General features: G+C 37.1%; 6 protein-coding genes and 1 non-coding gene across 7 annotated transcripts; 4 read left to right on the forward strand and 3 right to left on the reverse strand.

Moving 5' to 3' along the window:
- Positions 1-1,646: 1,646 nt before the first annotated feature.
- LOC146136349 (protein lin-54 homolog) lies at positions 1,647-4,294 on the reverse strand. The gene has a single exon (XM_083395352.1). It carries the CDS (start codon positions 4,235-4,237, stop codon positions 2,408-2,410), a length of 1,830 nt encoding a protein of 609 aa, XP_083251478.1. The 5' UTR covers positions 4,238-4,294; the 3' UTR covers positions 1,647-2,407.
- Positions 4,295-9,349: 5,055 nt separating this feature from the next.
- On the reverse strand, positions 9,350-66,044 carry LOC146136350 (cytoplasmic dynein 2 heavy chain 1-like). The gene is made up of 82 exons (XM_083395532.1): positions 65,808-66,044; positions 65,238-65,381; positions 64,903-65,068; positions 63,986-64,135; positions 63,785-63,898; positions 63,303-63,541; positions 62,819-63,061; positions 62,248-62,367; positions 60,986-61,108; positions 60,385-60,560; positions 59,413-59,608; positions 59,028-59,132; positions 58,152-58,295; positions 57,703-57,947; positions 56,782-56,997; positions 55,827-55,960; positions 55,188-55,425; positions 54,619-54,802; positions 54,089-54,294; positions 53,558-53,713; positions 53,090-53,201; positions 52,675-52,845; positions 52,131-52,289; positions 51,336-51,559; positions 50,543-50,744; positions 49,774-49,947; positions 49,463-49,567; positions 48,979-49,129; positions 48,330-48,529; positions 47,723-47,905; positions 46,730-46,912; positions 46,457-46,603; positions 45,812-46,015; positions 45,099-45,231; positions 43,718-43,870; positions 42,658-42,845; positions 41,391-41,578; positions 40,843-40,968; positions 40,487-40,617; positions 40,086-40,208; positions 39,877-39,959; positions 38,892-39,041; positions 38,501-38,592; positions 37,284-37,398; positions 36,542-36,660; positions 35,319-35,490; positions 34,308-34,492; positions 33,691-33,833; positions 33,295-33,428; positions 32,615-32,839; positions 31,874-32,063; positions 31,203-31,345; positions 30,575-30,787; positions 29,851-29,988; positions 29,572-29,679; positions 29,102-29,268; positions 28,336-28,581; positions 27,445-27,658; positions 26,871-27,012; positions 26,321-26,430; positions 24,766-24,864; positions 24,513-24,636; positions 24,118-24,281; positions 23,623-23,742; positions 22,902-23,036; positions 22,344-22,487; positions 21,265-21,420; positions 20,965-21,071; positions 17,783-17,939; positions 17,218-17,389; positions 16,835-16,902; positions 16,140-16,265; positions 15,557-15,667; positions 15,384-15,476; positions 14,787-14,925; positions 13,766-13,965; positions 13,372-13,535; positions 12,096-12,307; positions 11,249-11,397; positions 10,716-10,910; positions 10,355-10,471; positions 9,350-9,956 (listed from the first exon to the last, which is right to left on the reverse strand). The coding sequence occupies exons 1-82, from the start codon at positions 65,979-65,981 to the stop codon at positions 9,798-9,800; spliced, it is 12,930 nt and encodes a 4,309-aa protein (XP_083251658.1). The 5' UTR covers positions 65,982-66,044; the 3' UTR covers positions 9,350-9,797.
- Trnat-ggu (transfer RNA threonine (anticodon GGU)) lies at positions 58,779-58,853 on the forward strand. The gene has a single exon. It is a non-coding gene; the product is annotated as a tRNA-Thr (tRNA).
- A 5,063-nt stretch (positions 66,045-71,107) lies between the features above and the next one.
- Positions 71,108-76,959, forward strand: LOC146136352 (uncharacterized). Its single transcript, XM_083395773.1, has 6 exons — positions 71,108-71,770; positions 73,075-73,250; positions 73,369-73,523; positions 73,772-73,875; positions 75,241-75,396; positions 75,787-76,959. The coding sequence occupies exons 1-6, from the start codon at positions 71,462-71,464 to the stop codon at positions 76,048-76,050; spliced, it is 1,164 nt and encodes a 387-aa protein (XP_083251899.1). The 5' UTR covers positions 71,108-71,461; the 3' UTR covers positions 76,051-76,959.
- A 5,508-nt stretch (positions 76,960-82,467) lies between these two features.
- On the forward strand, positions 82,468-101,672 carry LOC146136353 (protein WWC2-like). The gene is made up of 11 exons (XM_083395313.1): positions 82,468-82,769; positions 86,643-86,711; positions 87,113-87,207; positions 93,224-93,280; positions 93,420-93,477; positions 95,056-95,236; positions 95,694-95,852; positions 96,168-96,365; positions 97,924-98,052; positions 98,835-99,112; positions 99,734-101,672. The coding sequence occupies exons 1-11, from the start codon at positions 82,604-82,606 to the stop codon at positions 100,291-100,293; spliced, it is 1,950 nt and encodes a 649-aa protein (XP_083251439.1). The 5' UTR covers positions 82,468-82,603; the 3' UTR covers positions 100,294-101,672.
- A 1,846-nt stretch (positions 101,673-103,518) lies between these two features.
- LOC146136354 (leucine-rich repeat-containing protein 34-like) lies at positions 103,519-105,153 on the forward strand. The gene has a single exon (XM_083395296.1). The coding sequence runs from the start codon at positions 103,564-103,566 to the stop codon at positions 104,794-104,796; it is 1,233 nt and encodes a 410-aa protein (XP_083251422.1). The 5' UTR covers positions 103,519-103,563; the 3' UTR covers positions 104,797-105,153.
- Positions 105,154-105,250: 97 nt separating this feature from the next.
- Positions 105,251-112,418, reverse strand: LOC146136355 (contactin-associated protein-like 4). Its single transcript, XM_083395297.1, has 6 exons — positions 112,161-112,418; positions 111,337-111,433; positions 110,520-110,648; positions 110,107-110,258; positions 106,796-106,928; positions 105,251-105,727 (listed from the first exon to the last, which is right to left on the reverse strand). The coding sequence occupies exons 1-6, from the start codon at positions 112,386-112,388 to the stop codon at positions 105,546-105,548; spliced, it is 921 nt and encodes a 306-aa protein (XP_083251423.1). The 5' UTR covers positions 112,389-112,418; the 3' UTR covers positions 105,251-105,545.
- Positions 112,419-114,524: the final 2,106 nt, after the last annotated feature.

The following is a 114,524-nucleotide window of genomic DNA, read 5'->3' on the forward strand; positions in this document are numbered from 1 at the left end:
TTTTTTGCACAGATATGTTCACTTTGACGTTTTATCTTGATTTTTGCCCGAACCCAACTTGATTTTGATGTACTTCTCCCGGTATGACCCCATTAACCCCTACATTTTAGCTTCAGCAAAATTAGCTGCGAATAGTCTCAAACAAACGAGAATAAAAATTATTTCTAAAAATATAATTTTTTTAATTTTATGTCGTATAATTTTAAAGTTATGGCTATTTTACTATTTGATGACGTCATCGATAGATTGGGAATTTCGTCTTATTAATCAAGATATCCCTCATTCTTATCACTTTTATAGATTTGATTTCGCGTTTTTGTTTTCTGGAATTCTTTTTACATCTCCAGAGTTATGACGTCATAGTGACGTCATCGGTTGTCGAAATTGCGCATCTTTTCAAAATTGCTTCACAGCAGACGTTAATTTTTTCGTCTTATGGTTTAAACATCTAGACAAAAATATATGTTCATTAAATGCAGACTAAAATATTTAAAATTCACCCAAGTTAGTCGCATGTAGGCTGTAACTAAAGCAACTCTCTATGTGCGCGGCAAAAGTCGTAGCAGACAAGTGTAATTGTTGCAAAACAATTCTTAATCATACCAACGTGACGCAAGTAAAACTTTATGAATAAAGATTGTTTTGTAATAGATGCTTCCCATTCGAGTTCAACAACTGCATTAGTGTAGCGGTGTAGCCTATGGGTTACATTGCACTTTTAAACAAGAAACTGAAAGAGCAAAAGTTCCAACATTGGTGCACGCTCATAGCCTTATTTAGGGAAAAAAAGCTGGAAGTAGGTGAAGGGCCGCACAAAAAATGGCAAAGGGCCGCATGCGGCCCGCCCCTGCTCTAATCCTTTTCAAGATATAACTTTTATCAAATTAATAATTTGAATTTTTTTTTTCCGTAAAACGATAACTGTTTTGTAATTGGCACTACGTAACACCTATATAAACTCAACAAACTATTTTATTTGCACATTTGTTCACAATTTCGGCGATAGAAGCAGGTTTCTGAAGCCAATAAGTTTTTCGACTTTACTTTTTAACGAAGCTTTGTTAGGTCATCTTTAAACATTTTAATGCGCGACCAAACGAAAATCTCGGCCCGCCCATAACACGTATGTAGCCTACTGTATGTGGCCCACAAAGAACATGCAAAACATATTGTCGCCCGCCATGCTGACAACCTTGGACCACCCTGTTCCAGTTGTTCAAATGTACAGTCTATCGAACTGACCTATACAATTTGAAATGCTGAGCAGTTTGTTCAGTTTCGATTTAATGAAGTCAGAAAGAACGGTAGTTGTCTTCCTGTTGAAATATACACCTGTGCTGGTCTTGATAAAAAGGCGGGTTTTCAAGCTTAAGTTCGAGTGTTAGCATGCAATTCTAATCATATGAAATGCAGGATGGATTTGTAATTATGTTTTTTGGCTTTAAAAAGATCGTATAAAACTCATGTGGGTGAGATAATTTTTCAGCCTAATTTTAACTTCCCAAGTACGCTATTTGTAATATTATAAGCTTTTGGCCAATAATTACGGGATTTAGTTGAGGCACAGCACCCAGGAATGTTTATTTTTCTTGTGAAGTGGGTATAACGCATTTTGTGGTATTTAAAAAATACGCATGTGCGGCATTTTACAAATTTGTTTATTTTCATGCTGTTATATAGAAAAATACAACTGTTGAAAAATAACAAACACCACTCAAACGTCATAATATTTTTAGGCATGGTAAAGCATTTATCTTTTTCACTATTATTTACGAATAAATGCGTTCAACTTTCAGTTGATGGCTACCATGATGCACTTTATATTAGTCACACAACAGAGTAAAGTAAACTGATAGAAGCATCAAAGTGGATAAGTGTAAAACATTGATATATAAAACACTATAAAAATTTACCAAGGTGAAATTTTTCTAAAATATAGCTTTGATTTAAATTAAAAGGACTAAAACAGTTAATGCTGCTCTCAGAGCAATTAATGTTAACATTGTAAATAACTATATCTAAAAACCACTGACAAATAAACAAAAATAGTTGGAGCATAATCATAGATTGTGTATGTTCATACACTATTAACGCCAAATATATATATTTTTTAAAAGTTAACGTATATGCATATAATTGAGCTCTAAAAAAACCCAGCCATGTTCTTGACACATTTAACAGAGTGGTGTTACGATGCAATGACCAACTTTTTCAAAGTAAGCCCTGGTTAATTTACCTGGAGAAAATTGTTTACAAATGCTCACATTCTGCTGACCTTGATACAATAATTGTTTCAATCAAATAAAATTATTCTTTTTTGAGTTGTATCACAAAATGAAAAAACATATATGATTTTGTGCATTTACACAATATACTAAAATGGATCCACAATTGGTATTATTAAGTTTTAGGAGTTAGATTTTGCTTTGCCAGCAGCCTGTATTATTTGCATCATACATCTACCAAACTCTTCAAGAATCATCATTTCTGCCACTGGAAGCGACCGGTTTGTTTTTTCTGCTTCCTCCGCTTGAGCCAACAAACACGTACAAGTTGCCTCTATAACTTCTTGTGTAAAAAAAGTACTTGGAAGTCGTTCACCAGAGGGTGCTGTGTGAGGTCGGTGGTGACTTGAGCGGATTTCTCCGATATGTGAGGAAATCTTTACTCTTGCTGCTGCTTGTTGCTGGCAACGAACTGCAGCTGCATCAGCTAGATGCATTAACGAAAGTGGCTCCCCTTGGGATGACCCATCCTCTTCTAAATTCTTACACCCAATGCACTTGCACTTTGAAGTACAAGGAATTCTAGCCTCATAACATTCACAATAGTTTTTAAGGCACCCGGATCGTTTGCAATTGCAGCCTTTCTGGTGAGTTCGACTGCTGTCACCACCTCTTCCAATCTTTGGTTTAAATGCCAATGGATTTCTATCTAGACACTGTTTAATGGCTTTAGATCGTTCAGCATCAAACTCCAAGTTATTGTGGCAGTTGATGCAGTTGCATCCATCACAAAAATGACCGTTGGTAAAACACTCACAATATAACTTGAGGCACATAGACTTAGTGCAGTTACATGGCTTTCTTACTTTCCCATTGACCTGCACCGATGATTTAGGAAAAGATTGGGTGGGTTGTTCCGAAGTTGCAACCTTGTTACTGTCATTATTGTAAATCTGATTACTAAATTGCTTTTTAAGTTGTTCAACATACTTAGCAGACACCATAGCATATCCAACATTTCCAGCCTGCAATATTGTACCTGGCGATAAGTTGACTATTGAGGTCTGAGGTTGGGGCATAACATTAGTTGCTGGCATTATAAGTCGCTGCGTTTTAGCCTGTGGTTGTTGAACTATTCTTTGCACAGGTTGCACATTAACAAACTGTTGCAGTTTGGGCTGGTTGTTGACAGCAGCAATGGCAAACTGGGAGCCACTCTGTGCAGGAAGAATGTTGGTGAGACCCTGATGAGTCCTTTCATTTCCAGCTGGAACAATTTTAAAGACCTGCTGTTGAGGGTTGACAGTGGTTTGTATTCTTTGTTGGCTATTTGTTCCAACATTAGCAGGATGATTTGGCATTAGAGTTTGAAATTGGAACTTAGATTGGAGTTGGGGGCTTGCAGTTGCACCCAATGAAGAGTTAAGGTTTATCGTTTTAACAGAATTTGAAACAATGCCAGAGCTTGGTGACACCATTGAAACTTTGATGGAGTTTTTTGCTGGGGAAATTGGAATTTTAAAATTTCCTTTGCCAGGTGAAGCAAATGTAAAGTTATTACCTTGCACAGTAAGGGTCTGAACACCAGAAACATTTGAATTAACAACAAAATTGCCAAATGATTGTGGCTGCTGTGGCTGTGGTTGTTGTTGTGAAACAATGGTTGCTGGTGAATTGCCTGCTGGGTTCTTTTTCATCACAAACCTTGTCACAACAGGATTGCCAACTGGTTGTTGGGTAAAAACTTGAAGGGGCTGCGTGGCCAGTACAACTTTACTGTCTGGGACTTTATAGACAGACTGCTGTTGAGTTGCACTTTGACACACAGCTGTCTGAATTTGAGGATTCCCGGTGGCATTTTGTGATTGATCTTCCATCAGCATAGTTTCCAAGGCATCATCTGTAATGTCTTGGATATTTTCTGTTTCTTCTTCCACCTTAATTTCTTTTTCTTGTCCACTGTCAAGGCTATACATCTCCTCAAGGCTTGTGACATTGTCAAATGATTCCATGGTGCCAGGGTTTATTAGTTGTTAAATAAAAAACAAAACAAAACTGAGACTAACCAAAACCGCCATTACCTGAAAGAAATTAGGACCATAAAATAGAAAAATAGTGAAAACAAAAATAGTGATATTTTCAAACTTGAAATTAGGTTTTCAATGGAAAAAATATTCTAAATGACGGATATCAAATTTTTAAATGACGGATATCAATTGATCAGTTTGTTAACATTAGTTTATATGTATTTTATATAAAGGTCCATTACACTACTTCAAAAATAACTGGATTCTTTTAAAGTATGTATAGTTAAAAATGTCATATGTGGTTAAGCAATTTTACCACAAAATCTTTCAAAAAAATTTCTTCGGTAGTATTTGTACCAACTGCAATTATGACAAAATACTGATATATGTAGTTTGGTAAACATTGAGTAGTTCAGTAAAACAGAAGGTAATCCATAACAAATAATCTCAAAACGTTCTCATTTGACAGCTATGTTATTCTGTATATATTTTGCATAACACATACATAGTGACTGCTACTGTTTCTTTCATGAATGTTGTTATTTTCGTACAGGACAGGTATAGGCTATGATAAATTAAAGATAAAACTAGCAAAATTAAGCATGATATAATCATATATGTTTATATATACTTCCCAACTCATGTTACTAAGCAGGGTTTCTTAGATCATTAGGGGCCACAAGAATGTCAAATTTTAATTATTTGTAAGGTAAAACTTATAATATGTGTTTTTATGTTGACTTAAAAAGATCCCTTGTTACAAATTTGGCTCACATAAAGGGTTCACAAATTACTGAGAGCACATGGAGAAGGCCACCACTCAGTTAATGCTAAGAACCAATAAATTAAACAATCAACATTTTTAGAAAAAAACAAGCTTATTTTACTTATTTTTTTAAATGTGTATGTGTATGCAACACCTTGAGCCAGTGTTGTACATAGAATATGTGTTGTATTTTTGATTGTGAATCATCGCTCTTAATTAAACTGAAAGGTTTCCTTTTATTTAATTTTGGCCTTGTAAATAGAACATATATACAATATGATAAAGATACACCATAGTAAACCGAAAATCAGTTTGTTTGTATGTTATAAAGATAAATATATTGCGCTATAAAGCATCATCAGTATCTCAATTCGAATGAAGATTTTTTTGTTTTCACCATTCGGATTCAGGCAGATTTTGTTATTTGAAAGAATACTTTGATTATATACAATATGTTAAGAAATATTATAAATTATTATATGTTCACAAATTTGTGGACTCAGATTAAATGATGTTAGTTTAAGTTTTAAAGTGCTTGACCTTTGATTTTGCAAGATTAATTTTTTATGAGTTTTAATTTAATGAATATTCAAGCTGACCCTTGAACATTTATTAAATATGACATAATAAAAGGCAATCAAGAAATTAAGAACAAAGTGGATTGTTTACATGTAACAAAGACAAAAAAACTACAGACACATTTTGAAACAACAAACATATTATTATAGAAGGCCATTGTAAACAGCTAAAAAAACATTTCTCAAAAAAGTTTTTCTAAACCTTAACTACCTAAATTTCTAAGTCAAACTTCTGCACCTAATTTATCTTTGACCACATAACAATAGATTTTACCACAGGAATCAAATAAATTACCCACAGGAATCAAATAAAAATGCATAAAAACTGATTAAAATAACGAAAATTTAAAGGTTTTCAAAAGTTAAATCGGGTTTGGGTGGTATAAGGAAATATATTTTGATAAATAACATAATTCTTATAGTAACCCCTCAGCTTAACCATTTTAAGAATCACTCAGCACATATATGCTTGATCAAAAATCTGGCGTATCATTGGGTTACGTATTTGACAAAATTGGGCGCAGGTCTGGAATCATATCACTTCTATAAGAACGAGGGGGCCGGGGTTTATATTGCTAAGATTGTTTGAGTTAGGGTGCATTTGCGATTGGACGAGTCAAGTATTATTCTTCCATATTTATTTCTTCCTTACAATTTTAATTTTAACAACTTGTTTCGTTACTGACTGTAAAAAAGTGGTAGAATTTGTGACCAGCGCCCCAGTTTGTGTATAATTGCACCAAACGAGGTAAAGACATAAATAGATACAAGACATATACCAGGTTGAAAAGTAAGGCCTGTGCGGGGGATAAATGATAAATCGCCCGCGCAGTTTTTCGCCCAGCCGCGCATTTTGTGTAAAATCGCTTAAACGCACAAAACTTTCGTCGCGCTAACGGTTTTCAGTATAGTACTCCATTTTCAGTCGTGCAAATTTTACAAATAACATTATTACAGCTGCGCAATTTCAAGATGTAAAATCGTCTCCCCCGCGCAAAATCCAAAGTTTCCAATCTCTCAAATATAAGCAAAATTACAATAAAAAAGTCTATAAACAACGAGGTGTTAGCGTAAACTAAACTGTCACAATAGCCTTTGCAAAATGCTCTAACATTGAATACATAAATATGTGTTCAAGTAAGCCTAAAATGGGCAGTATACAATGACTTAATAACGTACTAATAATGCAGTTCAAGTGCATCCAACTTAACCCAATCTGATATTCCCGCCCTTGCGAAACCAACAAATACAGATTGTTTAACATTTCTATGAGGGTCGCAACGGATAGTAAATTAGCTACAGCGGATATTTGTCAAGTGATGGTTACGTCATTCATGAGATGACGGGTAAAATATTTAAGAAAGAATTCATAAAACTAAAAAATATTATTTTTATTCAAACACCAAACATGTTTTTCGATAATGTATAAGCCTAATGGAAATCCATAAAAGAAGTTCAATAACTAGAGAGAGAGAGAAGCATTTTTATTGTTGCAATTAGGGAGTCGAGCCGAACACGAACGGAAGTTTTATGAAATGACTTTAAGCTAATTTAACCTTACCTTAATCGAACCTAAACCGTTCGGCATGGAAAGTTTTTGTGTAGATGACGTCACAAAGTTTATCTATACGTGACGTCATAATAAAGAAGTTACAAAGTAATCTTTAGAAAATTACATAGATCGTTCATTTGTTGTTTTAGGTTGGATAGGTGTTGCTTTAATTACAAAAGCTAAATTACAAAGAAGTTACTGATTCGCGCAATGCAAAACAACGCATTTATTTTGTTTAAGTTGCCACAGATTTGTTTTACCGGAACTCCTGAAAATTTTTAGACATGACGTCACAAAGTTACCTGATAACGTGACTGTATAAAGTTTTTTTGTAGTACCATGTGTAGAGGAACGACTCATGTCTGTTTGTGCTTGTAATTACGCTATATAGTGTCACGCTACTGCTGGATAAAACACGACAGCCAACAATGCGCACGCCTTACTGGCAACACGTGTTTTTACTGCGCTGTAAGCTCTTTTATTGAAAGCGAGCTATACTAAAGTATGTGAATGTACAATAAATCTATAGGCGACCTGACAGTATGCACTTTGAAATGCTACGACAGTTTGTTTAGTTTCGATTTAGTGGAGTTCAGATAGCACGGTGGTCATGTCTCACTGTTGAAATATACACATGCTTAAACTAGACAAACGTATACATTTGAGACATGGCCTCGTGAAAAGTAAATATTTTTAACGGTACGCTGTTCCGGTAGCAATTTATTTTTGTTGCAGGCCGTTCCGGATCGTTCCGGCTTACGTTCACAACTGGTTTGGGACATTTTAGGTTTTGTCCCGACTATGTAGCAATTATTCCAGCGCTATGGAATCTCTTGTTGTAGGTCACTTTCATATCATGGCACTCCGTAATCTAAGTTTTGAAAACTTAACCATGTAGTTTTTCGCGCTTAATATGCCCCGTCATTTAAATAAAAACAAAATAAACAACCCTATATAAATCATTATTTTTTCAACTTAAACTATAGATGCTAAAAAAAGTTATGCGACTGCTATTCCTTCAAATGATAAGAATACATCGATGAAACAAACCGCCGTGCATGATTTCTGGAATTGTTTAGGCTATCGGATATCTTAATTCGAACAATGGCCTTGAGAAACACATAAAAGCCAGAAAAAAGAAGTTGGCAGATCACAACAATTCGGAAGAGAATAATAAATCGATTGATCTTGCGCTAGAATTTCGTTTCGAGTGAAAAACATTGAGTATCGGACGGCCGACAAGTATATTAAAGCAGGCGTTGATTAAAGTAAAGGGACGATCAAAAGTGTTCGTCTGGTCTAGTCCTTGCATGTAATTTATTGTAGAGCTGTTTTAACAAAGCGGATTTATGAGCTCATCGCTTTGGTGTAAAGGTCAGAAATTTTTGTCAACCCTAATATGTATCATAAATTTCTTCTCGATTTGGTTAAAACTTTGTCAGTAGAAATATCAATCCAAACAAGTTTAAATAATATTTTTTTTCAATTCGTTAATTTTGTGTTTTAAATGAACGCTAAAACCCAAAAAGTGTTTGCCTTTCTTGCGTGATATAGTATTTGCTGTGAATAGTAAAATGCAAACATGATTTGGCTTTATAGTACAATCAACTTTTGCAGATATAAATGGGGAATTTCACTTAAGTTGTTAAGAATATACATTTACGCTGTGTTATGCGCGATTCATTCGAGCCAACAGTCTTAAAAAGCACGGCCTTTTGTAATTTACAGATTATAGGCTAAGTGCCGCCGGTTACAACCACGGGCTTCTCATATGCATACGGGTTCTTTTACAGAGGCATAAAGCAAGTAAAAGCTAATACTATTACTATTACATGGTTTTAAGGGGCAGGGCGCCAAACCCCCCTAAGAAAACAGTTGTAAACAAAAGTTTAAAAGCGTAACAACGGCACAATACTTTCAGTCGAAAATTTATGTAACTATTTTCATATAAAATCGAATAAAAAACTTTTTATTCTGACATGGTATCTTCTTCTTTTTTAATACTTATGGCACGGAGCTGCGGCAATCTTACTGATTACTCTGATCACATGACGATCACTAAGGAAATTTCAAACACAAGTGTGTGTAAACCATTTGCCAACCATCGATAATTACACAATTACATTTAAAAGATAAGGTCATGCTATTCTTACACAGACTGAATTTGACTAGGGTTACTTTGCGCAACAAATAATAAAAAACAGATCGCGAATTAAATTTATTAACAGTTTCTACAGCAAGCCTAACAAAATGTACAGATTAAATTGCCCTTTTTGCCGAAAATAGACCGCTCTTTCACCAACTAAAATATAACCTCCTATAATACAAAAATCATACTATACGAAACATAGAACTTAAATGTAACAGAAAATATTCTAAAATAACAAACTATTTTTAAAACAGTGTTTATCTGCGAAACAATACGGTAAATGTCAACCCCTAAACGTAAATGTAATATAGGCAAAATCAATTACAAATATGTGCACATCTTATAGTAAATCAGTTGCACAGTGGTATGGTTTACAGTAAAGATATAGCTTAGTGCGAAGTACCTCAAAATGTAAATACGACGAAAGCTCAAAATTGGAGTACCGTTTGCGCCTTTAACTTTCATTTGGTGATTTTTTAAAGTTTATTTACAGTTTTGGTTTATTGCTGATGTAGCAGAAGTGCTGCTCCGGACTGAACCCAAGTGGTAAGCTGACCACCACAGGGAACGTCGAGACACGTAACAATGCTCTCCCGCGTTGAACTGGTGTAAATCGGAAGAGAGATCGTCTCTCCAGACGAGTAAGGGGTTGGAGAATCCTGTAGTATAATAGGGAGAGGGATAAGAAACAAAAAAGAAGGTAGAGATTCATGGAAAAGAACATAACAACCGGCACTTGTTCAACAGTAGAACGCTCAGTATTTTGTGTCACCCTAAAGCTCAATTAACATGTGAACAGTCTTATTTTATTGATCTATGACTATGATAACGCACAAAAATACAGTGAAAATCCTAACGTTTATGTTTGAACCTTGTGCGCTATTTCGTAGCTCTTGAAACCCTGCTTTTAATCGCTTAATAAACAAGTGTTTTTACTAATTTAGAGAGGCCTGAACACTATGGGCGCGTACCCATCCTTGCATACAAAGTTTTTTTAAAGCACGTTATACAATGTTGATTTTGACAATGCATTTGTTAAACATTGGTACAAGCGGACCTTCGGAATCCAGGCCACATAGCAAGGAGGAACAGCTGAAACTGTAGGAGAGTCACGTTGATTCTCAGAGAGGCGGCTTCCGTCGAAAGTACAACCCTCAAGCTGAAGGCTGCCAATCTAAAAAAAAGTCTTGTAACTTGAATATCTATTTAAGGGTGATAAAATGCAATACTGGTAATACTGGTATATTTCAAACCTTACCATAAATAAAGCCATATATAAAACAAAATAACTAAAAAAGACTAATAGTATGCAAACAACCCCTTCTTTTTGCAAGAAAATGTAAAAAAAATATCGTTTTCGAGACAGAGCAATGGTAATCGGTGTTTGGTTTAACTTTAACCTTACATTAAATAACTACCTTCACATTGCACTTTGCGCTGGCAACCGGCCCTTTCCACGACGTGACGAACTTGAGCTCATCCATAGAAACGTTAGTCTGCCGCGCTGTGTTTTGGCGCACGGCGTTAAGAAAGGTATTCGGATGGAACAAGTCTGCGAGGTTCAGAAGTTCGTTGCCAAGCAGATTTCCGCGTTCCGCCTTCTCCACCCAACCCTGAACGAAGTAAAGTGAAATGATCGTAAAAGTATAATATTTACGTACAATGCGCCCTGTTGTTAGATATGTGGGCTCCGTATAATATTGATTTTAGGGTGATGAAATTATTTAACAAAGGAACCAAACGTATGAAAATGTTCAGGACATTGGACATGTATGTCGTACGTAACGTTCTTAAAAATATTCAAAACTTATTTATTAGTTGGACTTACGTTCGAAAAATGTCTTGTCTAGGGTCAGTTTTATCTTTATAAAGTAGTTTCAAATAAATTTTTAACAGTGAAGGCAATATCCAAACAATGCAGCGAACACAAAGGTAGCTTCGCAACACGTACTTGTAACGCCATTGTCTTTGCAACAAGCGCGTGTAAATATTGCATCGGATCGTCAGGACCTTCCCAGAGGCTGTACCATTCCGACGGGGTTTCTTGCTGAAGGATCGAAGTCGCAAGTTTGTGGACTTCGCTGGTCAACAGTTGAGTGCCTATCAGACATTAAATTCGCCATTTTTAGCAATAGCTGGTCATTTGGCGGAATAGGGTTTCAGCCTTTACGCAAAATCATATACTTTGAATCAGCAATAGGGTGTATCTTTATAGAATCGAAAACCAACGGCGGCAGGTTTTAGCCAGTCGATAACTGCTCCGCTGACGCGTACATTAACAAGTAAAACTCATAGTTAAAAACATTTAAGCAAAACGTCTGATCCTGTTTTTACTCATGTTTTTAACTATGAGTTTTACTTGTACTTTGAATCAGAGTTGGCTCAATTCTAATTGATGTAATTAATTACAGTTTTTAATGTAATTCTAATGTAATTGAGGAATTTTCTTTCAGTGTAATTCCAATTGTAATTGCAATTTGCTAAAATTTTGGCTCAATACAATGATATTGAGAAAATTAAAGTTTCAATGCCGAAAATTGTAATTGATGTAATTAATTACAGTTTTTAATGTAATTATAACATTTAAGGGAGTAATTGCAATTGTAATTGTAATTGAACTGAATTAATGTAATTGATTCAACTCTGCTTTGAATATCGTTATTATATTAATTCAAAAAATTGTCAAAAAATACGTTTATACAACAACACGGCTTACTCAAAACACGGCCAAGGTCAGTGTTTACAGAAAGTTGCCGTATCAATACCACAGCAAACAATCTAGTAATTCGTTTACCAACCTCTAACAACTTTGCTGAGCGAGGATAAGGTTCGGTGAACACGCTGGACGAGCCTCACTGCGTTGTAGCGCTCCAGCTGGACGAACTGCAGTACAGGCGATTCGTCGGAAACGGAAGGGACCTCGACCTTGGAGTGGATCACGTTTCCGCTTCCGTTATTCAGTCGCTTCCACAACTGGAGAATCGGCGCCAGTTCGGATTGCCACGCTTCGCTAAACAATGACATTTTGCAAGAATAGACGACGTTTAACATCTGATTTGCACAGGATTATCGATTTTTTTTTTGAGTAAAAGTGTTCTCAACTAAATTGAAATAGTCCGAAAAAAAAACTCATGTTATCCGAAAAAAAGGGTGCGGTAGAAAACCTACCACATTTAAAACTAGGAAAAAATAACGAAATTTGCAATCAAAACATTTATTTCCTCCCCTCAAAGTCAAAAGGTTACCATTTGATGCATTTATGTTTTAAAGATTACATCCTGTAGATGGCGCCCTCAAGTCACAGATTCCCCATTTCTAATAAAAGCTTCCACAATAAAAGCACGGTGTTCGCCAGTCCAGGCCATTCTACATGCAGATACGAAATTTAAAAAATTGCACTAAACATTATTTACTTATAAAAACTAAAACCTGAAACCAGGGCTGCGGAGTCGGAGTCGGACTCGGGACTTAAGTAAGACCACGTAAAAAACTACGAGTCCCGAGTCCGACACGCGCATGCGCAGTACCCCATTTTTAAACTAATATGGCCGCCAACTGAAAATTGTAAAGGTGTAATAGCATATGGTGAAATATTTTCCAACTAAGTATTGTGAGTGAATGAAATATACGACGACCCCATAAAATGGATTGCTGGATATCCGCGTTATTTTAGTTATGTAATTTGGCGGAACACAGGCTGTAGTAGAGTCAGGGCCGAACTTGGGACTCGACAAAATCGCACGTTTGACCGGAGTGGGACTCGGGTTTATTTTTTGGCCGGAGTCGGACTCGTGAGTCGGATCCGGGTTATTTTTACCCGACTCCGCAGAACACAAATGGTAAGTCCTTTGCTGCAAAATTTCAATTTAACCTCCTGTCAGTCTTCCACAGCTCTGATACATATGGTAGGTTTTTCTGCTGCACCCTGTACAAAGGTTTCGCACTACACTTCATTTGTAATGTTTCATTTCGCATCGATAGTACCCCAACAATGTACTTATGGGCGAATGGCTTTGCAAAGACCGGTCGAACACTAAAAGTGCGCTTTGCTACTAAATCAGAATCATCATTTACCGATCGAACTTGGCTCCTGCCTCTACGCTTCTCATGAGGGTCTTCAGTTGGGTGATTACGCGTTGCGAGTTGACCCTCTGTGCAGAACGCTCGATGTTGGCCGGGAGGTTGAAGTAGGATGGATGATCATCTTCCGGCAGTTGGTTGATTACGTCCTGGTAATCCTGCAATATTAGGAAATACAATTTAATACCGGACATAAACCTTGAGAAAGGGCTAATTTTAGTAAAGCCGTTTTCAAATAGATATGGTTTTAAGCTTAACAGACGATGTTTCACTTTGGAGAGATTATCACAGGACCAGTTGAAACTAGACTTGACGTTGTAGAAATAACTTTGATGCAAACTTATGATAAGGTTGTTTGGGTAACAATTATCCCAAAACAATCAACCACCTTGATGTTGGTCGACTGGGGCAAGGTAACGTTCTGCACAAGCCGCTTTCCACGATTGCGACTGCCAGAAAGAAGCGATGAGTCGAAGTATTGACGGAGGTAAGCCGCCAAGACGCGAGAATCAAACGTGTTGTCCACCCTGCCGCCGTATATCGCGTTCTCCATAAGTCCATGCATGAAATCCCATTGCACGTCCTGGCCTGTTACGAATAGGCAAATAAATTGGCCATGACATTTACTTTTGCCTTTTAAACAAACTTAGAAAACATTTAGTTTACATTTGAACTCAGAACTAGGACTTGATATTTCAGAACAACAATATTTTTACATGCCTTTCCTCAAACTTTGATCAGGGAAGAAGGTAGTACGCCAATGTCGGGAAAAACATCAAACAATTACAATAATCCAATTACAATACATTTATAGTCGAAATTAGCAGATTGTAAAACATGATTTAGAGGATTTTATTACATCTACATCGTTCCAAGTTCTAATAAAAATTTTATTAAAGTACCAACGTTTCGATCACCTATTCGGGCAATCTTCTTCAGGGCGATATAACTACAACTATAGGCGAAAAAATATATATACCAAAAAATATGTATACCTTTTACTGTTTGTCTGGTATATATATATATTTTTTCGTCTATATCAGTGGTTCTCAACCGGGGTGCCGCGGCGCCCTTGTGGCTATTTCTAATGCCCAAGGGTGCCGACAGGTATTTAAGATTTTTGAATTGATACAACTATTTGTGTACGATTAGAGACAATTATATCAAATGACATTTTCCTACAAGTCGATTGTGTTGTTCCAGTTCCATTTATAATTTACAGTGATATTTCAGTAAACTACTCAACGAAAATTCCAGCCGGGGTGCCGAAAATCTATTTATTATTTTTCGGGAGTGCCGTAAGCCATAAAAGGTTGAGAATCACTGGCCTATTCTATATTATAGGTTAATAAGATCATCTACAGTTCCCTACACAATTTTAAAAGTATTATTGAAGTTTGTTTTCCCACCTGCGCAAAGACGGTCGAGTATGTCTGCAGCGGCTCGGAGATCGCCGAGTGAAAACTCGTAGAACTTGGTCCATCCCTGGGGGATAAAATTTCGCCTCTCCTGCACCACGGCGTGAAACCATGCGAGCGTGAACAGCGACTGGCAAAAATGCAAGTTCAAACAATTAAAGAAAAATAACAAATTAAAAAAGAAACGATTAAAAGAAAAGCGTACAGCATAACTTGTTGTATATAACTACTTTTTCATATATATAACTACTTTTTCATATATATTTGTACAAGATCGTTGTATTAAAAAAAAACAAGTCACCCTAAAGCTGTCGAAAGGAAAACGCAAAATTTTTCTACCTGGAAACTGTCAAATCATAACTCTTTCCACATCCACTAAAGTATTCAATGATGAAAATATCAAAGCCAAAATATTCGATAAAACGCCTTTTCGCTGTTCGTAAACGTTTCGACAATACCTTGACGTTTTTTCATCCCAAAACCATTGGTTAAAGTAAGCCGGAACTTTTTGCTTTTTTAGTTTATTTTAGTTCACACCAAGGCTGTCGGACGAAAAACGCAAAATGTTTCTACCTGAGATCTGGTGACCGACGACTTGGAATTCTTCGAACCCTGCGACACAAACTCGGGAGTCCAGTTGTCGTAAGTTCGAAAGAGGTTCTTTTTGATTCCGGGAGGCGCCTGCACAAACACAACGCAGTACATGTACCAAGTTTTACATCAGGGAAAAATCTGCAGCCAATAATGTACACAAGCAATACCTCGTAGGTGATTTTGAGACTGGACTGTAGCAAGATGGTGGGAAACTTGACGTGCACCTCCGATGTAAGCCAGAGACGAAACTTCTCGTGCGGATTAATAGAGTTTAATTCCTGAAATATTGATACAGAATCGTAATTCATTTGTTTGATAAACCGCTAACCGAAAAGTCAATGTGCGTGAGCCGCTACCTTATAAATTTTAGGTTGACAAACAATACCTTTCTCAACCGCTGCGTTTAGTAATTTGTGTAATGTGGTATTGGGTATAAGCAAAATGCATGAAAAATATCTTTTAAGCAGATAAATTTTACATTACTTTTTTAGGAAACGTTTATGTTATCTCACCATATATAAATACAACACAATTAAAAACTAAACGTCATAACATCAATGATGTATTTGCTCTTTAGGCATTTTAAACCATGCATTTTGGATAACGATTAAACATAAATAGTTTTCTAGGGTTTTATCGAACGCATTTAACATTAATTCAACCAAGTAACACCTTTTCAAAATGTTCGATAAAAAATTAAATTATGTTTCACGCTGCCCAAATAAAATAATGACAATTTTCAGTGATTACCTTTTCTAGAACCGGTAGCCATGCTGTGACCAGGTGAAGATTTTTAAGGCACAGCCACTGACCGTTTCTCGAACATTCTCTGACTAGTTGCATAGCAACGTCCGCTTGACCTTGTCCCATAGCAACCTGACAAAGACCAGGTATTCAAACATTTTGTTAAAGTGCTTTTAAACATCATTTAAATTGGTTTTGGTTTCTGTACAAAACTGTGCAGAATATATGTATTATGTATAACACTTGGTAATAGAAAGATGAATTACCTTTTGAAGAACCAAAGACAACATCACTACAATATAACATTTAAAAAAAATAAAGTATTTAGAAAACGAGAAAACTGACGGAAAGTTTTTTTTGCAAAATCAATATCGAAAATAATGCCATTTTCGTTAAATATTTCAGACCAGCACAATGTTTTTGTTAACTGTAATGCATAATAAGTATTATACTGATACTTTGCTTTCCAGTTATCAACGTTAATTATAAGTGCTAGTTGGTGATAATAAAATACAAAAATAAGCAACTGTTAAGATTATGTTGAAAATCATTCAAAATGTTACCTACTTCTATATGGGCGATTTTATGATGTTTTAATAATACATAGAAAATAAGCCAAAAGTTACAATAACAAAGGTGTGCGAAAAATACGAGTTACGAGTTAGTAACTTGGCAGCACAGCCACTACGGTAGAAAAGCACCTGGTAGAAATTATCGTCCCCGACAGCTCCGCTTGCAAGTTCCTGTAGCTCTTGTGAAGGGTCGGCTCCTGTGTAAACCAATATCACTGTTATCTTCGGTAACATTATAACGCAAAAAATTAGTACGTGCCTTTTGTTATGAAATTACAAGGAAATGAAAGAAGAAATGATTCCGTCAGAGATATAGTACCAAAGGTAACTGTGAGTTATAGGTTCACCTTTTTCAGGCGTTAAATAAAACCTTAAACAATTAATGAACGATTTGTTCTTTAGTCGGAAACAACGCAGGATAAATATGCCGTTGCTACCAGATGGTATTTAACAAACACAGGATGATAAACATTTAAAGCACGAAACGTCAAATAGAACAAAAAATGTTGGACCTGCAGAGAGCACAATAAGTATGGGTTCGCTGGCGAGGGTAATTCCCGACTCGTAAAGACGTTTAAGGCTCGCGGCAGGAGGAGAGATTTCCTTGAGACCGAGGGTCCGGGAAGCAAACAAGGACATTGCGCTCTGGAGGCGATCAGGACGCAGAGCTTGAACCACCAAAACCTGAAAATCACGAGCTAAGTTTAGTTTAGATTAAAAGGAAAATACGTTAGAAACATTATATTTTCTATGGTCAACGATTTGGAATTTTAAACTCGCAGAGCGCGGCGGTGTAATCTAAATCGACCTAACTTGGTAGTGATTTGATTAAATTTATAAAATTATTTATGATAGATTCAAAATTATCATATTGTCGTTTAACTATTAAATTAAAAGATATAATCAAGGCTCAACACAACAACTATGTTTAACTGTAGTCAGGACAAACATCAGCGGTTTCCTGATTCACAGTTTCACAAACATGGAAACCCCAACGAATAATATTAACTATAATTGTATAATTAATAATTATGGACTGTATCAAATGGCGATATTAAAGCAACGTGTCGGCGTTACCTGCTGGAACTGGGAAATCTTAGCCGCCACGGCTTGTGGTATGTCCTGCTCGCACTGAGAGCTGCGGGAGAAAGTTACCCACGCCCCACTGTCTTCCAACTTCATGGTCTGGAACAACGACGGGAAAGCACCACGGAGTGACGTCACGGCGCGGTGCCTGAAAGGTAAAAATAAACATTACAACAGGTCTGCTATTTTGGAACACATACACGTCTTTTCAGTACTTTAAATAAAAATACTTATGCCATTACATTCGATAAAATCGACATTTCGCTGTTTACAGACGTTTCGGCAATACCTCATGCCATCACCAATGTAAAAATACAAGGTCTGCTGTATTAGTGATAAAGAGATAATTTTCAGATTACCACCTACTTAAAACTTACTTTTTCATCCACTATTTATATTTTTGTATTGGATAATAAAATGAGTTTTGTTTGAAATGCAATGAATTGTTTTTCGGGGAGAAACGTGCTAAACAATGCCTACTCTCATTCAAGTTAAAATGACGTAAGTACACGACAAGCCATTTTGTATCAAAGATGTACGACAGGTGAAAATTTGACTATTACTTTGATCAAGTGTATAGGTTTTGAAAACTAATGGATCCTATCCGATACTGAAGTCTTTATCAGTGTACACGTACAGGAATTTATTAAAACACGCAAAGGCTTAAACAAGTGGATTCCTTATTCAAATAGAATGATACAAAACAATGTTAATAAAACAGAAACAGAATCAGTAAGTTAAACATCATTGGCAAACACTTACAAGTAACTAACAAAATGAGCTCCTACCGCGACAAGGTAGTAACACCAACTGCCGTAAGGACAACTACAATGTCAAGGCACCATGTGCTCAGTGACCTTTGACCGCAAGTCATAGAATGATCACATAATTAAATAGGTCATAAAGTACTTAAATAAACACGCGGTTTAGCAAGCTCACTGTTAACCTTAACAAACTCACTGTTATTTTTTTTTCTTAAAAAAGTGAATCGCAACGAATAGAAAGATTAACGAACACTCGGCAATGTATAGCAAACGCAAGAATAGAAACATAACAGTCCGTCCCAACACTCAACTAATTTACTGCGTTGATGTGACACGCACAATAGGGCCGTCAGTACAGCAATGCACCTTGGCTCCCTCGTATACTATCACAGCAACCGATCAACCTCAAGTTGACAGGACGAAAAGTAAGAACCCGATGATATGTTGACGAACTCATCTGTCGCTCGACGACCACCGTACTTATCATCTGGGCGAAGGATCCAACCATTGGATAGATTTCCTTTTACCTTCTTGCATTGTTTACACGCGTTGAAGTAATATCCATTCCGCTCATCATTGGCGAGATGTGGACATTCACCACAGTCTTCGTACTGCGCTGCATCTGTGATTTTACTGATTACACGCACAACTCGTTTAGTGAGCTCTTTACTAGGTTCGCTGACCTTAGGAGCCACTCTTACTGGGCACGACGATCTGGCCAAATTGCCAGAGCTTTTCCATTTCTTCCGATCATGGAAGTGATTGTCACCAGGGTTGTGTCTCCTCGGGATAACACCAACACAGTAGTGACCACTCGACGACAAAAACAGTTCAACGTCTGTGTTGAACATTGTTGCTCGACCACGAGCAAGATCAAGTACAGCACCTGCTTTCTGGAGTGACGACCTGCTAAGTAACAGAGGCAAGTCGTTCTTGACGACAGAAACGTCAATGCTGCACAATTTTCCACCAACACAAGCAGGAATTAGGGCTTGGGATTTGGAAATTACTTTCTTTGCGTCACCAAACTTAAAAACTGTACGCGAAGGAGTGATTTTAACGTCACGTTTAAACTTGAAATGTAAATTACGTAAATAATTTCGCAGCCACCGTTCACCACAGACAGTTTTCGAACAAGCAGTGTCTATAACTGCCGACTTGTAGGTTTCAGCTACGCAACTGTTGGTTACACTTGAAAATAGCACAATGTTGACTTCACCGTCTGAAACATCATTAGTAGACGTATTAGAACTTTTGTGAGGACATTTTGCCGCCCAATGCATTTTAGAATCGCATATGACGCATCTAGATATTTTCCTAAACTTATCAATAGGATTGAACTTTCTTTTATCAAAACCTTTTCGATGACTTGGATTACTGGCTACGTAAGATTCTTCTTTGACGTCACTATATTGTGACAGTTTATTAGAAATTGGGCTTTCAGTAAATATGCGTTTTAGAGCAGACTTCATGGATTCAAACCTAAGATCACTTGCAAATGTCAAAGCCAATTGTCGTTCTTTAGAAGTTAAATTTGCGCCATCCAACAGTTTAAAAGAAAGAACTGTATCTGGCAATTCTATCTCGTGAAACGTCATCTTATGCGATAAATGTTCAAACTCTAGAATGTAGTCAATCATCGTTATATCAGTACTTTTATCAAACCTTGTAAACTTCGTGTATGTAGAGTACGCATCATCTACAGATTCCGTCTTGAACGCTGCATCGAGTTTTCCAATCAACGTGGACATTCCACTCTCTGCGTGTAGTTCCTCGCGCGTTAATTGCGAAACAGCCTTTTCCGCTTTCGAGTTGCCCTCTAGGCCCTCCAGAAGAACAATAATTGCTTGTTCTTTCTTGACGACGCCCGTGACAAGCTGCCACATTTGTACCTTTTTCTTCCATGCAGAATAAGGCAAGTCGTCTTTAAACTTTGGTGGAGATCTCTTTGCACTTGTTGCCATCTTGTGTGTTTACAACTGGTTTCCTGTAACCATCCTCTGCTACCATGAAAACTAATGGATCCTATCCGATACTGAAGTCTTTATCAGTGTACACGTACAGGAATTTATTAAAACACGCAAAGGCTTAAACAAGTGGATTCCTTATTCAAATAGAATGATACAAAACAATGTTAATAAAACAGAAACAGAATCAGTAAGTTAAACATCATTGGCAAACACTTACAAGTAACTAACAAAATGAGCTCCTACCGCGACAAGGTAGTAACACCAACTGCCGTAAGGACAACTACAATGTCAAGGCACCATGTGCTCAGTGACCTTTGACCGCAAGTCATAGAATGATCACATAATTAAAAAGGTCATAAAGTACTTAAATAAACACGCGGTTTAGCAAGCTCACTGTTAACCTTAACAGGTTTGAAATTAGGTCCTAACAACACAGCACCTTTCTGCTTCTATCCAGACCGGCAGATTCTCTCTGGTGTGCCTTTTTCCTTCGCCCTTGTCAGGTACGGAATCGCTCACCAGCATGCCAAGAAAGTACTCCCATTCCTGGAAGACAATCAATTTAAGTTTCACAATACTACTAATAGTTGCAAATTAAGCAAGGAATTCAGTAAAAAAACTTTTGGATCTTATATTGAATCCTGAAACAAGTGATTCATAGTACAAACACAGATCCAATCATTTAAATAAATCCACTATTTCTATCAGCAGCACAGCAGTTAACGTAAAGTGTCCGTACCTTGTCTTTGAAGATGTCCGGTCTTGTACCGCGAGCTAGGTGCAGGGCGAACATGAGCCGATCGGCCTTGAACAGGGATCGGGCCACTTGCGCGTACACAAGCCACAACATGTGACTGCTCAACGACTTGATGCGGGCGTCCGTGTTGCCGAATTCCTGTCATACAGAAGGAGCAGAAAAAATAATTCGTAGCGAATTCATTGGTTAATCAGTAAGGCAAAGACTTAATTTTTTGAAAAACATTGTTTGTTTTTTTAAATACCTTTTAATGCAGATTTCTATATTTTCGTTTTATTTGATTCGGTATAATTATCAACAGGGGCGGGATACAGTGGCACGAGGTAAACTATGTTTTAACTTAACTTAAACTATCTAAATGCAAAAAATAAAAAATAAAAACGATTTTAGTATGCATTGCCCTTTGCCCACTGTGCATTTAGATTTAGACACTCGGAAAAATTAAATTAGCTGTTTAAGGAAAACTTTTATCCAAGTGCTGTTTTATATGTGCCTTTTTGCTTTTTAACCTATAGCTTTAGACTTGAATTGTGGCGTCGTAACTATTTTATGTCCCAACCCCTCAAACAAAAAATTCGGATCCGTCCTAGTTACCATTTATTAAATTATCATAGTAACAAAATTGGTTTGGTCAGCGGTTGTTCATCGTTTGTTAAGAACTCATTAAACAAGAACACCACTGATAGGAACCTGAAGGATTTCAATTGCCCCGTTTTTAATTTTTTAAATATAGGTATGCAATAAAAGCAATAAATAAAGAAAACGAGAATGGCCTTATGAATCGATTTCAAACAAATCATCAAAATTATTTTGTTTTTGTTTTTTAGGGTCAAAGTAACATCTAATATCATTACCAAAGACAGCCCAAAAAAGTATTGTCAATTGAACTAATTTCCATTAAGAGCCAATGTATGGAATTTGTATTAAAACAATAGCACCAACCATTCCAGGTTCTGTGTTGGCTTTACAAATTAATAGATTGTCAATCTAGTTAAAACTGTTTCAAAAAAAAAGCTTTGTATTTTTGTTTTACTAGTTACCCTTTTATGTAATATTCTTACCGTTTTGACTTCAAGCGATTTTTGAAAAAGGCGCAAGAAAGATGACAGGCTGAAACGATACATGTTGTTTATCTTTGAAAGGTCGCTTATGACAAAATAAATGGTGCTGCCGCTCTCAGCCAATGGTAGATAGGCGTCGCGTTCCTGAAATAAGGTCAGTAAGAGTTATTTACAAATTACAATCAAACTTAGGATTCCTTTGTTGATAAAATACTTTAAAAATGTCCCCAGAATGTAAACCGACTCAAATGTTAAAACGAAAGATGCATTTGGCGTATTATTATTGTAATATTGTAAACAATGGAGCCATTGTTTTGTTTACTGAATTAAAAGGAAAACCAACCAACTTAAATTAAGCTGATTTGTAGTTTACTGCCACAGTTTAAATTCGTCATTTTAGATAAAAGTAAAATAAATGTCTAACGATTTATTGTTAAAGTGCAATTAACTTCGAATTTGTTTTGAGTACTAAAACTAATTTCTACATTTATCATATTCAGTTTTCCTTTAAAGGAGCGTGCTGGTATAGTACATTTAGTTTGATATGCAACAGCCGACCTGATCTAGTGAAGCCTCCATCTTGTGCGATTCGGCAAGCGACTGAGTGATAGTAAGGCTGCTTGCCTTCGTCTGGTTCAAACCCTCGATAAGCTGCTTGTTTTCGAGAATGTTGCCCTCGGCTTTGGCCAGTTGCTGGAAAAACAAATTGAAATCTAGATGTGGGGTCGTCGTAGAAGTGAACTGATGCTTTTAAGTAATCGATTAATATGTTTAATCAAAGCCAAGATAGTGCACGATAATATATTTTATCGTTTCATAACGGTTTATAAAAGAACAGAGTTAGAACGAGAAGCGTATTTAGTATCATCACACATATGATTTCAAGAGAGTGTATTGAAATAGTTTTATTTCATTAAACAAATCTTTGTTTGGGTACACTATGCACGGATCTTTAATGTAGCTTGATAATGAATTGCAAAGCCAAAAAAGTCGAGTGGATCGACACCATCTTGATTAAGACGTTTCGATGCTTTACAGTCACATCAACTGAAGATCATACAAGCTCGTATCGAAACGCCTTAATCGAGATGATGTCGATATATATACTTGACCTTTTTGGCTTTGCAATTCAATATCAAAATCCTAGTTTGTTTTAGCAAACTAACTTACCGGTGTAGTGCATTATTAGGTGACATATAAGATATTGTACTACACAGAAAGAATGAGGTCGCAGATAAATGCTCTTCTAAGACGAAATTATAGCGAAACTGGGTATTACCTCGAGCAAACTTTGCTCCAACTTCGCGAGTTCGATCTTGAGTTCCTCTTCTTCCCGGAGAAGCTGGGTCTTTCGCTGTTCCAGCTCTGGCTTTTCGTTCTGGATGGTCAGGGCCAGCAGCTTAAAAGAAAAACAGTAAAATTTATATTGGAAATTTTGATCACACGTGACCTACTGGCAATTTTGTATATGGACTCTCTATTAGTAAAGGCGCAAAAACAGTTAGAAGAAAGGACGGCAAAGAACGGTTGCACTAACGATTTGTAAGTTCTTGCATAGAAGGTTTTAGTCGCCAGGAATTATTTAAACATGGCACTATTTTTATATAATTTTTTGTTTATGTTTTCTTCATACTCTCTACATTTGCGTATACACAAGTTGTAATTTTTGCGTTTCGCGAACAAATGCTGAATGACGTGATACTTGGTTGGTAAGTATTTCGTTTGTTTAGGCTTATAGTCGGCATCAGTAAGACTCCATTAGTGTTTGCGTTACCTGCCCTTGTAATCCCGCCCTGGTGGTGGTGAAGTCGACTTCGGAAATGATGCTTGCTGCGTCAGGCGGAATGCTTGGGTGAGGGTTGCGCGTGGTCATGAACAAGCGGAAATCTTCGTTGTAGTCGACTGTTTTCTCGCCAAGCTGAACAACATAGCGCGGACCTACGAGAAACAAACAAACAATGCTACGTTCATTAACGAAGAAACAACGATAAAGGGAAGTTATGGCATTAAATCGGCTGCACTTTAATTATTATTCGACCAAAAATGTACGACAAACAAATTGTAAACATTTTTTCAGTAATTTATTTCTAAAAAGCCAAATTTATTTAACGTATAATGCCAGTCGTAACAACTACAGGTAAAGTACTCGGATGGTCACAACAACTTTACCCAGACTGACGAGGTCTCCCCTCAGCAAGGGGTACAACACAGGTTCGATGTGGTCCATCTCTTGCACGATAAGTGTCTTGCCGAACCTGACAGCCAACTCCAGCGCTGTACCAAAGTTTGCGTCCTGGGAAATCAAAAAAGTTTTTCAAGTGAACTGAATAGGCCGAATAACATTTTCCGGGGCTTTAAATATTGGTTTTAAAAGGACCTTTATAAATGTATCGATATTCGTTTTGCAAGATATTCAACGCACCTGTTGATTGACAACTTCCAACCTCGATTCCTTCAGGTGCACTTTCAACCACTCGGTGGCACGAGAGGACGGGTCTACCAGGAATGGTTTTAATGAACTCTGTGACGAAAAAGATTTTGTTTTTATAATTTACGTGTAGGAATGTTGCAAAATGGACAACAAACCATATAACGTGAGTTGACGCATAACGAGTTATCTGCTTTAAAGGTTACAAGTAATAATAAAGTTATGAAAGAAAGTTACTAAAAAAAAGTATTCTTTGCAAATTGGCGATCTACAAAAATTTGGGCAAAAAATATACTTTTTCAGAATATTTTGCGTTTGTTTTAAAAATAAGTTTAGCATCCACATTAACAAGATAATACAAAACGTTCACGAACAACATACATTCCTTTATAAAGATACAGCATTGTTTAATAAAGCTTCATCTTCATTTAGTGTGTTCTACAATTCTAACCTAATTATTTGTTATATGTATTATGCATTTTTTTTTAAATAAAATAATTCAAAAAATTGAAAAAAAAATTAGTTATTAAAGAAAGCATATTATATAACATATATATAAAACAAACAACATACAAAACAATTAGGAGCAACATGTATGTCAAATATGCAAATTATGAATGAACAACATTGAACATAAACAACGATTTTACCACACAAAAAAAAAAACGGTACAAGAAAATTGATAAAATTTAGCCCTTCTGAATAGAGTTGGTACCTGGGGCGAATATTTGTGGGGAGAAACTTGTAATTTGAATAGGGCCGTTATAGTCTCAATAATAGCATGGTTTAGGTAAAAAAAAACTTTGAAAAGGCAGTTGTACTAAATATTATTTTCGCCCGAAAAATCAAAACAATATTACAGAGTAATATAACATTTGAACGGATCACATTTTTTCGTTTATAGACAAAATAGGCAAAAAATATAGTTTAGGGGGTCAATGGCCTCGTGGCCTCCAAATGGATCCGCCCATGTAGCCATCAGTAATTAACAACAAAATTATGGATAGAAGGTTTTCAGGGCTTACAATTTTTTATTACCATGCTGACAACAAAAATACCAAATTTTGAATTCAAAATATGAGTAATTTTTGTTCTATTCTGTTATGCCCGGTAATCAACTTGAAAACGGCAAAGGTGTTTTTTTAATAAAAATGTTTCATTCTGTTGGCAGATAACGCAAAAATGTGCGATAATAGGGCATTTGAATACATTTTATTTTTTGCCAAAAGGCGACAGAACTGCAGAATTAGGAAAGCAACGATAAGAAAAGGTAAGCGACTAGATGCTGCAGTAACAAACAAGTTAAGCAATGACTTGAATGTTTGCGTTTGTAGCTGTTTAAAAGCGCAATTATTAAATCTATCTTACCTTTATTTCAGCAACCTTTGGCCACGATAAAATGAAAAGATAAAGTTAGATTTATTACTTATAGAATTGAAATATTACAGTCGTCGTAAATGTACTATCATGGGTGTAATGCATATTACTTTAATAAGACAGTAAAAAACGTAGTGTATTTTTTTAATTTTTTGCGAAGTTTTCTACAAACCTGCAATATGATGAGAGCGTTTTCCATAGAAAGGTCATCGGAGGGCAAACCTTCGCCTTTCCAACGAAGTTGTTCGCTCTCTGTGCTCAAGAAACGCCGCAAATCGAAACCTTAAAAGCAAGTGTAGCAGTGTTTTCCATTTACAATGTTACCAACAAGAAAGGTGAAATATCCTAATGAAGCTATATTACAGTGGCCCCACTTAAGAACAACCGACAAAACCAAAAGACGTTCCGATACAAAGTATCATTAAAATTATTTTGAACGTTGCTTGGCGGATTTTATCTCCTTTTTTCCTTTTTGTTTCATTTTACTTCGCGTCTTGTTGGCCATGTGTGACATTCCCTGATAAAGGCTTTCTGAATATAGTTAGCCAAAACGTTGGACAAACAAATAAATACAAAAATAACTTTTCAGTACGTACTATGCCTGGTAGCAACAGCATAATATGTATCATTAAATGTTCGGTGTGGCCACAGGGCATGCACAGTCCGATACGGCCGCCACGGATTTCACCACATTTATTCGGCCGCCGGAAAGTTCAACTCACTCTTGAGGTTGCTCATCTCCATCCAAGCATGAAGCATCTCCTTTCTGACGTCCTCTGGTGCGGACGGCAGGTATGTAATGAAGGCGGCGGCGAGTTGCGAGCAAGCGGGGAGACTCTGAAGCTCCACGGCCAGACTTTTCACCTGATTAGGTAAAGTACGAGCTGTAAGGCTGTCGTTGTAGATTTGCCGCCCGGGTAGTTTTTATTTTGTAATCTAGAGCTGTTTCGTGGTGGTTCTAAAAAGCGCTATTATAGTCGTTGAATTCGCGTTTTTTAAATATTAATCCAGTGTTACTTGGAATCTAGTTAGTTTGCAGCGCATCATTTATAGCAGTATTAATTCGATTCCAAGTTTGGAAGTGTAGCAAAAGCATAACGTACGGTTTTTTGAGGGTAACCTCCTTATGCGAAGTAGGCGTAAACAAAACTGCTAGAGAATAGAATCGGCGGTCGTTCAGTTCAAAATTTCACAAAAAATCGTTCACAAAAGATGCCTTTAACTTCTGTTATCTAGCATGTGTCCTAAACAGTGAGTTCGTTATTCTGTTATACCAAAGGCTGAACAAGAAGAAACCTGTTCGTTCCAGCGCAGATGTTCATCACCAAGCTTTCCGACCAGGCTCTCTGCTGCCGTTATCGTCTCGTTTGCCTTGTCCACCTCGATCCGCAATTGAGCGGCCTCGGTGGTCCGTCGCTCGAACTTGTTCCGCAACTCGGCGACCCTCCCGTCCACCTCTTCCAGCGCCTTGCTCAGTTTCTCAACGCGCGATTCGGCCTTTTCTAGGTTCCTGCATTAGTTTATATGGGCTCTGGTTAGATTCGAACTCTAACCCATCGTAACTACTTAATTCACATTTTCAAAACGGCTGGCGCTACATTGGGCTTTAAAACAAATGTATATAACAAAAAATAACAAATAGACAAAAAACGTAACCAAAGTGACCGATCCAAAATAACTAACAATGTACCAAAACTACTAAAAAAATGAAACCTAGGACAATGTTTAACGGAGTGTTTCGTAACCTTTTTTGGCTTACGGCACCCTACAGAAATTTTAAAATAGTTCGCGGAACCCTTGCTCGTATTTTTGTCGAGTGGTTAAGTGTAACGTGACAATAAACGGGATTAGAACAACACTTTAACTGTGCAACAAGGTTGATATACTTGATATAATCTTTTTTAGTTATTGGCACTTTTATCGTACACAAAAAAATGTAATAAGAAGCTTAACATTAGAGCAAAAATTGCAATCCTAAAGAATTTGAAATATCTCACGGCACCCTTGTGCGTAAATATGGCACCCTAGAGTGCCGCAGCTGAGAATTACTGGTTTAAAGAATGGTCACAGCTTCAGGCAAGGATAAAAGACAAACAGCAAAAATCGAACACAAACCAACTCACAGCAATAATTACGAAACAAGCATTAAGGGTACAAAAAATTACTAACGCAACAAACAAAGCGCACCTTCTCAGTTTGCTCTGTTCCTTCTCGAGCGGTTCGATTTTCTCGAGCACTTGCGAGTACTTGACGTTGGCCTTGACCCACTCAGCGAGTGGAAGAGCAGCAACGCTCGCCCTTTGCGCGTTCTTCGTCTGGAACGACCTCCCATTGTTGTCCAGGAGCTCCTCCACCGAAGTCCGGATCTCCGGGCTGATGCGGCGCGCGTCGAAGTTGATGATGTCGTCCTTAACGCCGCGTTTGGCCAGGAAGCTGTGGAACATAAATGGAAATTATAGAAGTCGAGAAACGACAGAAACGTGGGTAAATCCACGTCAGATCAGTGTTGCAAACAAGTCAACATCAAATGACTTAAGTCAAAGTCAAGCCGTTTTCAAGCAATATGTTAACAATTCAAGTCCAAGCCAAGGTCAGTGCGATTACAATTAAATTTAAAGGTGAGTCATTTTCTAAAGAAATCGCTTTAAATTGACGAAATTTATAATAAATTACATTCACAGCAGTATTTCAAAGCAAATATCAAAACGCAGGGCATTTTTTACGCTTAAAAAGTTAAGAAAAATGAGACACTATATCAAGATTTTTTTTGACGAAAAGCAGTCAAATAAATAATTTGCCTAAATGATTTGAGTTAATTCAAGTCAAGTCAAATTTGAAAATAACTATTTAAGGAATTCATTGACTTTAATGCGAAACTGAGTAAAACTTTTGCAAGCCTACATGAGCGTTTAAAATTTAAACTCTTGTCGTAAATTATAACTTTTGTTGGCACCTCTTCATGCTGACCCAAGTGGTGTCGAATATCCCCATGAGACGCAAAACTCCCTCCAGGATGTCCCGAATCACTTCCGGTGGCATCCGGAGCGCTCTTATCTCGCTCAGAGTCGTTGGATTGATGTTGCCCACCGCCTTTTTGGCGGCCGTTATTAAAGGTTGGACCTGGGATTGTATTGAGACAATTTTGCTTTGCCAATCACGTATAAGTTACGACGGTTATAAAGGAAATTAATAAATTTAGTATCGGTTATGGTAAAAGCGTTGAAATAAAAAAGCAAAAAATATGGATTTCTTTTTTATTTTCAATAATACTTGCGAGCTCCAAAACAACTGTTTTAAAACTAGGTTTTTATCACAACACTTCAAGATTTTTGCAATATTCAGAAATAAACCAAACCAAGAACTTTAGGAAATATACCAAACAACGATATTTTTGTTGCGTTAAAAACATATCATTTTGTTTACCTCTGATAGCTCGATATCAATTGCCTTTTTCCTCTTGTCAATATTTACTCGTTCTTCGGCAGCTTTTTGTTTCAGAGTTTCCATTTCGTTCTTTTGAGTGCTGGCATCCTGTGGAAAGACAAAGTAGCCTACAATTGTTGCTAGCAAATAAACGGTAGCCTTTGTAGACGACACACAACGAGAAAACATCAAGTATATTGTAGTTGAAATACAAAGTAGCCTTGGCACAAAATTCCAACGTGATTGTGTCTTAGAAAACACTAACCGTATCTCTCTTACCTGCATGGCTCTGGTAATTTCTTTAAGCGCGTTATCTGCTTCCGATTGCTTCTGTACAAGCAAGGTTCCCTGCTCGGCTGCTTTCTGCTTCAGAGTATCAACCAAAGACGTCGCCTCGTTTAACTTGGAAAGTCCCGCCTATTAGGATAACAGAAAACGACAGAGAATAATATCATGTGAAATGAGAATCAAAAATCACTGCCAATGACATTTCGTTGTTCTTTTCTATCCTATTTCAGTAACAATCAATTCCTAAAAGGCTTAACTCATAGATATTGTTTAACAATGGTTTAAAACGATTATTAAAAGTCCACTCAAAGTTTGTACCAAAAAGTGCGTTCGATTTATTCGCGACCTAACGTAGAAGTTCTGACGATTTAAACTCATCAAAGGGTTAAAGAACCGAAATAACGTTTAAGCATATAATCGACAGTTATTGTTTTTCTAAGGCATTTAAACTGGTATTTGAACTAAATCGAAGGGTTAAAATTAAGTGAAAGTGTTTTTTAGTTAAACCTTTCAAACCATCAGCGTCTCATATAAGGTGAAATATGATTTATAGGGGACAACTAACTATTAATATAAAATGAGGATTTTTGAGTCCAGCAATACTTACGGGAAACAAAACCGACACAGTTTTGCTCAAACAAAAAACAGTAAAACAAACCCCAACTCCTCACTAAATCAAGATATAAAAAATTAGGGCTAAAATTAACAAAAATACCTGCAAATGACCCTGTTTTTGCATTAGGGCGTCCCTCTTGGACTGGAAGACGTTGCGGTAGGTGTGCAGGAAGGTCATGTAGCGGCGCGGTGTCGCGTCTTGCTGTCGACGCTCGCCGCACGCTGTGTGGATCCGCACGAAGTTATGACACAGCTGTTTCGCGCCGCTCGCGTTCTCGGCCGGCAACTGCTGACTCAGCAGCATTTCGGGCACCTGCCGGAGTTTTTTTGGAAATGTTTTCCTGTTTGCGCCTTGTGCAAAACTGCCCCAACAACTGTATGCCAGTTTTATTTTCAAACCCCACCAAACCCCGACAATGTTAAGGCGATAATCTTTCATTCTAAAGATACTCAAAATACCATCAGGAAACACTGGTGATACAGTAAGTTAAAGCTAACGCGGAAATTTTGTTGTTTTCTGTTTGAAGACCCAAATACGGATGTCATGCTTTATAGCAAGAAACAAATTATTTATCTATGTATGCTACGTTCTAACTAGTTATTGATCAATTTTCTGTTTTATGTACATTTTCTAAATATATGGTCAGATCACTCGTCTCTTGGCCACACACTGCTTACGCGGCAATTTTGTTGGTTTTTGTTTGAAGAACCAAACTGCTATTTCACACCTGTCGCATGATTTGCTTGTTCCAGTGATCCATCCACTCGACCTGGCACAGCTTAAACAAGGCGGGGTTGCTTTCACAATTGATCGTGAAGTTCTCGTGAGTGCAATCCATGATCAGCGCCACGTGAAGGTTGGTCATCACCTCTGCGAAATAAAAGTGTGCAACACATTCGAGTACTCTAAGAAATACCTTCTGTACTGTCAACTTTCAGGTGACAGGTAAAGATTTTTTTGCGATTCATAGCTGTAATATTTAATAACACTTACAACAGAAACGGATCGAGAATGTAACGTTTACTCTGCAAATCTTGCCGAACAAGCAAAGCGTTACGATGGTTAGTGTTTTGGAAGTCTCTAGAAAAGACCCCAAAAATAATAACCTATACACCCAAAAATGGAAATATTTGTGTGATTTAAATTGGAAAGATTTTTTTACCTGGGAAGAAAGTACTTTTAATTATATATAATCACTAATGTGTGTATGTATACCCTGATGAAACAGGCAAATAGTCACTAGGCACAGTAATTTGTTTAGAAAATATTTTGTGGAAATAAATGAAAATGCCCAACAACGTATAATCAATAATCGCTGTATTTGTACTGAGAGAGTCTAGCTAGAAAATAGCCTCTTCTTTAAATTATTTATTTTTTTCTAGCTTATGGCCGACTTACTCTTGGCAAAGTAGCTGTATAGCGGCCCCCTGTGGCCGGCTTCCGAAGCCTGGTCGCGCAAGGGCGCCAGTAGCGGTTCGAGCTCCTCGCTGGTGTAAAGACCCGGTACTTCCCCGGAAGAGAGAACACTGTTGATGAGTTCGAGAAAGGACGGGTGGGTTAGTTGAAAGTCCTCGAGAAGCAAAACCACCTAAAAAGAGGGATAAAAGAAACTTGTTAAAGATTCAAATTTTTTTCAGAGGTAAATATTTAAACAATCTAAATATTTATATGATTTAAAACAATATTTTTTCTTTAAATATTTTTCTGCGGAAGAATACTTTTACACCGTCATTTTATTACATGTCATTTAACTTATTTCAGGGTTTTGACCATTTTTTAAATGTTATAGAAAATCTCTTGGTTTTTTGTTAAAAATCAAAATGATGTCTTTCCTGTTTTTTCAAACTGCTTTCCTGAATTTCCTGTTTTGCTAACTATATTGCACGCACTTTTTTAAAAATGGGTTCGTTTTTAATGCATGAAAGCAATAGCACCAAAGCACATCAACATTTAAAAGTTCAAACCGGCTAGAATTGTAGGCATATAACAAACTATACACCAATAGTCAAAACACGGTGTCGCTAAACCTTTAAATCTACTGGGTTAGGTCATCCACTTGGGTCTAGTCTATATTAACCACTTCTGAACTAAAGGAAATATTATCATAAAACTGACAATTAAAATACAATCGGTAAAAACCTGTTCGCCTTCAAGCCCGGCCTGCTGCATGACTGTCTTCAGGTCGAGTCGGAACTGTTTGAGGCCGTAGTTCCGGGACACCTTGGGGGTGAAGAGGTTCATACGGTGCATGTGGGCGCACACCGCCACCGCTGTGCGGCGCCCCACGCCGGTGCGTCCCGCCATAAGAAGACTTCCGCCCGGCGCCGAAATGACGCGGTCGACGCGCGCCATGTATTCCAGGACCTGGGTCATAATCGGAATAGACAAATTTTCACAATGCCAAACAAAGGAATTTAAATTTTGTTGAAATTATAGGCAATCGTAATCAAACCGTCTCCGGCTTTATTTGCTATGGTAATCAATTTCGATAAGTATATGATTATCAACATAAAGAATACGGGCTTTGATATTCTTGTTACGTCTTACTACAACCACCAACCATTATGCTCCAAAGGATATGATTATCGTAATTTGATATATTCGCATTATCAGCTGTATTTCTGGTTATTTAACCGTTTCGGAAAATAAAAATAAATTTAGGAAGTGGTGCGCTATTTAGGTATAGAATTTTTAAATAAACTGGGATAAGTAGAAAGTATTCAGAGTTTCCTCGAGTCTTCCATGGAACGTCCGCCACGAACACAAAAATGTACTGAATAGCAAGCAGATGCACAACATTTTAGTTGGTCAGCGGTCACCTCTTGAAAGACGAGAACGTCGAGTTCGCGGACTTCCCGGCTGTAAGAAGCAACCGCTTTGGTGACAACCTCCTTGAGATCTTCTGCTGACAAGTGACCGAGAGACTTGCCGTGGATCGGAAGGGCGCCGTCAGCTAACATATTAAGTAAAAGGTTGACATGAAAACTTTCTCCCAAAGGTTGGTTTACGCAAGAGGGAAAAAATACACATTGATACACACAATGCAGCTTTTGTAATAGAGACAAAATGGCGATGTATTCTATTTAATTTTAGTTACAGAAAAGCTGCTATCCATTCACGTCGCAGCAAAAAAAAAACACTTTCCATTAGTAACAAAGAAAAACTGCTGACTGAAAGGCTTAACCGTATATTTAACACGTTGGCAAAATGGTAACCTGTCGCCTCCTGCCTCGTTCCCCAGGTGACGTAATAGCCGTCGTGCATTCTTTCGGACGCGTTGGTCGACCAATCGTGAGCCAGAACGGACGACAACATCGCATCGAAGCGGTCTTTGTCCTTGCCCCCAACAATACGGTCCCTTTATTAGAACAAGGTAAAACACAATTGAACCGGTTGATGCCACATTTCAATGCCGAAAAAAAAAATTATAGTAGAAATCGGACGATATAAAATGAGCACAATATGAAAGACGTGCTGTAACACCAAGAACAAATTTTTTTGTCCAAAAAAATACCGATTAAAAACTTTGATAATACAATTTTCGAAACATTTCCCTATCCTAAAAGCAAAAAGATCTGAGATTTTTTTTACATTTACTATCAAATCCTCAAACGCCAACCACCGTACTGCTGCTGCTGCTGCTAGTGATTATGCCCACGAATCATCGATTTTTTAAATAATCACATTTTCTTTGGGTACACTGTGCACGTGAAACAACTCTTATCGAAACACCTTAATCAAGATGATGTCGATCTACTCGCCCTTTTTGGCTTTGCAATTCATTATCAATTTTTTTAACCATTTAAAATTAAAGCAAATCATTGCAACCAACCGAAACATCCTGCAAGCCTCGTAGGTCCACACGCCCAACAGCGCGTCGGCTGAACGCCCGTCACCGGTCACGCTCGAGTGATCGTATCGAATCATGGCCATGCACCAGTTGGTGAGGTCACGTGGTGTAAAAAGGTAGTGGCCGTGATCGTCGCTCAGAAACGTCTTGCGCACTTGCTCGTAGATCTTCAAAAATAACCGGATTGTTTTAGTTTTCAAAACCTTTTCGAACATGTGACAATACCCCATAGAGATTATGGCAGTGGTTCTCAACCGGGGTACCGCTGCCATTTCTAATCATCAGGGGTGCCGCGACATATTTTTGAATCGTTAAGAATCTGATTATTGCTTAACTTTTACAACTTTTTGTGTGAGTTTCAAGCGAAATAAATCCAATTATAATCCCTACGTTGTGTAGAATTGATGTGTGTTGCTCCAGTTCCGTTTATTGTGACCTAGTGAATTGCCTACGAAACCATCTTATAGGGGTGCCGCAATCTATCTATTATTTCTGAGGGGTGCTGCTAGCCATGAAAGGCTGAGAAACACTGGATTATGACTAGTCGGATAGGTAGCAACAGTTCCTTTCTTACACAGAATACTTTCTCTGTAAAACAATTCGCTTTTTTAAGAGCTCTGCAAAACAATTCGCTTTTCTACAGGCATCCGTGAAAACATTTGGCAAGACCGATGTCCGTGCAGCGAACATTACTATGTAAGCCTTCAATATTGTGAAAATATAATTGGAATATATTGAATGTAATAAGTAATTATAGTGTATTGTGTTACAGAGAGACTGACGTCATGCAAAAGGGTAAACATCTGAGCAGTGTGAAGTAACAGTTTATCCAGTGTAATTACAACGTTGTATGAAAATAAAAGAGTAACCGCGCATTTTTTTCTTCTTCTTTTTGGCATAGCTGTTAGAATAATCGCGCAAATGCCTGGCGCCGCGATGGGTATTTCCAGCAAAATCGATTCGGTTTCTAAAAAAATTAAAAACACGACAAACCTGGACCATGGACGAGGCTAGCTGCTGGATTCTGGCCGGCGATCCCCACACTGGGTGTCGCTGCAAGGCTACTTGGTGGTGTAGCACAGGAGTGAGGTAGGCTGTGTAGATCGCACATAACTCGTCGCTGTCAGCATATTCCATGCTCAGAATTCGAACACGCGACGTAAAACTGAGCGGGAGAGTATACGTGTGTTTTTTATAAAAAAAATCTTATTTTAGGTATACTATGCACGGATCTTTAATGCAGCTTGATAATAAATTGCAAATCAAAACATTTGATTTAATCGACATTATCTTGATTAAGACGTTTTGATACGAGCACGAGCTCATTACCTGGAGACGATACGAGATCGTATCGAAACGGCTTAATCAAGATGATGTCGATCTACTCGACTATTTTGGCTTTTCAAATCATTATCATTCTTATTTTAATTTTGAAAAATTATGGGCCGAAATATATATGCTGGTTCAAATCTAAACAATACAAGTTTCCCTTAAAAATAATTACACTGGAAGCCCATAGTTTTTTTGGCGGCAAAAATGCATAACGTTAAAGTTTTTTATCAGTTATAATAAGTATTAGTGTTAACCTTAGTGTTTTATTTTATTTAAACACTGCTCCTAGTGGCGCGCTTTGCCTAGAGCATGTACGTGTCTCGTCTTGTTTGCCCTTCATGAGACGCGCCTGTGTTAGTGGTAACATCTACTCTGTTACGGTGTAAATTAAGTTTTATATTTGTTCTGTGTTTATTGCTATTAGTGTTGATAACTTTGTGTGATTCATTCGAATTAAGGTTTTGTAACCATCGTTGTGTTTATTGTTTGTAAACTGATAAAGACTTCAGTGGACATCAACTTTCAATGGTAGCAGAGGATGGTTGATATCTTTTAAATGATGGCAACAAATCGTTCAATAAAGTCTCGCCCTAAGTTTAGGGAAGATACGCCATATTCATCTTGGAAAAACAAAGTTAAAATGTGGCAACTTGTAACGCCTGTTGTAAAAAAAGAACAGGCAATTGAAATAAGCATTATGCGTCACATGAGGTCAAATTGACTAACAAAAATTAAAAGAGTGAGACCTTCTATGCTAAAAATTGGAGAAAATGTTTGAATTAGGGACGTCAATTAAGTCATAAGTTCACCAAAGTCAAAGAATTTAGCGAAACCGATTCCAACGCTATAATTCAAGTCTTTTATCGTAAAAGAATAAGGCGAACCGAGTGGTGAGCTTGTGTCGGCCAAGCGTAGTAGCAGCGTTCATTGAAGCAACGATCTGGATTCCGTCCAAGCCCACCCACTCATTCTCCTCATCGTAGAATCCTTGGTAAGTGAGAAGCTATAAAACATTCAGGATTAAACCTTAGTATCAAAGTTTTCGCATAGCAACAGTCAATACTCTTAGTTCAGTCGTTCCTGGCGGAGTCTTTTTGGCTTCTTTAAAATAATCCTATCATTTTTTAAATTAGGAATATTTTAGCAACTCTGCAACAATTACACTGACATTCAAATCATTACTCTCATAAAATACCTCATGGGCAAAACCTGTTAACTGCTTTAACATCATATCATTAAAATTCAATTATAATGAAGTGTTTGGTGTGCATAATTATAAAAAAATCATTTAAAAGATGTTTGCCCACGCACCCCCAGGTTCCGCGAATCCTAGTTTAAAAACTACTACCTTACTTTTTTGAGCAAACCCGAAGGTACCCATTATGGTTTAAAGTTTGGGTTTGGACGGAACAACCGGTAAAGGGACGAAAACACAACTAAAATAGGTAAAAAATAGGGCTATTAAACTACCGTTATATTCTAAATCCTTTCAGTAAATTATAACGTATGTCACCAAGGGAGGTATTTTTCGATAATTTTTCACATGAAGCATAAGTTGGTATAATTGCGATCAGAATTAAAACTAAATAACAAAAACGACTTTATCCACGATTCGATATAACCTACCTGTTGTAGGAAGGCGATGGTCTGGCTGGTTCCCCACTTGTCTGGCTTGGGAAGGTTGATGTCCTTCAGGTAGAGAACGAGATGTTCGCAGTCACGTGGTCGTAACGCGCGCCCACTTCCGCCCGAGCTGTGCATTTCGAGCGTACACGTTTATAGTAGGTTATGTTTAACAGCTTTACTGCCAACGTTTAACACTGCTTTGATACTATACACCAGGTGTAGTCAATTTATATTTGATTTCTATTAACTGAAATATTTTTTTAAGACTATCGATCGACTAGTTCGGTAAAAAAATAACGCTTTTACATTTTAAGAGTTAAACCAGAGGCGTGCAACATACGGCCCGCAGGCCACAGCTCGGCCAGCTGTACCTATTTACGTGGCCCGCACAGACTCCGTCAAGTAGCCCATTCGTTGTAATACTTTTCAGTTTTCACTGTTTAAGAAGTTATTTGTAACGGAATAATTGGCATTTTTCAATTAATATTGTGTCACACTGACCGAATCTCTATTATTGCGACATAGTGTGCATTGTAGTAAAACTGCCTTGTTCTGCTGGTAATGATTCAGCAGGGTTGCCAGTTAAAAAAATCCGAATGAAATTTGGCTATTTTAGGCTTTTTTGTTTTATTCAAAATTTCATGAGTGTTATGTTAAGAGATCAAACTAACACAAAAAGAGAAAAATTGCCAAGAAAATTTTACAAAAAGCGACAAAAAATGGATTGCCACAGAAAAGAGATTTGCCCCAAAAAGAGAAATTCAATGTACAAGCATGGCCATTTATTGCATTTTTTATTAATTTAACGAAAAACATAGGCTTGTTAGAGTTTGTAGTAGATTTGGCTTTTTGGCTTTTTTTATTTTTGTCATCTGACAACCCTGTGATTCAGTTCAGTAACGTGATCTTACTTTATGGGTGCAGTGTTTTGAATATAAATATTAATATTTCACGGTTTTTCAATAATAAAAATTGTTCAAAAAATGTATGTGTTGTCTGGCCCGCAGCACCATCATAACTATACATTATAGCCCGTTGCGATAAACAGTTGCACGCCCCTAAGTTAAACAAATACATTCCAAGCAAGCGATGGAGGTTTAATTGTTACGTCAAAGAACGCTTTATTAGGCTTGTCCAGACAACAAGTGTAAAGCAGACTTTAAATGTGACCAACATTACAACGCGCTTAGTAGGTAATTATAAATAAAGTGTATTACCTTCCACCGCCACTGATCGCCATGCAAGCTTGCTGCAGCTTTTGAGTCAGATGTGTGGGCGAAGTCTGAGCGCTGCAGTGGATAGTTGCCACCTAGAAGTGGAAATGAAGTTGTTTAACAACCTTATTGTCACCATCTATGCACATTGTACAACTTGGATCGCTTCAGGATAACGGTTAGCAGTTTTGTACTTAGACTTATGCGTTTAAGTATATTTGTTTTAAAATATTTAAATAACGTAAATTTATAAAATATTCTCTTTTTGATTTCATTCTGATTTCTTGCATCCCTTTTTCCTTTGTAGTTTGCTTGCAACCTAACTTACAACACTGTAAAATGTTGACAGTCGGGTTTTTTGTTAACAGTTTTTTAAAGGATTTGAATCGCTAACCTGAGTGGAACGAAGTTTGTCGAAGCAGCTATTCAGCAGAATTCCTTTCCCGCTTCCGTCGGGTCCCACCACCACAAAAGGATGTCGGTTGCCGGGTTTCAGCCAGTTCATAATGTGGTCTATGTAGCGTTGCATCTCGGCAGTTTCAATCTAAAAAAAGTTGCATCCTTGTTTCTGTTAACGAAAAGGGTGGAGAGTCTGGCAATTCAAAATCTTAAGCATTGTCTTTCGACGGACCCATTGGCAAAACAAATCGATTAAAATATTGCAGATTTAAAATACGGCATGTTTGTATATCGTACGCACAACTCGGAAATAAACGGGACAATACTCAACATGGGCTTCGATATAAGCCAAAAACACAGGACTATATTATACACAACCAATCGCCAGACAAATATCTGCACCATTCTTGGTACAGTGTAGAAACGAACATTTAAAAAATTCTTTATTTCCAGTATTTTAGGTATATAAGCCGGATAGAAAATTCATTCTGTGGATAGAATTTCATTTCTTCGCTGGATCATTAGAAGTTTGTAATAAATTTTCTAAACAGACGTATATTTCGCTGCCTAAACATTTAAATCAATTTTCAAGGTTAACTTTACAGTGTAAAACGAAAGTTCTCTGTGCGTACAAGGGATAAGAAGGTCATCAGGAAAACCTTACTTTCGAAAAAAATTTGCCACACAAGTGACCTGACGTATTTGGCAAATTAGTATCAAATAAATCATCATTAGTTATACTAGTGGCATATTTTTTAATTCATCGTAATACAGAATAATAATAAAAAAGTTTTAGTTCATTAGTTTTAAACGAGAATTGAATACAAACGAATTTTTCCAGAACTTTACAATTGTAAAACAATTCAAGTCCACTAAGCAACTAAATCAATAGGAATACATTAATTTGCGAAATAATAGCTGAGTATCGAACGATTAAATACACGACAAGAATACATTTCTTATTAATTGGTGCAAATTACCATAGGAAAGCTCTCCATGGATGAAACATTATCGGGGGGAATAACTGTAGCGCTGACGTCGAGTCTGTAGGATTCCAATCGACCTGGCAAAACAAGTTACGCAATTTAGATCTCTCGTAACTACAAACAACCTTGTTGTGGAAGACCCCTGTATTTTGAGAAAATATATCGGAAAATCGAAGGACAAGAACCAATTTAAAGTAATGCACCTGTTTGTTGGTTGCAGAAAACGTTTGTTGATGTCCGCGGGTCAGGTGGTGTTTCGTGGGCCCACTGCAAAATTTCCTTCGCCAAATCATTACTACTGGAAGCCGATAAATTTCCACCCAGGCCTAGAACAATTATTAGTATGGTTAAAAGCAAAATTTAAATGAAAATGGTTTTCAGCTTTTTGAATTAAACAAAAAAGGGCTTGATTAAGCAAACATCTCTCGTGTAAGTTTTTGCAGTAAAGGTAGCTAAAAGTGTAAATTTTAAGAGCAACTGGCCTAACTTATTTCAACCATAATTATTATTAGGTTGTTTAAGCTTGATGTACAAGCTGATACAAAGAATACAACCTTACGGAAATCGCATAATAGACATTGTAGGCTTCAAGAACAAATTTCACCTCTAATAAGGCCAACCACGAAAGACAGTTTGTCCGAACAACCGTTCAAATGAGAAAGTCCGTTGAGAACAAGGCCGACCATACTGCAGTCCACAACCAACCCGGAACTTCGTTGAACCCATTGTAGGGCCCTGGATAATCACACAAAAATAAGGACCATATAAAAATAAGCACATGACTTTATAACAGATCAACCTAGTTACTTAGTATAAGCTCAACCTTGTGATATACCAACGTATTGCATTTACGAATGCGATAAAACGTTTTTCACATTTGCAACAGATCGGGTTCATTATTAAAAATACCTTTGAGTTATAATAATCTATAGTTAGGTAAACTTTCAACCGCGCTGTTACCGGTAGAAGAAGTCTTCCATCCATCCCTGGAGCTTGATTTGCAATTCCTCCGGCTGCTTTTTCATCCAGGAGTGAACGAGCGCCTTCACGTCCGTGTCCTCATCACTCAGGAAGATCATGCCCATCCTACAACACGTTGTTAAACAAACGAACAGCTGTTAAACAGTAGTAAAAAGTGTTTATGCTAACGTCAAGTATTGCGATCGGACAAAATGTGATAACAACAATTGTGGCATCAGCGCCGATGAGAAACGAAATTGAAGTGAAAAGGCAAATTAAATCTCAAGACTTTTTGTAGGGTAAATTATTTTTTGTACTGCAACACGACCGTTTAATTATTTAAACTCGATTTCCTTTGTAATAGTAGTAACCTAGCAGTGAGCTATTTTCTTAGGTGCTTCCAGAACAGCGATATTTTATACCAAATAGCAGGTATCAAAAAGGTAACTAACAGTATCGGACAACGCGATAATCAAACGAAGCGCGATTTAGAAGCAAACCCAATAAAAGTCGCTACAGTCCGCTAATTTTACGAGCGAGCGACTGACCTCGAAATGGTGGCGGGCGAGGCGCAGCTGAGGTCGTGCGTCTCGAAGAGGAAGTTGACGTTTGGTCCAAACTGGATCCGCTCTCCCGATGGCATTGTGAGGAGGCGGTTGTCGTCCAGCACAGAGTTGAGCGACTCGATCCACTCCGGGTCGATGTCGCCGTCGCACACGATCCACGACTGGACCTCCTGAAGATAAAACGGTAAAAATTCGATTTTTCTGCGCCACGCACGAAGTTTGTTAATTTTTTGGTTAGAGTTTGTTTGTGGATATGAAAAAGGTAGAGTTTCGGAACCAATATGCGGAATGATCGAACTTAGGTAACGATCAATTACTTGGTAAGGCGGCGATGGAACAGACCATCAGTTAAGGTCTAAATGCTTCTTACTGTTATGACACGAATAAAAAAGCAAGTTAATAAACAAAAATAAGTTATTCTAATTTAGAACTATCTAAGTAAAACGTCACTAATTGCTGCGATTAATGGTTAACTATTTAAAACATTAGGCTACTTACGTACATCGGCGTTTTCAATAATTTAAAAAAATACCCGGTCAAGCACCGCTTTACTCATGCCTTACTATCGAAACATACTTGAAGTTGTTTTGCAACACATAGTTACATGTACTATACAGCTGGATAAATTGTCACCTGTTTTTGATTTTAATATAACGCCACGCCGGTTATCAAAGTTCGAAAACTTCATGCACAACTAACTTTACTAAGTTTAGTAACACAAAGGCGTTATGCAAACTGAGCTGTCGTATTAGGTTTAAAGCGCATTTGTAAAACAGCTTACTATATATCGGTCATGTTCAAATGGCGGATCGCGATCCGGTTCCGGATCTTTTCAGCGTTTTGTGCGGATCTTCTAATGTAGTCTTAAAAAACAACTTATTCAAAAATATTGGACATATATTTTTTAACATTTTGTATTTTCGGCAATGTAATAAAAACTTGCAAGAAATTTAAAAGAAATGCTAGTATACCTAAAAAAATTGCGCTCGCTTCGCTCGCCACGTGCGCCCTCACTTAAAAAAAGGGTTAACACACACCGAAAGGTTAACACACACTAAACAAGATTAACTATTAAAGTTATCGCGTTTACATAAATAAAGCACCATAAAAATTAAAGCATGTCCAATATGTTTACTATTCGTATTTGGTGGATCATCATGTTGTCAAGTTTGGCTGTGATGGATCATGGCAGAAATCATTTGAACACCCCTGCTATATATCATCATTAAAATCAAACACGGTAACGTACCAGTGGTTCCCGGACCACCTCTCTAGCGCTGTTGGTGAGCACCCCGTCCGACCACTCGCGGGTGTCCAGGTCAATCTTGCCCAATAATTGGGTGCGCGGCATCGCCTTGGGGTTCATCGTGTGTAGCTTGACAGTCTTGCCCAGCTTGGCCAAAGCGCCACGTAGCACTTGCCATAGAGTGGTTTTGCCTGAATGTAGGGACGGTTGAGCTTCTTACGAGCCATTTTGTTCGAAATTATATAATAGTTCGAGGACATTAGATCGGGCATTTAGTTGCGCCTGGGGCGGGTAAATGAAATTCTTTTCGTATTAGCGGCCAATTTCTCAGTTTTATTAAACAATCGTCGCTTTAAGGAGGTATCTGTGTTTAAAAATATAGTAACGGCTCGGAATTAAGTAAGTAAAAGTTAATATGCAGTGAGTTACCTAAAATTTAGTTTAACAGCTCTACCATTAAGGCGGTAAAATCTTTATTGACTACTAAGGGAAGCATCATGTGAACCAAAGTAACGCACAAACTTGTATTAAACCACAGTATAGGAACTCAAGGGCGTCGGGGGAGATAATGATTGTAGTTTCATTAATTTTCTCTTCAACCTATGGCTATCTGACCGTCAACAAAGTCTATTTTTGTAAAACTTTTCATTGGTTAGACCCAATAAGGAAAAGAACGTGACTGCCAGAAGAAATATCAAACAATTAATACGAAGAAAAAAAGATAACGGCGTTTTACCGATGACAATTTGTAAAGTATATATAGACTCGTATACAGCGAATATGTTTTAGGAAAATGATATTATTATTTGTTTAACTTGTTGTTAATGATAAGCTGTAAGACTTAAAAAAATTGGTTTGTTGAAGAAAGGTAAATGTTTCCGAACTTTTTATCGATTTTTTTACCAAAGGTCTTTTTTTACCCAAGTCTTGCTTTTCTCGACAAATGTCTAAGCGTCCAGCACATGGGAAAGCAAACCAACCGTTGAAACGTTTTGACCTCTCGCAAAAATTCACAAACTTTATACAACTTAATGTATAAACACTCCGTTAATAAACAACGCACCCGATCCTGAAGGGCCGACAACGACGACCCCCATCCGCTGCTGGAGTTGCTCGTGGAGTTCCAGAATCTTCTTCACTTGCCGATCTTGTTCGGCGAGATGAAGTTCGACGCACATCGCCTTGACGGCCTCCGTCAACTTCAGCTGTTCGAGATCTGATAAAAGAGGTCAAAGTTCGAAGACGTCAAAGCTTTACCGTATTTCGAACTACACTGTTTAACAGGGCTGAAGAGTCGAATTTGGGACTCGACGGAGTCGGTTTGTTTTGTTGGAGTCGAACTCGGGACTCGAGTAAGACCACATAAAACTACCCGAGTCCGACTTGCGCAGTACCAAATTTTAAAATTGAGATTGCCGCAAACTGTAAATTGAAGGATGGAATAGCAAATGGTAGAACATTTTCCCAACATGTATTGTGGGGGATGAATTATATGACATTCCTACGGGCGGATTGCTGAATATCCACATTATTTTAGTTGCGTAAATTGATGAAATACAGGCTGTAGAGTCGGAGCAGGACTCGGGACTTGACGAAATAGCACATTTAGTCGGAGTCGGACTCGGGTTTATTTTATTTGCCGGAGTCGGACTCGGGAGTTCGACTCGGGTTATTTCTAACCGTCTCCATGCAGCCCTGGTTGAAACTGCTTTTTGTAGATGTAAAATATCTATTTTTGCTATTTTTTGCGAAGGGTATTAACAAAATCAACGATTCGAACGCATTACATGACTTATAGAATATTAAAAGTTGAAACAGATTACTTAATCTTCCAAAGCCTTAGTTTCTAATAAATCGCAATCTGCTAAAAAAAAAACGTACAAATAGCCAAAAGTTAATTTTTAGCACATTGTGCTTGTCAGCATAGAAACAAACAGGAGCAACACTATCATGTGGGTATTAATATCAGCCATCTCAAACAAATTGGTAATTAGTACACCGAAAAGCCATGCAGACTCGCCGAATCTGTCGATCTATGATGCAAGCAGAGCAAGCCAGAAAAACAACTGGCCTGCAGTTCAAACTCACGACCTCCGGTCAAGCCGGGACCGTCGCTCTACCAACTGAGCTATGCAGGCTCATAGCGGAGCGAGTCGAGAAACAACCATACGCCAATACTTGCACATTCTGTTAGTACAATCAACCATAGATCGACATATTCGGCGAGTCTGCATGACTTTTCTGTGTACTATTGATACGGAAGCCGTAATCGTTGGTCATAAAGCAGCTTCCGAGGGGCTAGATCACAGTTGTTATTAAACACATATGTGTGTGTGTGTCTTTCATTCATAAATTGGTAATTAGTTAGACCTGACTAAAGCAAAGTGAACATATCACTCTACATTATTATGTTTAAACGCCAAAAGGTATAGAATTGACCCAACCTTGAAACGGAACGTTGGGAAAGACGTCTTTGACGAGTGCATCGAAGCGTTGACTGTCGGCAAACGTCAACTTCGACAACGTGTTTAACCTTAGTGCTTGGACCACGAGCTTGTATTCGTCGGCACTGCTGACCTGTGAACAGAACGAAGTTAAAACATTTACTTACAATACATCTTTCTAAAAAATACCGTACACGATAAACAACATACCGAAAAGGCTTTATACATACTTTTTATTTAACCACCAAATACGATTAGTTATGAACCATTTTTTTTTCTTAAACAGCTTTTTAGAGCACATCAGGTTTTTAAAATATTTGCATTTGAATGTTTTGCTATTATTATATGCATATTGAGCACTGTGATATAATCCAATAGTGTTTTAATTCACGAAGCATTCCATCCTTGCCTGAATGACATCTTTGCTAGAAACGGTTTAGGTAAATGGTTTGTCAATATATTTTGCGAGTGGTATATTTAGTAGTTTATTTAGATAGTACTTTACAGTATATAAAATTAAACCCACAACACCTCGTTTAAAAAGTAAAAACAAAAATGTTTTGACCAGCGTTAATAAATATTAAAGTATTATGCGGTCTGGTAAGGTTTCGCTGAGGCAAAAAGTTAAGCTAACATTAATATTTTAAAAAATTAAAGTGTGCACTCTACAGTGTTTCGACGCAAATATATATGATATTTCCGCCCCTCAGTACCTCCCCATTCGTTTTTTCCTCTTGGATCTTCCTCTTCAGGGAGTGGAGGGCTTGTCCGCTTCCCCTCAGCACGGTCTTGAGTGCCCTGAGGCCCCAGTCGTAGTGCTGTTGTGGCGTCAACAGCTCCCTTGAAAGGTTGAACACAGCTACGAGCTTGCGTCCGAGGGATTTTGCCTCGCGGAAGCCTTCCGAGAAGAGGATCACCTGTTGGTGGATGTTTGTTTTAAAATCAGTGATATGGGATAATAGAGCGGGGACAAAAAAGAGGATTTTTGCGTACATTTGTTATTAATGCCAAATAATATGTTTGAGAATTGTTTTCCATTTAAAGTTTCCAGGATTACAAGTTGCTAAAGTTTATAAAATTGTTTCATGCAAAAAGATCACATACTTCGATTTTTTAAATAACGGCTTTCCCCTCAAAATGCTGTCATGAAAAGCTTTTCCAAAAATGTTTTACCAACTAAACTGGAACATTTATAGGAGATGTGCGCACTTTGTACGGTTTAAAAATAAAATAAATCGGCGATCTTTGACAGGAAACTTTTCTTCTAAATAACCAATCTTTAAAATTATTTTTGAGCATAGTAGTTGGAGTGTGTGAGAAGGCAACAATCCTAGCTATCATTTGACACGGGTCCTCACCTCAGCAATTTGCTCATTATCTGGCTTTGACATAGCAACAGGTCTAAACAGCTGCTTCAAGTTGTCTGGCAATTTCTGGCGACCACCGTATCCTTTGCCAGCAGGGTTCATGGTGATGAATATACCAGAGTTGGGGTCAATATCAACCTTTAGAAATAAAAAGATGTTCGCTATTTTGTTCAGCGAAACGGGTTCATTTTAATAAAAGTTATGTCTTTCGACAAGTATCTCCTATATGCTGTTTTTTTCATAATTTTACATATTAAGCTTAACCTGTCGTCCAAGCAAATCGATGTTGGAGGCCTTGCTTTTCAAAGCCGCCTGGATAACCTGGATGTCCATGGACACAGTAGAGAGCACAGCTTCTTCCAGTCGGTTGAACTCATCGAAGCATCCCCAGGCTCCACACTTTACAAGGCCCACGAAAATACGGCCCATTGATTTTACATCAATGCCCTGAGAAATAACAGAGAAATTAAACTTCAGAAAAAAAAGTTTGAAACATCTATAACGTTCGGTTTAAAAAGTTTACTTTCTTGTTTGTTTATAGCCAATATATATTTTCATAAATTCGCTTTAATGACTTCTAATTTGGGCTACATCGCCTACGAACAATAAAACACTTTTATTAATCTAGCAACCTTTAAACCAAAATATCTTGATATTAAGATATTGACATTCCATAGATCTGCATGGCTTTGTTTAAAGCAATTTACCCTTTTTAATGGATTTTTTTTTATGTGGGACGAAGCAGTTTGGTACCGGGCCTGGATAACACACACGTCAACAATTGCTGCTACCACACAGGCTGTTCTTAAGGTTTTAAGTTAGTTAGCGATTCCCGATCGATATAAATGTCACGAGTTTTCGTTACGTAAATATGCGTGACCTCTGCTTAACCAAGTGTTGCGTGCTAAAGCTCGAGTCAATTCATTTCTTACACCACACCAAATAAATACTTTTTAGTTATATATATTGTTTTTTATTAGACACTGTTTTAAAAAAAAAAGTTTGTCTACATGCTTTATTTCCTTGATATTTTAACTTTGCGGTTATTGACCCATGTAGTATAGCTCATGTTCATCATAAGAAATTGTAAAAAAAAATGCGTTTAGCTTTTCTTAACTTTATGTAACGCTTGGGTTTAGCGTGCGATTTAAAAACACCAGATAGATAAAAGAAAAAATATGTAGTTTGTTAAATAATTTCGTAAATTATTTCCAATATAAAGGCTCCAAGCTGGAAGCCAAACTGCATAATACAAACCTCGTCGCAATTAAAGACGAGGACTTGTCGGCCAAATAAACCGCCCAGAGCCTTCACAGATTCTGTTTTGCCAGTTCCAGCCGGTCCGTAGGGGTTTCCCCCAAGCCCCATGTGCATCCCTTGGGTCAGAGTTAGGTAGCACTTGTCCGTAAGTGGCGTGTGCACAAGCTTAGGAGCGTTACCCTTAAAATAAAAAGGATACAGTGTTATTATTTGACAATATGGGTTTGTGAGTAACATGTTCCATTACAGCAGTAATCCAGTTAAGCAAAAATGAATTTCAAACAATATGAAGAATGTATTTTTTGAAACAATTTTGGGTTTGTCTTAATAAACCAAATAACAACGAATTGTCTATCCCAGTAGTCGTTCGGTTGACTTAGTGTAACAGTATGACAACAAAATAGTAAATGATAAATAAACAAAAAAAACACTATTATTAGACGAAAAAAGATGCAGGTAAGGTGGATCCTTCACATAAAAGCAATTTTTTTTTTTTAAATCACATCAGAAAAACGGCTAAATGCAAATTGATTGTTGTAAACAAAAACTTTATCGTATTTTACTACTAAATCTAATCTCATATAAATAGATTTTCAGGTCGTACCTGGTATTCAAACGTGTAGGAAAACTGGGCATCCACCATCTTCATGACAGTTCCGCTCTCTGCATAATACCTTAGCTGCTTTTGCCACGACCAGTCGGACAGGGATCGAACCCCATCCTTGGTGAGCTGACCCACGACGTCAATGTTGTGGACGATGTCTAAGATGAGCGACTTCAATTTCAGATCGAGAACGTGTGCTTCTGTGAGCAAAACCAAGTGGTTAAAGGTGGTACTGCTACTTTTTACTACGATTTGCTGTTACAACTTAAGTCAAACTTAACACAATTAGTTCGTTTTAATGGCAACTTTAGAAACGTTTAAAGTTTAAACGATAACCGTCCTACTATTCGTAAATTTTTAAGGGAAACACTTTGGATTAAAATATAATGACGATATGGAAATCTTCGTGAGAAAGATTGTACCCAGGTATTGAAAGCTTGTTTCAATTTGTATTCTTCGAAAACTATTCAAATATATAAAAACTATTTTTTGGTACAGGCGAAATAAAATTAAATATTTGCTCGTTAATTTATAAAAGGCATAATATTAATCACTAATAACCTCAAGTAATTATAATAAGTAGTTTTCTGACATTTCAAAAACTGCCTATTCATATTCCTGATAAATAAACTATTGCTGGCAAACCAACCGGTTTGTCCGATTTCATTTGCGTTAATGTAGACGGAAGTGTAGGATTGTAGTTTGCGATCAAGTTCGTTTCGCAGTTGACTGAGACGACTTTCCGGGATTGATGACTCACATGTTCGATTAAAGGCAATTTGCTCTCCCAGGCACAGAATCTACAAAAGGCGTGTAAGCTGCAGAGCGACTTTGGATAATCAAGGTACAATAGCCTAACAAACTCCTGTTTTTGAAATAGTTACTTATATTGTGCTGTAAAATATTGTGTTATGTGCATCAATGTTTCGACGCAAAACTAATCATCAAAAACCTTAAGATTTCATTTTTTTGCCTTTCTATAATATGAAAAAATTCATCAATTCTGTGAATATTAAATAGAGTAACGTATAGGCTTTAACATTTTTATGATTTGGCATAAAAAAGCCAATATCCAATACCCTGATTTTTTACTTTTTTCTTAATGCGGAGACTCCATGTAAAACAATTGGTACCTGGGATGGGAATTGGGACGGGTCTTGGTTGGAAGTGCTAACGTTTTTAGCCAGCAATGATTTCAGTGTGTTCTTCATTTGCTCAGAAAGATCCATCAGCCATTCCTGGTTAGAACAGTTAAAGAGTAATAATAATAATCGACATTAAAGCTATAATAATTTATCAATTAAAAAAAATCTAAACCAAAAAAAATAAACAGAGAAAGCAAACAAAAAAATCAGAGCTAAAAACATGGATTTATTATATTCGTCAATTTTACGGTAGATTTTATTTATTATTTGACGCCGGAAAATGTTATTGAATCGCATACTTCTACGTCAGCAGTGACGTGTACTGCTCGTTCGAGCGTGACGTGTTCTCCCTCGAGGCTGTTCATGGCGACAATCCTCTTCTGACCCGAGTCGTCTTCGTCTTCGAATTGAACGGAATGTATTCCTGCGAAAAGCTTCTTCAAGTGGGACTGGATCACCGTCGGATTGGTCGACTGTATAATAAACAGGGAAGTTAGTTTGTGCCGACAAAAACGAGGAATAATTGTCCAAACACCAGTACGTCTGTTAAACACCAATGTATAAGCTATGCCGCACTGTTTCGCAACCTTTTTGGGGCTTGCAGCAATTTACAGAAATTATAAATGGTTCGCGACAGTCTTGCTCGTATTTTTGCTGAGTGGTTAATTGTAACGTACAATAAACGACATTGAAACAGCGCATTAACTGTGCAACAAAATTGAAAAAAAACTTTTTTGGCACTTTTATCGTTCACAAAAAAATGTATCAATAAGATGATCAATAGAGAAAAAAATGGAATCCTAAAAAATTTAAAATATCTCTAGGTACCATTGCGTTAAAAATGGCACCCCGGTTGAGAACCACTGAGCTATGAGCTTGGTAAGGTCAAACATAACAGTGAGTACTACTGTATCACATAATGAGTTTACCGATTCGTTTTTTTAACATGTTCAATTGCGTTCACTAACACTCATGGAAGCACGATCGGCAAGGCACTCATTTCCGACCGGTCAAAAACGAATTCGACGGCGGAGAGTCGACCTCGCAAAATGTTCCAAGCGTCCCTACCTGTCCCAGTATCTCGAGCAGGTCGTCGTCACCAATAAAGTAGAACCTGGGAAAGGCATCGCGCTTCTCCTCAAGGTACTCGTTCAGCGAGCGCTGGCACCTCTGCAGCTGATCAAGCATCGAGCTGAGCTGGTTGCGCAGGCCAGCCCGTCCCACGATGGACAAGAGACGCCCGTCGCGGCACACGTCCGACATGATTGATCTGCGTGTGAAGGATTTCGCCGGTGACTTTAAGGACTATATAGACGTTTTTGCTAGGAACGAGAAGTTTTAACGAAATAATTTTGGGATCTTGTTAGTCGCATAAAACGTAGAATTGCAGCCAAGTGTATACACTGTAAATACAGGTGACTAAACGTTTCGAATATAGCATGTTAAACGACCGGATTATATTGAAGTAAGAAGCTCAAGCTCAAAATATCAAGAAAAAATCACCAGTAATTTGTTATTCTCTTCAAACATAAATTCAAGGTAATAATATATAAAAGTTTACATTATTCAAGTCATTACAAATTATATGGGCCGAAAATTTATTTTTAGGACATATCTTGTATTAGAGACATACGTTATCTGTCGCAAACGCAAATTAAAAGAGTCGAGCAAATTCAGCCAGTCAACAAAGTAATTGTTACCATTTTACATGGATTTGAAGTTCTTTTTCAGGTAAGATGTGATCTTAAATTGGCATAACTTAAAAAACAAACAATAACGATAAAAAGAGGTGCTTTCGCACAGCGAACGCGTAGAAATGGGGTTTTGATTCCCAGCAGAGGCAAAAAACTGAAGCTAATACCTGAACTCGGAATCAACACGGGAGAAGCGAGCTTGTTCACGAGGCAAGGCCCCATGCCCAAATATGGGTTCCAGGTAAACCCATTTTCGCTGAATTTGGTTGATTTGGCGCAGGTGCTCGTCCAACTCGACCAACTTTCGGTCCCACACTCCCGCCTTGTCCTCGAAGCCGGCATAATAAGGCGAGTCCTTGAGCGACTGGAGCAGACACTGGTGGTCCCCGACCTGTAAAAATGGTGTTAAAAAACTTTTGCTAACGTTAACGCGTGTTTTTCGGGATAGCTGTAAGACAAACTCAAGGTGCTGCAAAGTGTCAAAAACGTTGGGAAAGCAACTAGGCAAGCACCGGTATCGTCTGCACGAGTGTTGTTGTATATACTCGAAAAAGTCAAGTATGTATTTTGTCAAAGCCATAAACTGTAAAACACGAATGGGAACAGGGTAAAACTCGGCTAAACGAATTACTATAATTAGTCTTGATTAATGACTTCATATAAAACTATTTTCGTATATTTGCATTCAACTATATCTGTAGATATTTTAGGCCAGAATAAACACTTTCTGGAATAGTTACGTTTTGAAGAGCCTTATGGTAGAAATCGGATAACGTTTTTACAGCAAAAAAAATGAATTACAAATTTTTATTGATACCAAAATTATACATTCTGTTCTGTCATTTAACGGATTTTTATTTTTTTGTTTTGTTCGCGGATGTCAGCAGTAGACCAGCCTGTCTACTGCCATTTATTGTGTGCTGGATTCGAATAACAATGCTTCACCAGTACAATACACTTACCTCGTTCAAAAGGTCCTTCCATTCCTTTATAAGGCGGATTGTCTTGTTGGAGCTGTCCTGGTAATCGGTGAAGGTGAAAGTTGTGGCCACTCCCCACAACTCGAGTTCCCTTAGTGCCTCGCGTATCGACACTTCGCCCTGGGCGCGGCTGTTTAACTCCTATCCACGTAAAACGCGTTGAATTTTTAATACCAACATAGTCAATTTTTTTTCTCAAACTACGCATATTTCGTCAACCACAAGCAACAATCTATTTTTTGTTGTTCCACAAGCAACAAAAAACTATGAAAACCTATTTCCCTTTGATAAAACAAAAATATATTTTAAGCTACGAGCAATATTGTAACATATTTCATATTTTTTACCGCAAAAAATAATTACTTTGCAAAATATGAGAAACAACTACCTAAACAATTTTCTTCATCAAGACCGAAAAAATATCTCTGTTAAAACTATGACATACAATCGGTTGGAAATGACAAAATTCTCCTTTTGGGAAATATTGGTTGCCCAAACCGAAACAGGAAAACTAATTTGATCGAACCTTGAGTTCTGCGACGTTGGCAACAATGGCAGGTGCCACTGAGATAATGTCCCTGAACGTGAGGCGCTCAAGGGTGGTTCCACGTGGCATGCCAATCAGGCGGAACAAATCCAGCCAATGGTCGTGCGACAAGTGCTCACCGCGCACATACTTTAAGGCCGGAATCAAAACCTGTAAGTTAAAAAGATAAACTTTATGTTGACAGAAAATAATCTTTTTGACTTGCATTTTAAACGACTGATTTCTTTTGCTGACAAAAACAGTTATAAAAACTCTGCCGTTAGTTAGTGTGTTTTTCAAAAGTCACATCCATCTTTTCATTTATAAATTCTGTCGGATAAATTTTATGAACAATGCAAAATACATAAAAAAAACATTTTTATTCTACTGACGTCACAGTAAACATCGGAGATACCTTGTAGATTTCGATATCCTTGAGGAGTTTCACCGTCATCATGGTCGCATCTTCCCGGCGAAGACGGTCGTCCCAGGAAAGAAGAAACTCCTCAAAGTTGTGCGTTTTTCCTCTAAAATTGTTGAAATGCATTAAATACGTAAAACCACTACATTTCGGAAAGGTTATTAAAATCATACGCAGCAAAGCTGTGTTAAGTGTGTCAGCCTGAACCCCTTTGTGGCAAAAAGGTTTGGAGGATTCCTAATCCACTTACAACTTCTCGTGTTTAATTAAATAGTTAGATTTTACCGCAATATATTACCTAAAATATTTTCAAGCTATACTTGATAAAGCGTTGGCCATAAAAAAAACGTTGTTGCATAATAATTTGCACTATTTGATACATATTGTATAAGTTTGGTTTCGGCTACGAAACGGAAGAGTTCAACTTGCTTAAAAGGTTTCTTCAATTTTTTAAAGCCGCACCTAAATGTGATCCAGTCCTGAGTCGCCATTTCATCCAGGCCTGAATGAAAGTCTTCGTAGAGAAGCCAGGTGACCTCCAAACCCTCCAAGTCAATCCTCAGCTCTTCGGCCAAGGTGAAGTCGGGATCAGGAAGCTCGAAATGCTTGCACTCCATACTACACAGCGTGAAATAGCATCGTTTAGGTTTAAAGCTATAGAATAGATAACAACACGCAGGACAGGTAGACACTTTTTTAATATTACGATTGTTTTTAATGTACGAAACAATATTACAAAATTTTTGGTGTGGATATGTGAATTCTCTGTTCAACTACAAGCGTAAATGTTTTCATGTCACCGTTTTGAGGTAATTGTAGGGTATAAAAATTTTTATCGAAGTCTTGTTAGGCTAAAATGCAAGGCGTCTAAACGACAATTCTTATAATTGAAATTCGTATCATCAAACAAACATATTTATTAAGGCATTTGCTAAATCCTTTGAATTATGTTTGTAAGTTAACAAAACCGAATCTGATTGATAAACCACTCACACTAAGTTATCCTTGGATTGGATGAGTTCTGCGAATTCAGCTTTGCGTTCCTTGATGGCCTGTACGGCCTCGGCCAACCGTGCCTTGTCGCCGGATTCGATGACGTCATTTCCGGGTTTCAGTTGATGCCACCTGGCGGCAAACTTGTCGATCTCGGCGCGGAATGACTCGACACGCGCCTCGACTCCGCTCTTCATTACTGACATCTATCAAACAAACATAACAAACATAGCAATTTTGCAGTGCTTCTATACTGGTTGGTTAGAATGCGTAAAACTTAGAATTAAGGCATAGTTGGCGTGTAAAGGCAATGTATTTATCAAGAGAGTTTTCTTCAGCATAAACCAATAAGTTTTATTGGTTTACATTGAAAAAATTTGAAATAAACCTTTTTTTTCATTTGTTGTTTTGTCATTTATGTTTAATTGTTTATTTTGATATTACAGTCATTTAAAATTTTAAGTTAAATCGTGTATTACGTCACGTTGCGAAACTCTAACAACACAAGACAACACTTTCCTATTACTAACCTGTCCGCGGATCACCTCCTGATGACTCTCCATCATAATGTCGAGCGAATCCCACCTGGACCTGACCGCGGCCAGTGAGTTGCCCACCCCCTCGCCGCACATCTTCCGCAGCAGTCCGTCCATCCGTTCTGCTCCGCTGAATCGGGCCTGGTGTCCGGGCATCGCCTCCTTCAGTTCCGAGTGTCTGGGTTAAAAAAGCACGGATTTAGGAGAATTTAATCGCCCGGCGGATAATCCTCTTTAAAGAAGTTGTATATTTAGGAAAAGGATGCAGCAAATAACCCTTATATTATCTTTGAAGCATAATGGTTGGAGGTTGTAGTAAGACGTAATACTGTAAGAACATGAAAGCCCATACAAAAGTACGAATCATTTTCGAATTTTCAACATCGATGAACGTTTCGAGTTATTATCGTTTTTCGGTTAGCCCAAAGTATTTTGTGGAAAAAAATGCCGTTTCAGGTTTGTTTGGAAAAAATGAAGGTTAACGGTTCTAAAGGTAAGGTATTGGTTGTCACATAGGATTTTGTGGAACATTACATTTACTAAACGAAGCGAAAAACCCTTACTTAGCGTTGGCCAACCCGATCTCGTGAATGGTTTGCGGCATTGTCTGCAGTGCGTCGCTGGCCGCGTTGACAAATGACGTCAGTTCTTGCACGTCATTGTTCAGCCGGGTACGCAGGCCTTCGACCAAGGCATCGAATAAGCGCTGCAGTTGGTCGTCGATCGAGTTCTTAACAGGAGCCGTGGAAACAGTGAGACAGTCCACCTTTTCGGTCACCGGCAGCTTCTCGATTTCTTTTCCTGCGTCAAGTGTTTCGAGTTAGATAGAGAAGAGACGAGAGGCAGACACCAAAAGGAAAGCGAGTGTTTCGTCGCTAAATAATTGATCCAACGTGTGTATACTTTGTACATTTCAAAATTTATTTCAAGAACACTTGATGTTTAGGATTTAGTGATGAATTTATTCGTATTTTATTTCGTTTTTATGCCCTTTAACACACAAAAATGCTTTCCGCGTTAAATCAAACAAAAAATGTAAATCCTGTAACAAAATGAACAAATAAAAACACATTGGCTACGTCTTAATAAAGGATTAAAGCAGAAAGAGATATCAGTTAAAATAACAATTGGCATCCACCTGTTATGAACGGCCAGGCAAACACGTAACATTTTTGTGATATTTTTTGTGCTCACTCTCACACCTTTAAGTTTGACCATCCTAAAGTTTCTCTCGTAGTCGTCGTAGGTTTGGCAGTGGGTCGCAACCAGCTCATCGATGTCGACTTTGCCAAGCACTACCCACTCCTCGAAGCGGGACTTCACCGCAGCCAAGCGCCTTGACAAAAAATCAACTTTAATTATGAGGAACGGACAACAGGCGGTGATGCTAAGCAAGTAATAACTAACGAAGCGACAACAAAACTTTTCCTGACACTAGAGTAATCATGTTTCTTAGCACTACAATAAGCTCGATAAATTAAATTAAGCTTGCTGCTTGTTTGTATCCGGGTAAATTGAGTCAAAGATGGAAAAAATGCTAACATTTTAATGGTTAAAAGTTTAAGTTTTAAAAATTTTAAGTCCAATAAAACTACGTATTAGGCCTCATATAACGAACACACTGCGATTGACATTGACTAAAATCCAAATATATTTAGCTGCACTGAAGTCCGCCACTCCCACTGGGGCAGCGTAAAAAGTGAATAATTAGATTTATATTTGCATGCATCAAGCATTTGTTACTTTTCAAATCCCTGCTATATACAGTGGGAACACACCAAAACAAACAACTAATCCAGCTTTACTCAACCTTAGTGTGAACATGACTTGGGTTTGTCACACTATATTCTACAGCAGCGGACGGGAACCTATGGTTCGCGAGCCATATATGGCTCTTTTAATGAGGTAACATTTTTAAACTTAGCCAATGCACTTTATCGCGCTTAATATGCCCTGCCTTTTAAATAAGTACTAGAGTAAACAGCCTTCTTAAAATCAACCTTTTTTCAAGTAACCTAGATGTTGAAACATGTTATATAACTTTTATCGAAATACAGCCAACAATATTCCGCTTACATGGATCCCTTTGGTAAAAAGGTTCCCGACCCCTGTTCTACAGTATTCTACGTAGTCGGAACATCAAAATGTACCGCATACCTGAACAGGTCCTCGGACTTGGTGTAGATGGTGTAGAAACTTTCGGCGTTGCGATCGATCATGAGCGGGAAGACGGTCTGGCCTGTGGCGGCTGGATCGTCACCAGTCTCAGTCACGCCGCGGAAAAGTCCCGGGATGCCGATAAAGCGCTTCATCTCACGATAGAACTTGGCGCGGATCTCCTCGAAGGCCGGACGGAACTGCAGCCGACCTTGTCTGTTATATGAGGAGAGTTTAACAACGTGGGCTTTGTAACTTAATATTTCGCTTGAAAAAAATCAAATGTTTGATGTTCAGAGGAATTATTTGTTTGTTCTGGCCTTCACCTAAGAACGGTAAACATTTTACTTGTGGGTTATGCCTTGTCGGTCATTTGGGAATAATATTTTTTTATTTTATAGCTATATACTGCACTTATTTAACGATGAGAAGAACCGAAAAGAACCCAGATGTTAAACATGCTGAAAACCAGTTATATTGGTGCCAGGTTAACGGCATAGAAACAAATATTTCGTTAAACTAAATAAAGGACTAGCGTTAGAACGAAGCACATCATTAAACAATTTTTTAGGGTAAATTATCCAAACAAAATCCAACATACTAAAAATAAGTTTTTCTGGTATATATTTGTTTGTCCAATGTTTCGGCTAACTATTCAGAAAGCCTTCATCAGGGAATGAAATGAGACACATGGCCAATGGTTTACTTTGCGTCTTGTTGGGAATGTGTATCATTTCCTGATGAACACTTTCTGAATATAGTTAGCTGAAACGTTGGACAAACAAATATATACCAGAAGATTTCATTTTTAGTATAGTATGCCAGGTAGCAACAGCATATTTATTAAAATACCAACATTATGGATTATTATTTGTTTGAATAGCTTCCAACACATTTTTAAGCAAACGAGCAAAACTAAACCTGAAAGTTAAATCGACTCTGATCTCGGGCAGGTTCTGGTTCAAAGCCTCCAGGCCAAGCTGGTACTGGTGCTCCAGGGCTTTGTAGATTTGTCGGTTCCAGTGCGCCCTCCAGCCCCGGACCGCCGTGACGTCACCGCCTGCCTCGCGGCGTTCGACCTCGGCGATTACCTTGCGGATTTCTGACAGCGAGTCCTTCCAACGCTGTTGGTTGCGCAGCAAATCGACACTCATCAACGAGACTACCTGGTGTGTGAAAGGAGGTGAGTTTTTTAGCAATAGAATTGCTAAAAATATCGAGTGGTATAATAACTTTAGTAGTGTAGTTGGTTGGTTGTACTATAGTTTAGGAGTTGTAGTGTAACAAAGGCACTGAGTATGATTTTTGACAAAATATTCTCAAAAATATATAAAAACAAGGTTTCCATCTTAAAATAAAAAAACACTTACTTTTTCGCATATGACGGTGTGCTGCTTCCTAAGCCTCCTGTTCTCAGTGGTGAGCTTGTCAGCAGCTGACTGCAACTTGCCAATATATTCCTCCAGCTCATCCGCTTTGTCCCAAGTTATGTGGATGCGACCTTCGCCAGAAACCTGGGCAGCAAACGTTAAAAATTAAAACTAACTTGGTATTAATAAAGTTGATACATCTTTCTTTATTTCAATAACTAAAGAAATTTTCCGATACAAAACTTCGCTAAGGTAATGCAGAACTATTACTTTGTTTTTTGACTTTCCACAATTTTTTTTTTTTAAACTTACGTTTTAAGAAGAATATTTTATTACAAATCGTTCTCCATAAAATGCTAATATAATATTTACTATTCAAAGAATCATACACACATATGTGTGTTAATAACTGAGATCTAGCCCTTCGAAGCTGCTTTTTGACCAACGACTACGGCTTACGTATAATTAGTACACCGAAAGCCATCGCAGATTCACCGAATCTGTTGATCTATGATGCAAGCAGAGCAGACTAGAAAAATAACTAGCCTGCAGTGAGGTTCGAACTCGGGTACTAACTGATTGAGCAAGCATGGGCGCATGGTTGTTTCTCGACTCGTTCCCTTCTGAGCCTGCATAGCTCAGTTGTTAGAGCGACGGTCCCGGTTTGACCGGAGGTCGTGAGTTCGAACCTCACTGCAGGCTAGTTGTTTTTCTAGTCTGCTCTGCTTGCATCATAGATCAACAGGTTCGGTGAGTCTGCGATGGCTTTCGGTGTACATAATATTTACTACTTCCAGTTTGATCTAATTGTTTTTGGCCCTATTGACCACGTGTAAAATCAAAATGTCCAGTTCGCACACAGACCTTGGAGGTTGCTTTTGGTTTCTTGATAATCCTCTCAAAGTTGAGAGCAGACTCGAGCATTAGCGGTCGTTGGCTGGGAATCATCTGCTGGTCAATCGTGTTATAAAAGTGAGCGACCTGAAAAAAGGTTTACTAAGCAATCAATAAGTGAAATATGTTTTAAAAAAGGTATAGTGTTGCCTAAATGTATAGCCTTATATTATGACACAAGAAGTTGACCAGTGACGGTTTTATTAGATTATTACAGTCAACAATGCGTTTACGGGCGCCAGTAAGAACGTGTATAGCGAAGGTATCATTCTAACGTTTGTAACATGCGCTCTCTCCGTCGTAAAGCCACAATATGTTAAATTAAGCAAACAAGAACATTTCAATAAAAACAAAAGCAGTATCATACCTGCTTCAATATGACGGCGTGTTTGTAGAACTTCTGCGCGTGCGCGGCCGCTGTCTGTAGTTTGGAGGGCACGCGATGTCCAAGCCCGGCCAGCTGACGAACTTCGCGCAACAGCGACACCGTGCGGTCCGAGTAATGCACTGTAAGTCGGCCGTCGCGGTGATCCAGTTCCATCACTTTGCTGCTGTTCTGAAGGCTGTGTGAAAAAAAATGTCAGATTGCACGCAGCAAAGCAGAAGCAGAATTTCACAATAATCAGAGGAAACAATGTTAAGTTTTAATAAGCTATAAGACTTCCTGTATATAGGTTATCAAAACGTCAGTACATTTAGAGAAAAATATTGCTGGAAGAACAATTTTACAACTGACGCAATGCCTGTTAGAAACAGTATATTCAACGTTAAGTTGTTATTAAATTCACCTATTATTATTTCATTAATTTAACATTACCAGTGATGTTTTTCAATATTAATTGAAATTGAATATTAAAAGTTGCCGTTAGTTTAAAAAACTAAATTATTATTAATAAAAAACGCTATAAAAGAATATCTTTAAACGTTAATATAAATAGCTCAGAAAACAAATCTGCCAGTCCCAAGTCAAAGCTTGGTAAGTTCAAAGTTAAAAATACCCAAAAATGCCGGTTTGGGCTTAGTTAACTTAAAACATCTCCCCAAACGATTTAAACCAGGGATGTCCAAACCGCGGCCAGCATGTAAACTCAATTTTTCGCATTTCGCACGTTAGGCCGATATTTACTTTCATATTTGCGCGCACGAGTTCACTCTCGAAAAGCGAATGTTTATAAGTTAAGTTGTTTTTTGACGTCACGCTATAACGTAACTTATGGCGTCGCGTCACCCATTTAATCTAATAGGTTTTGCGGCCAAACGAAAATTTTAAAGTGGCAATGCGGCCCATTCTGCTAAAAGGTTGGTCATCCCTGATTTAAACGAATGCATGTTTTCCAACCTGACAGGGTCGGAAGGGTCATTGAGCGCAGACAACATGTACTCCGACCAGGACTGGAACTGTTCGAGTCGGTAAGCTTCCACCTCGTCTCGCGTCTTCACACACGCCTCCTTGAAGCGGGAAAATCCTTGCAGCGACGAAAGGAGATCCGACGACGACTTGACGATCTCGTTCAGCTGTCAATCAAATTTTCGACACGATATAATTAGGGTCAGCAGGTGTGAAGAACGGTTTGCAATGGCGGGACGAATTTATTAACGTTTAAAAAAGGAGCTATATTAACATAAGAAAGAGCTGTATTACCTTTTTTAAAAAATAGCTGTATTACCGTTTTAAAAAAAGAGCTGTATTAACGTTTTTTTAAAGAGCTGCATTATTTTATAATGCTTTCCATGGTGGTGCCTTTTTTTTGATAAGTCGCGAAATTAGTAAAAAAGAACGGTTTGATAAAATACACTCGAACCTAACATTTCGTAGAATAATGTTCTACCTGGTATTAATTTCATGGTGCGTATAAAGATCGGCAATTTAACCAAGAACATAACAAAAGTTAGGAAAACGTACTCTGCGTTTTTTTTTCAATTAAATTTGGCCTATTAACCTTGGCCTCGAGTTGCTTGGCCCAGATTACGTTGCCAACAACATCGGAAAGATTCTTGCCGTTCATATGCGATCCGCTAGGAGGGCCATCACGTGACCGCTGACGAAACTCGCTCTTCAGCGCCTGTACACGAAAGCAGGCAATCGGTTACTGTGCAAGTGACGTCGCCAACATATTGCTTTAATTCCAACATCGTCATAAAAGCAAAGAATGCGAGCAGAAATTCAGAAGCGAAATTGCGGACCAATTTGACGTCCTATACTCAAACAAGTTTATTGGACGCCCCTGTAGGTTTTGTTAGTTCTCACTAGGGGTGTTCAAAGTAAAATCCCAGGGAATTCTAGAATATTAGGTTTCGAATCTAGAACAACGAATCAGCAGTATAGAATCCTAGTATTTTTTTATTAAATTTTACCTTCTATTTTTAGGGGAGGGAATTAATTATAACTTACCCTATAAATACAGCAATTATTCGCAATACACTTTACTAACATATGTATATTGTTATAAAAAAATGTTTAACAATATAAACAACTTTCATTTGAAGCAGTTGTGTAAACTGTAATACATAACTACATAAAAACATAATACAACTACCAAATTGTTTCCAAAACATAATATTTTGCACATATAGTGAGTACAGTGCAACGCAATAAACTCTTCAGCAATTCAGTCCGTTTAATCAGACATTGTTGTGTGTCACTACTACTTTACTATAAAAGTGACCCATTATTATAAAGCAGTCCAATATTGTGCTGCAAAGAATATAAAGTTACTACTGCCAGTGATGCGTAAGCAATACTTGCCAATTACATTGTGTTTAACCTCGCTAAATATTGGCCTTAAGTTGACCTTGAGTAACCCCGGAGCGCATTTTGTTCAAAGCCAGCACGTTTCACGTAGAATGTTACTGTTGCAACTTAGCATTTAAGGAAATTGCGAACTCTGAACCTTGAATTACACGTTAGCCCAAATAACGTTTGATTGAAACTTAATGTTTAGGCGGTTATGCAAAGTAATTGGTCGCCCGAAAAACAACTGACGCCGCACTGCATGGCTACATTGTAGCAAGTATTGTAAATGTGTCGCCACATCGACAGGCGAAACTTGCCACTCGCGTATGTAAAATTCGCGGTCATCCATCTGCGGTAACCGAAAAATATATCGGTTTCAATTACAAAAACGGCAGAATTGGATACGAATCCAATTTGGATTCACTTCTAAGGATTTTATGTTCTACTTTAAACATTCCTGGTTCTCACCTTTGCGTAGTTGCTAAGCAGACCGAGCAAAGTCTCTCGTTCAGCCGTAAGAGCCTGGCTAATGCGCGGTCTTCGTATAAGCTCCTTGTAACGTTGAAACTCATGCAGAAGTTGGTGGACCTGACGACAAAAATGCGCAGAGGGTACGATAAAGTGTAAAGTAAATTAACCACGAAGGAATAGTACCACAAGGAGACTCTTAAATTCATGTAAACAAAACTTTTTAATAAACTTTCGAAATAGTAATGTCATTATACGTTCTATGTATGTAATTTTATGACAGTGCCAAAGAAATAGTGTGTCGATTAGGGCACTCTATTTCTCGTCTTTTCTATTTTTTTCATCTAAAAACAGTTTTTGTTTGCATACGATACAGCAGACAAGACAGCAATATTTTCAAACCATAAGTACAAATTTTTTCGTGATGCGTTTTCAACCAAAACTAAAAAATCGCAGAGTCATTTTGTAAAATACCTTACAAACATTTGATCAAAAGTATTACTTTGGGTTTTGTATTGGATTTTCTTCTTAATTTAGATAACGCCCTAAATTAAATCAACGACCAACAAACCTTGCCAGTGGAATCTCCGAGCCTACGTCTAAGCTTCTCCGCCACCGCGTCTTCGGCTGGATTCATGACTCGCTCATAAGCGGCCACCGCCGATCGCCAGGCCGGTTCAGTATAGGGATTGTAGTGCAGGGCGCCCACCTTGTCGAAGGTCCTTTTTAAGCTGTCAGAGGTAGCGAGCCGATCGCGTTCGCTTGTGGAAAGCAATCGCATCAGATGCTCGTGGACAATGCGCAGTTCACTGATCTGAGTTTGCGTTATTAAATGTTTTAAAGTCACTTATATCGTTGCGATATGATATAACTAGCTCTGTAGGGATTTTAAGTGTACTCTCCAAGATACAGCCTGCTTCTAAATACTATTAATAGAACAATGTAAAATCTAGAAGAGAAAGGCTATTTAAGATGCATGCAGGCACTTCCCACAATTGTACTTTACTACATTAAACTATAACTAAGCATGTTTGTTATATGTTTATTATGTATACCTCTTGAAATCTGGCCTGCACTTTTTCAACATCCCTAGGCTTGTATTTTCCGCTTCTCCAAGGATGAGCTGGATATTGTTTCCAGAGACGAGAGCTAAGTGTTTCGCAAGTTGACGTCCAACGCTCACACATCCCAATGGCCTCCCGGAGAGCTTCTCGTACTGTTGCAAATGGTCCCTCCCACACTGATACAAAACCGGTGTCAAGTCTTCGTTGAGCAAATCGACAAAGCTCGTCGCCTGGGAAGAAAGTACTAAAATTGTTTATTGACAAACGCTAGTTTGTTAACAATATCCAAAGAGGAATATAGGTAGCATGGGTATTTGTCACCCATGAGGTATGATATGATCCATCTAACAAAAAAGCATAAATTCTCAATGTAAAACAAAAATCAATATAATAGGAATATATACATTTTTATAAGAAATATATTACTGGAAAAATTTGGTTTTTTTATTGGTCATTTAGAATGCAAATCATACCTATAATGTCAAACATGTTAACCATTCTCTCTTCAGGGTACTCCTCGTACTCAGTTTGTTTCCATAGATCATCAAGACAATCATGAATAATTTCCAAAACTTCTTGAACATCAGCTAAATACACAAGATAATCATTCACATTTTTCAGTAAATTAAGAATACAGCTTTTTTAGGTTCAAAGAAAAAGAAAAAAAAAACAACCCAGTGCAATTCCATCCATATTAGTCATTTGCTGTTCTATTGGTTTTAAAGTTTCATAGAAGTGTCGGGCTCTTTCTTGAACCTCTAATCTGGATCCGGAAACCATTAAATCTGACCAGTATCTGCATTCATCCAAAGGTGTAACAATTCCTAGATAAATAAAGTAGAAATTGATTGATTTTTCTGGAACAGGTTCTTTGCCTATAATGACTTGGTAAGCATTTATTAAAACAATGCTAAATTAATTGTAATGATATTTAGAATATAAATATAAGAATTCAAATACTCTTCTGTTAAAAAAAAAGGTATGTTAGGATGGCACAGGGTGCGCCAAAAAAACCTACCACATTTCAAATTGTTACTGTACCAAAACTACAGCAGTCTGACAGGAGGTTGAATTGAAATATGGCAGCAAAGGACTTACCATTGAGGTTTCAGGTTTTAGTTTTTATAAGTAAATCATATTTTGTGCAAATTTTTTAAATTTTGTATCTGTATGTAAAATGGCCTAGACTGGCGAAGGGTGCGGCAGAAAAACCAACAACATTTCGAACTAGGAAACAGAGACAAAATCTATAAGCAATCAAAACAGTTATTGTCTCATCTCAAAGTCAAAAGGTTACCCTATGATCTGTTTATGTTTTAAAGATTACATCCGGTAGATGGCGACCTCAAGTAACAGAAATGCACGGTGTTTGCCAGTCCAGGCCATTTTACATACAGATACAAAATTAAAAAAAATTGCACAAAACATTGTTTACTTATAAAAAACTGAAACCTGAAACACAAGTGGTAGGTCCTCTGCTGCAAAGTTTTAATTCAACCTCCTGTCAGACTGCTACAGCTTTGGTACAGTAACAATTTGAAATGTGGTAGGTTTTTCTGGTGCACCCTGTATATACATTTTTTATTATTACCAGAAAAATTATTGTCATCAGCTCTTTGCTTGCTGGACAAGCTAGATGATTGCTGTGACTTCCTCAAAACACTTCCCAGGCTGTTTTCCAAATCACTGAGTAGTTTATGAACATTGTTGCCAACTCCATGGTTAGAGTTGTCTTTCAATAAGATAGGGGCAAATACCTATAAAAAGTGTAAAACATTGTCCTCCTGTTAAAGCTTTATATATAGGTAAAAGGTATTTTAACATTATTATCAATTATAGTCATTTAAAATTTTTAGACTTTAACTCACATATGACTTTGTAAAGGTTAACTGTTGTTATGATTTTACTTTAGCTAAAACAATCCACCTTTTGCACAATGTGATATAGACCGTTTACAGGGTCTGGCATAGATGAAATAAGAACATTGGTGTGAAGATTTTGCATGGTAATTGGTTCTGGGCGTAACTTGAAGAAAATTAGGGCACCATCAAACTTTGCATCCCCCAACAACTGTAGAAAGATAAACAAAGGGTTAAAATAATACACTTATAACAAAGAAAAATGTAAACGTTTTCAGGTGTACGCCAGATTGCAATTTTTCGCAGCTGACCGCACTTTATGTTGATTTTACACGAAATCCGCGGCTATGATCACGTCTGAGCGAATATTTATCCATGCTCAGCGCAGGCCTTACTTCCGACTTAAGGGGTGTACGACGTACATACCCAACAAATAAACCTAATGAATATTGCTGATGTTATCAACAATTTATATTTCTTTATTTTTTAAATGTAAATCTTTGTTATCACCATGGTAGACTAAATACTTCGCAAGCATCTATCCAAAATGCTGTAGATTTCATACTGTTAACTTGGATATTAAAACAGTCAATTAATCTTAACAATGTCTTACTTAACATAAAAATTAACTTTTTACCGTTTTAGAAATATGGATTTCCTTTGCCAAATCATTGAACACAAAGAGTGTCATGGAGTTGCCATCATTGAGGAAAGAGTCAACTTCTTTATTGTCATTAAGCTTGGAAGCTTGCTTTCCATAACTTTGCTTTACAACTTCAAAAATAAATTCCTTTCTCTCATCACTGGCCATTGTACAACTTTGACCAAAAAATTAGAGTCAGAAATCACTTTTAAAGTTCACAACAACATTAATATTTTCTCGCTGGAAATTGCAGTATTATTTAGATCGACGTAAATGTAGTTAATGTCATTAGGCCTGCTGGAAATCTAGTATTACTAGCTTTGAAGTACTTAGATTTTCAGAAATCTACACGAATTTCCATTTTTTTTATGTTGTACTCCATCACGGCTCAATTCATATAATACACATAACGAGATCAAATTAAAAAACACGTTCAGTAAATCAATGTTGCAATAAAGGCCAGTTGCTATTTGTGAATAGCCAAAAATCAACAAAATATAAGTTCGCATTCTTATTACAACAGCTTGAAATACCCAAACATCGTCACCCTGTTGAGAAGGTGGCAAAATATGTATAAAATGTTCTGACGGGTTTCATTGATTTTAAAGTACAACTATAGAGCCGAATGCAATATCTACACAATAAAATTGGTTCAAGAAACGCTTATATAATTTTTTTAAATGACTTGATATTCTACGACTACATACCAGAATATTTCGTAATAACCAAAGACGCCATAATAATGATACCGTAGAAGGCTATGTTATTATATGGACCGAACATTTATGTTCAAAATATATCTTGTTTTTGACGTGTTGATCCTTTTTTATTGGTCATGGTTTGCTATGGTATGTTTTAGACCGATTTTTGTCCGAAGCTTTATAGAAATAGTATACATAGTAAAACTTCAAATTTTTAGACGTGACATAGAGTGGTGGGATGTAGGTTCGTATAACTTATATAAGGCAGTGTTTCTCAACCTATGGGTAGCGACCAAAAATTGGGTCGCCATTTGATTTGGTTGGGTCGCGGACTGAAGTAGTTTTATGATGGTTAGATTTAATCAGAATGGTTAAGATTCTTCAAAGTTGGAAAAACAATGCGTAGGCCGGTCATGTTCAAATGGCGGATCGCGATCCGGTTCCGGCGTTTTGTGCGGATCTTCTAATGTAGTCTTAAAAAAAGTATACCTAAAAAAATTGCGCTCGCTTCGCTCGCCACGTGCGCCCTCACTTAGAAAGGTTAACAAACACTAAACAAGATTAACTATTAAAGTTATCGCGTTTACATAAATAAAGCACCATAAAAATTAAAGCATGTCCAATATGTTTACTATTCGTATTTGGTGGATCATCATGTTGTCAAGTTTGGCTGTGATGGATCATGGCAGAAATCATTTAAACACACCTGGCGTAGGCAATACGAAGGCATATTAATAATCAAAAACGAACCTATTAATACAAAAAGCTCAATAAGAAAAAAAATTGCAAAAATGTTATTAAGAAAATTGAGCCGCCAAATGTTTAATGTTATACTTATGCTTAATGTTTGGGTCACCGCGAAAAAAGGTTAAGAAACACTGGTATAAGGGGTTTATGCGTCTGTACCCCTAGGGACTTTGATTTGGGGACAAAAATCCAAAAGAATCTGACGTTATCATTTTAGCTTTCTGTAGCTATCTTCTCCGTCCTTGCGTCCTAGCACAATGCAACTGTAAATAAATTGGCCCGTATATGCGACATTTGCGAACGCTCGTAAGCCTATATGCGACATAGCCAACATGGGTATTTTACTACACCACTTGATACGTGTGACGTTACGATGAAGACATGGTATGACGTCAGAACTGTCAGGCAACAAACACTTTATAATGGCCAACTAAAATATGTTCGAACTCTATCCTACGTCTCACACCACACAGTAAGTTCGGCATTATGCGAACTCCCGTATGTGATAGCGCCGCCCCTATATGCGACCAACAGCCGTCCGTATATGCGATATCAGCCACCAACCATGATGAACAGCTGTGGCGTGCTTTCATGTGCGTTCTTATTGCTGTAGGCCTATATTAGGTGGATCATAGCACATAGCATACGTGATGTCAAAACCACTTCCAAAGAAAGTTCACATTATAATGTTTTTTTTTAAATTAGACGTTTCACAGGGGAACACACAAATATCTTTAATCAGAATAATCGATAATACCAAACCAAAAGACGACAAAAAACGCCTAAAACTTTAAGGAAAGGCCATCGGCCATTTTGCTGTCGATGTTTTGGTGCCGTAGTTAGAATGGTGCCGCTGTTTTGGCATAGGATTGCTGCTCTTGTTTGGTGTTAGCGCCGAATAATGGGCGGGGTTATAAATTATTAGGAAGGTTAGTGATAAAGTTAAGGGTGATGTGTTTGGGGTTAGGTCAAAGGTCGTATGGGCCTGTTTCTGGCCATTTAGGTCTTATTTTGATTTAGACGTTATTACGACTATTCCGAACCGTATTTTATTCTGGCGTTTATTGTGTTCTAATTTCGGTCTTAAGGCTGGATTCCATTTTACAATAAATAGAAACAAAAACATTTCCAAGACGAAAAAGATAAAATAGAACAATGGCTTCTGTTTTTTGTAGTGATTAGTTGTCTTTTAACTATTATTTAGTTAAACTAGTTAATCTTTTGCCCCTCACTTCGCACTTCGGATCATTGTTATTTCGGTTAAATAGTTTTTGTAATATTTCAAAGTTTTTTAAAATTCGTTTACCATAAGCATGTGTGTTCGCTAATTTAAGACTCTAAAAAGATATTTAATAAAAAATTGATTTCCACAAAAATAAATTTAATATATTTTTTAAATAACCATGATTGAAAACTATTTCTCGAAAGTCCAAATAGTTAAAAGAGTTCAGTTTTATCCAAGAAAAACAGAAGACAGCGATATTTGGCACAGTGTAATGGTAAGGGGGCTCAACCAGACTCAAAACCAAAATGTGCACATTGTGGTGCAGTACGTCAAAAATATGCCACTTGAAGACTATTTTCCCGGCAACCGGTTACCGAACTTCGAAGTACGGTAACCGACCCATTTGTCATATATGTAACAATGAGCCGGTCCGGCGCTCTTTCACAACATATGTCCTCTTTTAGGAGGAATTGTCCTCTTTTCTTGAGAAAACTGAATGGTCCTCACAGGACGCTTAAAAATGTCCAAATGTCCTCTTTTTTCGCATTTCGAGTTAGTTGCTTATACTTTTAACAATACTTTTAGGCAAGACGTTGCATTTATTACCAAAAAATACTGTAGCCATGAATCATGCTGAATTGGTTTAAAACAGGTTTTTAAACAAATTGCCTTACCAGCCAGGCTACCTTCTTGATTGTTATTGCAAACATTGCGCCAATTCTTAGTGGATCGCGAGCTCTAAGTTAATATTTAAATTTTTGCAATGATTCTAATGGTTTCGTTTGTGTTTTACACCACTCCTACAGCGCTGTACAAACTCTGTTTTGGGCGCTGGTCTAGAATCCTGCCACAATTATTAAATCAATGCACAATATTTGGGTTAGGGTGCGAGTTAGCGTTTAGGTGTGGGTGGGTGAAGTATTATTATATTCATTATTTAATAATAATACTTGGCCCACCATAACCAGAAACGCCAACCCGTATCCTAACCCAAATAATGTGCGCTGTGGTAGGATTCTAGATCAGCGCCCTGTTTTGGCCACCTTTAACATTGAAACTAAAAAAAAGTTTCGCGCTTCGCGCCAATCTTGTGTTTTTTACTTTGGTAATTTTTTTAGCACAAAGGTCTTTTTGAGTGCGATTGCATGTTTTCATATCATTGAAGGTATAACGGCCCTTTTTAATTAAAATTTTGCTTACTTATAGATAAACGATAAAATTCATCAACCGTTCAAACTATTTTTTATCCATATTTTATATATGATAACAGGCTAGCAACAGGGGACTCAAACTTTTTTCGCGAATCTACAATGTTTTTGCAATATTGCCGTTGTATTGTGTGTCGTCTCACCTTTTGAAACACGATTTTCAAGTTGTTTCATTGATATTTGATTGAAAATGCCAAAGGCATAGGAAAATTACCAAAAGGGGTCGCGACTGAAAAAAGTTTAAGAACCACTGGTCTATAGCATACAGGTGGTTCTCAGCTGCTGTTTTTCATTTTTCTTCATTATTAATTTAGACAACCATAAAGCAAAATAAGCTATAAATTATAATACCGAAGCGGAAAACTCTGTTTACTGATGAGCTATGCCAGAAGTATTCTTGTTTCAGAAAGGGATGTATATTAATTTGGAAGGTTAATGCATTACTTGTGGTTGTGGATATGGTATGTTTTTTCTCAAACGTAACAATTCTACTTTTGTTTGACTTGCCGGTTAAAAATGTTCTCTTTTGGGTTCTGAAAATATGGTAGCCCTACCTATACCCAAACGCTAATCCGCATTCCGCACCCTAACCCAAATAATGTCCGTTGTGGTAGGATTCTAGACCACCTGCAAGTTCAAATGCACATACCGTGCACATAAATTGCACATTCGCGCGATGTGCACATTTCGCCAATGCACATTTGGTGAACATAAAGCGCACATTCGGTGCACAATCAGTTCACATTTGCGCAATGTGCACATTTGGTGCTCAATATGTACGTTCTTTTTTTAGCCCGCCTCTGGGGGCTCTTATGGAAGTATGGGTGATGTGCTTACTGCATTAGGTTTAGCTTGCTACAGCTGACCAGTCGATATATTTCCTCATCAGCAAGAAAAATAACAACAAATACAAATATCAAAATGGTTCGAGATGTGTTTTTTTTTTGGCGACTAACGGTTTTCTTTTTGCTTTAATGCTTTTATTTAAAGAGACCACCTATAAGGCAACTTTTATCACAGTTAAAAGGAGAATAAGAAATACTGAACGAGATAATTCTAAAAGCTGATTCTGACTTGAAAAATTTTGACCTAACGTGTAAATTTTGACAAAATTAAAAAAAATTTGACTAGTCAAAAAATAATCGCCCTACTGATTATACATTGATTAGAGTTAGGGAATAGGGTGTGGCGGTATTATTAAATTTCATTTCCTACAAAATCTTTATAACCTTTATATGTCTTTCATTGCTTGTCTTTGAATTAATATGCATTTTGCAAATTATTTGTTCTTTCTCAAAGCTTAAGCATAGTCTGTAAATTTGTATTATGTGAAACATAACCTTATGTTTGGAAAGTGCCATAGTAAAACAAGCTTCTAAACTATTTGCTTATTTTGTTGACCATGGCATTCACACAGCTTTAGTTTAGAATTATATCCAAAAACACATTAAGTGATCAAATTTTATGTTTTGTAAACCAATAAATTTTCTTTGAAAAGTCTTTAAATTTATTTCATAAATTTTGTGGCAACCCTGTAATATAAAAATATATATACATATACAATATTTTGTAGTTTCTGAATTTGCATGTTATTCTAGTTAATTTTTTTTATTACATTGCATATTTATATGTATAGGAGATATAGAACATGTTCCTTGCCTGAATTATATGTTTTAGTCTTTATTTTCTAAAATGTTTTATTAACCACTTTAAAAATAATGCTTTAAGGTGGTACACTTCTTCTAGAAGTGAAACGCTTTTATTAATATGACACACATTAGAACTTTTAAATTAAACCAGTGTCAGTGCTGTGCTGTTTTCCAATATAGAAGTGTAACAAATGGACCATTAAAGTCAAGGGAATATTTCTCAACATTATTAACAGGAAGAAATTTTTTAAATATTGCAAGACACCAATGGATTATTAAAAGAAGGTTTTCATTTTACAAACCCACATTGGATAAACTGAAGTATCTAAACGTTTCTATAAAAGAAAATTTTGAAAAACTTTATAAAAATTATGAACGATATGTTGGTTTAAAAGATGTCCAAGAAGCACAACTTGAGGTTAAAAATGTAAGACATTCTTTCATTGTTTCATATAAATATATATGTATGTGCCATGCATGTATGTTGCACTGAATATGTGAATAATAGAAATCACCTTGACCCTTGCAAGATAAATGTCGACCTTAATTCCTGATCAGTAACAGCAAAATAATCTAGCAAAGCTAGCAATTCAGGTCAGACACATTAACCAGATCTTAAAAAGATATATATATATTTCGCCAACTAAGGCATCGTCAGTATATCTGAATAAAAACAAACGCAACAGTATAAGAATGAGTCAGAAAACATTTAAAGTTTAAATAAAACAAAGTAAAATAACTAAAATATAAAAGCTGTTAAATAGTAATGGCATCCAAGTTGTACAACCCCTGTACAGAAGCAATAAGAACGGGTCGAGAGAAACGCGGCAACGCAAAATAACGGCACAAAAACGGCAAGGCAAAAAGAAAAAATGGAGTAGAGGCGTAAGAAAACGATAAGAACTAGACAACTACTTAATTTGGGGCAGTACCATTTTTTCAATATTGATTCTGGCTTTAATTTTGTTAAGCCATCTATCCTCACAAATGTCTAACATGTGGAACGGTGGCTGGGCAACAAACAAATTTCGACAAAACCGCACTGCAACATCACTACGCCATATCCCACCCCGATATACTTGATTGTAGACCGTTAATTTCTAGCTGTTATATTGTTCAGTTTGTTGCCCAGCCACCGTTTCACATGTTAGACATTTGTGAGGATAGATGGCTTAACAAAATTAAAGCCAGAATCAATATTGAAAAAATGGTACTGCCCCAAATTAAGTAGTTGTCTAGTTCTTATCTTTTTGTTACGCCTCTACTCCATTTTTTCTTTTTGCCTTGCTGTTTTTGTGCCGTTATTTTGCGTTGCCGCGTTTCTCTCGACCCGTTCTTATTGCTTCTGTACAGGGGTTGTACAACTTGGATGCCATTACTATTTAACAGCTTTTATATTTTAGTTATTTTACTTTGTTTTATTTAAACTTTAAATGTTTTCTGACTCATTCTTATACTGTTGCGTTTGTTTTTATTCAGATATACTGACGATGCCTTAGTTGGCGAAATATATATATATCTTTTTAAGATCTGGTTAATGTGTCTGACCTGAATTGCTAGCTTTGCTAGATTATTTTGCTGCCATGCATGTATATATACTTTTTTGAAAAATGCATATTTGGCAATGACAATTATAGAAGTATGGTAGTGCAAGTAGCCAAGTTTAAACAAATATATAAAGGTAAAAGAGCTGTTTTGTTTAGTATCCACATATATGTATCTTTAATTTAGGCGGAGCAAAATTTCTTAGCTTCCCGGAGTGCAGAAAGATTGGCAATGCATGAAGTTGTTTTAATTAGAGAAGAACTCAAGCACATTCGAGAGCGTTTAACTCATGTCAGTTACTCCAGTCCTCTGTATCCACAACTTGCAAACGAACAGCATAACCTGGTTACCAAAGAAGAAGAGTAATAATTTAAAATTTTTGGTGTATATATTATTTTTGTTCATCCATAAACAGTTTTATTCTTACACAAGATGTTTACCTTTATGCCATGTATAAATATAAAAATGTCTGTTCATCAGGGCAAAATTAAAGCTTGATGGAGCTGAGGAGCAAGAACGTGAGGCTTTTCACCTGCTTTCCGGAGCAATGAGAGATAGTTACGAAAAAGAACGGTCAAGAGTTGAAAGAACGAAAAACTGGTCATTAATCGGATCTGTTATTGGGACAATCCTAGGTACCACTACAACAAATTGTAATGTAAGCCTTTTCCAATCCTTACCCGTACTGCAGTTGTGTTACATTTACATATCAATAAAATCCAGGAATTGTTTGGGCTAGCAAGTTTTTATCCTCCTGAACCTGTTTAAATTTGCCTTTCAAAAAGAGTCATTTTCCAAAAATGCAATGTCTCCATCATCTATTTTAAATTGTTTCATATTCCTTATGTTTAACTAATATTTTTGTTTGTTTATGTATGTCAAGGCTTTTTGGGATCTTCCTATATCAATAGGGTGAGAATGAGTGAACTCAACCAAATGGTGAAAGAAGGAAAAACAAGTGATAATATTAAAGAAAATATTGAAGCTGTAAGTTTATTTTAAACATAATATAATGTATGGTGGAAAATATGCAATTAATCTATTTCCTATTTCCTATTTCAATAGTATGCTAGGTTTTTGTTATTAGTTATTTTTACCATGTATTTCAACTATTTACACACCATGTTTTTTACTAAGCGAGCGTCTTTTTTGTAGTTGTTTGTCTTTTTGATGAAATGACATAAATATTAACTTTGAATCGTTTTCCCAAGTTTACATAAACCCGAAATATAACTTATTTGTGTTCAACCGTCAGCAAAGCGTCAAAAACGTGTGTTTAACCACGCCAATACACTAATACAGTACTTCAAACAAAAATATGTTGTTTACATCAATGTACATCTAATAGCCTTAGGTCAAAATACAATTTTTTTTTCAGGTCAACATTTGTCAATTTTTAATTTTTCAGGTCAAACTTTCTCATTTTTAGTTCAAAAATATTCGCTCTACTTAATATAGTATTAAGTTTTGAAAACATGAATACCTTTTTAAAAAATTATTTTTACTGTGACAGACACATCATTTTATTCCAATCCATCAATCTATTCCCTCAGTTGTATGAATCTTTTCCCCTGTGTCTTATATTCAGTTACAATGGACCTTTAATGTGAAACAACACTTACTAAAGGCTACATAGTAAACAGTGTTTTTTGATCCAGGGCAATCATATAATGATTTGTGCCACATTTTACTTGTAAAAAAAATAAATACGTTTTACTTCTTGCCATCACATATTTAAAAGCCAATTTTTTTCAAGCTTAATGCAAATTTTTTTATCCTTTTTTATTTTTGTCCTGGTTTTAAGAAATTTTTTCAGCCCTGACGTTTCTTGTATGATTTTTGTATGGTGTGTTGCGCCATAAAAACTTGTAAACAAAGAATGGCAATTTTGTTGCATATTTGGACACTAGGTTGTCCACAAAATGAAAATTTTTGAAGATTAGTTATTTTATGGCTTTACATTATCTAATGTAACTTTGTTGTTGTGGAGATAACATAGAAAGTTGTGATTAAATCAAAACTAAAAATTCGCACAATTATTCGTCTGCAACTTGTCACATTATTGGTCATAATTGTGTCATAGCAAACAACTTTAATGTGCTTTAAATGCATTACATTGCCAAACTTATGTTTGGCTAAACAAAGCCACATCTGTCGAACATATTCTGCCTAATTTCACAGTTAGCAATTTATGCACAATAAGGGAAGCTGTGTCAAGGAGGGCGCAGCCTAAAAAGTGTAAGAACCCCTGATATACAACAACCAGAACAAACTCTGGTTTAAACTGTTTAGGATTTCAATTTATTGCTAAAAATATATTTTCTTTAAAAAGCATTCAACTTTCTTACTCAGCTTCTACCATTTATCCACGAGCGTTACATAAACACAAAAGAAGAAATTTCACAGTTGGAAGCAGCGATGGTCGGAAAACTTCTACAGTCGCCAGAAAAGAATAATGAAGAGTTGGATGTCAACAAGCTGGAATACGTTGTTACTCGGCTTTACGAGGTATTAACCAAAAGGATATACGTACAGAAAAAGGTTTTTAAAAATAAAAAATTACATTTATTGTCTTTTATGGCGTCTTCAAGGCTTCGCAAACAGTCAACGCGTATATAGTTTTAGAGGTGTGACATATATAACTGATCCACCTAGAATACTTCTAACGAAAACGATCCTTCATTGCTATCCGCCTTTACAATTTGCGGCGGCTTTCGGTTTCGAATTTGATACTCGGTAGACTTACGCAGTCTTGCCCGATTCCGACTCCAGTAAAATAAACCTACTCAGTCTGACCTCCTACTCCGTATCCCTTCCAACACAACATCAGTCCTATTTCGCATGTGGTTCTTCGTAATAAAAAATGCTTCCCTGATGATATTTATCTATTTGTTTCAGGATGTTCAGCAAATAAAAGATTTCCTTCATAATAACCTTTCATCCACTACGCATAAAGGCGACCCACAGGCTCTTTGTACGACAGAACCAGCCATTGCAACAAGTTCCAATGCGGAAACAACCCAAAAACTCGATGAAAAGGAAGTTTCAGTTGACCAAAATTTGTCAACAGACAGTTCGATTTTTTCCGGATCAAAAAGTCTAAACGGTTTAGTTGTTTGGGGACTTGTAATGTCAGCGCTATACTTTATCATCACTACTTGAAACAATCTTAGCAGTACATACGAAGTTCGATACTGTTTCGTGTTTTTTTTTTAAACTAATCTGTGCGCATTGCTTGCTTCAAAATACGAGATCCTAATTGTCTCGGGCATTCGCCATCAGTCATGCAAGTATCAGGTCAATAAAGTTTCACCTTGATAAAGCGTTGTAATGACTTATTTAAGTCATTGACTTGACCCAAGTCAATGTTTCCAAAGTACTCGACTTAGGTCGTTTTAGTAAAATGACTTGATTTAAGTCTTTAATTCACATTTAGACAACTGACTTGATTGGGCCTTGAGTCATTGAGTCAAATGTCTTGGGTTGAAATTATTATAAATTTTAGCAATTAATCTATTTTTTGCGCGAAAAACAATTCTATTGCTACATGTTGTTTTTTGATAGTTTTTAGTTGAACTCATAGTTGGGAAGTTTACCAATTTAATATTACATTAGTGGTTTGACTTGGAGATGACCTGCTCTAATAATAACTTTGCTGAGACTTGGACTTGAGTTATTTCAAAATGACTTGTTTACAACACTGCCTTGATAACTGCATTCCGTTGAAAAAGCGACGTAATATATGTTATATTTTGTTTTGTTACAATATAATCAAACTTTTCAACAGTCTACATCCCATGTACAGTATCCTAAAAAAAGCATATGTGGCCAATTCAAACTACGTAAACAGTTTCTTGCCCTTCGTGCAAATCTTGTTTTGATTGTTTGGTATATTTCAGTCCGCTTTAAATTATGAAAGGCGTTTCATTGTGTTAAATGTCATGGCAAGGTTACCTTTGCTTCAGAGGTGAATTAAATCTAAAAGTGCATTGTTTTATGTTTTTAGTATGCTAAGCTGATTTTGTAAATTGATTTTTTAAAGGCGTCCTGCGTCACATCTACCAAAATGATAGTTTGGGCAACTTAAACAATATAAATTCTTTTTTAGCGTCGATAAAATTTTTATTATGTAGCTTTTGCAATGAAAGTAATACCTCTGCAACTTTAAGGTAGTCAACGAACTGTGTATCTTTAGTCCAAAATATAGCAGGAAGTCAAACCGTTGGACTTTTCAGGTTCGGTTCGAGTTCAAGAATTTTTTTGGAATACGGTTCAGTTTTGGTTCGGAGCAAATCAAAAGTTCCGGTTCGTATACGATATGACTTGCGCTAAATCTAATAATCTGGGTAAATAAATGTAGAGAGTAATGTTTAAATCTTATCTTGCATTAATTTTAAGTTTCGTGACGTACCGGTATTAGAGAGCGAGCAGCTCATTATTAAAATATATGAAAAATTAAAAAGCAACGTTTTATTTAGTAAATTTTCATTTTGTTTTTTATAAAATTTCGTACATGGCATAACTTGACTCTGCAAATATACAACTTATGACGTCATGCTCGAGTGAAACTCTTTTTTAACATGTTCGGTTTAGGTTCTTTCAAAATATTCGGTTTAGTTCCGGTTCGGCTCCTTAAAATCTTACAGAAAATGGTTACCATTCGGGAAGCAAATCGCCCCAAACCGGTTCATAAAGTTCGGGTTCGGTTCGACTGCCAGAAAAATAGTCGCCCTACTTATAACATAGATTTGGTCAAAAAACATGAATCTATTTCTGAAATATTTTATTATGTTTCGGAATTTTTCGCGACCTGCGGGTTAGTGGTTGTTATTCGTGGCCGAGCTATAAGAAAGGTAGGCTATCATAATAGCAGTGGTCTCCAACCTGTGGGTCGCCTGAATTTTTTGTGGGGTCGCCATAACTCACCATATTCCTGCTGTTTTAGTACGAATTATTTATTTCGTTCTTTATGACGTCGCAGTATGAAACGTAACTGAGTGCATCTTCTACATCAGGGGTCGGCAACCCATGGCACGCGTGCCAATTCTGGCACGCGAGATGATTTTTCAGGGCACGCCAAATGATTCGGCAATGTTCGTGTCACAAATTAGTATCTTTACTGTTGTGTTTCACATTATGTGCGCTAAACTTGTTGTTTACCACTAACCGTTCGTATTACGTCATAATCTCCTAAATTTGGCGTAACGTTTACTTCGTTAAAGCAGGGCGTTCTACATTAAAAGTAAGAACGTGTGTTTTTGTGCGACTGAGAAACCAAGCTAAAAGCGAAATTGATAGCTAACACTTCTAGGTATCTCATGAAAAGTGTGGAAGTATATTCCAAAACAGCGGGTACAGTATTGTGTTCGTGATAGTTCGTTTTTTTTTCCACCAAGGTTAAGGTATCTTTACAGAATTTAACTTATGAAATTAAGTTTAATGGCGTCTCCCAAGATACGTAAATTAGATGTCATATTATTCGTAAAATAGATGTCAGATCACAGCATGCCTGCGGAGTCGGACTCGAGTAACCCAAGTCCGACATGTGCGCATGTACAGTACCAAATTTCGAAACTGATAAGGCAGCAAACTGTAATTTGTTAAGGTGGAATAGAAGAATATAGTGGCACATTTTTCATAACCCCTATGAGCAGGGTCGCCCGCAGAAAATTTTCCAGGAGGGGGGCATATCCAAAAAATCAAAAAGAGGGGTCCTGAATTTTTAACTTAGGGAATTTCCCTAATTTCCGTCTGACGTTAATGAATAATGACGTCATAAAACAGCGACGGTATGACGTCATAGAATGGTGATTGCAAGACGTCATAAAAAATTAATCACAAACAGCAAAATAACGTCCAGCAAAAGCAAATGTTTAGACGCAAAACGAACACGAACGATTTCGCCACCTGCAATACTAAACAAAGAACGGTTTTCCCGGGTGTTATTATGCCACGATTAGCGCAACATCTGCGCCGAGCTGTGTGCCAAGTCAGCTAAATTACAAGCTGTGGTTGAGGAAAAATAAGTTGTGTCAGTTGCACACTTAACACGTGGTCTTAGAATGAATATGCTTAAAAAGCACAGTTTTGAGTTAACTATCATTACATAAAAATAAAGACTTTGAAACGCGCACGACAGTCACCATTATACCTCCTTTTAAGAATCTGCTTCGGTTAAACAAATGTCGATGTTACACCAACATCGGATATTAGCGAGGAACATTAATTGCGCCTAGTTCGATCTGCAGTGTGAGGGTCACAAATTAGTTTCTTAACTGTTGTATTTAACATAATTCTTTGTGGGCGTTAAACCTGTTGTTCACGACTAACCGTGCCCCAAAAGTGAAGTTATATGATTACTGCGTTAAATCAGGGCAATCAACGTTAAAAGTAAGCACGTGTGTTTTTGTGCGACTAAGAAACCAAGCTAGAAGCGAAACTGATAGTTAACACTTCTAGGTATCGAAGTATAATCGAAAATAGCGTTCACAGTATTCGTGACAGTTCGTTGTGTTCGTGACAGTTCGTTGTATTTCTAATGACCCCTATAAGTGGATTGCCGAATATTCATGTTATTTTAGTTACGTAAATGGGTGAAATACAGGCTGTAGAGTCGGACCCAGATTAGGGACTCGACAAAATCGCACATTTGTCCGAACTCGGGTTGGTTTTCACCGACTCCGCAGTCCTGGTTGCCAGTGCAAAACCAAATATAGAAAAAAAATTAATATTTTGCATGCGAGTTGTTAATATTTGACATTATTCATAAAATGCCACACTGCATGCGAAAGGTTGCCGAAGCGAAATACGAAAACTATCCGGCGTTTACGGTAGAGGATAGACCAAACAAAATACGAAAAACGGCGATTGTGCTCGATTTTGGTTTCGCATTAGCTTAAGACGCGTAACCCAATTAGTTGTAATGCGCGCCGCTTCTAGCAGTTTGTTAAATCGTGACATAAACGAACAAAAAAACGATATTATCACTTACGAAAAAAGGGGTAAGAACCCCCGCCCCCCTGGATACGCCACTGGGGATAATGGATAATGTCTAATATTTTTAACCTTTATAAGTAATACATATTACACTTATAAATAATACTTACATTCGCATTTTGAAATTCCAGGGGGGCAAGTGTCCCCCCTTGGCCCTCCGTGTGGCGCCCATGCCTATGAGTGGATTGCTGAATATTCAACTTAATTTAGTTACATAAATAGATAAAATACAGGCTGGAGAGTCTGAGCCGGACTCGGGACTCGACTAAATTGCTTATTCGACCGGAGTCAGTCTCGGGTTGTTTTTAACCGACTCCGCAGTCCTGGTTGCCAGTGCAAAACCAAACATAGCAAAATGTTTGGCACGCGAGTTGTTGATATTTTAGAAATTATTCATAAACTGGCACACTATGTATACGAAAGGTTGCCGACCCCTATTCTACATAAAGTTGCATTTTAATCTCGTAAAAGCCGCTAAATCAGCTAAGGTTGAAGCAATCGGGTAATTACAAGTCTCATTAGTGTCTTTGCCTCATGAATTAACTCACTCCTTCAATCAGTATTGCTGTAGTCTGATTACAAATCCGCACAGTTTTTGTTGGCTGGTGTTAAGCTGGCCAGCCAGAAGCCGGCAAGCAACACAACCGTCCCGTGTATTAACTAGACAAGACTGGTTATATTGATATAAGCTTTCGCATATATAAGTTTAAGGTTTGCATGAAAGAGAAAAGGCGACACCAAAAAGCGGAAATGATTTATAACCCGGAGCCTTTTTGGCAGCCGGGAACTGCAACAATAACGCGTTCACACAGGTGAAAAACTTGGCGCAATGAGCGTAATATTAGAAAGGAAACATCGTACGATCGCTTGAAAGTAGAGCATTACACGCGGTTTTGCCGTTATGCTATGCTGCCATCATACTGAATGTAATTTATTGTTGAAACAAAATCAATTTTTTGTGTTCGATCGTGTGTTAAATTCAAATTCATATGTTAGCCTAACTAAAACTTCCTAAAGGCAATCGTTTTGGTGCCCATGCGTAGCCACTGCTCTGGAATTATGCATAATTTACGCTGAATCGCTCGTGTTACTTTGTTCCATTACTATTTGCGTATTTTGATTTATATCTAAAAACAAAATGGGGTAGCAATATAAATTCTCATTTCATTTTTTTTAAATTGTGGTCGTTTATCAAAAAGGTTGGAGACCACTGCATTATAGTTTGTTAAAAACAAGTTATAGTATAGAAAAACTGTTCTAACATCATTTTTTTACATATTACCATAATTTTCTAACAAAAATGTAAATGGCAAAAATAGTGCACAAGGTTGACTTCTATGCCTAATTGGATAACAAGCAATTGTAGCGAATCAGTTAAGAAATAAAATTATATTTCGAATTAGTAGCAAGTCTGTCTAAGTCGGCCGACAAGACAGTTAGAATTATCTAGTTGTCCAAGTCTTCTATTTGGGTATATTTTATTATTTTCTAAAAACCCGTAATGTTTAAAGGTGATTGTGTGGTAACCGGCGTGTAAACAATATTGTAAAAATAACAAAAAAATTCCAAAGAGAAATTCCAAATTCTAAGTTGTGATTCGTTACATACGCCCGATAGATGTATTTCTGTGTATTCTGTTAACGACTTTTTTGATGTTGGAATGTAAGTTCTGGTTAATACAATAAACTTACTTTAGTCTACTCCTCATGGTGTACATCTTTTGTAACACAATTATTGGTTAGAAAGTTGTAAACTAACCGCGAAGAGTCCTTGATAGCGTATAAGCAGCAGTAGCACAATAGGAAAATATAGGGGACGCTGGAAGTGGTCGAGAAATCCTACCACAACCAACATTATTTGAGTTAGTGTGTAGGTTAGTGTTTCGGTTTGGGTAGGTTAAACAGTCAATTATTAAATAATAATACTTTACCACCTTCACCAAAACACTAAGCCAAAAAATGTTCAGAAGAAGGTGCGGCGCTGGTCTAGAATCCTACCACAACGAAACACCATTTGAGTTAGGGTGCGGTTTAGCGTTTGGGTTAAGGTGGGTCAAGTATTATTATTAAACAAAGAATATAATAATACTTGACCCACCCACACCCAAAGGCTAACCCGCACCCTAACTCAAATTTTGTGCGTTGATTTTAGAACTGTGGTAGGATTCTAGACCAGCGCCGAAGGTACTTTTTAGTTGCAAACTAATTCTATATCCGTTTACCGAACTTTAAATTTCGCTACGGTGACCGACTCCTAGTGTAGAAAGTAGGGCAGATCTCGCGGGCGCAGAGCTGAAAAATTCCAGGTGATGTGGTGCAACAAAGGTTAAAAAGTTCACCTCGGGTGCACTTGCCTAACTTTCCACAGTGGAACGGCTCATTCTCCCATTTTTAGAAATGGATCGGTTACTGTAGTAACCGTCAAAAATCCTCTTCCTAATTAATATTACACAATAAATATAATAATACTTGGCCCACCCTCACTCAAACACTAACCAAAACCCTAACCCAAATATTGTGCATTGCTTTAATAATTGTGGTAAATAGTAAAAACCTCACATTATTGTTTTTCAGTAAACCTATACAAATCATAGGTACATTTACAGCAGGCTTGTGACTGAGTTAATCGCGACGAAACTTCAACTTTCGATAAACGGAGAATGAAGTGTAATTACATGGGATCATATTAAAAGTGATAGTGAATTATTTGTCACCTGAAAATGGGCGAAACTTGCCGGGAATTACCATTGCCCTCCGGTTGGGAAGAAGCTGTCGATTTTGATGGCAGAGTATTTTACATTGACCACAATACTCACAGAACTTCATGGATAGATCCAAGGGACCGTTTTACCAAGCCACACACTTTCGCAGATTGCATCAGCAAAGGTAAGATTTTTTTCTAGCATTATAATGATTTGTTTTATTCTGTTTTTGTATCATTAAATTATAGAAAAACGTTGAGGTTTTGTGCTGGATTCCAGAATCTCAGGTGCTTATGAAACCATAATGGCACACCTGCACACCTCAAATATAGGCACTGTATAGTATAACTAAGATCTTAATGTTAAGTGCACCATTAAATGCAGACTGGGCCTTGATTCAACTAATACCAAGTAAATGTCTGTTCCAGTGGCGTATCCAGGGGTTTGGGCTTCAGACCCCCTTTGCTTTTTGTAAGTGAGAATATCGTTTTGTTGTTTGTTTAGTCATGGCTAGACTCTCTCTCTGAAGCAGCAATATTTTTTATGTAATTGGGTCATGTGTCTTAAGCTAATGTGAAACATAAATTAAACGCAAAACGCCACTTTTCATGTCTTGTTTGCACAAGGGTCGACTGTAAATGCAGAATTCTCTTTGGCATTCTTAATTCGTTTAGGTTGGCTGATTAGCAAGTATGTATTCAACAATTGACAATCCTAAGTCAAGCCTTCTTAATTTTTTTAGCTAAAAACATCGGCTTAGGCAATTTTAATGTTTCTTGCTGTTTGCTGATTCTCTCAAAAGGTGGTCTAAATGTAACTGTCAGGTGCATTTTTAAATGGCCATTTCAATAATGATAGGTAAAACACAATTATTCTCCATGAGCGTATAAAAGACCATGTGTTTAGTGTGCCATTGACACAACTTATTTTTCCTCACTTAAACTTGAATTTTAGCTGACTTGACACACAGCTCAGTGTAGATATTGTGGCATAATAAACCCCAGGAAAAACGATGTTTGTTTAGTATTGAAGGTGGTGAAAGACATGCTTGTAATTTAGGATTTTTTCTGTGTGACGAAACTTAGGAAAACTGCGCTGCTGATAGTTAAAGCATGAATGTGCGAAAGTTAAAAAATGCAGTTGTAACACCAACATCTGATATTAGCGCAGAGAGCAAACAGCCTAGAATATTAACTGCACCTAACTCGACGTTTTTGCAGCGTAAAAAAGGGGATGGGACTTAGCGTGTTAAACAAAAACGACAATATCACTTACGAAAGGGGGGATCCGAACCTCCAAAACCGCCCTTCCTGAATATGCCCTTTATATATAGACTTTGCAAGTTTATTGGTCACATTGCGCAACATGTGGATGGCGCTTTTGGACTGATTCAATTTCCTTAAAATCAACAACAACATAAGAAAAATAAAAAAGTAAAAAAAAAAAACTGTTGACTAGGAAAGTCGACTTGTGAGCAAAAATTTGCCAACCTCTGGATTAGTACAGGGGCGTATCCAAAAAGGGGGGGGGTTATGAATTTTCACCTTAGGGAATTCCCCGTTTTTCAGTCTGACGTTAATGACGTCATAAAATAGTGACGGGTATGACGTCATAAAATAGTGATTATAACAACGTCATAAATAAATAAAAAACTAATCAAAACCGTCCATCAACGTCCAGCAAAAGCAAACTTTAGATGCAAAGCAAACATGTGCGTTGTCAACATTCCTGCCAGCTGCAAAACCGCTATGTATGCAATCGTTAACCTTAGGCGGGAAATTAAACGAAGACCATGAAATATGTGTGATTGATTTCAGTAAATCCATGTACGGGGCCACGCTACATTGCAAGCACGTCTCTCGCTACCTGCAATACTAAATGAAGATCGTTCTCCTGGGTGTTATTCGATTAGCGCAACATCTATGCCGGGATGTGTGCGAAGTCAGCTAAAATATAAGCACATCTTGCAGACTTACACCAACATCGGATATTAGCGCAGACAGCGAGGGACATCAGCTGCACCAAACTTAACGTTTTTAGCAAGAAAAAACGAAAACCGCTTAATTTATTGTTTTTGATTGTCAAACACACTTGCTGATCAGCCAACCCGAACGAATGACGATAGAAAAAAAATTCTGCGTTTACGGTCGGCCAGACAAGAAACGGACAACGGAGTTTTGCGCATGACCTAATTACATTAAAAAATTTGTCGCTTAGGATGGTAAGTAAAACCTTGACAAAAACGAACAAAAAACGATAATATCACTAATGAAAAGGGGGGTCCGCCCCCCCTGAATATTCCACTTGGTATTTAACTAAACTATATTTTTCCGCCTTAAGTTAATTCAACTATATATTTACGCAAAACTAAACTATGTGCATTGCTGTTATGCCAAGCATTATGATCACTGATCACAAGAGCGATTATGTTTTGACATATAAAATGAGAAATTTTGAAATTCTTGAGAAACTAGTTTAACTGAAATACAACATAAAGAATTGCAAAAAGTTAACAAAGACTTGACATATTATCATTAGGAAATGATACTTGCAAATCACCACCTAAAAAGATAACAACAAATACTGTTTAATACTTACTTGTTCAAATCAGAGATTACTAGACAACTATGTGTTCAAAGCAAAAACGAATTCAAACTAAACGTAATATGAATTCACACCAGTGGCATATCCAGGGGGGGGGGGGTGGGGGTTCGGACTTTTCGTAAGTGACATTGTTGTTTTTTGTCCGTTTTTGTTTTTTCAGTATAATTCGGTCACGTGTCTTGCTAATGCGAAAATCAAATGCAAAACGCCTTTTTCGTTTCTTGTTTGGTCGACCGTCAACGCAGGATCATTTTTCTCTTTCGTTATTTGTTCGGGTTGGCTAAGCAAGTGTGTGTTCGACAATTAATAACAATCAATCAAGCGGTCTCTGTAATTCATCGGGCCCGCTGCCAAACTATACACGAGTCCATTTTACATACTTTTTGACTATTTTAACTACGTAGGTGCGAAAAATGTTCGTGCTTCGCGCGAATGTTCTTCCTACGTCCGTTTTTTTTACGTTTTCATGCTGTCTTTTGTACTAGATCAGCGCTTCTCTACCGTTGCGCCGTGGAAGGCTGCCTAGTACGTCGCGGACAAACAGAAAACGTATTCAAAAATATTGGACATATATTTTATAACATTTTTTTTCTTTTATTTATGGCAATGTAATAAAAACTTACCTAAAAAAAAATCGCGCTCGCTTAGCTCGCAAGGTGTGCACTCAGTTAAAAAGGTTAAAAATACTCAACTAGATTAACTATTGAAGTGGCGTTTTTGCAGATGTTGCTCTAATCAAATAAAACCGGGGAAAAACGATCTTCGTTTAGTATTGCAGGTGGCGAAAGACGTGCTTGTAATTTAGCGTAGTCCCGTACATGGATCTACCAAAATCAATCGCATATATTTCACCATCTTGTTTTCGTTTTTCTTCTGAAGTTAACGATTGCACAATAAGTGGCTGGCAGGAGTGTCGTGACGAATGTATGCGTTTTGCCTCTAAAAGTTTGCTTTTGCTGGACGTTAATTGGTTGTTTCTGATGATTTTTTTTATTATTTATGACGTCATTACAATCGCCGTTTTATGACGTCATTTCTGTCACTATTTTATGACGTCTTTAAAAAACGGTGAATTCCCTAATGAAAATTGGGGACCCCCCCCCCCTTTTTGGATTTCTGGATACACCCCTGATTCAAACTAAATATATAATGATAAACTAGGGCTCCATACTTATTTATGTTGGCTCACATATGTCATAAATAATGCTGTAATAAAGATATTAGAACTGTTTGATGAAATTTAACTCAATGAATATTTCAAAACAGCCATTAGCAATTACAGTTTTTTCTATTTTTTGTAAACAATTTTGAAATTGTTTTTTACCTAACATGTATATTTTGACAAAGTTTTGACTTTTTTTGCCAAGTCAAGTAATAATAAACCTAATTATTAGAAATATGTGTACACTATTGTTTGTTTTTAATTTATTTAAGCATGTGTGATTTTTTGTAGAACTGCCAATAGGATGGGAGGAATATATGGATGAAGAATTTGGAGTTTATTATATTGACCATGTTAATCGTAAGTCCAATATGATGTCAAATGTGTACCATACTTTTGTGTTAGCCTTATTTCTTCTAATGGGCAAAGGTTTAAAATTAGGTGGTTTCTGTGGCTGTGTTTTTTTGTTTTTTTTGAAAAGCAGTGATCTCCTTGGTTGTCAGCACATCATATTTTTTTGTTTTAATCCACCTAAGGAAAGGTCCTTCTATTTTTTGACAATTTTAGCTAACTGTTTATATTATCTTCCAAATGGTTTTTAAGTGACAGGTATTATGTAATTTAGCATTGGCACATTTTTTCGAAATAAAAGCATGAAATATTGTTACACTAACAATATCCAGTATTTTTGTATATTTTTAGTAGGCCTATTACCTATTACTTAATTGTAAATTCAACCCACTTTTTGCACTCTACTGCAGAGGTTAATCAGCGTGATGACCCACGCGAAGCTTGGCGAATAAGACAGGAGAAAATGCTCGAAAGTTATCTACACCTTGCTATGAATGAAGTACAGGTGAGCAAATGTTTAGATTTGTTTCTAAATTGGTGTACTGTGTCTTGATACCTAAAAATATTAATATTTATTTCTTCCTTTATTTTTGCTTGGTGTATGTTTGACATTTATGAAGTTATGGACAAACAACCAAAACAAATGTTTAAATTTTACTCAACCAAGTTTTGACCCTTTTTGTTTGAGGTCACTGAACAATCAACACCTCATGTGGTAGATAACTTGTTTCAATTTTGTAACAAACAGTTAGCAAATTTGGTAATTATTTATGCGTAAATAAATCAAATTCAGAAATGCCATTTATTAACTACAAATACCCAGTTCTTTGTCAAGTTTGGCTTTTATTAAGCGGCTTTATTAGCCTGTTATATAGCAATAGCATTCGGTTGTTAATTTCTTTATTCCGTAGTGTCTGTTTAGATGTTGAGTTAAATTTTTTAAGACATGCATTACTATTATATTACTAGGTATGATCCTATGCAGTGTACAAACATAGATTGTGTTAAAGTCACCTTTAGAGTAAATAATTAATGCCATATGAGTGACTTGCTTACCTGTTGTCAGCAGTTTTTTTAATTAGGGTGTTTAAGCATTTTTGTCAAATGCATTTAGAATACTTTTATTATGTTAAACATGATTATACCTCTCTGGCTTCAGTGAAGGACCACTAACAAGGGATTGAGTGGTCAACAAAAATGTTAAGTAGCAACTTACTAGTGTTTTAGCACAGAGCATACTTACAAAAGACATTTTTGGCATGATTTTGCTCAATTATGACATTTATTATCAAATTATTTAAATCTATTTAAGCTGTGGGACCAACAGTGGCAAAAAATACCCTTTATGATTTAAGGTTACATAAAAAAGAACTAAATGAAGTAATTTAATGAAAAATCATTACATTAAGGCTCTTAGAAAACTTTAGCAAGAAACTTAAACTTCCTGTTTTCCCATTTATATTTATCTGCCATATATTTTATCCTGGGGGAATAGTTTACAGTCATTAAGCTGTTGTGGTAACTAAACTTGGCTTATTTTGAAAATTATTTCAAGTAAACACCCTTGCCAAATGTTATTAATAGCTTTACTGAAAAGTGTGGTCACATAAGTAATTGTAACACTTTCTTGATTATTCTGTGTGTAGTGACTTGATTTATTAACTATGCTGTTTTTTTAGTTAGTTACATGATTTCTTATGAGTTGGTTGAATTACATGATTTTTTATGAAGTATTAGCTTAGACCAGTGCTCTTCAGCCTAGTATATATACTGTATCCCAGATCAAAGCTGAGATATATCACTAACAAAACGTATGCAACCGGTAAACATACTATTTTTTTTTGCTTTTTGCGAATTTGGCTGTTCTATCACAATTAACATACCTGCAATTTGAAAGTTTTAGGAGATAAAACAATTGTGCTGTCATCTCCTAATTGTTTTTCATGCCTTTGTGTATTTCTATTTGTGGGTTATACAAAGTTATTAATAGGTTGTTAAAGGTAATTCAGTGAAGTAAAAGGTTTAGACTGTTTACTGTCTGATTTGACAGATCTTTTCTTTCCCTGGCTTATCTAAATAGCAGCCTTGTGTTCAAACCAAACAACACTGGACTGGTCGGTCTTTCATCACACCCCTTGTGTCTTTGTGAGACTGTGAGTAAGGTGTATATACATAAGGCGCCAACTTTCAAAATTCCGGGCATTTACAAAAAATCTGTACAAAATGTTAATGTTTTAGCAATCACCAACAAATCGTAACAATGCTTGGTAACTGATTTAGCGCTTCTGGTATTACCATTGAAATGAAACAATGCGCTGTGTCTTAATTTCGTACTAATGAATTGTAAATTGGTGCTCTAAAACAATGAAGGATAAAGCAACTTCCGAGGGGCTAGATCACAGATGTTATTAAACACATATGTTTGTGTGTGTTTTTCAATGAAGGACAACTAATAGTGGCGTACAAAAATGATCAAATATTTTGAAGATCCTTATTGGCCACCTCTGAAGTATGTTAGCCAATTAGTATGACATTAAAAACTTGAACTGTTCTTTCGTAACTTAAGACTGATATACCAGTGCATTGCCCCTTTTTAAAGTAGTGCTCATGCAAAAATTGGTGGTGTGCCAACTTTCTAACTTCTTACAATCTATATATATAAAAAAATTCTAATTAAGTTTGCAACTAATTAAAAAATTGTTTTTTGTCTAACACTATTAACATGTTGGTAGTTACTTAGATTTGTAACCTTAAGTTGTACTGTGCTCATGTGTTGCCACTGCCAGTCAAGCTTAGATGGATGAATAAAACTTTGATTGGGAATTGTGTTTTGGAATTAAGTGCAAAGTTGGCACACATGTTTTTTTTTCTTAACGGCAATTCAGGTCACTGCAAATTAATCAGGTTTTAAACTTTATTACATATGCTGTTATTTTATATGATATTCAAAGTGAAACCCATTGGTTTAAAATTTTGTAATCCCTGTTTTGTTATGCTAATTATGCTTTATAATATAGTAGGTTTAGCACAAAGTTGCTGTTCTGTGCTAATGCAGCTTTTTAAATTTTGCTAGTCATTCATTATTAGATTAATAATTCCTACTTATTTACGTCTGTGACATTGCCAGCCACCATCAAACACTTGTCTAACTTACCTCCCAGCCAGTTTTGCGATTTAAAATCTAATAGCTGTGTCAAACATATTGTTTGTTATGTGTTAGATGTATTACAGAAATGCATTTATTTGATTACAGCAAAATTCAACATATAAATGGTTAATATTCCAGGAGGCCTCCTACATTAACATTATTTGACCCTTATCAAGAAAAAAAAACATTCTTATAATAAAAAATCCCCTATTAGGCCTAGACAAATATTACCTATCTAGGTAATACATGTAAAGCAGTGATTCCGAAACTTGTTTAGCTTGCGATACGCTTAAAAGATCTTTATAGGCTTGAGGTGTTGCTGTTTAATCGACTACAGGGCACAGGTGTTTTAAGTGGTCCATACCGCCAGTTTCTATCATCGCCTTTGTTTATTTTCGGGCGTTATCTAATGTCTATTCACTGCCCCAGTGAGTCAGTCTCTCAAATCGCCTTTGCGATGGAAATTGGCCTTATCCCAAAGCGTCTGACAGTCGCCTTTCTATCCAGGAAACCTAACTTTAAAAGACCCGAAAGTTTTAATTTCCATTGTCGAATTTCAGTATTACGGCAAGGGGGAGATAGATTTGATACGGGACTTGGCGTCATTCCGTCTTTTTGTCGGCCTTTCTAAAACAATGAGAAATTAACTCACACGAAACATTCCTTGGTGACGTTTTGCTTGTGACGTTATTTCGGTGAAATTAGTCTTTTGTAAAGCGTTTAGAATAGATGTATCCGCGACAATTATGTTCGTCATTTTTTCATCTAACCGACGATAAAAAAATTATTCTATCTAGGTGGCCGTCATATAATGACAGACAGACAAAAAACAAATTGTTCGTTTTTTTTTTATCTTAATCGTTAGTAATTTAAAATAATGAAAACAGCGTTTTATAAAAGTATTCCACATCAAAGTTAAAAATTGACGTTTCTCTTGTGGCTCTTAACAATGCCTTGAATAAACTTAAGCGCGCCTTGAAGATTACATGTTTTGTTACTTTCCACAGTTTTGTTTTGTTAACCAATTGACTACTCTAAACCAAGTCGTAACGGCCCTCTCTTCAAGTTTCACCCTAAGGTGTAAATTGTTCTCTGATAGGAAATACTTGCTGACATTATCGCTGTTAATAACGGAAAAAGTATGTTTGGATTTTTCTTGTTGACATTAGGACGTTTCTCAACTTATAAGACTATTTTAGCAGAAAGGTATAAAATGGTAAGAGCAATATATGGAAACTTCCACGGGCGCCTATTGTGACTAAACAACACTCGATTTGTGACGTTGTTTCAGTTTCAGGTTTCTCGCCTTAATTTCACCAAACGAGTCTTGCTTGGTTCTTTGACGAAACAATGGAAATCGCGATGTCTTTGTTTTCGGACCGCTCCACTTGTTCGCGTGGGGAAATGCGATACAGCGACACTCTCGCTAAAACCCCTCGTTGTATTTGGAAAAAAAACGTGGACGCCTTTTCCAACTGTAACGAACCGCCGGCGCTTTCGCTTTATAAGGAAAACAATCAAAATAGTTTGCGATTCTTGTTTTGTGTCTCTCGGGATGCGCAGTTGGTTTCAGTTACAAGGCACTTCGGTAACTGGCCCATTTAATGTATCGGACCTTCGGTGCGCTTACGAAACAGCGTATTCATAGAATTTCAAAGACCAAAGCACACTCAGTGTTGCAATACAAAATAAAATTATTATGGATCGCGGCCCAATTACGACCAAGTCTGCCACAGACTCCATGTTTAACAAGCTCTTTTGTTTTAGGAAAGGAATGCGTCATACTTCTGATGTTTTGTGTATCGGCGGTTAATTGAGCCAGTGTTTATAGTTGAACAATCATTTGATCACAAATAAAATAAATTTAATTTTCTTGTACTTGATTTAATGAATCAAGTATTTTAGATACTGGCGGATGTAACATTCCCTAAACGCTTACCCCATACACAATTGACTACCGGTAAAAAATGAAAACATGGGCGACAAATTTGTTATGTATAATATTTATTACTTAGTGAGGCAACTGAAATTTAATAACCCTTTGTTTTAAAACTCCTGTGGATCCTATTGTAATAAAATTTTATGTGTCTATACTTCAATAATTATTCGTTTTAAGATTCCCGTATCACGTCAGTCCACTCGCACCGTGTCAGGTTGACCTATTTTGTCACTGTTGTCGTTGAACTGATGAAACCTCAGGAATTTTCATACTCGTATCGCTGTTGTCCCAAGTCGTTGTTTGCACGGCAAATACTTCGCTGTACAATGTACATACCACCACCTCGCAACGGCTGCGTAATCATTTAAGCGCTGCGTGTCGTTTGCTGTGGATCGTGCAGCTGGATAAACGAACTTCCAGTTGGCTTCAAATTTTCCACCCCATGGTATTTTGCCCCTGCAAAAAAAATGTCTATTCCTACGCCAAGATGGCTCAAATGAAACAAAATTACCCCTTAAATTGTTCTTTACTTGCCACGTGTAGCCTTGTCAAACAGGTAATTTAGTCCAATGTAATCTAGCCCCGAAAACAGTCCACATGCCCGCTCATTGCAGGGTTGAAGTTGGAAAAGCGGTTGTTAAATAAGGCTCATTAAAAGCGCCCGCTTTCATGACCCAGCAGCATGCCGCGCGGAGCGAATTCCGATCCGCCGTGGGGGGGGCTTTCTTTGCCCGCTTGGCCTGTAGAAGTGTAGTGCCTGCCTGGGGACTGCGGAAAGAGATTGGCACGCTGTAAAAACATCTTCAAGGGCGCACGAGTGGGCATCAAGGAGGCTTGTGTGAATACAGCTCCGGCACTGCCGCTCCCAACCGCAGTGTATTAAAGTGTACTATGATGGCGGTGAAGGATATATAAAATTTGGAGCAGTTTAATTTTGAACCGCGTTAGTCTCCGCTTGTCTTTCTGAATCACAAAAAAGACATAATGCGTTTTTAAATGCGTTTTGTAAGATAATTGCAATAGCACAAATAAAGTGTAATAATTTTGTACTTTTAACATACACTTGCTAAAACACACATCAAAATATGTAATTTTAAATTGCCGATGTTTCTGGCGAGTTTTATTTGTCGCAAAAAAAAATCGTCACACTATTGGCTTGATTGTTGTCAACAAGCGATGTCAAACCGATGGCTCTTATTGGTCCCATACCCTCTCCCTACACAGTGTTTGACGTTGTTTGGACCATTTATTTCGACAGGTTTAGATATTATTCCGTCGTGGTTATTACAGCGTATTTGGCTTTATTATGTCTTGGTCTTAATACCACTTATTATTCTGCTATAGTTATTGTTGCTTTGTAGGTATTATTGTGTGTTCCCAAATAACCGCTTATTTTTTCAAACTTTGTTCACTTTTACGTTTGTTTTTTTGCAGGTTAAAGAAGACGCCGTGCACGTGAAGACCGATCTAATCGAACATGCCAAAAAGCAGGTATTTTATTTGTTTTGTGTATTTTCTATAATGAAATTTAGGTTGAACTTATGATTCGCTTTACTGGTACTTTCCAGGTTGTATATTGTACATTTATTACTTTTACTATCAAATGTTATATCCAAATTTTCATTTACAGATTCGCGAACTGAAACACCACGTTATTCGCAAGCCTAGCGCCAAATCAACGCAGAGCTGTAAGTTAAAGTGCTTTACTTTGTAGTAGGGATGTTCAAAGTAGAATTCCAAGGAATTCTAGAATAATAGGTTTCGAATCTAGAAAAAACAATCCAAAATATGGAATCCCTGTATATTTTAATTATTATTTGCCTTCTATTTTTTGGTGGATTAATCATAATTTACCCATTAGTGACAAAACAGCAATTAATCGCAAAACTAATTGCTACTCTATCTATATTGTAATCCCAAAATTAAAATCTGCTGACATTTAAAGTTGTTCAAATCGTGATGCGTATATAGCTACACAACAAGCTAAAAAACATGAGAGAAACACCTGATTATTGCACAAACTTAATTAGTTTTTATCTATATAGTTAATACAATGCAACGCAATGTATTCTTCCCAATTCAGTCCGTTTTTAAAACATTGTTGTGTTTTAGTTGCTTGTTTTTCAATACAGACGTGATCTGTTCATTGGCAGTCTAATTTTATGCTTCAAAGAACACAGTTATTTTGCCAGTAATGCGTTACTATTAGTTGACAATTATGATGTTCGTAACCTCGCTGAATATTGACCTAAGGTTGACATTTAGTAACCCCATACCGTAGTTTTTTTACAATGCAATTTTTCTTTTACAACTTAACGTCATAAGAAAATTACGATATCTTTGCACCTGGTATTACACGTTAATCGTTCGCACAATAACACTTGTTTCACACTAAATTATTTGGCGAAGATAATCGTAAAGTAATTGGTCGCCCAACAAAACGCTAACGCCTCACTACTTGGCTAGATTTAACGCAACCGTTCTAATTGTTTCGTCTCCTCTTAAAGGCCTTGATTGAAACTTGCCCCTTGCGTATGTACAATTAGACGCAACCATCCACGGTAAAACGTAAAAGTTATACCGGTTTCAATTACCCAATATAAACCGCAGCCTTAGATTCGAATCCAAATTAAAAGTATCTGATATTCTGCTTTAACATTTTTACCTGGCGGTTCGCAGTTTTTTTAATTTAGACTAAATAGGATGTCGCTGTAAAATTGTATTACGTACTTTCTTCATTCACTGAAGGTATTTTTATTTTTAACAAATATTTAAAGGGAACTGGATATTCATAGTCACCTTTTAAAACTCCCAAGACTTTCAGTTTGTAACTTAGCATTTTTTTAATCATATTCAGTTTGGAAACATGCTTATTAACCGCAGTAAAACTGTGGCCGTAACAAAAGTTACTCCATTGCTTTCTCCAATGTCGCCTTAGAACTTTCACTTCGTTACAATAGCAGTGGGTCATGTTTTGACGTTTTAAATAATTCTGATAGTACCACTGGGTCTTGTAGGGAGGCCGAACCAAATCAGACGCCCACAAAGCAATGTTAGACAAAGTTTCCTGCGGTAAATACTAAAATTTATGACACATATACCTCTGTCGTTTACTGGACTCACCAAACTATTAACTAAGCGACGCAGGTAATTTACATGAGAAAGTGATCGCGCTGTTAAAACTCAGCGACTGCGCTCCACGCAATTCTCATAAACAATCAATCGATAGAACTTTTGCACCGATTTACCCACTGTTTCGGGCGCAGTGAACAGCGCTGGTACGTCGTGCTCCAACTGGTCAATCTGCACCAAGTTCGACCCCGAGCAAGTGCGCTGCGATTTGCACGATATGAAGCGAAGGGTGGCCAAGCTTCGTTTGGAACTCTCACAGGCCGAAGCCGGTCTCACCGACGCAAGGACCAAGCAACAGCGCTGGCAAAACCACTGGTACGTTTCGTTTTACCGAACGTAAAACACGCAATTTGCAGCGATTCTTTTATCGATCCCTTTTGCTTCCCGCGATCTTTATTGGTCCTGCGTGCAACATACAGCATAAAGGAGCTGAAAATATTTCTACTTATGAAAGTTAGTAGAATTAAATAAACCTTAACGCGATGTGACTGGATACTTTTAGGCGCCACGCCGTCAAAAAACGGATTTTTTATTGGCTTCACCCGTAATTCGACAGTCACAAGTTCGATAATAACGGCCGACATTTTTAAGCAAGGACCCGTCGAGTTTTTAACGCGAAAGCGAGATCATAACAGTATGGCGAGAAAAATAATGGCATTCCTTAATTATTGGGGTGATTTATTTAGTTGGTGTTTGACCTGATCGATTTTTGAAGTCGATTTTCACAACAAGTCAATGACCCCTGACTATTTTGTTGTTGAATCGTTATCAGGGAGACCTTCCAGGCAGACGAAGTGGACGACGCGTACGCATCGAGCGAGCAACTCAACCGCAACAACAACAGCACACAGCAGCAGCAGCAACAGCCAAAACTCGGCGAGGAAGAAGAAAAGGAAAAGCTCGTGACGCAGCTGCAGAACATTCGAGACAAGTAATTAAAATCTTTGAATTTTATTTTATTTTTAACCTGTTTCTGTTTTTGTGTTTAAACTATAAATAAACGTCCGACAGTTGAGATTAAGGCCTTCTCATACACACTGTTTTTTAAACACCCCTACACACACATTGTTAAAAAAAATTACGGACACTAGTTGGTCGTATGTCACATGGTTCTTTGATTTATGCTGTCTATTGGTTTTTTGCATTTTATGCCCATCGTTTTTGCTTTAAACTTAAACCACAAAGTACAAAATAAAAATTCAACTTGTGAATCTGTCGTTTTTTTTATCAACATCCTTCTTGCTAGGATCACGGGACTGACGAAGGAGCTTCACGCCCTGGACGAAATGGGTTCCTCGGACGGGAGTCCGACCACCCTCTTCCTCATTTCGGAGAAGGAGGAGCTTCTCAACCAGCTGTACACGCTCACTGCTGGAAGCGGGAAGACGGAGGAAGAGCGAAAGAGCGCCGCCGATAAGTGCAAGCAGCTGGAGAAGGAGCTGAGGTTGGTTTGTGCTTTTTTCTCATGGTGGTCTTAGTGGCCCTTAATTTTGAATGAAAAGAAACGGCAGTTTTCTGCCAAAATGTTAATACGATGCTCTGTGTTTGTAGGTATGCGCGTGAGTACGTTGGTGTGAAATCATAGGCGCCGAACTTCCAAAACTCCAGGCCGTTATTCTATAGTGTGAAAGTTGTTTTTTCCTTAAAATGGACAAAATGTATAACAATAAAATGAAAAAAGTGCATTTCGATTGAATTCAAATCATAGTTTGGTGGATTCCATGTCCTCGTCACTATATGGTTATTTAGGAATGTTAATCACTTTTGGTTAACTAAAACTGTGCTACCGGAATTGATTTCGAACATTTATTAATATTTTGCCTAACCATTTTTATAAATAATTAGTATCGTGCTTATAGCTGTTTCGGATATTCAAAAGGATGGATCCATTCAAAAGAAGCATGATGGCTTAATGTGTTAAACATTTAGCAGTTGCGTTCATTTTTCATTTGGCGCGAATGTTTGTAGACCTCGCCAATCAAAATTATTCGGTTAGATTAATGTAGGAAGTTTTAAGGAAATCTGCATTGCGCGTTAGAATTCATTCAGCGTTTATTGTGCAATTCCTCGTTTGTTCTTTATAACGTTGATAATTTTAATTATTACTTGAATTTTGAATATCATTAATCTTTTAGCAAGGTTTACCAAAATTTCGTAAAGTGTAATTGTTGTCATTGGTTTACTTTGTTTTTATTATTTTGCAGCTTTGAAAGGATAAATGTTTAAAACGAATCTTCATGATACATTTACGCATTCGTTTTTGGTGTTGTGTCTCGCGTTCTTACGTTAATATAAGTTTTAGTTGCTTCATCAGAAAATGAGAAGTAACGTTTGTCAATCAACAAAGTTATCAGACATGGTTTGAAAGTTGCTAATAATATACCTCACCATTCTACTTGGTTTCCTTCAGTATTGAGGTTCTTAGCGTTTAACAAATTCAGTGTTCGATTTGTTGGCTTTATTTGCTCGTGTCGTGTTTATCACTACGTGCGGCCGCTGTCATATTGACATGCCGCATTCCTTCTTCTGATAGGGCTAATGCGCTGCTGGGCTGGTTGTGTATGTGCTTGTTTTCAGTATGGACACGTATATATGTGCCTTTTATGTCTGCTATCTGTCCCATCTACCAGGCGCAGTCCAGTTGCAAAGCCTAGAAGTCGACCATTCATGTTTGTGCTGTCCATGTGATTAGGTCAAGCAAATTCCGCAGCAGTGCGGACTTGAAACAAACGCAATACTTTAGCACAATGGTTTTCACTTGCTACAAAACAAAGAAACTTAAAAATCGCCGTTTATATGCGACAAAGCAATAACGAAATATCATAATATGATTAGTTACTCAATGTATAGTGTTCATTTAGGTTTGACATGCAATAAACAAAGCCTAGATTCTGCACCAACAGCTGCACTCGCTGGGGTTTGGCCTTAATGGATGCTTTTTCGCACGTTGCTTTTCAAATTTACCGCAACCATCCTCGAAATCGGCCGTTTTTGTGTCGCAGAAACGCGAAGAACTTTAACAACCGCAAACTTGGCGAGCGACTGAAGCGCATTGAGCGTCACGAGAGCGTCAACAAACAGCTGAAGGACTCGATGGAGTTGGCCACCAGGATCGCCAGCAGACTAAGAAGGTGCGTACCTCACTTGCCGGCCATTTGGAATGCTTCTTGTAGTTTTGGGTTGTTTTGTAAGTTCTCCGTAAGAGAGAACGCACGGGGTTTTCAGGCGACTGACCTACTTTGAATATAAATCTTTATCTTGGACTTTCGACAATATAAAAACGGTTTTAGAATTAAAGTTTGCTAGCAATTGTCTACCTGCCACATATATTACATTATAAATAGATCAGCGCGATAAGTTCTTCGAAGTCTGTTAAACCAATTAATGTTTACGCAGTTACCATTTAGTCATTTACCCGTAAAAAGATATTCGGGTTAAAATTATTTTGCAAAACACTCCAGCAATACCCATTTAAGGATGAACTTTAAACGACTTATTTGTTGTAAATTGACACAACTTTTTGGACTTATTACCTAGTTCAGGGGTCGCCCAGACCGGATTTATATGCGGATTATATTGTACCCGCAACACCAATTTAAATTGAAAACAGATAATTATCTGTGTTTCACGGAACATTCCCTAAATCGGTGATGCCTAATTTGTTTATTCTCTAACAATTGGGTGGGATTTCGTACAGTGTTTGCGTACCATCTGTATCTATAACAAAATTAAAAAATAATGCAAATCAAGGCTAAAAAAGTTTACCAACTTAAACCATGATTGAGGTCACAGCATCTTGTGTATGGCCATCAAAAACACATTTAAAGAGTTGAGGCTGTGCAGGATGATCTTTGACCATACTGATCGAGTGAAATTAAGGTATTCGAAAATAACCTATGCTTTCACGCGGCAGCATTTCGGCCAGCAGTATGTCGCTCTCATCGCTGTCGAGCCAAGGCTCAGCCAAAGTCGTTCCCGGCAGCACAACAGTGTCTCTCGCCAACAACGGTCGTTCCAGCAGCTACGAGGTGATCTCGTCCTCGGCCGCCGGGGGGAGCCAGAACGGTGCTTGCAGAAAGGGCGCCACCCAGCCGCAGAAGCGCGCTCAGTCGTTCACGCGCAGAAACAACTCGATGACTCGACTTCAGGCGCAGGTTGTGCGCCGAAGCATCAGGAAGCAGACAGAACAAGGTTGGCGCGATTTCGCCTTTGTCCGCGAATGAATTCAAGCTCGTCGGCGTTTCGGGTTGCTTCATTGCCACACACCATAGCATAGGACGAACGCCGAAAGTACATAATTTACTCTAATAAATTGCACCGTTAATTATCTGTAAACTTGTCAAGTTGCTTCCCGGGGCCTAGCCTGTTGTAGCTGTTTAAAATTTGGGGAGGCCTATGCATATTAAACGGTATAGAATTGGTTATCAACTTTTGTTTGAATAAATATTTTATATGCTTATTAAAATATGCCAATTGCAAACCCACGTAAAATCACAAAATATTATGCGTCGCATTTTTTCTCGTTAGGCCTACCCATATGCTAGTTTCCGTTCTTGGTCGTTTACTCAATTTTTTATAACATTTATACTCAACATCCTTTTTGCGCTTTTATGGTATTGCTTTTAAAGTTACAGTAAAATCACATAGGTTTATAGCTGTGAAGCACAAATTCGGAGAGAGGGTACAGGTTTATATAATTTTAGTACACATTCTTGATGATTTCTATCTATTCCTTAACGCTTAATTCCTACCTGCTTCAATCAGCAACGCAAATTTACAATGGAAAAATCTACAACTGTTTTTATTTTCAAGGAGGCTCGGCCGCTTCACCGCCAGACGTTGGCAAGAGTCCCGCGTCCCCAGCCTCATCAGGAGCCTCTGACTCCGCCTTCTCTTCCCCCGCCCTTTCCTCTGGCGGAGAGGGATTAAGCCAGGCGCCCTCCTACGACGAGGTCTTTCCGAAAAACGGCAGACGCTCGTCTTTCACCCGCCTCACTCCGAGAATCCCGACAGCGACCACCCCGACGAGTACAGTGACCGTGCCAGGACTCAGTCTGAGTAGCAGCAACTCTCTCACCTCGAGTAAGAGCTCGCTGATGAGCAGAGGCTCGTCTGTCAACTCCCTGGGGGTGATTGATGAATCCACCCCCACCCCCGATCAGATGGCTGTTGCGCGCAGGTTGGCCCCCAAGTTTCCTGTCGGAGAACTACCGCGCACATCTACCCTAACCCCCACCACTCCTGTTGAAACCCCTGCTCTTAACCCGCAGCTAGTTGGCAACGGGACGCAATCTGTGATCACCCCAACCCCACGCCCCAGAAAGCAAAGGGACAACAAAACTCGCGCGGACACAGAGGTTATAATGATGTAGTTGTTACCGTTGGAAACAGAAATCGGCCATTGTTGGCAACGACGGATTTTCTGTATGTTTTTAGCCGAGGGTTAAGATGTGTGATGGTGCCTAGAGAGATATACGGCGGACAGCGGTCTTGAGAGGGTGAAATGTTTTGGTTACAGCGTGCCCCACTTCATTCCAAATTTGATTATACAAGCAGTGGCAGTAATTTTGCTTTTAATTAGTTGGACCCTTAACGTGCTACCAACGTCAAAAAATATCTTTTTACAAAATTTAGCTTTGGAATGGTTTTAATATTATTTTACGTTTTATTGTCATGCTAAAATCGCGATACTGTTCCTTTAAAACGCCACTTTAAGAATATCCGGTTGCATTAAGCCTATTGTTTTATTTAACATGTTAGTAGCTCGTATTTATTAAACAAGGCAAGTTTTATATGCCGCCGTAGTCGTTAAAGAAGGGTTAGGGACCACTGTAACGAGTTTAAGGAATTACTTTTACCTTGTGACATATTAGCCATTTGTTTGCTATATATTTTAAGAGAGGTACAAACGACGTCACACAAACATGTGATCCGGCGCGGGGCTTCCCAGACGTTTTAGTCTGCGACTTCTTTTATTTGTTTATTGTTATTTGCGTCCCTTAAACCTTTTACAGTCAGAATTATTCAGACTATTTATAGTTGTATGCTTTTTGTCGCATTTGTAAAAATGAATGTGTCTCTGGGAAATTATAACGTACAGATCGACAATTGATATAGATGTATGTAATACTGTTGCAAAATTAATTTGGACCCGCTTGCGACGCCTAAAACTCGTTTTGCGGTATGCTGTTTGAAAATTTCCACTTCTTACCTGATCATATATAGTTTATTTTTCAGCCTGTTTACCTTGCCTAGTTAATAATTACAGTGTAAACATGGACGATATATATCGTATCGGCTCGTACCGTTGCGGAATTTTTTGCGAACTACCTCATTGTTTGGAAGAAATAACATATATTTGCTACACAAAACATTTGCTAAAAAATTAATATAATTCGAATAACAAAAAAAAACTTTTAACTTGTTAATCTGAAAAATATAAAACTTTCTCGTTTATAGGTATCTTAAAAATACAAATGTGCGTGGTTTTCAATATTAATACACCCTTGTAAATAAGCTATTAACTAAAGTGGGGGATGATAAAAGGGTCAAATCAAATCACCCTTAGATTGCTTTCTTTGTGTGTTTATTCTCGAAAGTATTTATCAAATGTTTAAACTTCATTCTTGAATTTATTACAAAATCATCATTCAGCCTAAATTTTCTTCTTCCTGCAGGTTGCTTTTGCAGACCGTTTTCTTGCGGAAAAGTGGTGTTTTTGTGCAATTTTGCCTTGTCTGTTTTCGCAGCGGCGCTATCGTACTGTTGTTCCGCGAAATAACTGAAATATTGACAAACTCCTATTGTGATATTGATTTAAAACAAATTTTTAGACGAAAATATTTTAGCTATTTATGGCAAATACCAGACGAATTCCATGTATTAGCTCAAAAAAAATAAACGTTAGTCCTTGGGTCATAACCGAAAAAGTTATTAAACGTAGCAAAATTTTCCTTAGTTTACAAAGTAAATTGTAGATGCGCCCTGGTGCAGTTATAAATAACATCTTAATTGTATTGAAATCTTATTTTATGGCATACTTGGCCTTTTACCTAATTTCTATCAACTTAGCCGTGGATCCGCACGCATTAGTGCTTAATTTCAATAATTTAATTAGTCAAACGGGGTGCAAAAAATTTAGACTGACTGTGTCAAATAAATGAATTAACTTTATCGACCTAGAATAAAACAATGGCTTTATATTAGGCCTACCACATGTCCTCTTTTAGGAGGGTTTGTCCTCTTTTCTCAAGAAAAGTGAATGTTCCTCCGAGAACGCTCAAAAATGCCCAAATGTCCTCTTTTTTCGCATTTAGAGTTAGTTGCTTATACTTTCAAAAAAAAGACTTTTAGGTTAGACGTTGTATTTACTCCAAAAAATTTACTGTAGCCATGAAACATACTGAATTGCTGGTTTAAAAATATTTTTTTAAGGCGTGTGAATATTCACTTTAAAACGTAGGCTTTTGCATCGTCTCTAATAACTCTCTTCGTATAGCCGCCAACATCAAACCATCGCGCTCGCAACAAATACATCAATATTTGCGTTCGAGTCGGCCAGCAGAATCCCAAAACAATTGTAGATCCCGTAAATCAGCATAAAACATAATTAAACTCAAACGTAACAACTCTACTTTCGCTTTACTTGCCGGTAAAAAATGTCCTCGTTTTGGATGTTGAAAATATGGAAGCCCTACTGTATATTGACCAATTAAAATATGAATTTGATACTTATTCTGGTCCGAATATTCTTTAGACTTTCCTGTCTTGGTCAAAAAGTTCTACTAATTTAAAAGAAAAATAGGCTATATTTCGCCACAAGGCATCATCAGTCTCTTATTTTGAAGACTGACTTTGACCAAGACAGGAAAGTCTAAAGAATATTTGCTCTCATTTGAAGTCATTTTTGCCATTTACGTGTAAGGCCGAGTAGATAGGCCTATCTTCTTATTTTACACATTCAGTTTGCCATTACTCCCGGTCCTCAGAATTTTACTAATAACCACGTAATTCTTTTGGGGGACATTACTTGCACTAGTTGTTACAACCAAATTAAGAAAGGCTGCTGTCTTTTCTGTTGTCTTTTAAAATGGAAAATTAACCCTCAACGGCAAACCGCAACTCCGAAAGGAGCCGGAAACCAATAAGGAAGACGAGGCTCAGTTTTACTGGGTATAGTGGGCCTCATCATTCGTTTAATGCCTCTTCGGCCAAGTGCCGGTGCTGTATTTTTTTGTTTGTGGAAGTTTAACTTTGATGTAAAATGTATGTTATTACAAAAATCGCAAATAATGAAAAAACGAAGAAATGAAGATGATACAAATATAAAGAGAAGAACAAAGGAATTAACTGAAAATATTAGAATGTTAGAAATTATGCTGGCAATACTTGAGGTGTGTAATTATTAATTTATTGCAGGTGGTACTGTTTTTAATAATAATTGAGTTTTGGCAGTAAAAATATACACTTTCCAAAACTAAGTATCCCTAAGAACCTTAAAATATTAAGACTATTTCGCTAGGTGGCGCTGCACATAGCAACGCTAACAACAAACGCAACACGCAAAAGCACTGAAGCGTGAGTTTGTATTAGCAGCATTTAACTTTTTGACAATAATTTTCAGTAAATAAGTGCTTTGAAGTATGTCTAATTCTGCTGCCACTGAAACTAGAGACAGGTATGTCGTTCTTTGCCAGCAAAGGGATGTTGAACCAAATGAATATGTAATAAAGGCCTTAACGAAAGCTGCTACAGAGTTTCTAATTAGCACAACTGAAGAACTAAAATTGGATCTAGCTGGCAACAACAAGTTAATGACACAATCCAAACTTAGTGATAGTGATATTGAACTGGTAACGACCATTTTAAGTCGCAGCACAGCACTCACATCGCTTGATCTGCGGTTTAACAATTTCACAGATGTCGGGGCAAAGTCAATAAGCAAGCTCATCAAAGACAGTCCTTCGCTACAGGAGCTTAACATTATGTGCAACGAAATAACCGAACATGGTGCTGAACACATAGCAGAAGCGTTGCACACGTCAAAAACACTCCGTTCGTTAAAAATGAACGGCAATAAAATTGGCAACCGGGGTGGCATGTATTTTGCTCAAGCTCTTCAGATCAACAACAAACTCCGGGAGCTAGACCTCGGCGACTGTGACCTTGGAACTGAATGTGTGATCGCGCTTTCAACTGTCCTTAACCAGAACAAAAACCTTAGAGCCCTCAACGTTAACCGGCCTCTGTTGTTTTCCTTGCAAGAAGAGGCTGTGGTGCACATCGGAAAAACGCTGAAAGTAAACGGCACACTGCGGGAACTGCATCTGGCCAAATACGACATGCGCGATTTTGGCGTAGAGCGCCTATGCGAAGGACTTAAAGACAACTACTCGCTAGCCTACTTAAACCTAAGCTGCAATCGCATTTCGCGCGACGGCGCCGGTTACCTTGCCATGCTTCTTCGGCGAAATACGCCCCTGGAAATCCTCGACCTGGGATTTAACAGAATAGAAGATAATGGCGCGAAGCGTATCAGCGCGGCTTTGGCTGCGTCTAACAGCAACCTCAAGGCGCTGGTGCTGGTAAGCAATTGCATGGGTGGTGAAGGAATAACATCAGTAGCATCGGCCATGGGCACCAACAGCTCTCTGACCAACCTTTACGTCTGGGGCAACGAGCTGGACGAGAAGGCTTGCAACGCGATGGGAGAGCTGATCCAGCAAAACAGACTGGGGCAGGCCAATACGGACGTAAAGCCCTATAATGTAGATGGGCGCGTGTACCTGGCAGAAATGTCGCATGGCATTCGCAGGTTCTACTATTGGACGCCCAGTTACGGACCTGATGTTTATGGGTTGGGCGACGACTATTGATATTGTTCTCATTTCACCTATTTTTTGTTTGGTTTTAAACACGAACAGGCGTTTTCGCGTTGCCAGCAAGATTGAATGCTGACCGTATTCGTAAATAAAACTAGCACTTGTTCTTATTTATCACCGGTTATACTTTCAGATGACAATTAGCAACATTGGATTTGATTGTTGCTTCAGGATCTTGTAAACATAATTGTTTTTTTAGTATATTCATGTTCATTTTAAACCTAAGAAATTTACGATATTATCTAATATTGAACAACGAATATTAATCTCAATGACATATACGAAATGTTGTGCCTTAGTTTATAAGAGTACGAGTAATACATTTAGCTTGTGTTTGCGACAAATGAACGACATTCGATATTATATTAACAAGAAAATGCGTAATAGACAATGTTTAAATGTTTTTTTAACAAAGTTTTTTTTAGTCCATATAGGCTACGGTGTTTTGAACAATATTTAAATCAATTTCATTTTATTGAAAAAAAATACAAACTAATATATTTATAAGATGAAAACTTTAACGATTTTATGGGTTTATAAACATAGGACAGGGAACATCTTTTAAATTTTTTACTGATAAATTATATTAGCCAGAGCACATTATTCTCATTAAAATTCAAGAACGACTTAATTAATTTTAAGAAGCAAAAATGGGTTTGTCAGGGTAAAAATTATATCCAGATTAATACAGGTTGGCTATATATCTATCTATAATATGTTCTGTATAGTTCTTTCCTGGAAATTTACCAACATTCTAATTTTCCCACTGTATACCAGGCGTGTTCGTTGTTACCACCGGTGTCACCAATGTGTAAAGCAGTGACCGGTAGATCGTTTTTATCCTTTAAATACCCATCGTCGGCTGTTGTGAGCGATTCCGAATTTTGGTCGCAGTTGCATTTGAACTTCCTGTCGATACAAGTATCTGGAACAAAAATGTTGATCCATTATTACACCTAAACGAATTTGTAGATGTGAACCCAAAATTGTGTATTTGTCAACATATGCACAATAGCAAATTCTTATGTTAGCAAAACATTTTAATCAACCCTAGAATCTATATAGAAACAAAATATATTTGGAATATAAATAGCTGACCGCCTACAATTACATTAAAAAATGACTGTACAAGCGAGAACCATTTTAAAAGCTGTACGTCAATAATGCTTTTAAAATGTAACATCCAAGCTTGACGACATTGTCTTGCTTGTAAATCGCTGCCAAAGTAATAAAGTTTCGGAAAAAATGCGCGGACGCTAGCAAAATTCGGAATAAGACCAAAGTTAGATAACAATTAAAGTCCAAATAACATCAAAACCGTTAACTTCACCGCTACTCCAATCCAAAAGCGTCGCAGCATATAGTCCTGAGCACAAGCACTAGCATACAAACGGCTATTACAGAACGCTTAGTGTTAAAACAATCGTGTCATATATACCTTAAGAGTTTGAACATCATTTTGGTGATTTAAACTTATTGTGATGGGTTTAAGTCTTATACCTACGTAGCTATTATTGCGCGTTTGGTTTTATTATATCATTGAATTTGAGACTGTCCTATTAAATTATAGATTCGGCCTACTGCAATGAAAGTACTGCTGTTTTACGGGTCTCATTGTTAGTTGTTTCCAAATGTGCCCACTGCCCAATACATAAAACTTAACATTGTTAGGCTATGATTATTCGCCTAAATTTATATATAATGCATTTTTCCGCAGTTAGTGTAACGGCGATAGGGCTACGACTACATCTCTTAAAAAAACAGGCTACAGTAACATATTGCGTTTATTTGTACAAATTTGTTACTAATAAACGCACTTTTGCGCTGGTGGAAGTAATCATTTCGAGGTCTGTAAACCAAATCATATTTTTTTTTACAGTTTTTAGGTAAAAAATACTTTTTTAGACATTGATCTCCAATCAATTGGCTGGTTACTTCTATTTCCCCTTTGTGAGCCTGTACATCATGGCAGTAAAAATTGAGGCATTCTTACTTGTCTCTCCACAAGCACAGTATCCGTCCGTCTGACTGCCTCCCCAGTTTAGTTTCCTGGCACCTGTTCTTGAAATCCAGGCAGTTGCTACACCTCCTGATTGATGGTGTAACAATGAGCCTTGACACTTGAGCTGCAGAAATTATCGAATGAATTTATAAATTAAAACTTAATTACAGACCAGAAAAGCACCCGTTTCTGGTTTGAAGGTATCAGGTAGGGAAAAGACACAATTTAAAGCGTTTTTGCATATTTTCGGGAAATTGTACAAATGTATTATATATGCTAACTGCCTTATTATAAACGATTCAACCTATACATTTTACTTAAACTTCTATGGTTTGGGTAGAAAAAACTTTTAAGATGCGTAACGTGAGTAGTTCAAACAGGTAAAACTCCCGTGGAAGAATGTGAAATTAAAATAAAAAAGTATTTAAGTAAAAAATATATATAGACCTAACGGACCGGTAAAGAACTGCTCGCAAACCGGCACCGGACCGTGGACCGGTGTTTGCCGACCACTGCCATATAGTGTTAGGACCAACGGCATAATAAAACGGAATACACAATAGCCTAATATCTAGGACCGAATAAGACTTCTCGTCGGATTAAGACCTAAACCTGTCGGCATAAGTCCTAGACTGGAATAGTATCTAAATGACCCAAATAACTTATACATTGTGAGGGTATAGGCATAGCAGTGGTCGGCAAACGCCGGTCCGCGATGGTTACCGGTCCGTAGCAGGGTTGTCAGATTAAAATTTTGTTTAAACACGAACTGTACGTAAAAGCCTGGTAAAAAGTCAAAAATAATTAAATGTATTTTCATATTTAAGAAATATTTACCTTCGTTTTAATATAGCCTACTCCATGGTTGATTGGTATGATAAAAATTACAATTAGTATCAAGCTCTCGTAAGGTTCAAAACAATTAGTGTGTTGTGGCTATATGAGTTACATAGCACATTCACAACATGTATAATGCATATTTTTTATTACAAAATCTAGCTTCTAGTAATTACAATATATCGAAAAAATGGGCTAAAATATCAGTGTTTTAATTTTAAGCGTGCTCACCTTAAAGTGCAATAGAATTTCATGCAAACAATATGCTTATAAACTATGGCCCATAATAAAATAATTTATTATTTTGATATTTAGGCAGGAAAGTTTTCGAAAAAACCTATGTATAATAATTAGTTTTAGCCTCTATAAAAATGACAAAAAAGTCAAAAATCCTAATGATTTTTTCTGACATCAACCACGTTAAAAATTTATGTTTGTTGTCAAAAAAGTCATTCTGGCAAGCCTTGTACGTATGTTTATGCTATATGTGTCGGTCTGTGGTTCGTACTTTTTCATATTGCCATTAATTTTTGTTCGTTTTTTCATTATTATATGTTATACAAAAGTGTGACTTCTTTTGAAAGAATGCTTTAAATATTCTTATTTTAAAAACCTGGTAAGAATATAGGAATTGGCAATATTGGTATACAAGTGTAATTTAAGAAAAAACCCAAAGGCCTAAAAGTTTTATTGAAATGAGCCGCGGGCTGGGTTAAACTAGATTATTTGGCTGGCCGGATGCCGCCCGCGGGTTTCAGTACGTTCAATAATTCTTAGATGGGAGAACCTTTTTGCGGCAAACCAAGCATAAAGTTCTCATTGAAAGTTTTAATAAATTTCCATTCCTGAACATTTGTGTTTTTAAAGCCGGTCCGCGACAAAATTTTAGTTTTAAACCGGTCCGCAGTGCAAAAAAGGTTGCCGACCCCTGGGCTATAGGATAATTCGGAAGCCGCCTTCCTGGCATCGGCTATTGCCGCTTGGGTACCATATTTAGGCACCAGAACTGTTTTCCCTTGTTAGAGGAAAGTGTGGGAAATGGTGGGTTTGTTAGAGGTTGGGTTATAGGCTTGAAATTGTTATTCCAGTTAGTGATTATGTTAGGGGTGGAACTTGGTTAGTCAAAATTATGTTTAGATGTTATTCTAGCCTTTTATGCCTTGTTCCTTAGATCAGCAGGGATGGCGAACCTTTTTATCGCGCGGACAAACACGACCTTAATCTTTACACAATGCACAAGTGGGTCATATATTTAACTATATGCTAATTTTACGCGAAACTTTGCTGCTGCGTCGTTTTAAGTGTTATTGCTTGGGTTAGTAATTTAAGGTTTTTGGACGATTTCCAAATTCGGATTCCCACGAATAGTAAGGACCTAAATAGTTAACAAATGCTTCAGTATTTTTTATGGAATTGGAGGAGTTCAGCAGAAAGCTTTTCGCATGGTTTAACCAGGGTTTTCAAAAAATTGGACAGCCCTGATTTAAACAGTAGCCAATAGAACAGGGGTCGGAAACCTTTTTAGCTAAGGGAGCCATATAAGCCAAATATTCGTGATTGTATTTCCGTGAGAGCCATAGCCTATAATACTTTTTTAACATTTAGTTATAGGTTGGCAAAAAATAGTAAATTGGACAGGTCTCATTCAAAGAGAACATGCTATGCACCAAAAATGAATAAGCTTAGTTTGGGAAACTTTGATTACAGGGTTCCGTTGAAAGAATAGAGCCTTTTGGATATTGAAAATTTAACGGATTCACGCGCAGCGCCGACAATTTGCTATTGTGTGTTAAAAAAAGAAAAAAAAATACAGTTAAGTTAGGAAAGCGATCGTGGCCGCGTGCAGTTTTATTTGTTATCATCATGCTGAGAAATGTGCTTAGATTTTTCTGCAAGCAAGAATCTTTTATCAAAAGAGCCATACGGCGCCACTAAAACAGCCATATATGGCTCGCGAGCCATTGGTTCCTGGCCCCCGCTATAGTGCTATCTAACCAAAAATCGTTTTTTACATTTATCTTTTTTTGAAAATGATTGATAACATTTCGGTAATTCTAAAGTGTGAATTGGGGTCATTAAAAATGTGTGGTGTCAATGCTGTAGTACTTTGATCTGACGAAGCAGAGTATAGTGCGAAATTTTGGCAATGTTATAGTTTAATTTGTCGTCGTACAAAGCTATACCTGATTTTAAATTTTTGAAGTCTAATATTGGATACCCGCAAACGCCCAGCATTAAGAATAAAACCAAATCCACATTAAGAGTAAACTAAGTCTTCCTTGATTTCCTTACAGTTTTTGTATTTTATTCCAGAAGTTAAGCCATCATTGCGTATCTGGTTTTATAATGTCGTTGGTCGTAATACCAATTCTTTATTGCTTTACTATTGCGGATGGGTTTATTTTTTAAATTTTCTGGTGAATTGACATAAAATGACCGATATGAGTTAGTCGTAATTAACCTACTTTGATGTATTGTCGACATTGAATCGACACGGATATTAAGCCAGCTATCTGCTGCAAAGACGCTGTGTAGTTTACGTTGACTTTGAAACAGAAGTTGAGTTCGCAATCGTCGACTGCTCTCTCCGTTTCCACGTTATGACCAATGACTGTTTCTGCGAAATAAAGGTCAGCTTTTTCATGTGATGTAGTGTAAACTATCATTCGAAAACAAACTAATCGCCACGAACAGTCCAGGTATATCTTATGATGCAGCAACAATCACACTAAATAGGTTTTCCATTGCTGATGTTTTAAAATGTTCAAAATAGGTTCATAATAGAATATGTTCATGACGAGAATTGCTGCATTGTAGGACATGGTTTGTAAGGCATGAAACTGATTTGTTTATACACATGTAAAGTTGATTTACTTACTGGTTTGGTGAGGATCTGAAAAATTGCAGTATACGGAAAATGCTGGAAAACGTATGTCCGGCTGGATTAAATAAAATCCTGTACGACCTTGCACTGTTGCGCACGACAAGGGTAGTTCGGATTTTTTAACTAAAAACAAACAAATACGTTTAATTCAGGGAGTCAAACTGTTTGACATTTTCGTTTCAGGTTCGGCTCGGGTTTATGTTTTTTTTCGGAATATGGTCCAGTTCCGGTTTCGGCTCGAAGCAACTAAAATGTTACGGTTCAGCTCCGATTCGACCATTATTGTGTCAAAACGGTTCATAAAATTGAGGTTCGGATACAATAGGAGTTGCGTTAAATCTAAAAAAATGGGTCAATAATAATTGAATTGTATAACCCGTAATAAATCTAAGTTTTGTGACATATTAAAAAGCAGCATTTCATTTAATAAATATTCATTATTTTCATAAATGTTGGAACATGGCATAACTTGACTCTGTAAAATACAACTTGTGACATCATGGTTAAGTCAACCGCTTTTTTGACAGGTTCAGGTTATTTCAAACTATTCTGTTCAGTTCCGGTTCGGTTCCTTAAAATCTTACAAAAAGCGATTCAGGTTCAGTTGCGTTTTGGGAAAAATGGCCAAAACCGGTTTATACGGGTTCTGTTCGACTGCCTGTTTTAATTAACTTAGCTTTTTTGTTGTTAGTATTACAAATAAGCCTTACTTAATGTTTAAAATAATAAACCAAATATGTACAGTATTGTCTATTCTTAATCTTTGCCAATTGCTAGATGCCTAAAAACGCCAAGGCAAGTCTGATCATACCGCAAGACCGACGCAAATGTGCAAGTTCTTCTTTCAACTGTCGCAATTCCGCTGGGTTGTAATCGTCACCTTTATGACCTCTTAATCCAATTTCTCCCTAAACAACAATTTTATTTCCACCATTAATTAAGCCTTAAGGAATCATTTAAAGATTGCCCATTATCCGGAAATATTTCCAAAATGTTGTGTATTCATGTAATGCAAAATAATATTTTAGATCGATTTATTTAACTTTGTCTTGTTTTGGTAAATTCACTTCACCTCACTTTATTTGTTCTGTTGCCTTTCTATTTTTGCGTTTTGCGCCTTTGTTTTAATGCTAAAGGACAATCCCTTAGTTTTGGCAACTGCTGAAACTGAAGAACCCGGCAGTCTGGTTTTCGGCCTTGTGTGATACTAGTGCAATTATTGGTTTTATCGTAAGCGCTAGCCGCTGTGCTGCAGATTGAGCCTAGTGTTGGCGTTCGCGCCACATGGCCATTCTGATAATAAACACTAATCTTCAATTTAAGTGCGCCATCTGGTCAGTGACAAGCCGTCAGAGAATAAAATATGGTGTAATATTTATAGACTTATCAAGAATTTTCTGTGATTTACACTACGTATGTAAGTTAAAAGAAATCCTAGCAACTTTTAACTAAAACAAATAACTAGCAATATATATTTTATCATATTTAAAAAAAATATAACAAATACATGAAAGGGTGAAAAGCGCTTTTCTAATAAAAAAAAAACAACGATGACAAATGAACAGCCTTATTTACAGTTTTGCAGAACCAAAAATGTATATCTATTACTTAGCGCAACTAAGAAAATTATTTTACTTTTTCCCCTTTGGGCCCGACAGGTCCCATTTTTCCTGGTCTCGTAGTTGTTTCTCTTGGACCGGCCGTTTGTTGCACGTGGTTAAAGTGCTGTGTCGGTAAAACGTCACTTCCGAAGTATTGAATGATTGTATTTCCTTTGCAGTTTGAATCGTGGTTGGAATGCGCCTGGCAGTACATTTTAAACAGAAACAAACTCGTAAAAAACAACCATGCTGACGCTGTCATGTTTATTTGGAATATCGGTAAATGCTTACCAAAAACCTGTTAGAGAAATACGAACTGTAGGAGCGCGTTGTATAAATTTAAATATTATAACTTATCTTAACAAACTTCCAAATGTTCCTTTATTTAAAAATACATACACTCTTACGCACTAATGATCAGGACCTATTTTGACCGACTGGTGTTTGATTCGTAGAGAATTTCTCAACACGTCATGAAGTGGAAATAATATTTTGTATTTGTTTGGCCGATCAAACGCAATCAATGTAAACAAAATAGTATATGTCATGCTTATATAATCCCCATATTGCAGACTGCAGTGGTTGTCAAACATTTTTAGATTGTGGCGCACGAGGAAAACATTAAATCGAAATTTAATCCTACATTACAAATAAAACCTAATAATTGTCCTAACCACTCAACAAGGAAATAGGAAAATAGCCCCTTTTTTCCTTTAAAACAGTATGCTTTTCAAGATTCGCATGTAGCGATGTATGATACTTGTCATTTCATCCGATAACCTATATTTTGAGAGAAAAGTTTCGTGATCCGGTACCAAATGTTGCAATACCTAATCTCAAACAAGGAAAACAGATAAATATGAAAAGTTCAAAGCGAATGTTTTTCAGGTTGCTTTAATGGTAAAACGGTTGGTTTATTGGTTACTTTGTGTTGTATTTAATAAATTGAACTTTCAAGGTAATATTCACTAGTTTGGATTAAAAACCTTGCCAAAATGCCTATATCATAAGTTGCCAGCCGATCGGCGCCAATAACACTCCAGTATTAGACGAACAACAATGCCTGGTATCGGTATCGGCTCCGATGCTATATTATCGAACATCACTACTTGCATGCTTGCCTGCATAATTTGTAGTATGACTAGCTGGTTTGTAGGAAATTATAAATGTTATAGAGACACCCTTGTAAATCGTTTAGAGCCCTCGGTCCAAAAACGACAGGTTTGTAGTAGGCCTACCATTGCAAACTGTAAATCATTACCTGGTCTACAACAAACTTGTACAATACGTCAGTACATATGAACGACACAATGTTTGTACGATAGACTATAAACATGTTTTTTCGATAAGATGTGAACGAAGCATGGGGCACGTGTGTACAGAATAAACGCTACTAACAACCTAGCTCGTTGGATTGTATTGAAAATATTAAAATCCAGGTAACGAATTACAAATTTTAATTTTTAAGTGCTTACGGTTTATTATTACCTATTTCTCCATGATCTTACAAATTGGCTACGGGATTGTCTCTACCTTTTTTATACATTAAAAAGTTCTCTAAGTGTGCATTGCTTCCTTGTCATAGAAATGTTTTCGACGTCTTCAAGATTTAATTAAGTTTGTGACTATTTGCATACATGACATTAAATTCATGTTATGTTTTTTTGGAAATTAAACTACGTGCATTCGCTCGACATTCTCAATAACTTTTGTTTACTGATATTATTGTAAATGCTATGTAACTACTATTAATATTGTGTCTGCCATCTGCCGTATAGTTGTATTAAAACTGTTTTTGCAGAAAACAAATGTATTTTTTACTCCCAAGCTAAGCATCTTACTCAACTACTTTTTAGTTATTAGGCTGCAATGTCAGTATAGTTAAGGCTAACTGTAAAAAAAAGCTGTATGCTTTAGACATAAAGTACAATGTTTTGTACAAACTGCAATTATTTAAAAACTTGTAGTTACGCTCTTTATTTCCGTTATCGATGACGCAACAAATCAAGCTAGCAGAAAGAAAGACACGCATCCACTTCAGTAGCATTGCTATGACTAATCAGACTGAAACCCAAAATGGTGTAAACTATTATTATAGCTGGTTTTTAATATTAAACCAAATCAGGTCACAAAAAACGAATATACTAAAAGATTTTAGTAAAAAAAATTAAATTAAAAATCCGAATTCGTAGTTTTGTTATTTACGCACTTTAAATTGTTTTGTTTATCTGTCTCAGTATTGTACTGACGTACTTCGTACAACATTATTCTTACTGCGCCATTTTTTCTCATAAATACCGTACTGTATGAAAATATATGTTTAGTAAGTATGTTACCATTATTTTGTCATAGCTTAAGGATAAATAATTTCATTCCTCGTCAAGAATTTACCGGTCAA

Source organism: Ascidiella aspersa, chromosome 8 (genome assembly GCF_963924565.1).
Source record: "Ascidiella aspersa chromosome 8, kaAscAspe10.2, whole genome shotgun sequence".
NCBI classification, from domain to species: Eukaryota; Metazoa; Chordata; class Ascidiacea; order Phlebobranchia; family Ascidiidae; genus Ascidiella; species Ascidiella aspersa.

Bases quoted from the DNA above. Each gene is read 5' to 3' on its own strand.
- LOC146136349 (XM_083395352.1), bottom strand. From the start codon at position 4,237: ATGGAATCATTTGACAATGTCACAAGCCTTGAGGAGATGTATAGCCTT.
- LOC146136350 (XM_083395532.1), bottom strand. From the start codon at position 65,981: ATGGCCAGTGATGAGAGAAAGGAATTTATTTTTGAAGTTGTAAAGCAA. The intron at 46,604-46,729 runs GTTAAGCTTAAT...TTATTTCTAAAG, and splicing joins TCGATTTGCTTGGACGACAG to GTTGATATTGACCCCAACTC. The intron at 32,064-32,614 runs GTTTTTACCGAT...CCCTCTTTTTAG, and splicing joins CCGGGCTTGAAGGCGAACAG to GTGGTTTTGCTTCTCGAGGA.
- LOC146136352 (XM_083395773.1), top strand. From the start codon at position 71,462: ATGACACACATTAGAACTTTTAAATTAAACCAGTGTCAGTGCTGTGCT. The intron at 73,876-75,240 runs GTAAGTTTATTT...TTTCTTACTCAG, and splicing joins TTAAAGAAAATATTGAAGCT to CTTCTACCATTTATCCACGA. The intron at 75,397-75,786 runs GTATTAACCAAA...TATTTGTTTCAG, and splicing joins TTGTTACTCGGCTTTACGAG to GATGTTCAGCAAATAAAAGA.
- LOC146136353 (XM_083395313.1), top strand. From the start codon at position 82,604: ATGGGCGAAACTTGCCGGGAATTACCATTGCCCTCCGGTTGGGAAGAA. The intron at 87,208-93,223 runs GTGAGCAAATGT...GTTTTTTTGCAG, and splicing joins TTGCTATGAATGAAGTACAG to GTTAAAGAAGACGCCGTGCA. The intron at 95,237-95,693 runs GTACGTTTCGTT...AATCGTTATCAG, and splicing joins CAGCGCTGGCAAAACCACTG to GGAGACCTTCCAGGCAGACG.
- LOC146136354 (XM_083395296.1), top strand. From the start codon at position 103,564: ATGTCTAATTCTGCTGCCACTGAAACTAGAGACAGGTATGTCGTTCTT.
- LOC146136355 (XM_083395297.1), bottom strand. From the start codon at position 112,388: ATGACAGCGTCAGCATGGTTGTTTTTTACGAGTTTGTTTCTGTTTAAA. The intron at 111,434-112,160 runs GTAAAATAATTT...ATTGTTGTTTAG, and splicing joins TCGGGCCCAAAGGGGAAAAA to GGAGAAATTGGATTAAGAGG. The intron at 110,649-111,336 runs GTATGATCAGAC...GTTTGTTTTTAG, and splicing joins ACATTTGCGTCGGTCTTGCG to TTAAAAAATCCGAACTACCC.